Source organism: Eubalaena glacialis, chromosome 20, assembly GCF_028564815.1.
Source record: "Eubalaena glacialis isolate mEubGla1 chromosome 20, mEubGla1.1.hap2.+ XY, whole genome shotgun sequence".
Lineage (NCBI taxonomy): Eukaryota > Metazoa > Chordata > Mammalia > Artiodactyla > Balaenidae > Eubalaena > Eubalaena glacialis.
In genome coordinates this window covers 41,523,864-41,668,042 of record NC_083735.1, presented here as the reverse complement: position 1 = coordinate 41,668,042, position 144,179 = coordinate 41,523,864, and positions in this window count along the sequence as shown.

Below are 144,179 nucleotides of genomic sequence, written 5' to 3'. Positions count from 1 at the left end.
GGATTCTGTTCTCTCACGTCCTACATGCCATGGAAGTCTGCCTCATTGTCCTCATTTGAGCTGCACTTAGCAACACAATCTGATTCGCCTTTCTTCTAGGAACTCACACTCAAGGACCCCATACCTACAGGAGAAAGGAGGCTTGCGTTCCTACTGCAACCAAAGCACAGTTGTTCCTGTTACACTGCAGTATTTTGAATAGGCTAAGGACCGATAGCCTACTTAGAGTGTTCCAAGGATGAGTGAGTTCGCTACATGCAGAACACTTTGGGAAGAAAAGTTGATTCAGGCAAGGGAACAGGGTGTAGCTAGAGTCTCTTTTGACTTGTTGGAAATCAGATGGGTTTAGACTTCGTGTTCACCGCAAAAGATGACCTGATGGCACAAGCCTTGTTTCCCATATTAAAAGCTCTATTCAGGTTGCCCTGAAGCTACCTAAATACGTCTATTTCTGACTGGCCTCTAGTCACTGTAGTTACACTCAGGACGAAAAGATTTCTCTAACGAAGCACGATGCTTCCATAGCATGGGTGGTAGCTCATCCCGTCAGGCTCTAGAGCTAAAGGGAAACTTGACGTCAGTACTTGCCTCACGCTAAGGCCTGAAGAGCCCTGCTGAAGCGAAAGCGTGTTGCAGTTTCCATTAGCTCGTATTCGCAGTTCTGCTTTACTTTAACGTTTCTACGGTTTTCCAGACTCTTTGGACCCTCGTGTGGGCACCCCATTGCCTACCAATACAGTGAGTACCAGCAGGCCGTACTGCCCTTCTAAGAAACATCCAGGCCGTAAGCCTTTCCAAGTCCCTCTATGTGTTCAGAGAGTAGGGCAATACACTGCACCCTTCCTTGGGAAAGCTAGATGTCCTCAGCACACCAACAGCTCCAGGGATTCTGTTCTCTCACGTCCTACATGCCATGGAGTCTGCCTCATTGTCCGATTTTGAGCTGCTCTTAGAAACACAATCTGCTTCGCCTTTCTTCCAGGAACTCACACCCAAGGACCCCATACCTACAGTAGAAAGGAGGCTTGCATCCTACTGCAACGAAACCACAGTTTTCCTGTTACACTGCAGGATTATAGAATAGGCTTTAGCCTATTCTAGCCCGATAGCCTACATAGAGCATTTCAAATTTGAGGGAGTTCGCTACATGGAGAACACTTTGTGAAGAAAAGTTGATTCAGGCAAGGGACCAGGGTAGAGCTAGAGTCTCTTTTGACTTGTTAGAAATCAGAAGACTTCAGGCTGATTGTTCACCTGCAAAGAAGACCTGATGGCACAAGCCTTGCTTTCCCATATTAAAAGCTCTTAGTCATGCTGCCCTGAAGCTACCTAAATAACTCTCTTTTTGACTGGCCTCTAGTCACTGTAGTTAGCCCTCTGGAACAAAAAGCAGTTTTCTCTAAAGAAACACGGTGCTTCCATAGTATGGGTGGGAGCTCATCCTGTCAGGCTCTAGAGCTAAAGGGAAACTTGACGTGAGTACTTGCCTCACGCTAAGGCCTGAAAAGCCCTGCTGAAGCGAAAGCGTGTTGCAGTTTCCATTAGCTAGTATTCGCAGTTCTGCTTTACTTTAACGTTTCTCCGCTTTTCCAGACACTTAGGACCCTCGTGTGGGCACCCCACTGCCTACAAATACAGTGAGTACCAGCAGGTTCCACTGCCCTTCTAAGAAACTTCCAGGCCGTAAGTCTTTCCAAGTCACTCTGCATTCAGAGAGCAGGGCAATACACTGCACCCTTCCTTGGGAACGCTAGATGTCCTCAGCACACCAACAGCTCCAGGGATTCTGTTCTCTCACGTCCTACATGCCATGGAAGTCTGCCTCATTGTCCTCATTTGAGCTGCACTTAGCAACACAATCTGATTCGCCTTTCTTCTAGGAACTCACACTCAAGGACCCCATACCTACAGGAGAAAGGAGGCTTGCGTTCCTACTGCAACCAAAGCACAGTTGTTCCTGTTACACTGCAGTATTTTGAATAGGCTAAGGACCGATAGCCTACTTAGAGTGTTCCAAGGATGAGTGAGTTCGCTACATGCAGAACACTTTGGGAAGAAAAGTTGATTCAGGCAAGGGAACAGGGTGTAGCTAGAGTCTCTTTTGACTTGTTGGAAATCAGATGGGTTTAGACTTCGTGTTCACCGCAAAAGATGACCTGATGGCACAAGCCTTGTTTCCCATATTAAAAGCTCTATTCAGGTTGCCCTGAAGCTACCTAAATACGTCTATTTCTGACTGGCCTCTAGTCACTGTAGTTACACTCAGGACGAAAAGATTTCTCTAACGAAGCACGATGCTTCCATAGCATGGGTGGTAGCTCATCCCGTCAGGCTCTAGAGCTAAAGGGAAACTTGACGTCAGTACTTGCCTCACGCTAAGGCCTGAAGAGCCCTGCTGAAGCGAAAGCGTGTTGCAGTTTACATTAGCTCGTATTCGCAGTTCTGCTTTACTTTAACGTTTCTACGGTTTTCCAGACTCTTTGGCCCCTCGTGTGGGCACCCCATTGCCTACCAATACAGTGAGTACCAGCAGGCCGTACTGCCCTTCTAAGAAACATCCAGGCCGTAAGCCTTTCCAAGTCACTCTATGTGTTCAGAGAGTAGGGCAATACACTGCACCCTTCCTTGGGAAAGCTAGATGTCCTCAGCACACCAACAGCTCCAGGGATTCTGTTCTCTCACGTCCTACATGCCATGGAGTCTGCCTCATTGTCCGATTTTGAGCTGCTCTTAGAAACACAATCTGCTTCGCCTTTCTTCCAGGAACTCACACCCAAGGACCCCATACCTACAGTAGAAAGGAGGCTTGCATCCTACTGCAACGAAACCACAGTTTTCCTGTTACACTGCAGGATTATAGAATAGGCTTTAGCCTATTCTAGCCCGATAGCCTACATAGAGCATTTCAAATTTGAGGGAGTTCGCTATATGTAGAACACTTTGTGAAGAAAAGTTGATTCAGGCAAGGGACCAGGGTAGAGCTAGAGTCTCTTTTGACTTGTTAGAAATCAGAAGACTTCAGGCTGATTGTTCACCTGCAAAGAAGACCTGATGGCACAAGCCTTGCTTTCCCATATTAAAAGCTCTTAGTCATGCTGCCCTGAAGCTACCTAAATAACTCTCTTTTTGACTGGCCTCTAGTCACTGTAGTTAGCCCTCTGGAACAAAAAGCAGTTTTCTCTAAGGAAACACGGTGCTTCCATAGTATGGGTGGGAGCTCATCCTGTCAGGCTCTAGAGCTAAAGGGAAACTTGACGTGAGTACTTGCCTCACGCTAAGGCCTGAAAAGCCCTGCTGAAGCGAAAGCGTGTTGCAGTTTCCATTAGCTAGTATTCGCAGTTCTGCTTTACTTTAACGTTTCTCCGCTTTTCCAGACACTTAGGACCCTCGTGTGGGCACCCCACTGCCTACAAATACAGTGAGTACCAGCAGGTTCCACTGCCCTTCTAAGAAACTTCCAGGCCGTAAGTCTTTCCAAGTCACTCTGCATTCAGAGAGCAGGGCAATACACTGCACCCTTCCTTGGGAACGCTAGATGTCCTCAGCACACCAACAGCTCCAGGGATTCTGTTCTCTCACGTCCTACATGCCATGGAAGTGTGCCTCATTGTCCTCATTTGAGCTGCACTTAGCAACACAATCTGATTCGCCTTTCTTCTAGGAACTCACACTCAAGGACCCCATACCTACAGGAGAAAGGAGGCTTGCATTCCTTCTGCAACCAAAGCACAGTTGTTCCTGTTACCCTGCAGGATTTTAGAATAGCCTAAGGACCGATAGCCTACATAGAGCATTTCAAATTTGAGGCAGTTCGCTACATGTAGAACACTTTGTGAAGAAAAGTTGATTCAGGCAAGGGACAAGGGTAGAGCTAGAGTCTCTTTTGACTTGTTAGAAATCAGAAGGCTTCAGGCTGATGGTTCACCGGCAAAGAAACCTGATGGCACGAGCCTTGCTTTCCCTTCTTAAAAGCTCTTAGTCATGCTGCCCTGAAGCTACCTAAATAACTCTCTTTTTGACTGGCCTCTAGTCACTGTAGTTAGCCCTCTGGAACAAAAAGCAGTTTTCTCTAAGGAAACACGGTGCTTCCATAGTATGGGTGGGAGCTCATCTTATCAGGCTCTAGAGCTAAAGGGAAACTTGATGTGAGTACTTGCCTCACGCTAAGGCCTGAGGAGCCCTGCTGAAGCGAAAGCGTGTTGCAGTTTGCATCAGCTCGTATTCGAAGTTCTGCTTTACTTTAACGTTTCTACACATTTCCAGACACTTAGGAACCTCGTGTGGGCACCCCATTGCCTACAAATACAGTGAGTAGCAGCAGGCTCCACTGCCCTTCAAAGAAACATCCAGGCCGTAAGCCTTTCCAAGTCACTCTATGTATTCAGAGACTAGGGCAATACACTGCACCCTTCCTTGGGAACGCTAGATGTCCTCAGCACACCAACAGCTCCAGGGATTCTGTTCTCTCACGTCCTACATGCCATGGAAGTCTGCCTCATTGTCCTCATTTGAGCTGCACTTAGCAACACAATCTGCTTCACCTCTGTTCTAGGAACTCACACCCAAGGACCCCATACCTACAGTAGAAACGAGGCTTGCATTCCTACTGCAACGAAACCACTGTTTCCTGTTACACTGCAGGATTTTGAATAGGCTAAGGACCGATAGCCTACTCAAAGTGTTCCAAGGATGAGTGAGTTCGCTACATGCAGAACACTTTGGGAAGTAATGTTGATTCAGGCAAGGGAACAGGGTGTAGCTAGAGTCTCTTTTGACTTGGAAATCAGAAGGGTTTAGACTTCGTGTTCACCGCAAAAGATGACCTGATGGCACAAGCCTTGTTTCCCATATTAAAAGCTCTATTCAGGCTGCCCTGAAGCTACCTAAATACGTCTATTTCTGACTGGCCTCTAGTCACTGTAGTTACACTCTGGACGAAAAGGTTTCTCTAACGAAGCACGATGCTTCCATAGCATGGGTGGTAGCTCATCCCGTCAGGCTCTAGAGCTAAAGGGAAACTTGACGTCAGTACTTGCCTCACGCTAAGGCCTGAAGAGCCCTGCTGAAGCGAAAGCGTGTTGCAGTTTACATTAGCTCGTATTCGCAGTTCTGCTTTACTTTAACGTTTCTACGGTTTTCCAGACTCTTTGGACCCTCGTGTGGGCACCCCATTGCCTACCAATACAGTGAGTACCAGCAGGCCGTACTGCCCTTCTAAGAAACATCCAGGCCGTAAGCCTTTCCAAGTCACTCTATGTGTTCAGAGAGTAGGGCAATACACTGCACCCTTCCTTGGGAAAGCTAGATGTCCTCAGCACACCAACAGCTCCAGGGATTCTGTTCTCTCACGTCCTACATGCCATGGAGTCTGCCTCATTGTCCGATTTTGAGCTGCTCTTAGAAACACAATCTGCTTCGCCTTTCTTCCAGGAACTCACACCCAAGGACCCCATACCTACAGTAGAAAGGAGGCTTGCATCCTACTGCAACGAAACCACAGTTTTCCTGTTACACTGCAGGATTATAGAATAGGCTTTAGCCTATTCTAGCCCGATAGCCTACATAGAGCATTTCAAATTTGAGGGAGTTCGCTACATGGAGAACACTTTGTGAAGAAAAGTTGATTCAGGCAAGGGACCAGGGTAGAGCTAGAGTCTCTTTTGACTTGTTAGAAATCAGAAGACTTCAGGCTGATTGTTCACCGGCAAAGAAGACCTGATGGCACAAGCCTTGCTTTCCCATATTAAAAGCTCTTAGTCATGCTGCCCTGAAGCTACCTAAATAACTCTCTTTTTGACTGGCCTCTAGTCACTGTAGTTAGCCCTCTGGAACAAAAAGCAGTTTTCTCTAAAGAAACACGGTGCTTCCATAGTATGGGTGGGAGCTCATCCTGTCAGGCTCTAGAGCTAAAGGGAAACTTGACGTGAGTACTTGCCTCACGCTAAGGCCTGAAAAGCCCTGCTGAAGCGAAAGCGTGTTGCAGTTTCCATTAGCTAGTATTCGCAGTTCTGCTTTACTTTAACGTTTCTCCGCTTTTCCAGACACTTAGGACCCTCGTGTGGGCACCCCACTGCCTACAAATACAGTGAGTACCAGCAGGTTCCACTGCCCTTCTAAGAAACTTCCAGGCCGTAAGTCTTTCCAAGTCACTCTGCATTCAGAGAGCAGGGCAATACACTGCACCCTTCCTTGGGAACGCTAGATGTCCTCAGCACACCAACAGCTCCAGGGATTCTGTTCTCTCACGTCCTACATGCCATGGAAGTCTGCCTCATTGTCCTCATTTGAGCTGCACTTAGCAACACAATCTGATTCGCCTTTCTTCTAGGAACTCACACTCAAGGACCCCATACCTACAGGAGAAAGGAGGCTTGCGTTCCTACTGCAACCAAAGCACAGTTGTTCCTGTTACACTGCAGTATTTTGAATAGGCTAAGGACCGATAGCCTACTTAGAGTGTTCCAAGGATGAGTGAGTTCGCTACATGCAGAACACTTTGGGAAGAAAAGTTGATTCAGGCAAGGGAACAGGGTGTAGCTAGAGTCTCTTTTGACTTGTTGGAAATCAGATGGGTTTAGACTTCGTGTTCACCGCAAAAGATGACCTGATGGCACAAGCCTTGTTTCCCATATTAAAAGCTCTATTCAGGTTGCCCTGAAGCTACCTAAATACGTCTATTTCTGACTGGCCTCTAGTCACTGTAGTTACACTCAGGACGAAAAGATTTCTCTAACGAAGCACGATGCTTCCATAGCATGGGTGGTAGCTCATCCCGTCAGGCTCTAGAGCTAAAGGGAAACTTGACGTCAGTACTTGCCTCACGCTAAGGCCTGAAGAGCCCTGCTGAAGCGAAAGCGTGTTGCAGTTTCCATTAGCTCGTATTCGCAGTTCTGCTTTACTTTAACGTTTCTACGGTTTTCCAGACTCTTTGGACCCTCGTGTGGGCACCCCATTGCCTACCAATACAGTGAGTACCAGCAGGCCGTACTGCCCTTCTAAGAAACATCCAGGCCGTAAGCCTTTCCAAGTCCCTCTATGTGTTCAGAGAGTAGGGCAATACACTGCACCCTTCCTTGGGAAAGCTAGATGTCCTCAGCACACCAACAGCTCCAGGGATTCTGTTCTCTCACGTCCTACATGCCATGGAGTCTGCCTCATTGTCCGATTTTGAGCTGCTCTTAGAAACACAATCTGCTTCGTCTTTCTTCCAGGAACTCACACCCAAGGACCCCATACCTACAGTAGAAAGGAGGCTTGCATCCTACTGCAACGAAACCACAGTTTTCCTGTTACACTGCAGGATTATAGAATAGGCTTTAGCCTATTCTAGCCCGATAGCCTACATAGAGCATTTCAAATTTGAGGGAGTTCGCTATATGTAGAACACTTTGTGAAGAAAAGTTGATTCAGGCAAGGGACCAGGGTAGAGCTAGAGTCTCTTTTGACTTGTTAGAAATCAGAAGACTTCAGGCTGATTGTTCACCTGCAAAGAAGACCTGATGGCACAAGCCTTGCTTTCCCATATTAAAAGCTCTTAGTCATGCTGCCCTGAAGCTACCTAAATAACTCTCTTTTTGACTGGCCTCTAGTCACTGTAGTTAGCCCTCTGGAACAAAAAGCAGTTTTCTCTAAAGAAACACGGTGCTTCCATAGTATGGGTGGGAGCTCATCCTGTCAGGCTCTAGAGCTAAAGGGAAACTTGACGTGAGTACCTGCCTCACGCTAAGGCCTGAAAAGCCCTGCTGAAGCGAAAGCGTGTTGCAGTTTCCATTAGCTAGTATTCGCAGTTCTGCTTTACTTTAACGTTTCTCCGCTTTTCCAGACACTTAGGACCCTCGTGTGGGCACCCCACTGCCTACAAATACAGTGAGTACCAGCAGGTTCCACTGCCCTTCTAAGAAACTTCCAGGCCGTAAGTCTTTCCAAGTCACTCTGCATTCAGAGAGCAGGGCAATACACTGCACCCTTCCTTGGGAACGCTAGATGTCCTCAGCACACCAACAGCTCCAGGGATTCTGTTCTCTCACGTCCTACATGCCATGGAAGTGTGCCTCATTGTCCGCATTTGAGCTGCACTTAGCAACACAATCTGATTCGCCTTTCTTCTAGGAACTCACACTCAAGGACCCCATACCTACAGGAGAAAGGAGGCTTGCATTCCTTCTGCAACCAAAGCACAGTTGTTCCTGTTACCCTGCAGGATTTTAGAATAGCCTAAGGACCGATAGCCTACATAGAGCATTTCAAATTTGAGGCAGTTCGCTACATGTAGAACACTTTGTGAAGAAAAGTTGATTCAGGCAAGGGACAAGGGTAGAGCTAGAGTCTCTTTTGACTTGTTAGAAATCAGAAGGCTTCAGGCTGATGGTTCACCGGCAAAGAAACCTGATGGCACGAGCCTTGCTTTCCCTTCTTAAAAGCTCTTAGTCATGCTGCCCTGAAGCTACCTAAATAACTCTCTTTTTGACTGGCCTCTAGTCACTGTAGTTAGCCCTCTGGAACAAAAAGCAGTTTTCTCTAAGGAAACACGGTGCTTCCATAGTATGGGTGGGAGCTCATCTTATCAGGCTCTAGAGCTAAAGGGAAACTTGATGTGAGTACTTGCCTCACGCTAAGGCCTGAGGAGCCCTGCTGAAGCGAAAGCGTGTTGCAGTTTGCATCAGCTCGTATTCGAAGTTCTGCTTTCCTTTAACGTTTCTACACATTTCCAGACACTTAGGAACCTCGTGTGGGCACCCCATTGCCTACAAATACAGTGAGTAGCAGCAGGCTCCACTGCCCTTCAAAGAAACATCCAGGCCGTAAGCCTTTCCAAGTCACTCTATGTATTCAGAGACTAGGGCAATACACTGCACCCTTCCTTGGGAACGCTAGATGTCCTCAGCACACCAACAGCTCCAGGGATTCTGTTCTCTCACGTCCTACATGCCATGGAAGTCTGCCTCATTGTCCTCATTTGAGCTGCACTTAGCAACACAATCTGCTTCACCTCTGTTCTAGGAACTCACACCCAAGGACCCCATACCTACAGTAGAAACGAGGCTTGCATTCCTACTGCAACGAAACCACTGTTTCCTGTTACACTGCAGGATTTTGAATAGGCTAAGGACCGATAGCCTACTCAAAGTGTTCCAAGGATGAGTGAGTTCGCTACATGCAGAACACTTTGGGAAGTAATGTTGATTCAGGCAAGGGAACAGGGTGTAGCTAGAGTCTCTTTTGACTTGGAAATCAGAAGGGTTTAGACTTCGTGTTCACCGCAAAAGATGACCTGATGGCACAAGCCTTGTTTCCCATATTAAAAGCTCTATTCAGGCTGCCCTGAAGCTACCTAAATACGTCTATTTCTGACTGGCCTCTAGTCACTGTAGTTACACTCTGGACGAAAAGGTTTCTCTAACGAAGCACGAGGCTTCCATAGCATGGGTGGTAGCTCATCCCGTCAGGCTCTAGAGCTAAAGGGAAACTTGACGTCAGTACTTGCCTCACGCTAAGGCCTGAAGAGCCCTGCTGAAGCGAAAGCGTGTTGCAGTTTCCATTAGCTCGTATTCGCAGTTCTGCTTTACTTTAACGTTTCTACGGTTTTCCAGACTCTTTGGACCCTCGTGTGGGCACCCCATTGCCTACCAATACAGTGAGTACCAGCAGGCCGTACTGCCCTTCTAAGAAACATCCAGGCCGTAAGCCTTTCCAAGTCCCTCTATGTGTTCAGAGAGTAGGGCAATACACTGCACCCTTCCTTGGGAAAGCTAGATGTCCTCAGCACACCAACAGCTCCAGGGATTCTGTTCTCTCACGTCCTACATGCCATGGAGTCTGCCTCATTGTCCGATTTTGAGCTGCTCTTAGAAACACAATCTGCTTCGTCTTTCTTCCAGGAACTCACACCCAAGGACCCCATACCTACAGTAGAAAGGAGGCTTGCATCCTACTGCAACGAAACCACAGTTTTCCTGTTACACTGCAGGATTATAGAATAGGCTTTAGCCTATTCTAGCCCGATAGCCTACATAGAGCATTTCAAATTTGAGGGAGTTCGCTATATGTAGAACACTTTGTGAAGAAAAGTTGATTCAGGCAAGGGACCAGGGTAGAGCTAGAGTCTCTTTTGACTTGTTAGAAATCAGAAGACTTCAGGCTGATTGTTCACCTGCAAAGAAGACCTGATGGCACAAGCCTTGCTTTCCCATATTAAAAGCTCTTAGTCATGCTGCCCTGAAGCTACCTAAATAACTCTCTTTTTGACTGGCCTCTAGTCACTGTAGTTAGCCCTCTGGAACAAAAAGCAGTTTTCTCTAAAGAAACACGGTGCTTCCATAGTATGGGTGGGAGCTCATCCTGTCAGGCTCTAGAGCTAAAGGGAAACTTGACGTGAGTACCTGCCTCACGCTAAGGCCTGAAAAGCCCTGCTGAAGCGAAAGCGTGTTGCAGTTTCCATTAGCTAGTATTCGCAGTTCTGCTTTACTTTAACGTTTCTCCGCTTTTCCAGACACTTAGGACCCTCGTGTGGGCACCCCACTGCCTACAAATACAGTGAGTACCAGCAGGTTCCACTGCCCTTCTAAGAAACTTCCAGGCCGTAAGTCTTTCCAAGTCACTCTGCATTCAGAGAGCAGGGCAATACACTGCACCCTTCCTTGGGAACGCTAGATGTCCTCAGCACACCAACAGCTCCAGGGATTCTGTTCTCTCACGTCCTACATGCCATGGAAGTGTGCCTCATTGTCCGCATTTGAGCTGCACTTAGCAACACAATCTGATTCGCCTTTCTTCTAGGAACTCACACTCAAGGACCCCATACCTACAGGAGAAAGGAGGCTTGCATTCCTTCTGCAACCAAAGCACAGTTGTTCCTGTTACCCTGCAGGATTTTAGAATAGCCTAAGGACCGATAGCCTACATAGAGCATTTCAAATTTGAGGCAGTTCGCTACATGTAGAACACTTTGTGAAGAAAAGTTGATTCAGGCAAGGGACAAGGGTAGAGCTAGAGTCTCTTTTGACTTGTTAGAAATCAGAAGGCTTCAGGCTGATGGTTCACCGGCAAAGAAACCTGATGGCACGAGCCTTGCTTTCCCTTCTTAAAAGCTCTTAGTCATGCTGCCCTGAAGCTACCTAAATAACTCTCTTTTTGACTGGCCTCTAGTCACTGTAGTTAGCCCTCTGGAACAAAAAGCAGTTTTCTCTAAGGAAACACGGTGCTTCCATAGTATGGGTGGGAGCTCATCTTATCAGGCTCTAGAGCTAAAGGGAAACTTGATGTGAGTACTTGCCTCACGCTAAGGCCTGAGGAGCCCTGCTGAAGCGAAAGCGTGTTGCAGTTTGCATCAGCTCGTATTCGAAGTTCTGCTTTCCTTTAACGTTTCTACACATTTCCAGACACTTAGGAACCTCGTGTGGGCACCCCATTGCCTACAAATACAGTGAGTAGCAGCAGGCTCCACTGCCCTTCAAAGAAACATCCAGGCCGTAAGCCTTTCCAAGTCACTCTATGTATTCAGAGACTAGGGCAATACACTGCACCCTTCCTTGGGAACGCTAGATGTCCTCAGCACACCAACAGCTCCAGGGATTCTGTTCTCTCACGTCCTACATGCCATGGAAGTCTGCCTCATTGTCCTCATTTGAGCTGCACTTAGCAACACAATCTGCTTCACCTCTGTTCTAGGAACTCACACCCAAGGACCCCATACCTACAGTAGAAACGAGGCTTGCATTCCTACTGCAACGAAACCACTGTTTCCTGTTACACTGCAGGATTTTGAATAGGCTAAGGACCGATAGCCTACTCAAAGTGTTCCAAGGATGAGTGAGTTCGCTACATGCAGAACACTTTGGGAAGTAATGTTGATTCAGGCAAGGGAACAGGGTGTAGCTAGAGTCTCTTTTGACTTGGAAATCAGAAGGGTTTAGACTTCGTGTTCACCGCAAAAGATGACCTGATGGCACAAGCCTTGTTTCCCATATTAAAAGCTCTATTCAGGCTGCCCTGAAGCTACCTAAATACGTCTATTTCTGACTGGCCTCTAGTCACTGTAGTTACACTCTGGACGAAAAGGTTTCTCTAACGAAGCACGAGGCTTCCATAGCATGGGTGGTAGCTCATCCCGTCAGGCTCTAGAGCTAAAGGGAAACTTGACGTCAGTACTTGCCTCACGCTAAGGCCTGAAGAGCCCTGCTGAAGCGAAAGCGTGTTGCAGTTTACATTAGCTCGTATTCGCAGTTCTGCTTTACTTTAACGTTTCTACGGTTTTCCAGACTCTTTGGACCCTCGTGTGGGCACCCCATTGCCTACCAATACAGTGAGTACCAGCAGGCCGTACTGCCCTTCTAAGAAACATCCAGGCCGTAAGCCTTTCCAAGTCACTCTATGTGTTCAGAGAGTAGGGCAATACACTGCACCCTTCCTTGGGAAAGCTAGATGTCCTCAGCACACCAACAGCTCCAGGGATTCTGTTCTCTCACGTCCTACATGCCATGGAGTCTGCCTCATTGTCCGATTTTGAGCTGCTCTTAGAAACACAATCTGCTTCGCCTTTCTTCCAGGAACTCACACCCAAGGACCCCATACCTACAGTAGAAAGGAGGCTTGCATCCTACTGCAACGAAACCACAGTTTTCCTGTTACACTGCAGGATTATAGAATAGGCTTTAGCCTATTCTAGCCCGATAGCCTACATAGAGCATTTCAAATTTGAGGGAGTTCGCTACATGGAGAACACTTTGTGAAGAAAAGTTGATTCAGGCAAGGGACCAGGGTAGAGCTAGAGTCTCTTTTGACTTGTTAGAAATCAGAAGACTTCAGGCTGATTGTTCACCTGCAAAGAAGACCTGATGGCACAAGCCTTGCTTTCCCATATTAAAAGCTCTTAGTCATGCTGCCCTGAAGCTACCTAAATAACTCTCTTTTTGACTGGCCTCTAGTCACTGTAGTTAGCCCTCTGGAACAAAAAGGAGTTTTCTCTAAAGAAACACGGTGCTTCCATAGTATGGGTGGGAGCTCATCCTGTCAGGCTCTAGAGCTAAAGGGAAACTTGACGTGAGTACTTGCCTCACGCTAAGGCCTGAAAAGCCCTGCTGAAGCGAAAGCGTGTTGCAGTTTCCATTAGCTAGTATTCGCAGTTCTGCTTTACTTTAACGTTTCTCCGCTTTTCCAGACACTTAGGACCCTCGTGTGGGCACCCCACTGCCTACAAATACAGTGAGTACCAGCAGGTTCCACTGCCCTTCTAAGAAATTTCCAGGCCGTAAGTCTTTCCAAGTCACTCTGCATTCAGAGAGCAGGGCAATACACTGCACCCTTCCTTGGGAACGCTAGATGTCCTCAGCACACCAACAGCTCCAGGGATTCTGTTCTCTCACGTCCTACATGCCATGGAAGTCTGCCTCATTGTCCTCATTTGAGCTGCACTTAGCAACACAATCTGCTTCACCTCTGTTCTAGGAACTCACACCCAAGGACCCCATACCTACAGTAGAAACGAGGCTTGCATTCCTACTGCAACGAAACCACTGTTTCCTGTTACACTGCAGGATTTTGAATAGGCTAAGGACCGATAGCCTACTTAGAGTGTTCCAAGGATGAGTGAGTTCGCTACATGCAGAACACTTTGGGAAGAAAAGTTGATTCAGGCAAGGGAACAGGGTGTAGCTAGAGTCTCTTTTGACTTGTTGGAAATCAGAAGGGTTTAGACTTCGTGTTCACCGCAAAAGATGACCTGATGGCACAAGCCTTGTTTCCCATATTAAAAGCTCTATTCAGGCTGCCCTGAAGCTACCTAAATACGTCTATATCTGACTGGCCTCTAGTCACTGTAGTTACACTCTGGACGAAAAGGTTTCTCTAACGAAGCACGATGCTTCCATAGCATGGGTGGTAGCTCATCCCGTCAGGCTCTAGAGCTAAAGGGAAACTTGACGTCAGTACTTGCCTCACGCTAAGGCCTGAAGAGCCCTGCTGAAGCGAAAGCGTGTTGCAGTTTCCATTAGCTCGTATTCGCAGTTCTGCTTTACTTTAACGTTTCTACGGTTTTCCAGACTCTTTGGACCCTCGTGTGGGCACCCCATTGCCTACCAATACAGTGAGTACCAGCAGGCCGTACTGCCCTTCTAAGAAACATCCAGGCCGTAAGCCTTTCCAAGTCCCTCTATGTGTTCAGAGAGTAGGGCAATACACTGCACCCTTCCTTGGGAAAGCTAGATGTCCTCAGCACACCAACAGCTCCAGGGATTCTGTTCTCTCACGTCCTACATGCCATGGAGTCTGCCTCATTGTCCGATTTTGAGCTGCTCTTAGAAACACAATCTGCTTCGCCTTTCTTCCAGGAACTCACACCCAAGGACCCCATACCTACAGTAGAAAGGAGGCTTGCATCCTACTGCAACGAAACCACAGTTTTCCTGTTACACTGCAGGATTTTAGAATAGGCTTTAGCCTATTCTAGCCCGATAGCCTACATAGAGCATTTCAAATTTGAGGGAGTTCGCTATATGTAGAACACTTTGTGAAGAAAAGTTGATTCAGGCAAGGGACCAGGGTAGAGCTAGAGTCTCTTTTGACTTGTTAGAAATCAGAAGACTTCAGGCTGATTGTTCACCTGCAAAGAAGACCTGATGGCACAAGCCTTGCTTTCCCATATTAAAAGCTCTTAGTCATGCTGCCCTGAAGCTACCTAAATAACTCTCTTTTTGACTGGCCTCTAGGCACTGTAGTTAGCCCTCTGGAACAAAAAGCAGTTTTCTCTAAAGAAACACGGTGCTTCCATAGTATGGGTGGGAGCTCATCCTGTCAGGCTCTAGAGCTAAAGGGAAACTTGACGTGAGTACCTGCCTCACGCTAAGGCCTGAAAAGCCCTGCTGAAGCGAAAGCGTGTTGCAGTTTCCATTAGCTAGTATTCGCAGTTCTGCTTTACTTTAACGTTTCTCCGCTTTTCCAGACACTTAGGACCCTCGTGTGGGCACCCCACTGCCTACAAATACAGTGAGTACCAGCAGGTTCCACTGCCCTTCTAAGAAACTTCCAGGCCGTAAGTCTTTCCAAGTCACTCTGCATTCAGAGAGCAGGGCAATACACTGCACCCTTCCTTGGGAAAGCTAGATGTCCTCAGCACACCAACAGCTCCAGGGATTCTGTTCTCTCACGTCCTACATGCCATGGAAGTCTGCCTCATTGTCCTCATTTGAGCTGCACTTAGCAACACAATCTGATTCGCCTTTCTTCTAGGAACTCACACTCAAGGACCCCATACCTACAGGAGAAAGGAGGCTTGCATTCCTTCTGCAACCAAAGCACAGTTGTTCCTGTTACCCTGCAGGATTTTAGAATAGCCTAAGGACCGATAGCCTACATAGAGCATTTCAAATTTGAGGCAGTTCGCTACATGTAGAACACTTTGTGAAGAAAAGTTGATTCAGGCAAGGGACAAGGGTAGAGCTAGAGTCTCTTTTGACTTGTTGGAAATCAGAAGGGTTTAGACTTCGTGTTCACCGCAAAAGATGACCTGATGGCACAAGCCTTGTTTCCCATATTAAAAGCTCTATTCAGGCTGCCCTGAAGCTACCTAAATACGTCTATTTCTGACTGGCCTCTAGTCACTGTAGTTACACTCAGGACGAAAAGATTTCTCTAACGAAGCACGATGCTTCCATAGCATGGGTGGTAGCTCATCCCGTCAGGCTCTAGAGCTAAAGGGAAACTTGACGTCAGTACTTGCCTCACGCTAAGGCCTGAAGAGCCCTGCTGAAGCGAAAGCGTGTTGCAGTTTACATTAGCTCGTATTCGCAGTTCTGCTTTACTTTAACGTTTCTACGGTTTTCCAGACTCTTTGGACCCTCGTGTGGGCACCCCATTGCCTACCAATACAGTGAGTACCAGCAGGCCGTACTGCCCTTCTAAGAAACATCCAGGCCGTAAGCCTTTCCAAGTCACTCTATGTGTTCAGAGAGTAGGGCAATACACTGCACCCTTCCTTGGGAAAGCTAGATGTCCTCAGCACACCAACAGCTCCAGGGATTCTGTTCTCTCACGTCCTACATGCCATGGAGTCTGCCTCATTGTCCGATTTTGAGCTGCTCTTAGAAACACAATCTGCTTCGCCTTTCTTCCAGGAACTCACACCCAAGGACCCCATACCTACAGTAGAAAGGAGGCTTGCATCCTACTGCAACGAAACCACAGTTTTCCTGTTACACTGCAGGATTATAGAATAGGCTTTAGCCTATTCTAGCCCGATAGCCTACATAGAGCATTTCAAATTTGAGGGAGTTCGCTACATGGAGAACACTTTGTGAAGAAAAGTTGATTCAGGCAAGGGACCAGGGTAGAGCTAGAGTCTCTTTTGACTTGTTAGAAATCAGAAGACTTCAGGCTGATTGTTCACCTGCAAAGAAGACCTGATGGCACAAGCCTTGCTTTCCCATATTAAAAGCTCTTAGTCATGCTGCCCTGAAGCTACCTAAATAACTCTCTTTTTGACTGGCCTCTAGTCACTGTAGTTAGCCCTCTGGAACAAAAAGCAGTTTTCTCTAAAGAAACACGGTGCTTCCATAGTATGGGTGGGAGCTCATCCTGTCAGGCTCTAGAGCTAAAGGGAAACTTGACGTGAGTACTTGCCTCACGCTAAGGCCTGAAAAGCCCTGCTGAAGCGAAAGCGTGTTGCAGTTTCCATTAGCTAGTATTCGCAGTTCTGCTTTACTTTAACGTTTCTCCGCTTTTCCAGACACTTAGGACCCTCGTGTGGGCACCCCACTGCCTACAAATACAGTGAGTACCAGCAGGTTCCACTGCCCTTCTAAGAAACTTCCAGGCCGTAAGTCTTTCCAAGTCACTCTGCATTCAGAGAGCAGGGCAATACACTGCACCCTTCCTTGGGAACGCTAGATGTCCTCAGCACACCAACAGCTCCAGGGATTCTGTTCTCTCACGTCCTACATGCCATGGAAGTCTGCCTCATTGTCCTCATTTGAGCTGCACTTAGCAACACAATCTGCTTCACCTCTGTTCTAGGAACTCACACCCAAGGACCCCATACCTACAGTAGAAACGAGGCTTGCATTCCTACTGCAACGAAACCACTGTTTCCTGTTACACTGCAGGATTTTGAATAGGCTAAGGACCGATAGCCTACTTAGAGTGTTCCAAGGATGAGTGAGTTCGCTACATGCAGAACACTTTGGGAAGAAAAGTTGATTCAGGCAAGGGAACAGGGTGTAGCTGGAGTCTCTTTTGACTTGTTGGAAATCAGATGGGTTTAGACTTCGTGTTCACCGCAAAAGATGACCTGATGGCACAAGCCTTGTTTCCCATATTAAAAGCTCTATTCAGGTTGCCCTGAAGCTACCTAAATACGTCTATTTCTGACTGGCCTCTAGTCACTGTAGTTACACTCAGGACGAAAAGATTTCTCTAACGAAGCACGATGCTTCCATAGCATGGGTGGTAGCTCATCCCGTCAGGCTCTAGAGCTAAAGGGAAACTTGACGTCAGTACTTGCCTCACGCTAAGGCCTGAAGAGCCCTGCTGAAGCGAAAGCGTGTTGCAGTTTACATTAGCTCGTATTCGCAGTTCTGCTTTACTTTAACGTTTCTACGGTTTTCCAGACTCTTTGGACCCTCGTGTGGGCACCCCATTGCCTACCAATACAGTGAGTACCAGCAGGCCGTACTGCCCTTCTAAGAAACATCCAGGCCGTAAGCCTTTCCAAGTCCCTCTATGTGTTCAGAGAGTAGGGCAATACACTGCACCCTTCCTTGGGAAAGCTAGATGTCCTCAGCACACCAACAGCTCCAGGGATTCTGTTCTCTCACGTCCTACATGCCATGGAGTCTGCCTCATTGTCCGATTTTGAGCTGCTCTTAGAAACACAATCTGCTTCGCCTTTCTTCCAGGAACTCACACCCAAGGACCCCATACCTACAGTAGAAAGGAGGCTTGCATCCTACTGCAACGAAACCACAGTTTTCCTGTTACACTGCAGGATTATAGAATAGGCTTTAGCCTATTCTAGCCCGATAGCCTACATAGAGCATTTCAAATTTGAGGGAGTTCGCTACATGGAGAACACTTTGTGAAGAAAAGTTGATTCAGGCAAGGGACCAGGGTAGAGCTAGAGTCTCTTTTGACTTGTTAGAAATCAGAAGACTTCAGGCTGATTGTTCACCTGCAAAGAAGACCTGATGGCACAAGCCTTGCTTTCCCATATTAAAAGCTCTTAGTCATGCTGCCCTGAAGCTACCTAAATAACTCTCTTTTTGACTGGCCTCTAGTCACTGTAGTTAGCCCTCTGGAACAAAAAGCAGTTTTCTCTAAAGAAACACGGTGCTTCCATAGTATGGGTGGGAGCTCATCCTGTCAGGCTCTAGAGCTAAAGGGAAACTTGACGTGAGTACTTGCCTCACGCTAAGGCCTGAAAAGCCCTGCTGAAGCGAAAGCGTGTTGCAGTTTCCATTAGCTAGTATTCGCAGTTCTGCTTTACTTTAACGTTTCTCCGCTTTTCCAGACACTTAGGACCCTCGTGTGGGCACCCCACTGCCTACAAATACAGTGAGTACCAGCAGGTTCCACTGCCCTTCTAAGAAACTTCCAGGCCGTAAGTCTTTCCAAGTCACTCTGCATTCAGAGAGCAGGGCAATACACTGCACCCTTCCTTGGGAACGCTAGATGTCCTCAGCACACCAACAGCTCCAGGGATTCTGTTCTCTCTCGTCCTACATGCCATGGAAGTCTGCCTCATTGTCCTCATTTGAGCTGCACTTAGCAACACAATCTGATTCGCCTTTCTTCTAGGAACTCACACTCAAGGACCCCATACCTACAGGAGAAAGGAGGCTTGCGTTCCTACTGCAACCAAAGCACAGTTGTTCCTGTTACACTGCAGTATTTTGAATAGGCTAAGGACCGATAGCCTACTTAGAGTGTTCCAAGGATGAGTGAGTTCGCTACATGCAGAACACTTTGGGAAGAAAAGTTGATTCAGGCAAGGGAACAGGGTGTAGCTAGAGTCTCTTTTGACTTGTTGGAAATCAGATGGGTTTAGACTTCGTGTTCACCGCAAAAGATGACCTGATGGCACAAGCCTTGTTTCCCATATTAAAAGCTCTATTCAGGTTGCCCTGAAGCTACCTAAATACGTCTATTTCTGACTGGCCTCTAGTCACTGTAGTTACACTCAGGACGAAAAGATTTCTCTAACGAAGCACGATGCTTCCATAGCATGGGTGGTAGCTCATCCCGTCAGGCTCTAGAGCTAAAGGGAAACTTGACGTCAGTACTTGCCTCACGCTAAGGCCTGAAGAGCCCTGCTGAAGCGAAAGCGTGTTGCAGTTTCCATTAGCTCGTATTCGCAGTTCTGCTTTACTTTAACGTTTCTACGGTTTTCCAGACTCTTTGGACCCTCGTGTGGGCACCCCATTGCCTACCAATACAGTGAGTACCAGCAGGCCGTACTGCCCTTCTAAGAAACATCCAGGCCGTAAGCCTTTCCAAGTCACTCTATGTGTTCAGAGAGTAGGGCAATACACTGCACCCTTCCTTGGGAAAACTAGATGTCCTCAGCACACCAACAGCTCCAGGGATTCTGTTCTCTCACGTCCTACATGCCATGGAGTCTGCCTCATTGTCCGATTTTGAGCTGCTCTTAGAAACACAATCTGCTTCGCCTTTCTTCCAGGAACTCACACCCAAGGACCCCATACCTACAGTAGAAAGGAGGCTTGCATCCTACTGCAACGAAACCACAGTTTTCCTGTTACACTGCAGGATTATAGAATAGGCTTTAGCCTATTCTAGCCCGATAGCCTACATAGAGCATTTCAAATTTGAGGGAGTTCGCTACATGGAGAACACTTTGTGAAGAAAAGTTGATTCAGGCAAGGGACCAGGGTAGAGCTAGAGTCTCTTTTGACTTGTTAGAAATCAGAAGACTTCAGGCTGATTGTTCACCTGCAAAGAAGACCTGATGGCACAAGCCTTGCTTTCCCATATTAAAAGCTCTTAGTCATGCTGCCCTGAAGCTACCTAAATAACTCTCTTTTTGACTGGCCTCTAGTCACTGTAGTTAGCCCTCTGGAACAAAAAGCAGTTTTCTCTAAAGAAACACGGTGCTTCCATAGTATGGGTGGGAGCTCATCCTGTCAGGCTCTAGAGCTAAAGGGAAACTTGACGTGAGTACTTGCCTCACGCTAAGGCCTGAAAAGCCCTGCTGAAGCGAAAGCGTGTTGCAGTTTCCATTAGCTAGTATTCGCAGTTCTGCTTTACTTTAACGTTTCTCCGCTTTTCCAGACACTTAGGACCCTCGTGTGGGCACCCCACTGCCTACAAATACAGTGAGTACCAGCAGGTTCCACTGCCCTTCTAAGAAACTTCCAGGCCGTAAGTCTTTCCAAGTCACTCTGCATTCAGAGAGCAGGGCAATACACTGCACCCTTCCTTGGGAACGCTAGATGTCCTCAGCACACCAACAGCTCCAGGGATTCTGTTCTCTCACGTCCTACATGCCATGGAAGTCTGCCTCATTGTCCTCATTTGAGCTGCACTTAGCAACACAATCTGATTCGCCTTTCTTCTAGGAACTCACACTCAAGGACCCCATACCTACAGGAGAAAGGAGGCTTGCGTTCCTACTGCAACCAAAGCACAGTTGTTCCTGTTACACTGCAGTATTTTGAATAGGCTAAGGACCGATAGCCTACTTAGAGTGTTCCAAGGATGAGTGAGTTCGCTACATGCAGAACACTTTGGGAAGAAAAGTTGATTCAGGCAAGGGAACAGGGTGTAGCTAGAGTCTCTTTTGACTTGTTGGAAATCAGATGGGTTTAGACTTCGTGTTCACCGCAAAAGATGACCTGATGGCACAAGCCTTGTTTCCCATATTAAAAGCTCTATTCAGGTTGCCCTGAAGCTACCTAAATACGTCTATTTCTGACTGGCCTCTAGTCACTGTAGTTACACTCAGGACGAAAAGATTTCTCTAACGAAGCACGATGCTTCCATAGCATGGGTGGTAGCTCATCCCGTCAGGCTCTAGAGCTAAAGGGAAACTTGACGTCAGTACTTGCCTCACGCTAAGGCCTGAAGAGCCCTGCTGAAGCGAAAGCGTGTTGCAGTTTACATTAGCTCGTATTCGCAGTTCTAGTTTACTTTAACGTTTCTACGGTTTTCCAGACTCTTTGGACCCTCGTGTGGGCACCCCATTGCCTACCAATACAGTGAGTACCAGCAGGCCGTACTGCCCTTCTAAGAAACATCCAGGCCGTAAGCCTTTCCAAGTCCCTCTATGTGTTCAGAGAGTAGGGCAATACACTGCACCCTTCCTTGGGAAAGCTAGATGTCCTCAGCACACCAACAGCTCCAGGGATTCTGTTCTCTCACGTCCTACATGCCATGGAGTCTGCCTCATTGTCCGATTTTGAGCTGCTCTTAGAAACACAATCTGCTTCGCCTTTCTTCCAGGAACTCACACCCAAGGACCCCATACCTACAGTAGAAAGGAGGCTTGCATCCTACTGCAACGAAACCACAGTTTTCCTGTTACACTGCAGGATTATAGAATAGGCTTTAGCCTATTCTAGCCCGATAGCCTACATAGAGCATTTCAAATTTGAGGGAGTTCGCTACATGGAGAACACTTTGTGAAGAAAAGTTGATTCAGGCAAGGGACCAGGGTAGAGCTAGAGTCTCTTTTGACTTGTTAGAAATCAGAAGACTTCAGGCTGATTGTTCACCTGCAAAGAAGACCTGATGGCACAAGCCTTGCTTTCCCATATTAAAAGCTCTTAGTCATGCTGCCCTGAAGCTACCTAAATAACTCTCTTTTTGACTGGCCTCTAGTCACTGTAGTTAGCCCTCTGGAACAAAAAGCAGTTTTCTCTAAAGAAACACGGTGCTTCCATAGTATGGGTGGGAGCTCATCCTGTCAGGCTCTAGAGCTAAAGGGAAACTTGACGTGAGTACTTGCCTCACGCTAAGGCCTGAAAAGCCCTGCTGAAGCGAAAGCGTGTTGCAGTTTCCATTAGCTAGTATTCGCAGTTCTGCTTTACTTTAACGTTTCTCCGCTTTTCCAGACACTTAGGACCCTCGTGTGGGCACCCCACTGCCTACAAATACAGTGAGTACCAGCAGGTTCCACTGCCCTTCTAAGAAACTTCCAGGCCGTAAGTCTTTCCAAGTCACTCTGCATTCAGAGAGCAGGGCAATACACTGCACCCTTCCTTGGGAACGCTAGATGTCCTCAGCACACCAACAGCTCCAGGGATTCTGTTCTCTCACGTCCTACATGCCATGGAAGTCTGCCTCATTGTCCTCATTTGAGCTGCACTTAGCAACACAATCTGATTCGCCTTTCTTCTAGGAACTCACACTCAAGGACCCCATACCTACAGGAGAAAGGAGGCTTGCGTTCCTACTGCAACCAAAGCACAGTTGTTCCTGTTACACTGCAGTATTTTGAATAGGCTAAGGACCGATAGCCTACTTAGAGTGTTCCAAGGATGAGTGAGTTCGCTACATGCAGAACACTTTGGGAAGAAAAGTTGATTCAGGCAAGGGAACAGGGTGTAGCTAGAGTCTCTTTTGACTTGTTGGAAATCAGATGGGTTTAGACTTCGTGTTCACCGCAAAAGATGACCTGATGGCACAAGCCTTGTTTCCCATATTAAAAGCTCTATTCAGGTTGCCCTGAAGCTACCTAAATACGTCTATTTCTGACTGGCCTCTAGTCACTGTAGTTACACTCAGGACGAAAAGATTTCTCTAACGAAGCACGATGCTTCCATAGCATGGGTGGTAGCTCATCCCGTCAGGCTCTAGAGCTAAAGGGAAACTTGACGTCAGTACTTGCCTCACGCTAAGGCCTGAAGAGCCCTGCTGAAGCGAAAGCGTGTTGCAGTTTACATTAGCTCGTATTCGCAGTTCTGCTTTACTTTAACGTTTCTACGGTTTTCCAGACTCTTTGGACCCTCGTGTGGGCACCCCATTGCCTACCAATACAGTGAGTACCAGCAGGCCGTACTGCCCTTCTAAGAAACATCCAGGCCGTAAGCCTTTCCAAGTCCCTCTATGTGTTCAGAGAGTAGGGCAATACACTGCACCCTTCCTTGGGAAAGCTAGATGTCCTCAGCACACCAACAGCTCCAGGGATTCTGTTCTCTCACGTCCTACATGCCATGGAGTCTGCCTCATTGTCCGATTTTGAGCTGCTCTTAGAAACACAATCTGCTTCGCCTTTCTTCCAGGAACTCACACCCAAGGACCCCATACCTACAGTAGAAAGGAGGCTTGCATCCTACTGCAACGAAACCACAGTTTTCCTGTTACACTGCAGGATTTTAGAATAGGCTTTAGCCTATTCTAGCCCGATAGCCTACATAGAGCATTTCAAATTTGAGGGAGTTCGCTACATGGAGAACACTTTGTGAAGAAAAGTTGATTCAGGCAAGGGACCAGGGTAGAGCTAGAGTCTCTTTTGACTTGTTAGAAATCAGAAGACTTCAGGCTGATTGTTCACCTGCAAAGAAGACCTGATGGCACAAGCCTTGCTTTCCCATATTAAAAGCTCTTAGTCATGCTGCCCTGAAGCTACCTAAATAACTCTCTTTTTGACTGGCCTCTAGTCACTGTAGTTAGCCCTCTGGAACAAAAAGGAGTTTTCTCTAAAGAAACACGGTGCTTCCATAGTATGGGTGGGAGCTCATCCTGTCAGGCTCTAGAGCTAAAGGGAAACTTGACGTGAGTACTTGCCTCACGCTAAGGCCTGAAAAGCCCTGCTGAAGCGAAAGCGTGTTGCAGTTTCCATTAGCTAGTATTCGCAGTTCTGCTTTACTTTAACGTTTCTCCGCTTTTCCAGACACTTAGGACCCTCGTGTGGGCACCCCACTGCCTACAAATACAGTGAGTACCAGCAGGTTCCACTGCCCTTCTAAGAAACTTCCAGGCCGTAAGTCTTTCCAAGTCACTCTGCATTCAGAGAGCAGGGCAATACACTGCACCCTTCCTTGGGAACGCTAGATGTCCTCAGCACACCAACAGCTCCAGGGATTCTGTTCTCTCACGTCCTACATGCCATGGAAGTCTGCCTCATTGTCCTCATTTGAGCTGCACTTAGCAACACAATCTGATTCGCCTTTCTTCTAGGAACTCACACTCAAGGACCCCATACCTACAGGAGAAAGGAGGCTTGCGTTCCTACTGCAACCAAAGCACAGTTGTTCCTGTTACACTGCAGTATTTTGAATAGGCTAAGGACCGATAGCCTACTTAGAGTGTTCCAAGGATGAGTGAGTTCGCTACATGCAGAACACTTTGGGAAGAAAAGTTGATTCAGGCAAGGGAACAGGGTGTAGCTAGAGTCTCTTTTGACTTGTTGGAAATCAGATGGGTTTAGACTTCGTGTTCACCGCAAAAGATGACCTGATGGCACAAGCCTTGTTTCCCATATTAAAAGCTCTATTCAGGTTGCCCTGAAGCTACCTAAATACGTCTATTTCTGACTGGCCTCTAGTCACTGTAGTTACACTCAGGACGAAAAGATTTCTCTAACGAAGCACGATGCTTCCATAGCATGGGTGGTAGCTCATCCCGTCAGGCTCTAGAGCTAAAGGGAAACTTGACGTCAGTACTTGCCTCACGCTAAGGCCTGAAGAGCCCTGCTGAAGCGAAAGCGTGTTGCAGTTTACATTAGCTCGTATTCGCAGTTCTGCTTTACTTTAACGTTTCTACGGTTTTCCAGACTCTTTGGACCCTCGTGTGGGCACCCCATTGCCTACCAATACAGTGAGTACCAGCAGGCCGTACTGCCCTTCTAAGAAACATCCAGGCCGTAAGCCTTTCCAAGTCACTCTATGTGTTCAGAGAGTAGGGCAATACACTGCACCCTTCCTTGGGAAAGCTAGATGTCCTCAGCACACCAACAGATCCAGGGATTCTGTTCTCTCACGTCCTACATGCCATGGAGTCTGCCTCATTGTCCGATTTTGAGCTGCTCTTAGAAACACAATCTGCTTCGCCTTTCTTCCAGGAACTCACACCCAAGGACCCCATACCTACAGTAGAAAGGAGGCTTGCATCCTACTGCAACGAAACCACAGTTTTCCTGTTACACTGCAGGATTATAGAATAGGCTTTAGCCTATTCTAGCCCGATAGCCTACATAGAGCATTTCAAATTTGAGGGAGTTCGCTACATGGAGAACACTTTGTGAAGAAAAGTTGATTCAGGCAAGGGACCAGGGTAGAGCTAGAGTCTCTTTTGACTTGTTAGAAATCAGAAGACTTCAGGCTGATTGTTCACCTGCAAAGAAGACCTGATGGCACAAGCCTTGCTTTCCCATATTAAAAGCTCTTAGTCATGCTGCCCTGAAGCTACCTAAATAACTCTCTTTTTGACTGGCCTCTAGTCACTGTAGTTAGCCCTCTGGAACAAAAAGGAGTTTTCTCTAAAGAAACACGGTGCTTCCATAGTATGGGTGGGAGCTCATCCTGTCAGGCTCTAGAGCTAAAGGGAAACTTGACGTGAGTACTTGCCTCACGCTAAGGCCTGAAAAGCCCTGCTGAAGCGAAAGCGTGTTGCAGTTTCCATTAGCTAGTATTCGCAGTTCTGCTTTACTTTAACGTTTCTCCGCTTTTCCAGACACTTAGGACCCTCGTGTGGGCACCCCACTGCCTACAAATACAGTGAGTACCAGCAGGTTCCACTGCCCTTCTAAGAAACTTCCAGGCCGTAAGTCTTTCCAAGTCACTCTGCATTCAGAGAGCAGGGCAATACACTGCACCCTTCCTTGGGAACGCTAGATGTCCTCAGCACACCAACAGCTCCAGGGATTCTGTTCTCTCACGTCCTACATGCCATGGAAGTCTGCCTCATTGTCCTCATTTGAGCTGCACTTAGCAACACAATCTGATTCGCCTTTCTTCTAGGAACTCACACTCAAGGACCCCATACCTACAGGAGAAAGGAGGCTTGCGTTCCTACTGCAACCAAAGCACAGTTGTTCCTGTTACACTGCAGTATTTTGAATAGGCTAAGGACCGATAGCCTACTTAGAGTGTTCCAAGGATGAGTGAGTTCGCTACATGCAGAACACTTTGGGAAGAAAAGTTGATTCAGGCAAGGGAACAGGGTGTAGCTAGAGTCTCTTTTGACTTGTTGGAAATCAGATGGGTTTAGACTTCGTGTTCACCGCAAAAGATGACCTGATGGCACAAGCCTTGTTTCCCATATTAAAAGCTCTATTCAGGTTGCCCTGAAGCTACCTAAATACGTCTATTTCTGACTGGCCTCTAGTCACTGTAGTTACACTCAGGACGAAAAGATTTCTCTAACGAAGCACGATGCTTCCATAGCATGGGTGGTAGCTCATCCCGTCAGGCTCTAGAGCTAAAGGGAAACTTGACGTCAGTACTTGCCTCACGCTAAGGCCTGAAGAGCCCTGCTGAAGCGAAAGCGTGTTGCAGTTTACATTAGCTCGTATTCGCAGTTCTGCTTTACTTTAACGTTTCTACGGTTTTCCAGACTCTTTGGACCCTCGTGTGGGCACCCCATTGCCTACCAATACAGTGAGTACCAGCAGGCCGTACTGCCCTTCTAAGAAACATCCAGGCCGTAAGCCTTTCCAAGTCCCTCTATGTGTTCAGAGAGTAGGGCAATACACTGCACCCTTCCTTGGGAAAGCTAGATGTCCTCAGCACACCAACAGATCCAGGGATTCTGTTCTCTCACGTCCTACATGCCATGGAGTCTGCCTCATTGTCCGATTTTGAGCTGCTCTTAGAAACACAATCTGCTTCGCCTTTCTTCCAGGAACTCACACCCAAGGACCCCATACCTACAGTAGAAAGGAGGCTTGCATCCTACTGCAACGAAACCACAGTTTTCCTGTTACACTGCAGGATTATAGAATAGGCTTTAGCCTATTCTAGCCCGATAGCCTACATAGAGCATTTCAAATTTGAGGGAGTTCGCTACATGGAGAACACTTTGTGAAGAAAAGTTGATTCAGGCAAGGGACCAGGGTAGAGCTAGAGTCTCTTTTGACTTGTTAGAAATCAGAAGACTTCAGGCTGATTGTTCACCTGCAAAGAAGACCTGATGGCACAAGCCTTGCTTTCCCATATTAAAAGCTCTTAGTCATGCTGCCCTGAAGCTACCTAAATAACTCTCTTTTTGACTGGCCTCTAGTCACTGTAGTTAGCCCTCTGGAACAAAAAGCAGTTTTCTCTAAAGAAACACGGTGCTTCCATAGTATGGGTGGGAGCTCATCCTGTCAGGCTCTAGAGCTAAAGGGAAACTTGACGTGAGTACTTGCCTCACGCTAAGGCCTGAAAAGCCCTGCTGAAGCGAAAGCGTGTTGCAGTTTCCATTAGCTAGTATTCGCAGTTCTGCTTTACTTTAACGTTTCTCCGCTTTTCCAGACACTTAGGACCCTCGTGTGGGCACCCCACTGCCTACAAATACAGTGAGTACCAGCAGGTTCCACTGCCCTTCTAAGAAACTTCCAGGCCGTAAGTCTTTCCAAGTCACTCTGCATTCAGAGAGCAGGGCAATACACTGCACCCTTCCTTGGGAACGCTAGATGTCCTCAGCACACCAACAGCTCCAGGGATTCTGTTCTCTCACGTCCTACATGCCATGGAAGTCTGCCTCATTGTCCTCATTTGAGCTGCACTTAGCAACACAATCTGATTCGCCTTTCTTCTAGGAACTCACACTCAAGGACCCCATACCTACAGGAGAAAGGAGGCTTGCGTTCCTACTGCAACCAAAGCACAGTTGTTCCTGTTACACTGCAGTATTTTGAATAGGCTAAGGACCGATAGCCTACTTAGAGTGTTCCAAGGATGAGTGAGTTCGCTACATGCAGAACACTTTGGGAAGAAAAGTTGATTCAGGCAAGGGAACAGGGTGTAGCTAGAGTCTCTTTTGACTTGTTGGAAATCAGATGGGTTTAGACTTCGTGTTCACCGCAAAAGATGACCTGATGGCACAAGCCTTGTTTCCCATATTAAAAGCTCTATTCAGGTTGCCCTGAAGCTACCTAAATACGTCTATTTCTGACTGGCCTCTAGTCACTGTAGTTACACTCAGGACGAAAAGATTTCTCTAACGAAGCACGATGCTTCCATAGCATGGGTGGTAGCTCATCCCGTCAGGCTCTAGAGCTAAAGGGAAACTTGACGTCAGTACTTGCCTCACGCTAAGGCCTGAAGAGCCCTGCTGAAGCGAAAGCGTGTTGCAGTTTACATTAGCTCGTATTCGCAGTTCTGCTTTACTTTAACGTTTCTACGGTTTTCCAGACTCTTTGGACCCTCGTGTGGGCACCCCATTGCCTACCAATACAGTGAGTACCAGCAGGCCGTACTGCCCTTCTAAGAAACATCCAGGCCGTAAGCCTTTCCAAGTCCCTCTATGTGTTCAGAGAGTAGGGCAATACACTGCACCCTTCCTTGGGAAAGCTAGATGTCCTCAGCACACCAACAGCTCCAGGGATTCTGTTCTCTCACGTCCTACATGCCATGGAGTCTGCCTCATTGTCCGATTTTGAGCTGCTCTTAGAAACACAATCTGCTTCGCCTTTCTTCCAGGAACTCACACCCAAGGACCCCATACCTACAGTAGAAAGGAGGCTTGCATCCTACTGCAACGAAACCACAGTTTTCCTGTTACACTGCAGGATTATAGAATAGGCTTTAGCCTATTCTAGCCCGATAGCCTACATAGAGCATTTCAAATTTGAGGGAGTTCGCTATATGTAGAACACTTTGTGAAGAAAAGTTGATTCAGGCAAGGGACCAGGGTAGAGCTAGAGTCTCTTTTGACTTGTTAGAAATCAGAAGACTTCAGGCTGATTGTTCACCTGCAAAGAAGACCTGATGGCACAAGCCTTGCTTTCCCATATTAAAAGCTCTTAGTCATGCTGCCCTGAAGCTACCTAAATAACTCTCTTTTTGACTGGCCTCTAGTCACTGTAGTTAGCCCTCTGGAACAAAAAGCAGTTTTCTCTAAAGAAACACGGTGCTTCCATAGTATGGGTGGGAGCTCATCCTGTCAGGCTCTAGAGCTAAAGGGAAACTTGACGTGAGTACCTGCCTCACGCTAAGGCCTGAAAAGCCCTGCTGAAGCGAAAGCGTGTTGCAGTTTCCATTAGCTAGTATTCGCAGTTCTGCTTTACTTTAACGTTTCTCCGCTTTTCCAGACACTTAGGACCCTCGTGTGGGCACCCCACTGCCTACAAATACAGTGAGTACCAGCAGGTTCCACTGCCCTTCTAAGAAACTTCCAGGCCGTAAGTCTTTCCAAGTCACTCTGCATTCAGAGAGCAGGGCAATACACTGCACCCTTCCTTGGGAACGCTAGATGTCCTCAGCACACCAACAGCTCCAGGGATTCTGTTCTCTCACGTCCTACATGCCATGGAAGTGTGCCTCATTGTCCTCATTTGAGCTGCACTTAGCAACACAATCTGATTCGCCTTTCTTCTAGGAACTCACACTCAAGGACCCCATACCTACAGGAGAAAGGAGGCTTGCATTCCTTCTGCAACCAAAGCACAGTTGTTCCTGTTACCCTGCAGGATTTTAGAATAGCCTAAGGACCGATAGCCTACATAGAGCATTTCAAATTTGAGGCAGTTCGCTACATGTAGAACACTTTGTGAAGAAAAGTTGATTCAGGCAAGGGACAAGGGTAGAGCTAGAGTCTCTTTTGACTTGTTAGAAATCAGAAGGCTTCAGGCTGATGGTTCACCGGCAAAGAAACCTGATGGCACGAGCCTTGCTTTCCCTTCTTAAAAGCTCTTAGTCATGCTGCCCTGAAGCTACCTAAATAACTCTCTTTTTGACTGGCCTCTAGTCACTGTAGTTAGCCCTCTGGAACAAAAAGCAGTTTTCTCTAAGGAAACACGGTGCTTCCATAGTATGGGTGGGAGCTCATCTTATCAGGCTCTAGAGCTAAAGGGAAACTTGATGTGAGTACTTGCCTCACGCTAAGGCCTGAGGAGCCCTGCTGAAGCGAAAGCGTGTTGCAGTTTGCATCAGCTCGTATTCGAAGTTCTGCTTTACTTTAACGTTTCTACACATTTCCAGACACTTAGGAACCTCGTGTGGGCACCCCATTGCCTACAAATACAGTGAGTAGCAGCAGGCTCCACTGCCCTTCAAAGAAACATCCAGGCCGTAAGCCTTTCCAAGTCACTCTATGTATTCAGAGACTAGGGCAATACACTGCACCCTTCCTTGGGAACGCTAGATGTCCTCAGCACACCAACAGCTCCAGGGATTCTGTTCTCTCACGTCCTACATGCCATGGAAGTCTGCCTCATTGTCCTCATTTGAGCTGCACTTAGCAACACAATCTGCTTCACCTCTGTTCTAGGAACTCACACCCAAGGACCCCATACCTACAGTAGAAACGAGGCTTGCATTCCTACTGCAACGAAACCACTGTTTCCTGTTACACTGCAGGATTTTGAATAGGCTAAGGACCGATAGCCTACTCAAAGTGTTCCAAGGATGAGTGAGTTCGCTACATGCAGAACACTTTGGGAAGTAATGTTGATTCAGGCAAGGGAACAGGGTGTAGCTAGAGTCTCTTTTGACTTGGAAATCAGAAGGGTTTAGACTTCGTGTTCACCGCAAAAGATGACCTGATGGCACAAGCCTTGTTTCCCATATTAAAAGCTCTATTCAGGCTGCCCTGAAGCTACCTAAATACGTCTATTTCTGACTGGCCTCTAGTCACTGTAGTTACACTCTGGACGAAAAGGTTTCTCTAACGAAGCACGATGCTTCCATAGCATGGGTGGTAGCTCATCCCGTCAGGCTCTAGAGCTAAAGGGAAACTTGACGTCAGTACTTGCCTCACGCTAAGGCCTGAAGAGCCCTGCTGAAGCGAAAGCGTGTTGCAGTTTACATTAGCTCGTATTCGCAGTTCTGCTTTACTTTAACGTTTCTACGGTTTTCCAGACTCTTTGGACCCTCGTGTGGGCACCCCATTGCCTACCAATACAGTGAGTACCAGCAGGCCGTACTGCCCTTCTAAGAAACATCCAGGCCGTAAGCCTTTCCAAGTCACTCTATGTGTTCAGAGAGTAGGGCAATACACTGCACCCTTCCTTGGGAAAGCTAGATGTCCTCAGCACACCAACAGCTCCAGGGATTCTGTTCTCTCACGTCCTACATGCCATGGAGTCTGCCTCATTGTCCGATTTTGAGCTGCTCTTAGAAACACAATCTGCTTCGCCTTTCTTCCAGGAACTCACACCCAAGGACCCCATACCTACAGTAGAAAGGAGGCTTGCATCCTACTGCAACGAAACCACAGTTTTCCTGTTACACTGCAGGATTATAGAATAGGCTTTAGCCTATTCTAGCCCGATAGCCTACATAGAGCATTTCAAATTTGAGGGAGTTCGCTACATGGAGAACACTTTGTGAAGAAAAGTTGATTCAGGCAAGGGACCAGGGTAGAGCTAGAGTCTCTTTTGACTTGTTAGAAATCAGAAGACTTCAGGCTGATTGTTCACCTGCAAAGAAGACCTGATGGCACAAGCCTTGCTTTCCCATATTAAAAGCTCTTAGTCATGCTGCCCTGAAGCTACCTAAATAACTCTCTTTTTGACTGGCCTCTAGTCACTGTAGTTAGCCCTCTGGAACAAAAAGGAGTTTTCTCTAAAGAAACACGGTGCTTCCATAGTATGGGTGGGAGCTCATCCTGTCAGGCTCTAGAGCTAAAGGGAAACTTGACGTGAGTACTTGCCTCACGCTAAGGCCTGAAAAGCCCTGCTGAAGCGAAAGCGTGTTGCAGTTTCCATTAGCTAGTATTCGCAGTTCTGCTTTACTTTAACGTTTCTCCGCTTTTCCAGACACTTAGGACCCTCGTGTGGGCACCCCACTGCCTACAAATACAGTGAGTACCAGCAGGTTCCACTGCCCTTCTAAGAAACTTCCAGGCCGTAAGTCTTTCCAAGTCACTCTGCATTCAGAGAGCAGGGCAATACACTGCACCCTTCCTTGGGAACGCTAGATGTCCTCAGCACACCAACAGCTCCAGGGATTCTGTTCTCTCTCGTCCTACATGCCATGGAAGTCTGCCTCATTGTCCTCATTTGAGCTGCACTTAGCAACACAATCTGATTCGCCTTTCTTCTAGGAACTCACACTCAAGGACCCCATACCTACAGGAGAAAGGAGGCTTGCGTTCCTACTGCAACCAAAGCACAGTTGTTCCTGTTACACTGCAGTATTTTGAATAGGCTAAGGACCGATAGCCTACTTAGAGTGTTCCAAGGATGAGTGAGTTCGCTACATGCAGAACACTTTGGGAAGAAAAGTTGATTCAGGCAAGGGAACAGGGTGTAGCTAGAGTCTCTTTTGACTTGTTGGAAATCAGATGGGTTTAGACTTCGTGTTCACCGCAAAAGATGACCTGATGGCACAAGCCTTGTTTCCCATATTAAAAGCTCTATTCAGGTTGCCCTGAAGCTACCTAAATACGTCTATTTCTGACTGGCCTCTAGTCACTGTAGTTACACTCAGGACGAAAAGATTTCTCTAACGAAGCATGATGCTTCCATAGCATGGGTGGTAGCTCATCCCGTCAGGCTCTAGAGCTAAAGGGAAACTTGACGTCAGTACTTGCCTCACGCTAAGGCCTGAAGAGCCTTGCTGAAGCGAAAGCGTGTTGCAGTTTACATTAGCTCGTATTCGCAGTTCTGCTTTACTTTAACGTTTCTACGGTTTTCCAGACTCTTTGGCCCCTCGTGTGGGCACCCCATTGCCTACCAATACAGTGAGTACCAGCAGGCCGTACTGCCCTTCTAAGAAACATCCAGGCCGTAAGCCTTTCCAAGTCACTCTATGTGTTCAGAGAGTAGGGCAATACACTGCACCCTTCCTTGGGAAAGCTAGATGTCCTCAGCACACCAACAGCTCCAGGGATTCTGTTCTCTCACGTCCTACATGCCATGGAGTCTGCCTCATTGTCCGATTTTGAGCTGCTCTTAGAAACACAATCTGCTTCGCCTTTCTTCCAGGAACTCACACCCAAGGACCCCATACCTACAGTAGAAAGGAGGCTTGCATCCTACTGCAACGAAACCACAGTTTTCCTGTTACACTGCAGGATTATAGAATAGGCTTTAGCCTATTCTAGCCCGATAGCCTACATAGAGCATTTCAAATTTGAGGGAGTTCGCTATATGTAGAACACTTTGTGAAGAAAAGTTGATTCAGGCAAGGGACCAGGGTAGAGCTAGAGTCTCTTTTGACTTGTTAGAAATCAGAAGACTTCAGGCTGATTGTTCACCTGCAAAGAAGACCTGATGGCACAAGCCTTGCTTTCCCATATTAAAAGCTCTTAGTCATGCTGCCCTGAAGCTACCTAAATAACTCTCTTTTTGACTGGCCTCTAGTCACTGTAGTTAGCCCTCTGGAACAAAAAGCAGTTTTCTCTAAAGAAACACGGTGCTTCCATAGTATGGGTGGGAGCTCATCCTGTCAGGCTCTAGAGCTAAAGGGAACTTGACGTGAGTACCTGCCTCACGCTAAGGCCTGAAAAGCCCTGCTGAAGCGAAAGCGTGTTGCAGTTTCCATTAGCTAGTATTCGCAGTTCTGCTTTACTTTAACGTTTCTCCGCTTTTCCAGACACTTAGGACCCTCGTGTGGGCACCCCACTGCCTACAAATACAGTGAGTACCAGCAGGTTCCACTGCCCTTCTAAGAAACTTCCAGGCCGTAAGTCTTTCCAAGTCACTCTGCATTCAGAGAGCAGGGCAATACACTGCACCCTTCCTTGGGAACGCTAGATGTCCTCAGCACACCAACAGCTCCAGGGATTCTGTTCTCTCACGTCCTACATGCCATGGAAGTGTGCCTCATTGTCCTCATTTGAGCTGCACTTAGCAACACAATCTGATTCGCCTTTCTTCTAGGAACTCACACTCAAGGACCCCATACCTACAGGAGAAAGGAGGCTTGCATTCCTTCTGCAACCAAAGCACAGTTGTTCCTGTTACCCTGCAGGATTTTAGAATAGCCTAAGGACCGATAGCCTACATAGAGCATTTCAAATTTGAGGCAGTTCGCTACATGTAGAACACTTTGTGAAGAAAAGTTGATTCAGGCAAGGGACAAGGGTAGAGCTAGAGTCTCTTTTGACTTGTTAGAAATCAGAAGGCTTCAGGCTGATGGTTCACCGGCAAAGAAACCTGATGGCACGAGCCTTGCTTTCCCTTCTTAAAAGCTCTTAGTCATGCTGCCCTGAAGCTACCTAAATAACTCTCTTTTTGACTGGCCTCTAGTCACTGTAGTTAGCGCTCTGGAACAAAAAGCAGTTTTCTCTAAGGAAACACGGTGCTTCCATAGTATGGGTGGGAGCTCATCTTATCAGGCTCTAGAGCTAAAGGGAAACTTGATGTGAGTACTTGCCTCACGCTAAGGCCTGAGGAGCCCTGCTGAAGCGAAAGCGTGTTGCAGTTTGCATCAGCTCGTATTCGAAGTTCTGCTTTCCTTTAACGTTTCTACACATTTCCAGACACTTAGGAACCTCGTGTGGGCACCCCATTGCCTACAAATACAGTGAGTAGCAGCAGGCTCCACTGCCCTTCAAAGAAACATCCAGGCCGTAAGCCTTTCCAAGTCACTCTATGTATTCAGAGACTAGGGCAATACACTGCACCCTTCCTTGGGAACGCTAGATGTCCTCAGCACACCAACAGCTCCAGGGATTCTGTTCTCTCACGTCCTACATGCCATGGAAGTCTGCCTCATTGTCCTCATTTGAGCTGCACTTAGCAACACAATCTGCTTCACCTCTGTTCTAGGAACTCACACCCAAGGACCCCATACCTACAGTAGAAACGAGGCTTGCATTCCTACTGCAACGAAACCACTGTTTCCTGTTACACTGCAGGATTTTGAATAGGCTAAGGACCGATAGCCTACTCAAAGTGTTCCAAGGATGAGTGAGTTCGCTACATGCAGAACACTTTGGGAAGTAATGTTGATTCAGGCAAGGGAACAGGGTGTAGCTAGAGTCTCTTTTGACTTGGAAATCAGAAGGGTTTAGACTTCGTGTTCACCGCAAAAGATGACCTGATGGCACAAGCCTTGTTTCCCATATTAAAAGCTCTATTGAGGCTGCCCTGAAGCTACCTAAATACGTCTATTTCTGACTGGCCTCTAGTCACTGTAGTTACACTCTGGACGAAAAGGTTTCTCTAACGAAGCACGATGCTTCCATAGCATGGGTGGTAGCTCATCCCGTCAGGCTCTAGAGCTAAAGGGAAACTTGACGTCAGTACTTGCCTCACGCTAAGGCCTGAAGAGCCCTGCTGAAGCGAAAGCGTGTTGCAGTTTACATTAGCTCGTATTCGCAGTTCTGCTTTACTTTAACGTTTCTACGGTTTTCCAGACTCTTTGGACCCTCGTGTGGGCACCCCATTGCCTACCAATACAGTGAGTACCAGCAGGCCATACTGCCCTTCTAAGAAACATCCAGGCCGTAAGCCTTTCCAAGTCACTCTATGTGTTCAGAGAGTAGGGCAATACACTGCACCCTTCCTTGGGAAAGCTAGATGTCCTCAGCACACCAACAGCTCCAGGGATTCTGTTCTCTCACGTCCTACATGCCATGGAGTCTGCCTCATTGTCCGATTTTGAGCTGCTCTTAGAAACACAATCTGCTTCGCCTTTCTTCCAGGAACTCACACCCAAGGACCCCATACCTACAGTAGAAAGGAGGCTTGCATCCTACTGCAACGAAACCACAGTTTTCCTGTTACACTGCAGGATTATAGAATAGGCTTTAGCCTATTCTAGCCCGATAGCCTACATAGAGCATTTCAAATTTGAGGGAGTTCGCTACATGGAGAACACTTTGTGAAGAAAAGTTGATTCAGGCAAGGGACCAGGGTAGAGCTAGAGTCTCTTTTGACTTGTTAGAAATCAGAAGACTTCAGGCTGATTGTTCACCTGCAAAGAAGACCTGATGGCACAAGCCTTGCTTTCCCATATTAAAAGCTCTTAGTCATGCTGCCCTGAAGCTACCTAAATAACTCTCTTTTTGACTGGCCTCTAGTCACTGTAGTTAGCCCTCTGGAACAAAAAGGAGTTTTCTCTAAAGAAACACGGTGCTTCCATAGTATGGGTGGGAGCTCATCCTGTCAGGCTCTAGAGCTAAAGGGAAACTTGACGTGAGTACCTGCCTCACGCTAAGGCCTGAAAAGCCCTGCTGAAGCGAAAGCGTGTTGCAGTTTCCATTAGCTAGTATTCGCAGTTCTGCTTTACTTTAACGTTTCTCCGCTTTTCCAGACACTTAGGACCCTCGTGTGGGCACCCCACTGCCTACAAATACAGTGAGTACCAGCAGGTTCCACTGCCCTTCTAAGAAACTTCCAGGCCGTAAGTCTTTCCAAGTCACTCTGCATTCAGAGAGCAGGGCAATACACTGCACCCTTCCTTGGGAAAGCTAGATGTCCTCAGCACACCAACAGCTCCAGGGATTCTGTTCTCTCACGTCCTACATGCCATGGAAGTCTGCCTCATTGTCCTCATTTGAGCTGCACTTAGCAACACAATCTGATTCGCCTTTCTTCTAGGAACTCACACTCAAGGACCCCATACCTACAGGAGAAAGGAGGCTTGCATTCCTTCTGCAACCAAAGCACAGTTGTTCCTGTTACCCTGCAGGATTTTAGAATAGCCTAAGGACCGATAGCCTACATAGAGCATTTCAAATTTGAGGCAGTTCGCTACATGTAGAACACTTTGTGAAGAAAAGTTGATTCAGGCAAGGGACAAGGGTAGAGCTAGAGTCTCTTTTGACTTGTTGGAAATCAGAAGGGTTTAGACTTCGTGTTCACCGCAAAAGATGACCTGATGGCACAAGCCTTGTTTCCCATATTAAAAGCTCTATTCAGGCTGCCCTGAAGCTACCTAAATACGTCTATTTCTGACTGGCCTCTAGTCACTGTAGTTACACTCAGGACGAAAAGATTTCTCTAACGAAGCACGATGCTTCCATAGCATGGGTGGTAGCTCATCCCGTCAGGCTCTAGAGCTAAAGGGAAACTTGACGTCAGTACTTGCCTCACGCTAAGGCCTGAAGAGCCCTGCTGAAGCGAAAGCGTGTTGCAGTTTACATTAGCTCGTATTCGCAGTTCTGCTTTACTTTAACGTTTCTACGGTTTTCCAGACTCTTTGGACCCTCGTGTGGGCACCCCATTGCCTACCAATACAGTGAGTACCAGCAGGCCGTACTGCCCTTCTAAGAAACATCCAGGCCGTAAGCCTTTCCAAGTCCCTCTATGTGTTCAGAGAGTAGGGCAATACACTGCACCCTTCCTTGGGAAAGCTAGATGTCCTCAGCACACCAACAGCTCCAGGGATTCTGTTCTCTCACGTCCTACATGCCATGGAGTCTGCCTCATTGTCCGATTTTGAGCTGCTCTTAGAAACACAATCTGCTTCGCCTTTCTTCCAGGAACTCACACCCAAGGACCCCATACCTACAGTAGAAAGGAGGCTTGCATCCTACTGCAACGAAACCACAGTTTTCCTGTTACACTGCAGGATTATAGAATAGGCTTTAGCCTATTCTAGCCCGATAGCCTACATAGAGCATTTCAAATTTGAGGGAGTTCGCTACATGGAGAACACTTTGTGAAGAAAAGTTGATTCAGGCAAGGGACCAGGGTAGAGCTAGAGTCTCTTTTGACTTGTTAGAAATCAGAAGACTTCAGGCTGATTGTTCACCTGCAAAGAAGACCTGATGGCACAAGCCTTGCTTTCCCATATTAAAAGCTCTTAGTCATGCTGCCCTGAAGCTACCTAAATAACTCTCTTTTTGACTGGCCTCTAGTCACTGTAGTTAGCCCTCTGGAACAAAAAGCAGTTTTCTCTAAAGAAACACGGTGCTTCCATAGTATGGGTGGGAGCTCATCCTGTCAGGCTCTAGAGCTAAAGGGAAACTTGACGTGAGTACTTGCCTCACGCTAAGGCCTGAAAAGCCCTGCTGAAGCGAAAGCGTGTTGCAGTTTCCATTAGCTAGTATTCGCAGTTCTGCTTTACTTTAACGTTTCTCCGCTTTTCCAGACACTTAGGACCCTCGTGTGGGCACCCCACTGCCTACAAATACAGTGAGTACCAGCAGGTTCCACTGCCCTTCTAAGAAACTTCCAGGCCGTAAGTCTTTCCAAGTCACTCTGCATTCAGAGAGCAGGGCAATACACTGCACCCTTCCTTGGGAACGCTAGATGTCCTCAGCACACCAACAGCTCCAGGGATTCTGTTCTCTCACGTCCTACATGCCATGGAAGTCTGCCTCATTGTCCTCATTTGAGCTGCACTTAGCAACACAATCTGCTTCACCTCTGTTCTAGGAACTCACACCCAAGGACCCCATACCTACAGTAGAAACGAGGCTTGCATTCCTACTGCAACGAAACCACTGTTTCCTGTTACACTGCAGGATTTTGAATAGGCTAAGGACCGATAGCCTACTTAGAGTGTTCCAAGGATGAGTGAGTTCGCTACATGCAGAACACTTTGGGAAGAAAAGTTGATTCAGGCAAGGGAACAGGGTGTAGCTGGAGTCTCTTTTGACTTGTTGGAAATCAGATGGGTTTAGACTTCGTGTTCACCGCAAAAGATGACCTGATGGCACAAGCCTTGTTTCCCATATTAAAAGCTCTATTCAGGTTGCCCTGAAGCTACCTAAATACGTCTATTTCTGACTGGCCTCTAGTCACTGTAGTTACACTCAGGACGAAAAGATTTCTCTAACGAAGCACGATGCTTCCATAGCATGGGTGGTAGCTCATCCCGTCAGGCTCTAGAGCTAAAGGGAAACTTGACGTCAGTACTTGCCTCACGCTAAGGCCTGAAGAGCCCTGCTGAAGCGAAAGCGTGTTGCAGTTTACATTAGCTCGTATTCGCAGTTCTGCTTTACTTTAACGTTTCTACGGTTTTCCAGACTCTTTGGACCCTCGTGTGGGCACCCCATTGCCTACCAATACAGTGAGTACCAGCAGGCCGTACTGCCCTTCTAAGAAACATCCAGGCCGTAAGCCTTTCCAAGTCACTCTATGTGTTCAGAGAGTAGGGCAATACACTGCACCCTTCCTTGGGAAAGCTAGATGTCCTCAGCACACCAACAGCTCCAGGGATTCTGTTCTCTCACGTCCTACATGCCATGGAGTCTGCCTCATTGTCCGATTTTGAGCTGCTCTTAGAAACACAATCTGCTTCGCCTTTCTTCCAGGAACTCACACCCAAGGACCCCATACCTACAGTAGAAAGGAGGCTTGCATCCTACTGCAACGAAACCACAGTTTTCCTGTTACACTGCAGGATTATAGAATAGGCTTTAGCCTATTCTAGCCCGATAGCCTACATAGAGCATTTCAAATTTGAGGGAGTTCGCTACATGGAGAACACTTTGTGAAGAAAAGTTGATTCAGGCAAGGGACCAGGGTAGAGCTAGAGTCTCTTTTGACTTGTTAGAAATCAGAAGACTTCAGGCTGATTGTTCACCTGCAAAGAAGACCTGATGGCACAAGCCTTGCTTTCCCATATTAAAAGCTCTTAGTCATGCTGCCCTGAAGCTACCTAAATAACTCTCTTTTTGACTGGCCTCTAGTCACTGTAGTTAGCCCTCTGGAACAAAAAGCAGTTTTCTCTAAAGAAACACGGTGCTTCCATAGTATGGGTGGGAGCTCATCCTGTCAGGCTCTAGAGCTAAAGGGAAACTTGACGTGAGTACTTGCCTCACGCTAAGGCCTGAAAAGCCCTGCTGAAGCGAAAGCGTGTTGCAGTTTCCATTAGCTAGTATTCGCAGTTCTGCTTTACTTTAACGTTTCTCCGCTTTTCCAGACACTTAGGACCCTCGTGTGGGCACCCCACTGCCTACAAATACAGTGAGTACCAGCAGGTTCCACTGCCCTTCTAAGAAACTTCCAGGCCGTAAGTCTTTCCAAGTCACTCTGCATTCAGAGAGCAGGGCAATACACTGCACCCTTCCTTGGGAACGCTAGATGTCCTCAGCACACCAACAGCTCCAGGGATTCTGTTCTCTCTCGTCCTACATGCCATGGAAGTCTGCCTCATTGTCCTCATTTGAGCTGCACTTAGCAACACAATCTGATTCGCCTTTCTTCTAGGAACTCACACTCAAGGACCCCATACCTACAGGAGAAAGGAGGCTTGCGTTCCTACTGCAACCAAAGCACAGTTGTTCCTGTTACACTGCAGTATTTTGAATAGGCTAAGGACCGATAGCCTACTTAGAGTGTTCCAAGGATGAGTGAGTTCGCTACATGCAGAACACTTTGGGAAGAAAAGTTGATTCAGGCAAGGGAACAGGGTGTAGCTAGAGTCTCTTTTGACTTGTTGGAAATCAGATGGGTTTAGACTTCGTGTTCACCGCAAAAGATGACCTGATGGCACAAGCCTTGTTTCCCATATTAAAAGCTCTATTCAGGTTGCCCTGAAGCTACCTAAATACGTCTATTTCTGACTGGCCTCTAGTCACTGTAGTTACACTCAGGACGAAAAGATTTCTCTAACGAAGCACGATGCTTCCATAGCATGGGTGGTAGCTCATCCCGTCAGGCTCTAGAGCTAAAGGGAAACTTGACGTCAGTACTTGCCTCACGCTAAGGCCTGAAGAGCCCTGCTGAAGCGAAAGCGTGTTGCAGTTTCCATTAGCTCGTATTCGCAGTTCTGCTTTACTTTAACGTTTCTACGGTTTTCCAGACTCTTTGGACCCTCGTGTGGGCACCCCATTGCCTACCAATACAGTGAGTACCAGCAGGCCGTACTGCCCTTCTAAGAAACATCCAGGCCGTAAGCCTTTCCAAGTCACTCTATGTGTTCAGAGAGTAGGGCAATACACTGCACCCTTCCTTGGGAAAGCTAGATGTCCTCAGCACACCAACAGCTCCAGGGATTCTGTTCTCTCACGTCCTACATGCCATGGAGTCTGCCTCATTGTCCGATTTTGAGCTGCTCTTAGAAACACAATCTGCTTCGCCTTTCTTCCAGGAACTCACACCCAAGGACCCCATACCTACAGTAGAAAGGAGGCTTGCATCCTACTGCAACGAAACCACAGTTTTCCTGTTACACTGCAGGATTATAGAATAGGCTTTAGCCTATTCTAGCCCGATAGCCTACATAGAGCATTTCAAATTTGAGGGAGTTCGCTACATGGAGAACACTTTGTGAAGAAAAGTTGATTCAGGCAAGGGACCAGGGTAGAGCTAGAGTCTCTTTTGACTTGTTAGAAATCAGAAGACTTCAGGCTGATTGTTCACCTGCAAAGAAGACCTGATGGCACAAGCCTTGCTTTCCCATATTAAAAGCTCTTAGTCATGCTGCCCTGAAGCTACCTAAATAACTCTCTTTTTGACTGGCCTCTAGTCACTGTAGTTAGCCCTCTGGAACAAAAAGCAGTTTTCTCTAAAGAAACACGGTGCTTCCATAGTATGGGTGGGAGCTCATCCTGTCAGGCTCTAGAGCTAAAGGGAAACTTGACGTGAGTACTTGCCTCACGCTAAGGCCTGAAAAGCCCTGCTGAAGCGAAAGCGTGTTGCAGTTTCCATTAGCTAGTATTCGCAGTTCTGCTTTACTTTAACGTTTCTCCGCTTTTCCAGACACTTAGGACCCTCGTGTGGGCACCCCACTGCCTACAAATACAGTGAGTACCAGCAGGTTCCACTGCCCTTCTAAGAAACTTCCAGGCCGTAAGTCTTTCCAAGTCACTCTGCATTCAGAGAGCAGGGCAATACACTGCACCCTTCCTTGGGAACGCTAGATGTCCTCAGCACACCAACAGCTCCAGGGATTCTGTTCTCTCACGTCCTACATGCCATGGAAGTCTGCCTCATTGTCCTCATTTGAGCTGCACTTAGCAACACAATCTGATTCGCCTTTCTTCTAGGAACTCACACTCAAGGACCCCATACCTACAGGAGAAAGGAGGCTTGCGTTCCTACTGCAACCAAAGCACAGTTGTTCCTGTTACACTGCAGTATTTTGAATAGGCTAAGGACCGATAGCCTACTTAGAGTGTTCCAAGGATGAGTGAGTTCGCTACATGCAGAACACTTTGGGAAGAAAAGTTGATTCAGGCAAGGGAACAGGGTGTAGCTAGAGTCTCTTTTGACTTGTTGGAAATCAGATGGGTTTAGACTTCGTGTTCACCGCAAAAGATGACCTGATGGCACAAGCCTTGTTTCCCATATTAAAAGCTCTATTCAGGTTGCCCTGAAGCTACCTAAATACGTCTATTTCTGACTGGCCTCTAGTCACTGTAGTTACACTCAGGACGAAAAGATTTCTCTAACGAAGCACGATGCTTCCATAGCATGGGTGGTAGCTCATCCCGTCAGGCTCTAGAGCTAAAGGGAAACTTGACGTCAGTACTTGCCTCACGCTAAGGCCTGAAGAGCCCTGCTGAAGCGAAAGCGTGTTGCAGTTTACATTAGCTCGTATTCGCAGTTCTAGTTTACTTTAACGTTTCTACGGTTTTCCAGACTCTTTGGACCCTCTTGTGGGCACCCCATTGCCTACCAATACAGTGAGTACCAGCAGGCCGTACTGCCCTTCTAAGAAACATCCAGGCCGTAAGCCTTTCCAAGTCCCTCTATGTGTTCAGAGAGTAGGGCAATACACTGCACCCTTCCTTGGGAAAGCTAGATGTCCTCAGCACACCAACAGCTCCAGGGATTCTGTTCTCTCACGTCCTACATGCCATGGAGTCTGCCTCATTGTCCGATTTTGAGCTGCTCTTAGAAACACAATCTGCTTCGCCTTTCTTCCAGGAACTCACACCCAAGGACCCCATACCTACAGTAGAAAGGAGGCTTGCATCCTACTGCAACGAAACCACAGTTTTCCTGTTACACTGCAGGATTATAGAATAGGCTTTAGCCTATTCTAGCCCGATAGCCTACATAGAGCATTTCAAATTTGAGGGAGTTCGCTACATGGAGAACACTTTGTGAAGAAAAGTTGATTCAGGCAAGGGACCAGGGTAGAGCTAGAGTCTCTTTTGACTTGTTAGAAATCAGAAGACTTCAGGCTGATTGTTCACCTGCAAAGAAGACCTGATGGCACAAGCCTTGCTTTCCCATATTAAAAGCTCTTAGTCATGCTGCCCTGAAGCTACCTAAATAACTCTCTTTTTGACTGGCCTCTAGTCACTGTAGTTAGCCCTCTGGAACAAAAAGCAGTTTTCTCTAAAGAAACACGGTGCTTCCATAGTATGGGTGGGAGCTCATCCTGTCAGGCTCTAGAGCTAAAGGGAAACTTGACGTGAGTACTTGCCTCACGCTAAGGCCTGAAAAGCCCTGCTGAAGCGAAAGCGTGTTGCAGTTTCCATTAGCTAGTATTCGCAGTTCTGCTTTACTTTAACGTTTCTCCGCTTTTCCAGACACTTAGGACCCTCGTGTGGGCACCCCACTGCCTACAAATACAGTGAGTACCAGCAGGTTCCACTGCCCTTCTAAGAAACTTCCAGGCCGTAAGTCTTTCCAAGTCACTCTGCATTCAGAGAGCAGGGCAATACACTGCACCCTTCCTTGGGAACGCTAGATGTCCTCAGCACACCAACAGCTCCAGGGATTCTGTTCTCTCACGTCCTACATGCCATGGAAGTCTGCCTCATTGTCCTCATTTGAGCTGCACTTAGCAACACAATCTGATTCGCCTTTCTTCTAGGAACTCACACTCAAGGACCCCATACCTACAGGAGAAAGGAGGCTTGCGTTCCTACTGCAACCAAAGCACAGTTGTTCCTGTTACACTGCAGTATTTTGAATAGGCTAAGGACCGATAGCCTACTTAGAGTGTTCCAAGGATGAGTGAGTTCGCTACATGCAGAACACTTTGGGAAGAAAAGTTGATTCAGGCAAGGGAACAGGGTGTAGCTAGAGTCTCTTTTGACTTGTTGGAAATCAGATGGGTTTAGACTTCGTGTTCACCGCAAAAGATGACCTGATGGCACAAGCCTTGTTTCCCATATTAAAAGCTCTATTCAGGTTGCCCTGAAGCTACCTAAATACGTCTATTTCTGACTGGCCTCTAGTCACTGTAGTTACACTCAGGACGAAAAGATTTCTCTAACGAAGCACGATGCTTCCATAGCATGGGTGGTAGCTCATCCCGTCAGGCTCTAGAGCTAAAGGGAAACTTGACGTCAGTACTTGCCTCACGCTAAGGCCTGAAGAGCCCTGCTGAAGCGAAAGCGTGTTGCAGTTTACATTAGCTCGTATTCGCAGTTCTAGTTTACTTTAACGTTTCTACGGTTTTCCAGACTCTTTGGACCCTCTTGTGGGCACCCCATTGCCTACCAATACAGTGAGTACCAGCAGGCCGTACTGCCCTTCTAAGAAACATCCAGGCCGTAAGCCTTTCCAAGTCCCTCTATGTGTTCAGAGAGTAGGGCAATACACTGCACCCTTCCTTGGGAAAGCTAGATGTCCTCAGCACACCAACAGCTCCAGGGATTCTGTTCTCTCACGTCCTACATGCCATGGAGTCTGCCTCATTGTCCGATTTTGAGCTGCTCTTAGAAACACAATCTGCTTCGCCTTTCTTCCAGGAACTCACACCCAAGGACCCCATACCTACAGTAGAAAGGAGGCTTGCATCCTACTGCAACGAAACCACAGTTTTCCTGTTACACTGCAGGATTATAGAATAGGCTTTAGCCTATTCTAGCCCGATAGCCTACATAGAGCATTTCAAATTTGAGGGAGTTCGCTACATGGAGAACACTTTGTGAAGAAAAGTTGATTCAGGCAAGGGACCAGGGTAGAGCTAGAGTCTCTTTTGACTTGTTAGAAATCAGAAGACTTCAGGCTGATTGTTCACCTGCAAAGAAGACCTGATGGCACAAGCCTTGCTTTCCCATATTAAAAGCTCTTAGTCATGCTGCCCTGAAGCTACCTAAATAACTCTCTTTTTGACTGGCCTCTAGTCACTGTAGTTAGCCCTCTGGAACAAAAAGCAGTTTTCTCTAAAGAAACACGGTGCTTCCATAGTATGGGTGGGAGCTCATCCTGTCAGGCTCTAGAGCTAAAGGGAAACTTGACGTGAGTACTTGCCTCACGCTAAGGCCTGAAAAGCCCTGCTGAAGCGAAAGCGTGTTGCAGTTTCCATTAGCTAGTATTCGCAGTTCTGCTTTACTTTAACGTTTCTCCGCTTTTCCAGACACTTAGGACCCTCGTGTGGGCACCCCACTGCCTACAAATACAGTGAGTACCAGCAGGTTCCACTGCCCTTCTAAGAAACTTCCAGGCCGTAAGTCTTTCCAAGTCACTCTGCATTCAGAGAGCAGGGCAATACACTGCACCCTTCCTTGGGAACGCTAGATGTCCTCAGCACACCAACAGCTCCAGGGATTCTGTTCTCTCACGTCCTACATGCCATGGAAGTCTGCCTCATTGTCCTCATTTGAGCTGCACTTAGCAACACAATCTGATTCGCCTTTCTTCTAGGAACTCACACTCAAGGACCCCATACCTACAGGAGAAAGGAGGCTTGCGTTCCTACTGCAACCAAAGCACAGTTGTTCCTGTTACACTGCAGTATTTTGAATAGGCTAAGGACCGATAGCCTACTTAGAGTGTTCCAAGGATGAGTGAGTTCGCTACATGCAGAACACTTTGGGAAGAAAAGTTGATTCAGGCAAGGGAACAGGGTGTAGCTAGAGTCTCTTTTGACTTGTTGGAAATCAGATGGGTTTAGACTTCGTGTTCACCGCAAAAGATGACCTGATGGCACAAGCCTTGTTTCCCATATTAAAAGCTCTATTCAGGTTGCCCTGAAGCTACCTAAATACGTCTATTTCTGACTGGCCTCTAGTCACTGTAGTTACACTCAGGACGAAAAGATTTCTCTAACGAAGCACGATGCTTCCATAGCATGGGTGGTAGCTCATCCCGTCAGGCTCTAGAGCTAAAGGGAAACTTGACGTCAGTACTTGCCTCACGCTAAGGCCTGAAGAGCCCTGCTGAAGCGAAAGCGTGTTGCAGTTTCCATTAGCTCGTATTCGCAGTTCTGCTTTACTTTAACGTTTCTACGGTTTTCCAGACTCTTTGGACCCTCGTGTGGGCACCCCATTGCCTACCAATACAGTGAGTACCAGCAGGCCGTACTGCCCTTCTAAGAAACATCCAGGCCGTAAGCCTTTCCAAGTCACTCTATGTGTTCAGAGAGTAGGGCAATACACTGCACCCTTCCTTGGGAAAGCTAGATGTCCTCAGCACACCAACAGCTCCAGGGATTCTGTTCTCTCACGTCCTACATGCCATGGAGTCTGCCTCATTGTCCGATTTTGAGCTGCTCTTAGAAACACAATCTGCTTCGCCTTTCTTCCAGGAACTCACACCCAAGGACCCCATACCTACAGTAGAAAGGAGGCTTGCATCCTACTGCAACGAAACCACAGTTTTCCTGTTACACTGCAGGATTATAGAATAGGCTTTAGCCTATTCTAGCCCGATAGCCTACATAGAGCATTTCAAATTTGAGGGAGTTCGCTACATGGAGAACACTTTGTGAAGAAAAGTTGATTCAGGCAAGGGACCAGGGTAGAGCTAGAGTCTCTTTTGACTTGTTAGAAATCAGAAGACTTCAGGCTGATTGTTCACCTGCAAAGAAGACCTGATGGCACAAGCCTTGCTTTCCCATATTAAAAGCTCTTAGTCATGCTGCCCTGAAGCTACCTAAATAACTCTCTTTTTGACTGGCCTCTAGTCACTGTAGTTAGCCCTCTGGAACAAAAAGGAGTTTTCTCTAAAGAAACACGGTGCTTCCATAGTATGGGTGGGAGCTCATCCTGTCAGGCTCTAGAGCTAAAGGGAAACTTGACGTGAGTACTTGCCTCACGCTAAGGCCTGAAAAGCCCTGCTGAAGCGAAAGCGTGTTGCAGTTTCCATTAGCTAGTATTCGCAGTTCTGCTTTACTTTAACGTTTCTCCGCTTTTCCAGACACTTAGGACCCTCGTGTGGGCACCCCACTGCCTACAAATACAGTGAGTACCAGCAGGTTCCACTGCCCTTCTAAGAAACTTCCAGGCCGTAAGTCTTTCCAAGTCACTCTGCATTCAGAGAGCAGGGCAATACACTGCACCCTTCCTTGGGAACGCTAGATGTCCTCAGCACACCAACAGCTCCAGGGATTCTGTTCTCTCACGTCCTACATGCCATGGAAGTCTGCCTCATTGTCCTCATTTGAGCTGCACTTAGCAACACAATCTGATTCGCCTTTCTTCTAGGAACTCACACTCAAGGACCCCATACCTACAGGAGAAAGGAGGCTTGCGTTCCTACTGCAACCAAAGCACAGTTGTTCCTGTTACACTGCAGTATTTTGAATAGGCTAAGGACCGATAGCCTACTTAGAGTGTTCCAAGGATGAGTGAGTTCGCTACATGCAGAACACTTTGGGAAGAAAAGTTGATTCAGGCAAGGGAACAGGGTGTAGCTAGAGTCTCTTTTGACTTGTTGGAAATCAGATGGGTTTAGACTTCGTGTTCACCGCAAAAGATGACCTGATGGCACAAGCCTTGTTTCCCATATTAAAAGCTCTATTCAGGTTGCCCTGAAGCTACCTAAATACGTCTATTTCTGACTGGCCTCTAGTCACTGTAGTTACACTCAGGACGAAAAGATTTCTCTAACGAAGCACGATGCTTCCATAGCATGGGTGGTAGCTCATCCCGTCAGGCTCTAGAGCTAAAGGGAAACTTGACGTCAGTACTTGCCTCACGCTAAGGCCTGAAGAGCCCTGCTGAAGCGAAAGCGTGTTGCAGTTTACATTAGCTCGTATTCGCAGTTCTGCTTTACTTTAACGTTTCTACGGTTTTCCAGACTCTTTGGACCCTCGTGTGGGCACCCCATTGCCTACCAATACAGTGAGTACCAGCAGGCCGTACTGCCCTTCTAAGAAACATCCAGGCCGTAAGCCTTTCCAAGTCACTCTATGTGTTCAGAGAGTAGGGCAATACACTGCACCCTTCCTTGGGAAAGCTAGATGTCCTCAGCACACCAACAGATCCAGGGATTCTGTTCTCTCACGTCCTACATGCCATGGAGTCTGCCTCATTGTCCGATTTTGAGCTGCTCTTAGAAACACAATCTGCTTCGCCTTTCTTCCAGGAACTCACACCCAAGGACCCCATACCTACAGTAGAAAGGAGGCTTGCATCCTACTGCAACGAAACCACAGTTTTCCTGTTACACTGCAGGATTATAGAATAGGCTTTAGCCTATTCTAGCCCGATAGCCTACATAGAGCATTTCAAATTTGAGGGAGTTCGCTACATGGAGAACACTTTGTGAAGAAAAGTTGATTCAGGCAAGGGACCAGGGTAGAGCTAGAGTCTCTTTTGACTTGTTAGAAATCAGAAGACTTCAGGCTGATTGTTCACCTGCAAAGAAGACCTGATGGCACAAGCCTTGCTTTCCCATATTAAAAGCTCTTAGTCATGCTGCCCTGAAGCTACCTAAATAACTCTCTTTTTGACTGGCCTCTAGTCACTGTAGTTAGCCCTCTGGAACAAAAAGGAGTTTTCTCTAAAGAAACACGGTGCTTCCATAGTATGGGTGGGAGCTCATCCTGTCAGGCTCTAGAGCTAAAGGGAAACTTGACGTGAGTACTTGCCTCACGCTAAGGCCTGAAAAGCCCTGCTGAAGCGAAAGCGTGTTGCAGTTTCCATTAGCTAGTATTCGCAGTTCTGCTTTACTTTAACGTTTCTCCGCTTTTCCAGACACTTAGGACCCTCGTGTGGGCACCCCACTGCCTACAAATACAGTGAGTACCAGCAGGTTCCACTGCCCTTCTAAGAAACTTCCAGGCCGTAAGTCTTTCCAAGTCACTCTGCATTCAGAGAGCAGGGCAATACACTGCACCCTTCCTTGGGAACGCTAGATGTCCTCAGCACACCAACAGCTCCAGGGATTCTGTTCTCTCACGTCCTACATGCCATGGAAGTCTGCCTCATTGTCCTCATTTGAGCTGCACTTAGCAACACAATCTGATTCGCCTTTCTTCTAGGAACTCACACTCAAGGACCCCATACCTACAGGAGAAAGGAGGCTTGCGTTCCTACTGCAACCAAAGCACAGTTGTTCCTGTTACACTGCAGTATTTTGAATAGGCTAAGGACCGATAGCCTACTTAGAGTGTTCCAAGGATGAGTGAGTTCGCTACATGCAGAACACTTTGGGAAGAAAAGTTGATTCAGGCAAGGGAACAGGGTGTAGCTAGAGTCTCTTTTGACTTGTTGGAAATCAGATGGGTTTAGACTTCGTGTTCACCGCAAAAGATGACCTGATGGCACAAGCCTTGTTTCCCATATTAAAAGCTTTATTCAGGTTGCCCTGAAGCTACCTAAATACGTCTATTTCTGACTGGCCTCTAGTCACTGTAGTTACACTCAGGACGAAAAGATTTCTCTAACGAAGCACGATGCTTCCATAGCATGGGTGGTAGCTCATCCCGTCAGGCTCTAGAGCTAAAGGGAAACTTGACGTCAGTACTTGCCTCACGCTAAGGCCTGAAGAGCCCTGCTGAAGCGAAAGCGTGTTGCAGTTTACATTAGCTCGTATTCGCAGTTCTGCTTTACTTTAACGTTTCTACGGTTTTCCAGACTCTTTGGACCCTCGTGTGGGCACCCCATTGCCTACCAATACAGTGAGTACCAGCAGGCCGTACTGCCCTTCTAAGAAACATCCAGGCCGTAAGCCTTTCCAAGTCCCTCTATGTGTTCAGAGAGTAGGGCAATACACTGCACCCTTCCTTGGGAAAGCTAGATGTCCTCAGCACACCAACAGCTCCAGGGATTCTGTTCTCTCACGTCCTACATGCCATGGAGTCTGCCTCATTGTCCGATTTTGAGCTGCTCTTAGAAACACAATCTGCTTCGCCTTTCTTCCAGGAACTCACACCCAAGGACCCCATACCTACAGTAGAAAGGAGGCTTGCATCCTACTGCAACGAAACCACAGTTTTCCTGTTACACTGCAGGATTATAGAATAGGCTTTAGCCTATTCTAGCCCGATAGCCTACATAGAGCATTTCAAATTTGAGGGAGTTCGCTACATGGAGAACACTTTGTGAAGAAAAGTTGATTCAGGCAAGGGACCAGGGTAGAGCTAGAGTCTCTTTTGACTTGTTAGAAATCAGAAGACTTCAGGCTGATTGTTCACCTGCAAAGAAGACCTGATGGCACAAGCCTTGCTTTCCCATATTAAAAGCTCTTAGTCATGCTGCCCTGAAGCTACCTAAATAACTCTCTTTTTGACTGGCCTCTAGTCACTGTAGTTAGCCCTCTGGAACAAAAAGCAGTTTTCTCTAAAGAAACACGGTGCTTCCATAGTATGGGTGGGAGCTCATCCTGTCAGGCTCTAGAGCTAAAGGGAAACTTGACGTGAGTACTTGCCTCACGCTAAGGCCTGAAAAGCCCTGCTGAAGCGAAAGCGTGTTGCAGTTTCCATTAGCTAGTATTCGCAGTTCTGCTTTACTTTAACGTTTCTCCGCTTTTCCAGACACTTAGGACCCTCGTGTGGGCACCCCACTGCCTACAAATACAGTGAGTACCAGCAGGTTCCACTGCCCTTCTAAGAAACTTCCAGGCCGTAAGTCTTTCCAAGTCACTCTGCATTCAGAGAGCAGGGCAATACACTGCACCCTTCCTTGGGAACGCTAGATGTCCTCAGCACACCAACAGCTCCAGGGATTCTGTTCTCTCACGTCCTACATGCCATGGAAGTCTGCCTCATTGTCCTCATTTGAGCTGCACTTAGCAACACAATCTGATTCGCCTTTCTTCTAGGAACTCACACTCAAGGACCCCATACCTACAGGAGAAAGGAGGCTTGCGTTCCTACTGCAACCAAAGCACAGTTGTTCCTGTTACACTGCAGTATTTTGAATAGGCTAAGGACCGATAGCCTACTTAGAGTGTTCCAAGGATGAGTGAGTTCGCTACATGCAGAACACTTTGGGAAGAAAAGTTGATTCAGGCAAGGGAACAGGGTGTAGCTAGAGTCTCTTTTGACTTGTTGGAAATCAGATGGGTTTAGACTTCGTGTTCACCGCAAAAGATGACCTGATGGCACAAGCCTTGTTTCCCATATTAAAAGCTCTATTCAGGTTGCCCTGAAGCTACCTAAATACGTCTATTTCTGACTGGCCTCTAGTCACTGTAGTTACACTCAGGACGAAAAGATTTCTCTAACGAAGCACGATGCTTCCATAGCATGGGTGGTAGCTCATCCCGTCAGGCTCTAGAGCTAAAGGGAAACTTGACGTCAGTACTTGCCTCACGCTAAGGCCTGAAGAGCCCTGCTGAAGCGAAAGCGTGTTGCAGTTTACATTAGCTCGTATTCGCAGTTCTGCTTTACTTTAACGTTTCTACGGTTTTCCAGACTCTTTGGACCCTCGTGTGGGCACCCCATTGCCTACCAATACAGTGAGTACCAGCAGGCCGTACTGCCCTTCTAAGAAACATCCAGGCCGTAAGCCTTTCCAAGTCCCTCTATGTGTTCAGAGAGTAGGGCAATACACTGCACCCTTCCTTGGGAAAGCTAGATGTCCTCAGCACACCAACAGCTCCAGGGATTCTGTTCTCTCACGTCCTACATGCCATGGAGTCTGCCTCATTGTCCGATTTTGAGCTGCTCTTAGAAACACAATCTGCTTCGCCTTTCTTCCAGGAACTCACACCCAAGGACCCCATACCTACAGTAGAAAGGAGGCTTGCATCCTACTGCAACGAAACCACAGTTTTCCTGTTACACTGCAGGATTATAGAATAGGCTTTAGCCTATTCTAGCCCGATAGCCTACATAGAGCATTTCAAATTTGAGGGAGTTCGCTACATGGAGAACACTTTGTGAAGAAAAGTTGATTCAGGCAAGGGACCAGGGTAGAGCTAGAGTCTCTTTTGACTTGTTAGAAATCAGAAGACTTCAGGCTGATTGTTCACCTGCAAAGAAGACCTGATGGCACAAGCCTTGCTTTCCCATATTAAAAGCTCTTAGTCATGCTGCCCTGAAGCTACCTAAATAACTCTCTTTTTGACTGGCCTCTAGTCACTGTAGTTAGCCCTCTGGAACAAAAAGCAGTTTTCTCTAAAGAAACACGGTGCTTCCATAGTATGGGTGGGAGCTCATCCTGTCAGGCTCTAGAGCTAAAGGGAAACTTGACGTGAGTACTTGCCTCACGCTAAGGCCTGAAAAGCCCTGCTGAAGCGAAAGCGTGTTGCAGTTTCCATTAGCTAGTATTCGCAGTTCTGCTTTACTTTAACGTTTCTCCGCTTTTCCAGACACTTAGGACCCTCGTGTGGGCACCCCACTGCCTACAAATACAGTGAGTACCAGCAGGTTCCACTGCCCTTCTAAGAAACTTCCAGGCCGTAAGTCTTTCCAAGTCACTCTGCATTCAGAGAGCAGGGCAATACACTGCACCCTTCCTTGGGAACGCTAGATGTCCTCAGCACACCAACAGCTCCAGGGATTCTGTTCTCTCACGTCCTACATGCCATGGAAGTCTGCCTCATTGTCCTCATTTGAGCTGCACTTAGCAACACAATCTGATTCGCCTTTCTTCTAGGAACTCACACTCAAGGACCCCATACCTACAGGAGAAAGGAGGCTTGCGTTCCTACTGCCACCAAAGCACAGTTGTTCCTGTTACACTGCAGTATTTTGAATAGGCTAAGGACCGATAGCCTACTTAGAGTGTTCCAAGGATGAGTGAGTTCGCTACATGCAGAACACTTTGGGAAGAAAAGTTGATTCAGGCAAGGGAACAGGGTGTAGCTAGAGTCTCTTTTGACTTGTTGGAAATCAGATGGGTTTAGACTTCGTGTTCACCGCAAAAGATGACCTGATGGCACAAGCCTTGTTTCCCATATTAAAAGCTCTATTCAGGTTGCCCTGAAGCTACCTAAATACGTCTATTTCTGACTGGCCTCTAGTCACTGTAGTTACACTCAGGACGAAAAGATTTCTCTAACGAAGCACGATGCTTCCATAGCATGGGTGGTAGCTCATCCCGTCAGGCTCTAGAGCTAAAGGGAAACTTGACGTCAGTACTTGCCTCACGCTAAGGCCTGAAGAGCCCTGCTGAAGCGAAAGCGTGTTGCAGTTTACATTAGCTCGTATTCGCAGTTCTGCTTTACTTTAACGTTTCTACGGTTTTCCAGACTCTTTGGACCCTCGTGTGGGCACCCCATTGCCTACCAATACAGTGAGTACCAGCAGGCCGTACTGCCCTTCTAAGAAACATCCAGGCCGTAAGCCTTTCCAAGTCCCTCTATGTGTTCAGAGAGTAGGGCAATACACTGCACCCTTCCTTGGGAAAGCTAGATGTCCTCAGCACACCAACAGCTCCAGGGATTCTGTTCTCTCACGTCCTACATGCCATGGAGTCTGCCTCATTGTCCGATTTTGAGCTGCTCTTAGAAACACAATCTGCTTCGCCTTTCTTCCAGGAACTCACACCCAAGGACCCCATACCTACAGTAGAAAGGAGGCTTGCATCCTACTGCAACGAAACCACAGTTTTCCTGTTACACTGCAGGATTATAGAATAGGCTTTAGCCTATTCTAGCCCGATAGCCTACATAGAGCATTTCAAATTTGAGGGAGTTCGCTACATGGAGAACACTTTGTGAAGAAAAGTTGATTCAGGCAAGGGACCAGGGTAGAGCTAGAGTCTCTTTTGACTTGTTAGAAATCAGAAGACTTCAGGCTGATTGTTCACCGGCAAAGAAGACCTGATGGCACAAGCCTTGCTTTCCCATATTAAAAGCTCTTAGTCATGCTGCCCTGAAGCTACCTAAATAACTCTCTTTTTGACTGGCCTCTAGTCACTGTAGTTAGCCCTCTGGAACAAAAAGCAGTTTTCTCTAAAGAAACACGGTGCTTCCATAGTATGGGTGGGAGCTCATCCTGTCAGGCTCTAGAGCTAAAGGGAAACTTGACGTGAGTACTTGCCTCACGCTAAGGCCTGAAAAGCCCTGCTGAAGCGAAAGCGTGTTGCAGTTTCCATTAGCTAGTATTCGCAGTTCTGCTTTACTTTAACGTTTCTCCGCTTTTCCAGACACTTAGGACCCTCGTGTGGGCACCCCACTGCCTACAAATACAGTGAGTACCAGCAGGTTCCACTGCCCTTCTAAGAAACTTCCAGGCCGTAAGTCTTTCCAAGTCACTCTGCATTCAGAGAGCAGGGCAATACACTGCACCCTTCCTTGGGAACGCTAGATGTCCTCAGCACACCAACAGCTCCAGGGATTCTGTTCTCTCACGTCCTACATGCCATGGAAGTCTGCCTCATTGTCCTCATTTGAGCTGCACTTAGCAACACAATCTGATTCGCCTTTCTTCTAGGAACTCACACTCAAGGACCCCATACCTACAGGAGAAAGGAGGCTTGCGTTCCTACTGCCACCAAAGCACAGTTGTTCCTGTTACACTGCAGTATTTTGAATAGGCTAAGGACCGATAGCCTACTTAGAGTGTTCCAAGGATGAGTGAGTTCGCTACATGCAGAACACTTTGGGAAGAAAAGTTGATTCAGGCAAGGGAACAGGGTGTAGCTAGAGTCTCTTTTGACTTGTTGGAAATCAGATGGGTTTAGACTTCGTGTTCACCGCAAAAGATGACCTGATGGCACAAGCCTTGTTTCCCATATTAAAAGCTCTATTCAGGTTGCCCTGAAGCTACCTAAATACGTCTATTTCTGACTGGCCTCTAGTCACTGTAGTTACACTCAGGACGAAAAGATTTCTCTAACGAAGCACGATGCTTCCATAGCATGGGTGGTAGCTCATCCCGTCAGGCTCTAGAGCTAAAGGGAAACTTGACGTCAGTACTTGCCTCACGCTAAGGCCTGAAGAGCCCTGCTGAAGCGAAAGCGTGTTGCAGTTTACATTAGCTCGTATTCGCAGTTCTGCTTTACTTTAACGTTTCTACGGTTTTCCAGACTCTTTGGACCCTCGTGTGGGCACCCCATTGCCTACCAATACAGTGAGTACCAGCAGGCCGTACTGCCCTTCTAAGAAACATCCAGGCCGTAAGCCTTTCCAAGTCCCTCTATGTGTTCAGAGAGTAGGGCAATACACTGCACCCTTCCTTGGGAAAGCTAGATGTCCTCAGCACACCAACAGCTCCAGGGATTCTGTTCTCTCACGTCCTACATGCCATGGAGTCTGCCTCATTGTCCGATTTTGAGCTGCTCTTAGAAACACAATCTGCTTCGCCTTTCTTCCAGGAACTCACACCCAAGGACCCCATACCTACAGTAGAAAGGAGGCTTGCATCCTACTGCAACGAAACCACAGTTTTCCTGTTACACTGCAGGATTATAGAATAGGCTTTAGCCTATTCTAGCCCGATAGCCTACATAGAGCATTTCAAATTTGAGGGAGTTCGCTACATGGAGAACACTTTGTGAAGAAAAGTTGATTCAGGCAAGGGACCAGGGTAGAGCTAGAGTCTCTTTTGACTTGTTAGAAATCAGAAGACTTCAGGCTGATTGTTCACCGGCAAAGAAGACCTGATGGCACAAGCCTTGCTTTCCCATATTAAAAGCTCTTAGTCATGCTGCCCTGAAGCTACCTAAATAACTCTCTTTTTGACTGGCCTCTAGTCACTGTAGTTAGCCCTCTGGAACAAAAAGCAGTTTTCTCTAAAGAAACACGGTGCTTCCATAGTATGGGTGGGAGCTCATCCTGTCAGGCTCTAGAGCTAAAGGGAAACTTGACGTGAGTACTTGCCTCACGCTAAGGCCTGAAAAGCCCTGCTGAAGCGAAAGCGTGTTGCAGTTTCCATTAGCTAGTATTCGCAGTTCTGCTTTACTTTAACGTTTCTCCGCTTTTCCAGACACTTAGGACCCTCGTGTGGGCACCCCACTGCCTACAAATACAGTGAGTACCAGCAGGTTCCACTGCCCTTCTAAGAAACTTCCAGGCCGTAAGTCTTTCCAAGTCACTCTGCATTCAGAGAGCAGGGCAATACACTGCACCCTTCCTTGGGAACGCTAGATGTCCTCAGCACACCAACAGCTCCAGGGATTCTGTTCTCTCACGTCCTACATGCCATGGAAGTCTGCCTCATTGTCCTCATTTGAGCTGCACTTAGCAACACAATCTGATTCGCCTTTCTTCTAGGAACTCACACTCAAGGACCCCATACCTACAGGAGAAAGGAGGCTTGCGTTCCTACTGCAACCAAAGCACAGTTGTTCCTGTTACACTGCAGTATTTTGAATAGGCTAAGGACCGATAGCCTACTTAGAGTGTTCCAAGGATGAGTGAGTTCGCTACATGCAGAACACTTTGGGAAGAAAAGTTGATTCAGGCAAGGGAACAGGGTGTAGCTAGAGTCTCTTTTGACTTGTTGGAAATCAGATGGGTTTAGACTTCGTGTTCACCGCAAAAGATGACCTGATGGCACAAGCCTTGTTTCCCATATTAAAAGCTCTATTCAGGTTGCCCTGAAGCTACCTAAATACGTCTATTTCTGACTGGCCTCTAGTCACTGTAGTTACACTCAGGACGAAAAGATTTCTCTAACGAAGCACGATGCTTCCATAGCATGGGTGGTAGCTCATCCCGTCAGGCTCTAGAGCTAAAGGGAAACTTGACGTCAGTACTTGCCTCACGCTAAGGCCTGAAGAGCCCTGCTGAAGCGAAAGCGTGTTGCAGTTTACATTAGCTCGTATTCGCAGTTCTGCTTTACTTTAACGTTTCTACGGTTTTCCAGACTCTTTGGACCCTCGTGTGGGCACCCCATTGCCTACCAATACAGTGAGTACCAGCAGGCCGTACTGCCCTTCTAAGAAACATCCAGGCCGTAAGCCTTTCCAAGTCCCTCTATGTGTTCAGAGAGTAGGGCAATACACTGCACCCTTCCTTGGGAAAGCTAGATGTCCTCAGCACACCAACAGCTCCAGGGATTCTGTTCTCTCACGTCCTACATGCCATGGAGTCTGCCTCATTGTCCGATTTTGAGCTGCTCTTAGAAACACAATCTGCTTCGCCTTTCTTCCAGGAACTCACACCCAAGGACCCCATACCTACAGTAGAAAGGAGGCTTGCATCCTACTGCAACGAAACCACAGTTTTCCTGTTACACTGCAGGATTATAGAATAGGCTTTAGCCTATTCTAGCCCGATAGCCTACATAGAGCATTTCAAATTTGAGGGAGTTCGCTACATGGAGAACACTTTGTGAAGAAAAGTTGATTCAGGCAAGGGACCAGGGTAGAGCTAGAGTCTCTTTTGACTTGTTAGAAATCAGAAGACTTCAGGCTGATTGTTCACCTGCAAAGAAGACCTGATGGCACAAGCCTTGCTTTCCCATATTAAAAGCTCTTAGTCATGCTGCCCTGAAGCTACCTAAATAACTCTCTTTTTGACTGGCCTCTAGTCACTGTAGTTAGCCCTCTGGAACAAAAAGGAGTTTTCTCTAAAGAAACACGGTGCTTCCATAGTATGGGTGGGAGCTCATCCTGTCAGGCTCTAGAGCTAAAGGGAAACTTGACGTGAGTACTTGCCTCACGCTAAGGCCTGAAAAGCCCTGCTGAAGCGAAAGCGTGTTGCAGTTTCCATTAGCTAGTATTCGCAGTTCTGCTTTACTTTAACGTTTCTCCGCTTTTCCAGACACTTAGGACCCTCGTGTGGGCACCCCACTGCCTACAAATACAGTGAGTACCAGCAGGTTCCACTGCCCTTCTAAGAAACTTCCAGGCCGTAAGTCTTTCCAAGTCACTCTGCATTCAGAGAGCAGGGCAATACACTGCACCCTTCCTTGGGAAAGCTAGATGTCCTCAGCACACCAACAGCTCCAGGGATTCTGTTCTCTCACGTCCTACATGCCATGGAAGTCTGCCTCATTGTCCTCATTTGAGCTGCACTTAGCAACACAATCTGATTCGCCTTTCTTCTAGGAACTCACACCCAAGGACCCCATACCTACAGTAGAAACGAGGCTTGCATTCCTACTGCAACGAAACCACTGTTTCCTGTTACACTGCAGTATTTTGAATAGGCTAAGGACCGATAGCCTACTTAGAGTGTTCCAAGGATGAGTGAGTTCGCTACATGCAGAACACTTTGGGAAGTAATGTTGATTCAGGCAAGGGAACAGGGTGTAGCTAGAGTCTCTTTTGACTTGTTGGAAATCAGAAGGGTTTAGACTTCGTGTTCACCGCAAAAGATGACCTGATGGCACAAGCCTTGTTTCCCATATTAAAAGCTCTATTCAGGCTGCCCTGAAGCTACCTAAATACGTCTATTTCTGACTGGCCTCTAGTCACTGTAGTTACACTCTGGACGAAAAGGTTTCTCTAACGAAGCACGATGCTTCCATAGCATGGGTGGTAGCTCATCCCGTCAGGCTCTAGAGCTAAAGGGAAACTTGACGTCAGTACTTGCCTCACGCTAAGGCCTGAAGAGCCCTGCTGGAGCGAAAGCGTGTTGCAGTTTCCATTAGCTCGTATTCGCAGTTCTGCTTTACTTTAACGTTTCTACGGTTTTCCAGACTCTTTGGACCCTCGTGTGGGCACCCCATTGCCTACCAATACAGTGAGTACCAGCAGGCCGTACTGCCCTTCTAAGAAACATCCAGGCCGTAAGCCTTTCCAAGTCCCTCTATGTGTTCAGAGAGTAGGGCAATACACTGCACCCTTCCTTGGGAAAGCTAGATGTCCTCAGCACACCAACAGCTCCAGGGATTCTGTTCTCTCACGTCCTACATGCCATGGAGTCTGCCTCATTGTCCGATTTTGAGCTGCTCTTAGAAACACAATCTGCTTCGCCTTTCTTCCAGGAACTCACACCCAAGGACCCCATACCTACAGGAGAAAGGAGGCTTGCGTTCCTACTGCAACCAAAGCACAGTTGTTCCTGTTACACTGCAGTATTTTGAATAGGCTAAGGACCGATAGCCTACTTAGAGTGTTCCAAGGATGAGTGAGTTCGCTACATGCAGAACACTTTGGGAAGAAAAGTTGATTCAGGCAAGGGAACAGGGTGTAGCTGGAGTCTCTTTTGACTTGTTGGAAATCAGATGGGTTTAGACTTCGTGTTCACCGCAAAAGATGACCTGATGGCACAAGCCTTGTTTCCCATATTAAAAGCTCTATTCAGGTTGCCCTGAAGCTACCTAAATACGTCTATTTCTGACTGGCCTCTAGTCACTGTAGTTACACTCAGGACGAAAAGATTTCTCTAACGAAGCACGATGCTTCCATAGCATGGGTGGTAGCTCATCCCGTCAGGCTCTAGAGCTAAAGGGAAACTTGACGTCAGTACTTGCCTCACGCTAAGGCCTGAAGAGCCCTGCTGAAGCGACAGCGTGTTGCAGTTTACATTAGCTCGTATTCGCAGTTCTGCTTTACTTTAACGTTTCTACGGTTTTCCAGACTCTTTGGACCCTCGTGTGGGCACCCCATTGCCTACCAATACAGTGAGTACCAGCAGGCCGTACTGCCCTTCTAAGAAACATCCAGGCCGTAAGCCTTTCCAAGTCACTCTATGTGTTCAGAGAGTAGGGCAATACACTGCACCCTTCCTTGGGAAAGCTAGATGTCCTCAGCACACCAACAGCTCCAGGGATTCTGTTCTCTCACGTCCTACATGCCATGGAGTCTGCCTCATTGTCCGATTTTGAGCTGCTCTTAGAAACACAATCTGCTTCGCCTTTCTTCCAGGAACTCACACCCAAGGACCCCATACCTACAGTAGAAAGGAGGCTTGCATCCTACTGCAACGAAACCACAGTTTTCCTGTTACACTGCAGGATTATAGAATAGGCTTTAGCCTATTCTAGCCCGATAGCCTACATAGAGCATTTCAAATTTGAGGGAGTTCGCTACATGGAGAACACTTTGTGAAGAAAAGTTGATTCAGGCAAGGGACCAGGGTAGAGCTAGAGTCTCTTTTGACTTGTTAGAAATCAGAAGACTTCAGGCTGATTGTTCACCTGCAAAGAAGACCTGATGGCACAAGCCTTGCTTTCCCATATTAAAAGCTCTTAGTCATGCTGCCCTGAAGCTACCTAAATAACTCTCTTTTTGACTGGCCTCTAGTCACTGTAGTTAGCCCTCTGGAACAAAAAGCAGTTTTCTCTAAAGAAACACGGTGCTTCCATAGTATGGGTGGGAGCTCATCCTGTCAGGCTCTAGAGCTAAAGGGAAACTTGACGTGAGTACTTGCCTCACGCTAAGGCCTGAAAAGCCCTGCTGAAGCGAAAGCGTGTTGCAGTTTCCATTAGCTAGTATTCGCAGTTCTGCTTTACTTTAACGTTTCTCCGCTTTTCCAGACACTTAGGACCCTCGTGTGGGCACCCCACTGCCTACAAATACAGTGAGTACCAGCAGGTTCCACTGCCCTTCTAAGAAACTTCCAGGCCGTAAGTCTTTCCAAGTCACTCTGCATTCAGAGAGCAGGGCAATACACTGCACCCTTCCTTGGGAACGCTAGATGTCCTCAGCACACCAACAGCTCCAGGGATTCTGTTCTCTCACGTCCTACATGCCATGGAAGTCTGCCTCATTGTCCTCATTTGAGCTGCACTTAGCAACACAATCTGATTCGCCTTTCTTCTAGGAACTCACACTCAAGGACCCCATACCTACAGGAGAAAGGAGGCTTGCGTTCCTACTGCAACCAAAGCACAGTTGTTCCTGTTACACTGCAGTATTTTGAATAGGCTAAGGACCGATAGCCTACTTAGAGTGTTCCAAGGATGAGTGAGTTCGCTACATGCAGAACACTTTGGGAAGAAAAGTTGATTCAGGCAAGGGAACAGGGTGTAGCTAGAGTCTCTTTTGACTTGTTGGAAATCAGATGGGTTTAGACTTCGTGTTCACCGCAAAAGATGACCTGATGGCACAAGCCTTGTTTCCCATATTAAAAGCTCTATTCAGGTTGCCCTGAAGCTACCTAAATACGTCTATTTCTGACTGGCCTCTAGTCACTGTAGTTACACTCAGGACGAAAAGATTTCTCTAACGAAGCACGATGCTTCCATAGCATGGGTGGTAGCTCATCCCGTCAGGCTCTAGAGCTAAAGGGAAACTTGACGTCAGTACTTGCCTCACGCTAAGGCCTGAAGAGCCCTGCTGAAGCGAAAGCGTGTTGCAGTTTCCATTAGCTCGTATTCGCAGTTCTGCTTTACTTTAACGTTTCTACGGTTTTCCAGACTCTTTGGACCCTCGTGTGGGCACCCCATTGCCTACCAATACAGTGAGTACCAGCAGGCCGTACTGCCCTTCTAAGAAACATCCAGGCCGTAAGCCTTTCCAAGTCCCTCTATGTGTTCAGAGAGTAGGGCAATACACTGCACCCTTCCTTGGGAAAGCTAGATGTCCTCAGCACACCAACAGATCCAGGGATTCTGTTCTCTCACGTCCTACATGCCATGGAGTCTGCCTCATTGTCCGATTTTGAGCTGCTCTTAGAAACACAATCTGCTTCGCCTTTCTTCCAGGAACTCACACCCAAGGACCCCATACCTACAGTAGAAAGGAGGCTTGCATCCTACTGCAACGAAACCACAGTTTTCCTGTTACACTGCAGGATTATAGAATAGGCTTTAGCCTATTCTAGCCCGATAGCCTACATAGAGCATTTCAAATTTGAGGGAGTTCGCTACATGGAGAACACTTTGTGAAGAAAAGTTGATTCAGGCAAGGGACCAGGGTAGAGCTAGAGTCTCTTTTGACTTGTTAGAAATCAGAAGACTTCAGGCTGATTGTTCACCTGCAAAGAAGACCTGATGGCACAAGCCTTGCTTTCCCATATTAAAAGCTCTTAGTCATGCTGCCCTGAAGCTACCTAAATAACTCTCTTTTTGACTGGCCTCTAGTCACTGTAGTTAGCCCTCTGGAACAAAAAGCAGTTTTCTCTAAAGAAACACGGTGCTTCCATAGTATGGGTGGGAGCTCATCCTGTCAGGCTCTAGAGCTAAAGGGAAACTTGACGTGAGTTCTTGCCTCACGCTAAGGCCTGAAAAGCCCTGCTGAAGCGAAAGCGTGTTGCAGTTTCCATTAGCTAGTATTCGCAGTTCTGCTTTACTTTAACGTTTCTCCGCTTTTCCAGACACTTAGGACCCTCGTGTGGGCACCCCACTGCCTACAAATACAGTGAGTACCAGCAGGTTCCACTGCCCTTCTAAGAAACTTCCAGGCCGTAAGTCTTTCCAAGTCACTCTGCATTCAGAGAGCAGGGCAATACACTGCACCCTTCCTTGGGAACGCTAGATGTCCTCAGCACACCAACAGCTCCAGGGATTCTGTTCTCTCACGTCCTACATGCCATGGAAGTCTGCCTCATTGTCCTCATTTGAGCTGCACTTAGCAACACAATCTGATTCGCCTTTCTTCTAGGAACTCACACTCAAGGACCCCATACCTACAGGAGAAAGGAGGCTTGCGTTCCTACTGCAACCAAAGCACAGTTGTTCCTGTTACACTGCAGTATTTTGAATAGGCTAAGGACAGATAGCCTACTTAGAGTGTTCCAAGGATGAGTGAGTTCGCTACATGCAGAACACTTTGGGAAGAAAAGTTGATTCAGGCAAGGGAACAGGGTGTAGCTAGAGTCTCTTTTGACTTGTTGGAAATCAGATGGGTTTAGACTTCGTGTTCACCGCAAAAGATGACCTGATGGCACAAGCCTTGTTTCCCATATTAAAAGCTCTATTCAGGTTGCCCTGAAGCTACCTAAATACGTCTATTTCTGACTGGCCTCTAGTCACTGTAGTTACACTCAGGACGAAAAGATTTCTCTAACGAAGCACGATGCTTCCATAGCATGGGTGGTAGCTCATCCCGTCAGGCTCTAGAGCTAAAGGGAAACTTGACGTCAGTACTTGCCTCACGCTAAGGCCTGAAGAGCCCTGCTGAAGCGAAAGCGTGTTGCAGTTTACATTAGCTCGTATTCGCAGTTCTGCTTTACTTTAACGTTTCTACGGTTTTCCAGACTCTTTGGACCCTCGTGTGGGCACCCCATTGCCTACCAATACAGTGAGTACCAGCAGGCCGTACTGCCCTTCTAAGAAACATCCAGGCCGTAAGCCTTTCCAAGTCCCTCTATGTGTTCAGAGAGTAGGGCAATACACTGCACCCTTCCTTGGGAAAGCTAGATGTCCTCAGCACACCAACAGCTCCAGGGATTCTGTTCTCTCACGTCCTACATGCCATGGAGTCTGCCTCATTGTCCGATTTTGAGCTGCTCTTAGAAACACAATCTGCTTCGCCTTTCTTCCAGGAACTCACACCCAAGGACCCCATACCTACAGTAGAAAGGAGGCTTGCATCCTACTGCAACGAAACCACAGTTTTCCTGTTACACTGCAGGATTATAGAATAGGCTTTAGCCTATTCTAGCCCGATAGCCTACATAGAGCATTTCAAATTTGAGGGAGTTCGCTACATGGAGAACACTTTGTGAAGAAAAGTTGATTCAGGCAAGGGACCAGGGTAGAGCTAGAGTCTCTTTTGACTTGTTAGAAATCAGAAGACTTCAGGCTGATTGTTCACCTGCAAAGAAGACCTGATGGCACAAGCCTTGCTTTCCCATATTAAAAGCTCTTAGTCATGCTGCCCTGAAGCTACCTAAATAACTCTCTTTTTGACTGGCCTCTAGTCACTGTAGTTAGCCCTCTGGAACAAAAAGCAGTTTTCTCTAAAGAAACACGGTGCTTCCATAGTATGGGTGGGAGCTCATCCTGTCAGGCTCTAGAGCTAAAGGGAAACTTGACGTGAGTACTTGCCTCACGCTAAGGCCTGAAAAGCCCTGCTGAAGCGAAAGCGTGTTGCAGTTTCCATTAGCTAGTATTCGCAGTTCTGCTTTACTTTAACGTTTCTCCGCTTTTCCAGACACTTAGGACCCTCGTGTGGGCACCCCACTGCCTACAAATACAGTGAGTACCAGCAGGTTCCACTGCCCTTCTAAGAAACTTCCAGGCCGTAAGTCTTTCCAAGTCACTCTGCATTCAGAGAGCAGGGCAATACACTGCACCCTTCCTTGGGAACGCTAGATGTCCTCAGCACACCAACAGCTCCAGGGATTCTGTTCTCTCACGTCCTGCATGCCATGGAAGTCTGCCTCATTGTCCTCATTTGAGCTGCACTTAGCAACACAATCTGATTCGCCTTTCTTCTAGGAACTCACACTCAAGGACCCCATACCTACAGGAGAAAGGAGGCTTGCGTTCCTACTGCAACCAAAGCACAGTTGTTCCTGTTACACTGCAGTATTTTGAATAGGCTAAGGACCGATAGCCTACTTAGAGTGTTCCAAGGATGAGTGAGTTCGCTACATGCAGAACACTTTGGGAAGAAAAGTTGATTCAGGCAAGGGAACAGGGTGTAGCTAGAGTCTCTTTTGACTTGTTGGAAATCAGATGGGTTTAGACTTCGTGTTCACCGCAAAAGATGACCTGATGGCACAAGCCTTGTTTCCCATATTAAAAGCTCTATTCAGGTTGCCCTGAAGCTACCTAAATACGTCTATTTCTGACTGGCCTCTAGTCACTGTAGTTACACTCAGGACGAAAAGATTTCTCTAACGAAGCACGATGCTTCCATAGCATGGGTGGTAGCTCATCCCGTCAGGCTCTAGAGCTAAAGGGAAACTTGACGTCAGTACTTGCCTCACGCTAAGGCCTGAAGAGCCCTGCTGAAGCGAAAGCGTGTTGCAGTTTACATTAGCTCGTATTCGCAGTTCTGCTTTACTTTAACGTTTCTACGGTTTTCCAGACTCTTTGGACCCTCGTGTGGGCACCCCATTGCCTACCAATACAGTGAGTACCAGCAGGCCGTACTGCCCTTCTAAGAAACATCCAGGCCGTAAGCCTTTCCAAGTCCCTCTATGTGTTCAGAGAGTAGGGCAATACACTGCACCCTTCCTTGGGAAAGCTAGATGTCCTCAGCACACCAACAGCTCCAGGGATTCTGTTCTCTCACGTCCTACATGCCATGGAGTCTGCCTCATTGTCCGATTTTGAGCTGCTCTTAGAAACACAATCTGCTTCGCCTTTCTTCCAGGAACTCACACCCAAGGACCCCATACCTACAGTAGAAAGGAGGCTTGCATCCTACTGCAACGAAACCACAGTTTTCCTGTTACACTGCAGGATTATAGAATAGGCTTTAGCCTATTCTAGCCCGATAGCCTACATAGAGCATTTCAAATTTGAGGGAGTTCGCTACATGGAGAACACTTTGTGAAGAAAAGTTGATTCAGGCAAGGGACCAGGGTAGAGCTAGAGTCTCTTTTGACTTGTTAGAAATCAGAAGACTTCAGGCTGATTGTTCACCTGCAAAGAAGACCTGATGGCACAAGCCTTGCTTTCCCATATTAAAAGCTCTTAGTCATGCTGCCCTGAAGCTACCTAAATAACTCTCTTTTTGACTGGCCTCTAGTCACTGTAGTTAGCCCTCTGGAACAAAAAGCAGTTTTCTCTAAAGAAACACGGTGCTTCCATAGTATGGGTGGGAGCTCATCCTGTCAGGCTCTAGAGCTAAAGGGAAACTTGACGTGAGTACTTGCCTCACGCTAAGGCCTGAAAAGCCCTGCTGAAGCGAAAGCGTGTTGCAGTTTCCATTAGCTAGTATTCGCAGTTCTGCTTTACTTTAACGTTTCTCCGCTTTTCCAGACACTTAGGACCCTCGTGTGGGCACCCCACTGCCTACAAATACAGTGAGTACCAGCAGGTTCCACTGCCCTTCTAAGAAACTTCCAGGCCGTAAGTCTTTCCAAGTCACTCTGCATTCAGAGAGCAGGGCAATACACTGCACCCTTCCTTGGGAACGCTAGATGTCCTCAGCACACCAACAGCTCCAGGGATTCTGTTCTCTCACGTCCTGCATGCCATGGAAGTCTGCCTCATTGTCCTCATTTGAGCTGCACTTAGCAACACAATCTGATTCGCCTTTCTTCTAGGAACTCACACTCAAGGACCCCATACCTACAGGAGAAAGGAGGCTTGCGTTCCTACTGCAACCAAAGCACAGTTGTTCCTGTTACACTGCAGTATTTTGAATAGGCTAAGGACCGATAGCCTACTTAGAGTGTTCCAAGGATGAGTGAGTTCGCTACATGCAGAACACTTTGGGAAGAAAAGTTGATTCAGGCAAGGGAACAGGGTGTAGCTAGAGTCTCTTTTGACTTGTTGGAAATCAGATGGGTTTAGACTTCGTGTTCACCGCAAAAGATGACCTGATGGCACAAGCCTTGTTTCCCATATTAAAAGCTCTATTCAGGTTGCCCTGAAGCTACCTAAATACGTCTATTTCTGACTGGCCTCTAGTCACTGTAGTTACACTCAGGACGAAAAGATTTCTCTAACGAAGCACGATGCTTCCATAGCATGGGTGGTAGCTCATCCCGTCAGGCTCTAGAGCTAAAGGGAAACTTGACGTCAGTACTTGCCTCACGCTAAGGCCTGAAGAGCCCTGCTGAAGCGAAAGCGTGTTGCAGTTTACATTAGCTCGTATTCGCAGTTCTGCTTTACTTTAACGTTTCTACGGTTTTCCAGACTCTTTGGACCCTCTTGTGGGCACCCCATTGCCTACCAATACAGTGAGTACCAGCAGGCCGTACTGCCCTTCTAAGAAACATCCAGGCCGTAAGCCTTTCCAAGTCCCTCTATGTGTTCAGAGAGTAGGGCAATACACTGCACCCTTCCTTGGGAAAGCTAGATGTCCTCAGCACACCAACAGCTCCAGGGATTCTGTTCTCTCACGTCCTACATGCCATGGAGTCTGCCTCATTGTCCGATTTTGAGCTGCTCTTAGAAACACAATCTGCTTCGCCTTTCTTCCAGGAACTCACACCCAAGGACCCCATACCTACAGTAGAAAGGAGGCTTGCATCCTACTGCAACGAAACCACAGTTTTCCTGTTACACTGCAGGATTATAGAATAGGCTTTAGCCTATTCTAGCCCGATAGCCTACATAGAGCATTTCAAATTTGAGGGAGTTCGCTACATGGAGAACACTTTGTGAAGAAAAGTTGATTCAGGCAAGGGACCAGGGTAGAGCTAGAGTCTCTTTTGACTTGTTAGAAATCAGAAGACTTCAGGCTGATTGTTCACCTGCAAAGAAGACCTGATGGCACAAGCCTTGCTTTCCCATATTAAAAGCTCTTAGTCATGCTGCCCTGAAGCTACCTAAATAACTCTCTTTTTGACTGGCCTCTAGTCACTGTAGTTAGCCTTCTGGAACAAAAAGCAGTTTTCTCTAAAGAAACACGGTGCTTCCATAGTATGGGTGGGAGCTCATCCTGTCAGGCTCTAGAGCTAAAGGGAAACTTGACGTGAGTACTTGCCTCACGCTAAGGCCTGAAAAGCCCTGCTGAAGCGAAAGCGTGTTGCAGTTTCCATTAGCTAGTATTCGCAGTTCTGCTTTACTTTAACGTTTCTCCGCTTTTCCAGACACTTAGGACCCTCGTGTGGGCACCCCACTGCCTACAAATACAGTGAGTACCAGCAGGTTCCACTGCCCTTCTAAGAAACTTCCAGGCCGTAAGTCTTTCCAAGTCACTCTGCATTCAGAGAGCAGGGCAATACACTGCACCCTTCCTTGGGAACGCTAGATGTCCTCAGCACACCAACAGCTCCAGGGATTCTGTTCTCTCACGTCCTGCATGCCATGGAAGTCTGCCTCATTGTCCTCATTTGAGCTGCACTTAGCAACACAATCTGATTCGCCTTTCTTCTAGGAACTCACACTCAAGGACCCCATACCTACAGGAGAAAGGAGGCTTGCGTTCCTACTGCAACCAAAGCACAGTTGTTCCTGTTACACTGCAGTATTTTGAATAGGCTAAGGACCGATAGCCTACTTAGAGTGTTCCAAGGATGAGTGAGTTCGCTACATGCAGAACACTTTGGGAAGAAAAGTTGATTCAGGCAAGGGAACAGGGTGTAGCTAGAGTCTCTTTTGACTTGTTGGAAATCAGATGGGTTTAGACTTCGTGTTCACCGCAAAAGATGACCTGATGGCACAAGCCTTGTTTCCCATATTAAAAGCTCTATTCAGGTTGCCCTGAAGCTACCTAAATACGTCTATTTCTGACTGGCCTCTAGTCACTGTAGTTACACTCAGGACGAAAAGATTTCTCTAACGAAGCACGATGCTTCCATAGCATGGGTGGTAGCTCATCCCGTCAGGCTCTAGAGCTAAAGGGAAACTTGACGTCAGTACTTGCCTCACGCTAAGGCCTGAAGAGCCCTGCTGAAGCGAAAGCGTGTTGCAGTTTACATTAGCTCGTATTCGCAGTTCTGCTTTACTTTAACGTTTCTACGGTTTTCCAGACTCTTTGGACCCTCGTGTGGGCACCCCATTGCCTACCAATACAGTGAGTACCAGCAGGCCGTACTGCCCTTCTAAGAAACATCCAGGCCGTAAGCCTTTCCAAGTCCCTCTATGTGTTCAGAGAGTAGGGCAATACACTGCACCCTTCCTTGGGAAAGCTAGATGTCCTCAGCACACCAACAGCTCCAGGGATTCTGTTCTCTCACGTCCTACATGCCATGGAGTCTGCCTCATTGTCCGATTTTGAGCTGCTCTTAGAAACACAATCTGCTTCGCCTTTCTTCCAGGAACTCACACCCAAGGACCCCATACCTACAGTAGAAAGGAGGCTTGCATCCTACTGCAACGAAACCACAGTTTTCCTGTTACACTGCAGGATTATAGAATAGGCTTTAGCCTATTCTAGCCCGATAGCCTACATAGAGCATTTCAAATTTGAGGGAGTTCGCTACATGGAGAACACTTTGTGAAGAAAAGTTGATTCAGGCAAGGGACCAGGGTAGAGCTAGAGTCTCTTTTGACTTGTTAGAAATCAGAAGACTTCAGGCTGATTGTTCACCTGCAAAGAAGACCTGATGGCACAAGCCTTGCTTTCCCATATTAAAAGCTCTTAGTCATGCTGCCCTGAAGCTACCTAAATAACTCTCTTTTTGACTGGCCTCTAGTCACTGTAGTTAGCCCTCTGGAACAAAAAGCAGTTTTCTCTAAAGAAACACGGTGCTTCCATAGTATGGGTGGGAGCTCATCCTGTCAGGCTCTAGAGCTAAAGGGAAACTTGACGTGAGTACTTGCCTCACGCTAAGGCCTGAAAAGCCCTGCTGAAGCGAAAGCGTGTTGCAGTTTCCATTAGCTAGTATTCGCAGTTCTGCTTTACTTTAACGTTTCTCCGCTTTTCCAGACACTTAGGACCCTCGTGTGGGCACCCCACTGCCTACAAATACAGTGAGTACCAGCAGGTTCCACTGCCCTTCTAAGAAACTTCCAGGCCGTAAGTCTTTCCAAGTCACTCTGCATTCAGAGAGCAGGGCAATACACTGCACCCTTCCTTGGGAACGCTAGATGTCCTCAGCACACCAACAGCTCCAGGGATTCTGTTCTCTCACGTCCTGCATGCCATGGAAGTCTGCCTCATTGTCCTCATTTGAGCTGCACTTAGCAACACAATCTGATTCGCCTTTCTTCTAGGAACTCACACTCAAGGACCCCATACCTACAGGAGAAAGGAGGCTTGCGTTCCTACTGCAACCAAAGCACAGTTGTTCCTGTTACACTGCAGTATTTTGAATAGGCTAAGGACCGATAGCCTACTTAGAGTGTTCCAAGGATGAGTGAGTTCGCTACATGCAGAACACTTTGGGAAGAAAAGTTGATTCAGGCAAGGGAACAGGGTGTAGCTAGAGTCTCTTTTGACTTGTTGGAAATCAGATGGGTTTAGACTTCGTGTTCACCGCAAAAGATGACCTGATGGCACAAGCCTTGTTTCCCATATTAAAAGCTCTATTCAGGTTGCCCTGAAGCTACCTAAATACGTCTATTTCTGACTGGCCTCTAGTCACTGTAGTTACACTCAGGACGAAAAGATTTCTCTAACGAAGCACGATGCTTCCATAGCATGGGTGGTAGCTCATCCCGTCAGGCTCTAGAGCTAAAGGGAAACTTGACGTCAGTACTTGCCTCACGCTAAGGCCTGAAGAGCCCTGCTGAAGCGAAAGCGTGTTGCAGTTTACATTAGCTCGTATTCGCAGTTCTGCTTTACTTTAACGTTTCTACGGTTTTCCAGACTCTTTGGACCCTCGTGTGGGCACCCCATTGCCTACCAATACAGTGAGTACCAGCAGGCCGTACTGCCCTTCTAAGAAACATCCAGGCCGTAAGCCTTTCCAAGTCACTCTATGTGTTCAGAGAGTAGGGCAATACACTGCACCCTTCCTTGGGAAAGCTAGATGTCCTCAGCACACCAACAGCTCCAGGGATTCTGTTCTCTCACGTCCTACATGCCATGGAGTCTGCCTCATTGTCCGATTTTGAGCTGCTCTTAGAAACACAATCTGCTTCGCCTTTCTTCCAGGAACTCACACCCAAGGACCCCATACCTACAGTAGAAAGGAGGCTTGCATCCTACTGCAACGAAACCACAGTTTTCCTGTTACACTGCAGGATTATAGAATAGGCTTTAGCCTATTCTAGCCCGATAGCCTACATAGAGCATTTCAAATTTGAGGGAGTTCGCTACATGGAGAACACTTTGTGAAGAAAAGTTGATTCAGGCAAGGGACCAGGGTAGAGCTAGAGTCTCTTTTGACTTGTTAGAAATCAGAAGACTTCAGGCTGATTGTTCACCTGCAAAGAAGACCTGATGGCACAAGCCTTGCTTTCCCATATTAAAAGCTCTTAGTCATGCTGCCCTGAAGCTACCTAAATAACTCTCTTTTTGACTGGCCTCTAGTCACTGTAGTTAGCCCTCTGGAACAAAAAGGAGTTTTCTCTAAAGAAACACGGTGCTTCCATAGTATGGGTGGGAGCTCATCCTGTCAGGCTCTAGAGCTAAAGGGAAACTTGACGTGAGTACTTGCCTCACGCTAAGGCCTGAAAAGCCCTGCTGAAGCGAAAGCGTGTTGCAGTTTCCATTAGCTAGTATTCGCAGTTCTGCTTTACTTTAACGTTTCTCCGCTTTTCCAGACACTTAGGACCCTCGTGTGGGCACCCCACTGCCTACAAATACAGTGAGTACCAGCAGGTTCCACTGCCCTTCTAAGAAACTTCCAGGCCGTAAGTCTTTCCAAGTCACTCTGCATTCAGAGAGCAGGGCAATACACTGCACCCTTCCTTGGGAACGCTAGATGTCCTCAGCACACCAACAGCTCCAGGGATTCTGTTCTCTCACGTCCTGCATGCCATGGAAGTCTGCCTCATTGTCCTCATTTGAGCTGCACTTAGCAACACAATCTGATTCGCCTTTCTTCTAGGAACTCACACTCAAGGACCCCATACCTACAGGAGAAAGGAGGCTTGCGTTCCTACTGCAACCAAAGCACAGTTGTTCCTGTTACACTGCAGTATTTTGAATAGGCTAAGGACCGATAGCCTACTTAGAGTGTTCCAAGGATGAGTGAGTTCGCTACATGCAGAACACTTTGGGAAGAAAAGTTGATTCAGGCAAGGGAACAGGGTGTAGCTAGAGTCTCTTTTGACTTGTTGGAAATCAGATGGGTTTAGACTTCGTGTTCACCGCAAAAGATGACCTGATGGCACAAGCCTTGTTTCCCATATTAAAAGCTCTATTCAGGTTGCCCTGAAGCTACCTAAATACGTCTATTTCTGACTGGCCTCTAGTCACTGTAGTTACACTCAGGACGAAAAGATTTCTCTAACGAAGCACGATGCTTCCATAGCATGGGTGGTAGCTCATCCCGTCAGGCTCTAGAGCTAAAGGGAAACTTGACGTCAGTACTTGCCTCACGCTAAGGCCTGAAGAGCCCTGCTGAAGCGAAAGCGTGTTGCAGTTTACATTAGCTCGTATTCGCAGTTCTGCTTTACTTTAACGTTTCTACGGTTTTCCAGACTCTTTGGACCCTCGTGTGGGCACCCCATTGCCTACCAATACAGTGAGTACCAGCAGGCCGTACTGCCCTTCTAAGAAACATCCAGGCCGTAAGCCTTTCCAAGTCCCTCTATGTGTTCAGAGAGTAGGGCAATACACTGCACCCTTCCTTGGGAAAGCTAGATGTCCTCAGCACACCAACAGCTCCAGGGATTCTGTTCTCTCACGTCCTACATGCCATGGAGTCTGCCTCATTGTCCGATTTTGAGCTGCTCTTAGAAACACAATCTGCTTCGCCTTTCTTCCAGGAACTCACACCCAAGGACCCCATACCTACAGTAGAAAGGAGGCTTGCATCCTACTGCAACGAAACCACAGTTTTCCTGTTACACTGCAGGATTATAGAATAGGCTTTAGCCTATTCTAGCCCGATAGCCTACATAGAGCATTTCAAATTTGAGGGAGTTCGCTACATGGAGAACACTTTGTGAAGAAAAGTTGATTCAGGCAAGGGACCAGGGTAGAGCTAGAGTCTCTTTTGACTTGTTAGAAATCAGAAGACTTCAGGCTGATTGTTCACCTGCAAAGAAGACCTGATGGCACAAGCCTTGCTTTCCCATATTAAAAGCTCTTAGTCATGCTGCCCTGAAGCTACCTAAATAACTCTCTTTTTGACTGGCCTCTAGTCACTGTAGTTAGCCCTCTGGAACAAAAAGCAGTTTTCTCTAAAGAAACACGGTGCTTCCATAGTATGGGTGGGAGCTCATCCTGTCAGGCTCTAGAGCTAAAGGGAAACTTGACGTGAGTACTTGCCTCACGCTAAGGCCTGAAAAGCCCTGCTGAAGCGAAAGCGTGTTGCAGTTTCCATTAGCTAGTATTCGCAGTTCTGCTTTACTTTAACGTTTCTCCGCTTTTCCAGACACTTAGGACCCTCGTGTGGGCACCCCACTGCCTACAAATACAGTGAGTACCAGCAGGTTCCACTGCCCTTCTAAGAAACTTCCAGGCCGTAAGTCTTTCCAAGTCACTCTGCATTCAGAGAGCAGGGCAATACACTGCACCCTTCCTTGGGAACGCTAGATGTCCTCAGCACACCAACAGCTCCAGGGATTCTGTTCTCTCACGTCCTACATGCCATGGAAGTCTGCCTCATTGTCCTCATTTGAGCTGCACTTAGCAACACAATCTGATTCGCCTTTCTTCTAGGAACTCACACTCAAGGACCCCATACCTACAGGAGAAAGGAGGCTTGCGTTCCTACTGCAACCAAAGCACAGTTGTTCCTGTTACACTGCAGTATTTTGAATAGGCTAAGGACCGATAGCCTACTTAGAGTGTTCCAAGGATGAGTGAGTTCGCTACATGCAGAACACTTTGGGAAGAAAAGTTGATTCAGGCAAGGGAACAGGGTGTAGCTAGAGTCTCTTTTGACTTGTTGGAAATCAGATGGGTTTAGACTTCGTGTTCACCGCAAAAGATGACCTGATGGCACAAGCCTTGTTTCCCATATTAAAAGCTCTATTCAGGTTGCCCTGAAGCTACCTAAATACGTCTATTTCTGACTGGCCTCTAGTCACTGTAGTTACACTCAGGACGAAAAGATTTCTCTAACGAAGCACGATGCTTCCATAGCATGGGTGGTAGCTCATCCCGTCAGGCTCTAGAGCTAAAGGGAAACTTGACGTCAGTACTTGCCTCACGCTAAGGCCTGAAGAGCCCTGCTGAAGCGAAAGCGTGTTGCAGTTTACATTAGCTCGTATTCGCAGTTCTGCTTTACTTTAACGTTTCTACGGTTTTCCAGACTCTTTGGACCCTCGTGTGGGCACCCCATTGCCTACCAATACAGTGAGTACCAGCAGGCCGTACTGCCCTTCTAAGAAACATCCAGGCCGTAAGCCTTTCCAAGTCACTCTATGTGTTCAGAGAGTAGGGCAATACACTGCACCCTTCCTTGGGAAAGCTAGATGTCCTCAGCACACCAACAGCTCCAGGGATTCTGTTCTCTCACGTCCTACATGCCATGGAGTCTGCCTCATTGTCCGATTTTGAGCTGCTCTTAGAAACACAATCTGCTTCGCCTTTCTTCCAGGAACTCACACCCAAGGACCCCATACCTACAGTAGAAAGGAGGCTTGCATCCTACTGCAACGAAACCACAGTTTTCCTGTTACACTGCAGGATTATAGAATAGGCTTTAGCCTATTCTAGCCCGATAGCCTACATAGAGCATTTCAAATTTGAGGGAGTTCGCTACATGGAGAACACTTTGTGAAGAAAAGTTGATTCAGGCAAGGGACCAGGGTAGAGCTAGAGTCTCTTTTGACTTGTTAGAAATCAGAAGACTTCAGGCTGATTGTTCACCTGCAAAGAAGACCTGATGGCACAAGCCTTGCTTTCCCATATTAAAAGCTCTTAGTCATGCTGCCCTGAAGCTACCTAAATAACTCTCTTTTTGACTGGCCTCTAGTCACTGTAGTTAGCCCTCTGGAACAAAAAGGAGTTTTCTCTAAAGAAACACGGTGCTTCCATAGTATGGGTGGGAGCTCATCCTGTCAGGCTCTAGAGCTAAAGGGAAACTTGACGTGAGTACTTGCCTCACGCTAAGGCCTGAAAAGCCCTGCTGAAGCGAAAGCGTGTTGCAGTTTCCATTAGCTAGTATTCGCAGTTCTGCTTTACTTTAACGTTTCTCCGCTTTTCCAGACACTTAGGACCCTCGTGTGGGCACCCCACTGCCTACAAATACAGTGAGTACCAGCAGGTTCCACTGCCCTTCTAAGAAACTTCCAGGCCGTAAGTCTTTCCAAGTCACTCTGCATTCAGAGAGCAGGGCAATACACTGCACCCTTCCTTGGGAACGCTAGATGTCCTCAGCACACCAACAGCTCCAGGGATTCTGTTCTCTCACGTCCTGCATGCCATGGAAGTCTGCCTCATTGTCCTCATTTGAGCTGCACTTAGCAACACAATCTGATTCGCCTTTCTTCTAGGAACTCACACTCAAGGACCCCATACCTACAGGAGAAAGGAGGCTTGCGTTCCTACTGCAACCAAAGCACAGTTGTTCCTGTTACACTGCAGTATTTTGAATAGGCTAAGGACCGATAGCCTACTTAGAGTGTTCCAAGGATGAGTGAGTTCGCTACATGCAGAACACTTTGGGAAGAAAAGTTGATTCAGGCAAGGGAACAGGGTGTAGCTAGAGTCTCTTTTGACTTGTTGGAAATCAGATGGGTTTAGACTTCGTGTTCACCGCAAAAGATGACCTGATGGCACAAGCCTTGTTTCCCATATTAAAAGCTCTATTCAGGTTGCCCTGAAGCTACCTAAATACGTCTATTTCTGACTGGCCTCTAGTCACTGTAGTTACACTCAGGACGAAAAGATTTCTCTAACGAAGCACGATGCTTCCATAGCATGGGTGGTAGCTCATCCCGTCAGGCTCTAGAGCTAAAGGGAAACTTGACGTCAGTACTTGCCTCACGCTAAGGCCTGAAGAGCCCTGCTGAAGCGAAAGCGTGTTGCAGTTTACATTAGCTCGTATTCGCAGTTCTGCTTTACTTTAACGTTTCTACGGTTTTCCAGACTCTTTGGACCCTCGTGTGGGCACCCCATTGCCTACCAATACAGTGAGTACCAGCAGGCCGTACTGCCCTTCTAAGAAACATCCAGGCCGTAAGCCTTTCCAAGTCCCTCTATGTGTTCAGAGAGTAGGGCAATACACTGCACCCTTCCTTGGGAAAGCTAGATGTCCTCAGCACACCAACAGCTCCAGGGATTCTGTTCTCTCACGTCCTACATGCCATGGAGTCTGCCTCATTGTCCGATTTTGAGCTGCTCTTAGAAACACAATCTGCTTCGCCTTTCTTCCAGGAACTCACACCCAAGGACCCCATACCTACAGTAGAAAGGAGGCTTGCATCCTACTGCAACGAAACCACAGTTTTCCTGTTACACTGCAGGATTATAGAATAGGCTTTAGCCTATTCTAGCCCGATAGCCTACATAGAGCATTTCAAATTTGAGGGAGTTCGCTACATGGAGAACACTTTGTGAAGAAAAGTTGATTCAGGCAAGGGACCAGGGTAGAGCTAGAGTCTCTTTTGACTTGTTAGAAATCAGAAGACTTCAGGCTGATTGTTCACCTGCAAAGAAGACCTGATGGCACAAGCCTTGCTTTCCCATATTAAAAGCTCTTAGTCATGCTGCCCTGAAGCTACCTAAATAACTCTCTTTTTGACTGGCCTCTAGTCACTGTAGTTAGCCCTCTGGAACAAAAAGCAGTTTTCTCTAAAGAAACACGGTGCTTCCATAGTATGGGTGGGAGCTCATCCTGTCAGGCTCTAGAGCTAAAGGGAAACTTGACGTGAGTACTTGCCTCACGCTAAGGCCTGAAAAGCCCTGCTGAAGCGAAAGCGTGTTGCAGTTTCCATTAGCTAGTATTCGCAGTTCTGCTTTACTTTAACGTTTCTCCGCTTTTCCAGACACTTAGGACCCTCGTGTGGGCACCCCACTGCCTACAAATACAGTGAGTACCAGCAGGTTCCACTGCCCTTCTAAGAAACTTCCAGGCCGTAAGTCTTTCCAAGTCACTCTGCATTCAGAGAGCAGGGCAATACACTGCACCCTTCCTTGGGAACGCTAGATGTCCTCAGCACACCAACAGCTCCAGGGATTCTGTTCTCTCACGTCCTACATGCCATGGAAGTCTGCCTCATTGTCCTCATTTGAGCTGCACTTAGCAACACAATCTGATTCGCCTTTCTTCTAGGAACTCACACTCAAGGACCCCATACCTACAGGAGAAAGGAGGCTTGCGTTCCTACTGCAACCAAAGCACAGTTGTTCCTGTTACACTGCAGTATTTTGAATAGGCTAAGGACCGATAGCCTACTTAGAGTGTTCCAAGGATGAGTGAGTTCGCTACATGCAGAACACTTTGGGAAGAAAAGTTGATTCAGGCAAGGGAACAGGGTGTAGCTAGAGTCTCTTTTGACTTGTTGGAAATCAGATGGGTTTAGACTTCGTGTTCACCGCAAAAGATGACCTGATGGCACAAGCCTTGTTTCCCATATTAAAAGCTCTATTCAGGTTGCCCTGAAGCTACCTAAATACGTCTATTTCTGACTGGCCTCTAGTCACTGTAGTTACACTCAGGACGAAAAGATTTCTCTAACGAAGCACGATGCTTCCATAGCATGGGTGGTAGCTCATCCCGTCAGGCTCTAGAGCTAAAGGGAAACTTGACGTCAGTACTTGCCTCACGCTAAGGCCTGAAGAGCCCTGCTGAAGCGAAAGCGTGTTGCAGTTTACATTAGCTCGTATTCGCAGTTCTGCTTTACTTTAACGTTTCTACGGTTTTCCAGACTCTTTGGACCCTCGTGTGGGCACCCCATTGCCTACCAATACAGTGAGTACCAGCAGGCCGTACTGCCCTTCTAAGAAACATCCAGGCCGTAAGCCTTTCCAAGTCACTCTATGTGTTCAGAGAGTAGGGCAATACACTGCACCCTTCCTTGGGAAAGCTAGATGTCCTCAGCACACCAACAGCTCCAGGGATTCTGTTCTCTCACGTCCTACATGCCATGGAGTCTGCCTCATTGTCCGATTTTGAGCTGCTCTTAGAAACACAATCTGCTTCGCCTTTCTTCCAGGAACTCACACCCAAGGACCCCATACCTACAGTAGAAAGGAGGCTTGCATCCTACTGCAACGAAACCACAGTTTTCCTGTTACACTGCAGGATTATAGAATAGGCTTTAGCCTATTCTAGCCCGATAGCCTACATAGAGCATTTCAAATTTGAGGGAGTTCGCTACATGGAGAACACTTTGTGAAGAAAAGTTGATTCAGGCAAGGGACCAGGGTAGAGCTAGAGTCTCTTTTGACTTGTTAGAAATCAGAAGACTTCAGGCTGATTGTTCACCTGCAAAGAAGACCTGATGGCACAAGCCTTGCTTTCCCATATTAAAAGCTCTTAGTCATGCTGCCCTGAAGCTACCTAAATAACTCTCTTTTTGACTGGCCTCTAGTCACTGTAGTTAGCCCTCTGGAACAAAAAGGAGTTTTCTCTAAAGAAACACGGTGCTTCCATAGTATGGGTGGGAGCTCATCCTGTCAGGCTCTAGAGCTAAAGGGAAACTTGACGTGAGTACTTGCCTCACGCTAAGGCCTGAAAAGCCCTGCTGAAGCGAAAGCGTGTTGCAGTTTCCATTAGCTAGTATTCGCAGTTCTGCTTTACTTTAACGTTTCTCCGCTTTTCCAGACACTTAGGACCCTCGTGTGGGCACCCCACTGCCTACAAATACAGTGAGTACCAGCAGGTTCCACTGCCCTTCTAAGAAACTTCCAGGCCGTAAGTCTTTCCAAGTCACTCTGCATTCAGAGAGCAGGGCAATACACTGCACCCTTCCTTGGGAACGCTAGATGTCCTCAGCACACCAACAGCTCCAGGGATTCTGTTCTCTCACGTCCTACATGCCATGGAAGTCTGCCTCATTGTCCTCATTTGAGCTGCACTTAGCAACACAATCTGATTCGCCTTTCTTCTAGGAACTCACACTCAAGGACCCCATACCTACAGGAGAAAGGAGGCTTGCGTTCCTACTGCAACCAAAGCACAGTTGTTCCTGTTACACTGCAGTATTTTGAATAGGCTAAGGACCGATAGCCTACTTAGAGTGTTCCAAGGATGAGTGAGTTCGCTACATGCAGAACACTTTGGGAAGAAAAGTTGATTCAGGCAAGGGAACAGGGTGTAGCTAGAGTCTCTTTTGACTTGTTGGAAATCAGATGGGTTTAGACTTCGTGTTCACCGCAAAAGATGACCTGATGGCACAAGCCTTGTTTCCCATATTAAAAGCTCTATTCAGGTTGCCCTGAAGCTACCTAAATACGTCTATTTCTGACTGGCCTCTAGTCACTGTAGTTACACTCAGGACGAAAAGATTTCTCTAACGAAGCACGATGCTTCCATAGCATGGGTGGTAGCTCATCCCGTCAGGCTCTAGAGCTAAAGGGAAACTTGACGTCAGTACTTGCCTCACGCTAAGGCCTGAAGAGCCCTGCTGAAGCGAAAGCGTGTTGCAGTTTACATTAGCTCGTATTCGCAGTTCTGCTTTACTTTAACGTTTCTACGGTTTTCCAGACTCTTTGGACCCTCGTGTGGGCACCCCATTGCCTACCAATACAGTGAGTACCAGCAGGCCGTACTGCCCTTCTAAGAAACATCCAGGCCGTAAGCCTTTCCAAGTCCCTCTATGTGTTCAGAGAGTAGGGCAATACACTGCACCCTTCCTTGGGAAAGCTAGATGTCCTCAGCACACCAACAGATCCAGGGATTCTGTTCTCTCACGTCCTACATGCCATGGAGTCTGCCTCATTGTCCGATTTTGAGCTGCTCTTAGAAACACAATCTGCTTCGCCTTTCTTCCAGGAACTCACACCCAAGGACCCCATACCTACAGTAGAAAGGAGGCTTGCATCCTACTGCAACGAAACCACAGTTTTCCTGTTACACTGCAGGATTATAGAATAGGCTTTAGCCTATTCTAGCCCGATAGCCTACATAGAGCATTTCAAATTTGAGGGAGTTCGCTACATGGAGAACACTTTGTGAAGAAAAGTTGATTCAGGCAAGGGACCAGGGTAGAGCTAGAGTCTCTTTTGACTTGTTAGAAATCAGAAGACTTCAGGCTGATTGTTCACCTGCAAAGAAGACCTGATGGCACAAGCCTTGCTTTCCCATATTAAAAGCTCTTAGTCATGCTGCCCTGAAGCTACCTAAATAACTCTCTTTTTGACTGGCCTCTAGTCACTGTAGTTAGCCCTCTGGAACAAAAAGCAGTTTTCTCTAAAGAAACACGGTGCTTCCATAGTATGGGTGGGAGCTCATCCTGTCAGGCTCTAGAGCTAAAGGGAAACTTGACGTGAGTACTTGCCTCACGCTAAGGCCTGAAAAGCCCTGCTGAAGCGAAAGCGTGTTGCAGTTTCCATTAGCTAGTATTCGCAGTTCTGCTTTACTTTAACGTTTCTCCGCTTTTCCAGACACTTAGGACCCTCGTGTGGGCACCCCACTGCCTACAAATACAGTGAGTACCAGCAGGTTCCACTGCCCTTCTAAGAAACTTCCAGGCCGTAAGTCTTTCCAAGTCACTCTGCATTCAGAGAGCAGGGCAATACACTGCACCCTTCCTTGGGAACGCTAGATGTCCTCAGCACACCAACAGCTCCAGGGATTCTGTTCTCTCACGTCCTACATGCCATGGAAGTCTGCCTCATTGTCCTCATTTGAGCTGCACTTAGCAACACAATCTGATTCGCCTTTCTTCTAGGAACTCACACTCAAGGACCCCATACCTACAGGAGAAAGGAGGCTTGCGTTCCTACTGCAACCAAAGCACAGTTGTTCCTGTTACACTGCAGTATTTTGAATAGGCTAAGGACCGATAGCCTACTTAGAGTGTTCCAAGGATGAGTGAGTTCGCTACATGCAGAACACTTTGGGAAGAAAAGTTGATTCAGGCAAGGGAACAGGGTGTAGCTAGAGTCTCTTTTGACTTGTTGGAAATCAGATGGGTTTAGACTTCGTGTTCACCGCAAAAGATGACCTGATGGCACAAGCCTTGTTTCCCATATTAAAAGCTCTATTCAGGTTGCCCTGAAGCTACCTAAATACGTCTATTTCTGACTGGCCTCTAGTCACTGTAGTTACACTCAGGACGAAAAGATTTCTCTAACGAAGCACGATGCTTCCATAGCATGGGTGGTAGCTCATCCCGTCAGGCTCTAGAGCTAAAGGGAAACTTGACGTCAGTACTTGCCTCACGCTAAGGCCTGAAGAGCCCTGCTGAAGCGAAAGCGTGTTGCAGTTTACATTAGCTCGTATTCGCAGTTCTGCTTTACTTTAACGTTTCTACGGTTTTCCAGACTCTTTGGACCCTCGTGTGGGCACCCCATTGCCTACCAATACAGTGAGTACCAGCAGGCCGTACTGCCCTTCTAAGAAACATCCAGGCCGTAAGCCTTTCCAAGTCCCTCTATGTGTTCAGAGAGTAGGGCAATACACTGCACCCTTCCTTGGGAAAGCTAGATGTCCTCAGCACACCAACAGATCCAGGGATTCTGTTCTCTCACGTCCTACATGCCATGGAGTCTGCCTCATTGTCCGATTTTGAGCTGCTCTTAGAAACACAATCTGCTTCGCCTTTCTTCCAGGAACTCACACCCAAGGACCCCATACCTACAGTAGAAAGGAGGCTTGCATCCTACTGCAACGAAACCACAGTTTTCCTGTTACACTGCAGGATTATAGAATAGGCTTTAGCCTATTCTAGCCCGATAGCCTACATAGAGCATTTCAAATTTGAGGGAGTTCGCTACATGGAGAACACTTTGTGAAGAAAAGTTGATTCAGGCAAGGGACCAGGGTAGAGCTAGAGTCTCTTTTGACTTGTTAGAAATCAGAAGACTTCAGGCTGATTGTTCACCTGCAAAGAAGACCTGATGGCACAAGCCTTGCTTTCCCATATTAAAAGCTCTTAGTCATGCTGCCCTGAAGCTACCTAAATAACTCTCTTTTTGACTGGCCTCTAGTCACTGTAGTTAGCCCTCTGGAACAAAAAGCAGTTTTCTCTAAAGAAACACGGTGCTTCCATAGTATGGGTGGGAGCTCATCCTGTCAGGCTCTAGAGCTAAAGGGAAACTTGACGTGAGTACTTGCCTCACGCTAAGGCCTGAAAAGCCCTGCTGAAGCGAAAGCGTGTTGCAGTTTCCATTAGCTAGTATTCGCAGTTCTGCTTTACTTTAACGTTTCTCCGCTTTTCCAGACACTTAGGACCCTCGTGTGGGCACCCCACTGCCTACAAATACAGTGAGTACCAGCAGGTTCCACTGCCCTTCTAAGAAACTTCCAGGCCGTAAGTCTTTCCAAGTCACTCTGCATTCAGAGAGCAGGGCAATACACTGCACCCTTCCTTGGGAACGCTAGATGTCCTCAGCACACCAACAGCTCCAGGGATTCTGTTCTCTCACGTCCTACATGCCATGGAAGTCTGCCTCATTGTCCTCATTTGAGCTGCACTTAGCAACACAATCTGATTCGCCTTTCTTCTAGGAACTCACACTCAAGGACCCCATACCTACAGGAGAAAGGAGGCTTGCGTTCCTACTGCAACCAAAGCACAGTTGTTCCTGTTACACTGCAGTATTTTGAATAGGCTAAGGACCGATAGCCTACTTAGAGTGTTCCAAGGATGAGTGAGTTCGCTACATGCAGAACACTTTGGGAAGAAAAGTTGATTCAGGCAAGGGAACAGGGTGTAGCTAGAGTCTCTTTTGACTTGTTGGAAATCAGATGGGTTTAGACTTCGTGTTCACCGCAAAAGATGACCTGATGGCACAAGCCTTGTTTCCCATATTAAAAGCTCTATTCAGGTTGCCCTGAAGCTACCTAAATACGTCTATTTCTGACTGGCCTCTAGTCACTGTAGTTACACTCAGGACGAAAAGATTTCTCTAACGAAGCACGATGCTTCCATAGCATGGGTGGTAGCTCATCCCGTCAGGCTCTAGAGCTAAAGGGAAACTTGATGTCAGTACTTGCCTCACGCTAAGGCCTGAAGAGCCCTGCTGAAGCGAAAGCGTGTTGCAGTTTACATTAGCTCGTATTCGCAGTTCTGCTTTACTTTAACGTTTCTACGGTTTTCCAGACTCTTTGGACCCTCGTGTGGGCACCCCATTGCCTACCAATACAGTGAGTACCAGCAGGCCGTACTGCCCTTCTAAGAAACATCCAGGCCGTAAGCCTTTCCAAGTCCCTCTATGTGTTCAGAGAGTAGGGCAATACACTGCACCCTTCCTTGGGAAAGCTAGATGTCCTCAGCACACCAACAGCTCCAGGGATTCTGTTCTCTCACGTCCTACATGCCATGGAGTCTGCCTCATTGTCCGATTTTGAGCTGCTCTTAGAAACACAATCTGCTTCGCCTTTCTTCCAGGAACTCACACCCAAGGACCCCATACCTACAGTAGAAAGGAGGCTTGCATCCTACTGCAACGAAACCACAGTTTTCCTGTTACACTGCAGGATTATAGAATAGGCTTTAGCCTATTCTAGCCCGATAGCCTACATAGAGCATTTCAAATTTGAGGGAGTTCGCTACATGGAGAACACTTTGTGAAGAAAAGTTGATTCAGGCAAGGGACCAGGGTAGAGCTAGAGTCTCTTTTGACTTGTTAGAAATCAGAAGACTTCAGGCTGATTGTTCACCTGCAAAGAAGACCTGATGGCACAAGCCTTGCTTTCCCATATTAAAAGCTCTTAGTCATGCTGCCCTGAAGCTACCTAAATAACTCTCTTTTTGACTGGCCTCTAGTCACTGTAGTTAGCCCTCTGGAACAAAAAGCAGTTTTCTCTAAAGAAACACGGTGCTTCCATAGTATGGGTGGGAGCTCATCCTGTCAGGCTCTAGAGCTAAAGGGAAACTTGACGTGAGTACTTGCCTCACGCTAAGGCCTGAAAAGCCCTGCTGAAGCGAAAGCGTGTTGCAGTTTCCATTAGCTAGTATTCGCAGTTCTGCTTTACTTTAACGTTTCTCCGCTTTTCCAGACACTTAGGACCCTCGTGTGGGCACCCCACTGCCTACAAATACAGTGAGTACCAGCAGGTTCCACTGCCCTTCTAAGAAACTTCCAGGCCGTAAGTCTTTCCAAGTCACTCTGCATTCAGAGAGCAGGGCAATACACTGCACCCTTCCTTGGGAACGCTAGATGTCCTCAGCACACCAACAGCTCCAGGGATTCTGTTCTCTCACGTCCTACATGCCATGGAAGTCTGCCTCATTGTCCTCATTTGAGCTGCACTTAGCAACACAATCTGATTCGCCTTTCTTCTAGGAACTCACACTCAAGGACCCCATACCTACAGGAGAAAGGAGGCTTGCGTTCCTACTGCAACCAAAGCACAGTTGTTCCTGTTACACTGCAGTATTTTGAATAGGCTAAGGACCGATAGCCTACTTAGAGTGTTCCAAGGATGAGTGAGTTCGCTACATGCAGAACACTTTGGGAAGAAAAGTTGATTCAGGCAAGGGAACAGGGTGTAGCTAGAGTCTCTTTTGACTTGTTGGAAATCAGATGGGTTTAGACTTCGTGTTCACCGCAAAAGATGACCTGATGGCACAAGCCTTGTTTCCCATATTAAAAGCTCTATTCAGGTTGCCCTGAAGCTACCTAAATACGTCTATTTCTGACTGGCCTCTAGTCACTGTAGTTACACTCAGGACGAAAAGATTTCTCTAACGAAGCACGATGCTTCCATAGCATGGGTGGTAGCTCATCCCGTCAGGCTCTAGAGCTAAAGGGAAACTTGACGTCAGTACTTGCCTCACGCTAAGGCCTGAAGAGCCCTGCTGAAGCGAAAGCGTGTTGCAGTTTACATTAGCTCGTATTCGCAGTTCTGCTTTACTTTAACGTTTCTACGGTTTTCCAGACTCTTTGGACCCTCGTGTGGGCACCCCATTGCCTACCAATACAGTGAGTACCAGCAGGCCGTACTGCCCTTCTAAGAAACATCCAGGCCGTAAGCCTTTCCAAGTCCCTCTATGTGTTCAGAGAGTAGGGCAATACACTGCACCCTTCCTTGGGAAAGCTAGATGTCCTCAGCACACCAACAGCTCCAGGGATTCTGTTCTCTCACGTCCTACATGCCATGGAGTCTGCCTCATTGTCCGATTTTGAGCTGCTCTTAGAAACACAATCTGCTTCGCCTTTCTTCCAGGAACTCACACCCAAGGACCCCATACCTACAGTAGAAAGGAGGCTTGCATCCTACTGCAACGAAACCACAGTTTTCCTGTTACACTGCAGGATTATAGAATAGGCTTTAGCCTATTCTAGCCCGATAGCCTACATAGAGCATTTCAAATTTGAGGGAGTTCGCTACATGGAGAACACTTTGTGAAGAAAAGTTGATTCAGGCAAGGGACCAGGGTAGAGCTAGAGTCTCTTTTGACTTGTTAGAAATCAGAAGACTTCAGGCTGATTGTTCACCTGCAAAGAAGACCTGATGGCACAAGCCTTGCTTTCCCATATTAAAAGCTCTTAGTCATGCTGCCCTGAAGCTACCTAAATAACTCTCTTTTTGACTGGCCTCTAGTCACTGTAGTTAGCCCTCTGGAACAAAAAGCAGTTTTCTCTAAAGAAACACGGTGCTTCCATAGTATGGGTGGGAGCTCATCCTGTCAGGCTCTAGAGCTAAAGGGAAACTTGACGTGAGTACTTGCCTCACGCTAAGGCCTGAAAAGCCCTGCTGAAGCGAAAGCGTGTTGCAGTTTCCATTAGCTAGTATTCGCAGTTCTGCTTTACTTTAACGTTTCTCCGCTTTTCCAGACACTTAGGACCCTCGTGTGGGCACCCCACTGCCTACAAATACAGTGAGTACCAGCAGGTTCCACTGCCCTTCTAAGAAACTTCCAGGCCGTAAGTCTTTCCAAGTCACTCTGCATTCAGAGAGCAGGGCAATACACTGCACCCTTCCTTGGGAACGCTAGATGTCCTCAGCACACCAACAGCTCCAGGGATTCTGTTCTCTCACGTCCTACATGCCATGGAAGTCTGCCTCATTGTCCTCATTTGAGCTGCACTTAGCAACACAATCTGATTCGCCTTTCTTCTAGGAACTCACACTCAAGGACCCCATACCTACAGGAGAAAGGAGGCTTGCGTTCCTACTGCAACCAAAGCACAGTTGTTCCTGTTACACTGCAGTATTTTGAATAGGCTAAGGACCGATAGCCTACTTAGAGTGTTCCAAGGATGAGTGAGTTCGCTACATGCAGAACACTTTGGGAAGAAAAGTTGATTCAGGCAAGGGAACAGGGTGTAGCTAGAGTCTCTTTTGACTTGTTGGAAATCAGATGGGTTTAGACTTCGTGTTCACCGCAAAAGATGACCTGATGGCACAAGCCTTGTTTCCCATATTAAAAGCTCTATTCAGGTTGCCCTGAAGCTACCTAAATACGTCTATTTCTGACTGGCCTCTAGTCACTGTAGTTACACTCAGGACGAAAAGATTTCTCTAACGAAGCACGATGCTTCCATAGCATGGGTGGTAGCTCATCCCGTCAGGCTCTAGAGCTAAAGGGAAACTTGACGTCAGTACTTGCCTCACGCTAAGGCCTGAAGAGCCCTGCTGAAGCGAAAGCGTGTTGCAGTTTACATTAGCTCGTATTCGCAGTTCTGCTTTACTTTAACGTTTCTACGGTTTTCCAGACTCTTTGGACCCTCGTGTGGGCACCCCATTGCCTACCAATACAGTGAGTACCAGCAGGCCGTACTGCCCTTCTAAGAAACATCCAGGCCGTAAGCCTTTCCAAGTCCCTCTATGTGTTCAGAGAGTAGGGCAATACACTGCACCCTTCCTTGGGAAAGCTAGATGTCCTCAGCACACCAACAGCTCCAGGGATTCTGTTCTCTCACGTCCTACATGCCATGGAGTCTGCCTCATTGTCCGATTTTGAGCTGCTCTTAGAAACACAATCTGCTTCGCCTTTCTTCCAGGAACTCACACCCAAGGACCCCATACCTACAGTAGAAAGGAGGCTTGCATCCTACTGCAACGAAACCACAGTTTTCCTGTTACACTGCAGGATTATAGAATAGGCTTTAGCCTATTCTAGCCCGATAGCCTACATAGAGCATTTCAAATTTGAGGGAGTTCGCTACATGGAGAACACTTTGTGAAGAAAAGTTGATTCAGGCAAGGGACCAGGGTAGAGCTAGAGTCTCTTTTGACTTGTTAGAAATCAGAAGACTTCAGGCTGATTGTTCACCGGCAAAGAAGACCTGATGGCACAAGCCTTGCTTTCCCATATTAAAAGCTCTTAGTCATGCTGCCCTGAAGCTACCTAAATAACTCTCTTTTTGACTGGCCTCTAGTCACTGTAGTTAGCCCTCTGGAACAAAAAGCAGTTTTCTCTAAAGAAACACGGTGCTTCCATAGTATGGGTGGGAGCTCATCCTGTCAGGCTCTAGAGCTAAAGGGAAACTTGACGTGAGTACTTGCCTCACGCTAAGGCCTGAAAAGCCCTGCTGAAGCGAAAGCGTGTTGCAGTTTCCATTAGCTAGTATTCGCAGTTCTGCTTTACTTTAACGTTTCTCCGCTTTTCCAGACACTTAGGACCCTCGTGTGGGCACCCCACTGCCTACAAATACAGTGAGTACCAGCAGGTTCCACTGCCCTTCTAAGAAACTTCCAGGCCGTAAGTCTTTCCAAGTCACTCTGCATTCAGAGAGCAGGGCAATACACTGCACCCTTCCTTGGGAACGCTAGATGTCCTCAGCACACCAACAGCTCCAGGGATTCTGTTCTCTCACGTCCTACATGCCATGGAAGTCTGCCTCATTGTCCTCATTTGAGCTGCACTTAGCAACACAATCTGATTCGCCTTTCTTCTAGGAACTCACACTCAAGGACCCCATACCTACAGGAGAAAGGAGGCTTGCGTTCCTACTGCAACCAAAGCACAGTTGTTCCTGTTACACTGCAGTATTTTGAATAGGCTAAGGACCGATAGCCTACTTAGAGTGTTCCAAGGATGAGTGAGTTCGCTACATGCAGAACACTTTGGGAAGAAAAGTTGATTCAGGCAAGGGAACAGGGTGTAGCTAGAGTCTCTTTTGACTTGTTGGAAATCAGATGGGTTTAGACTTCGTGTTCACCGCAAAAGATGACCTGATGGCACAAGCCTTGTTTCCCATATTAAAAGCTCTATTCAGGTTGCCCTGAAGCTACCTAAATACGTCTATTTCTGACTGGCCTCTAGTCACTGTAGTTACACTCAGGACGAAAAGATTTCTCTAACGAAGCACGATGCTTCCATAGCATGGGTGGTAGCTCATCCCGTCAGGCTCTAGAGCTAAAGGGAAACTTGACGTCAGTACTTGCCTCACGCTAAGGCCTGAAGAGCCCTGCTGAAGCGAAAGCGTGTTGCAGTTTACATTAGCTCGTATTCGCAGTTCTGCTTTACTTTAACGTTTCTACGGTTTTCCAGACTCTTTGGACCCTCGTGTGGGCACCCCATTGCCTACCAATACAGTGAGTACCAGCAGGCCGTACTGCCCTTCTAAGAAACATCCAGGCCGTAAGCCTTTCCAAGTCCCTCTATGTGTTCAGAGAGTAGGGCAATACACTGCACCCTTCCTTGGGAAAGCTAGATGTCCTCAGCACACCAACAGCTCCAGGGATTCTGTTCTCTCACGTCCTACATGCCATGGAGTCTGCCTCATTGTCCGATTTTGAGCTGCTCTTAGAAACACAATCTGCTTCGCCTTTCTTCCAGGAACTCACACCCAAGGACCCCATACCTACAGTAGAAAGGAGGCTTGCATCCTACTGCAACGAAACCACAGTTTTCCTGTTACACTGCAGGATTATAGAATAGGCTTTAGCCTATTCTAGCCCGATAGCCTACATAGAGCATTTCAAATTTGAGGGAGTTCGCTACATGGAGAACACTTTGTGAAGAAAAGTTGATTCAGGCAAGGGACCAGGGTAGAGCTAGAGTCTCTTTTGACTTGTTAGAAATCAGAAGACTTCAGGCTGATTGTTCACCGGCAAAGAAGACCTGATGGCACAAGCCTTGCTTTCCCATATTAAAAGCTCTTAGTCATGCTGCCCTGAAGCTACCTAAATAACTCTCTTTTTGACTGGCCTCTAGTCACTGTAGTTAGCCCTCTGGAACAAAAAGCAGTTTTCTCTAAAGAAACACGGTGCTTCCATAGTATGGGTGGGAGCTCATCCTGTCAGGCTCTAGAGCTAAAGGGAAACTTGACGTGAGTACTTGCCTCACGCTAAGGCCTGAAAAGCCCTGCTGAAGCGAAAGCGTGTTGCAGTTTCCATTAGCTAGTATTCGCAGTTCTGCTTTACTTTAACGTTTCTCCGCTTTTCCAGACACTTAGGACCCTCGTGTGGGCACCCCACTGCCTACAAATACAGTGAGTACCAGCAGGTTCCACTGCCCTTCTAAGAAACTTCCAGGCCGTAAGTCTTTCCAAGTCACTCTGCATTCAGAGAGCAGGGCAATACACTGCACCCTTCCTTGGGAACGCTAGATGTCCTCAGCACACCAACAGCTCCAGGGATTCTGTTCTCTCACGTCCTACATGCCATGGAAGTCTGCCTCATTGTCCTCATTTGAGCTGCACTTAGCAACACAATCTGATTCGCCTTTCTTCTAGGAACTCACACTCAAGGACCCCATACCTACAGGAGAAAGGAGGCTTGCGTTCCTACTGCAACCAAAGCACAGTTGTTCCTGTTACACTGCAGTATTTTGAATAGGCTAAGGACCGATAGCCTACTTAGAGTGTTCCAAGGATGAGTGAGTTCGCTACATGCAGAACACTTTGGGAAGAAAAGTTGATTCAGGCAAGGGAACAGGGTGTAGCTAGAGTCTCTTTTGACTTGTTGGAAATCAGATGGGTTTAGACTTCGTGTTCACCGCAAAAGATGACCTGATGGCACAAGCCTTGTTTCCCATATTAAAAGCTCTATTCAGGTTGCCCTGAAGCTACCTAAATACGTCTATTTCTGACTGGCCTCTAGTCACTGTAGTTACACTCAGGACGAAAAGATTTCTCTAACGAAGCACGATGCTTCCATAGCATGGGTGGTAGCTCATCCCGTCAGGCTCTAGAGCTAAAGGGAAACTTGACGTCAGTACTTGCCTCACGCTAAGGCCTGAAGAGCCCTGCTGAAGCGAAAGCGTGTTGCAGTTTACATTAGCTCGTATTCGCAGTTCTGCTTTACTTTAACGTTTCTACGGTTTTCCAGACTCTTTGGACCCTCGTGTGGGCACCCCATTGCCTACCAATACAGTGAGTACCAGCAGGCCGTACTGCCCTTCTAAGAAACATCCAGGCCGTAAGCCTTTCCAAGTCCCTCTATGTGTTCAGAGAGTAGGGCAATACACTGCACCCTTCCTTGGGAAAGCTAGATGTCCTCAGCACACCAACAGCTCCAGGGATTCTGTTCTCTCACGTCCTACATGCCATGGAGTCTGCCTCATTGTCCGATTTTGAGCTGCTCTTAGAAACACAATCTGCTTCGCCTTTCTTCCAGGAACTCACACCCAAGGACCCCATACCTACAGTAGAAAGGAGGCTTGCATCCTACTGCAACGAAACCACAGTTTTCCTGTTACACTGCAGGATTATAGAATAGGCTTTAGCCTATTCTAGCCCGATAGCCTACATAGAGCATTTCAAATTTGAGGGAGTTCGCTACATGGAGAACACTTTGTGAAGAAAAGTTGATTCAGGCAAGGGACCAGGGTAGAGCTAGAGTCTCTTTTGACTTGTTAGAAATCAGAAGACTTCAGGCTGATTGTTCACCGGCAAAGAAGACCTGATGGCACAAGCCTTGCTTTCCCATATTAAAAGCTCTTAGTCATGCTGCCCTGAAGCTACCTAAATAACTCTCTTTTTGACTGGCCTCTAGTCACTGTAGTTAGCCCTCTGGAACAAAAAGCAGTTTTCTCTAAAGAAACACGGTGCTTCCATAGTATGGGTGGGAGCTCATCCTGTCAGGCTCTAGAGCTAAAGGGAAACTTGACGTGAGTACTTGCCTCACGCTAAGGCCTGAAAAGCCCTGCTGAAGCGAAAGCGTGTTGCAGTTTCCATTAGCTAGTATTCGCAGTTCTGCTTTACTTTAACGTTTCTCCGCTTTTCCAGACACTTAGGACCCTCGTGTGGGCACCCCACTGCCTACAAATACAGTGAGTACCAGCAGGTTCCACTGCCCTTCTAAGAAACTTCCAGGCCGTAAGTCTTTCCAAGTCACTCTGCATTCAGAGAGCAGGGCAATACACTGCACCCTTCCTTGGGAACGCTAGATGTCCTCAGCACACCAACAGCTCCAGGGATTCTGTTCTCTCACGTCCTACATGCCATGGAAGTCTGCCTCATTGTCCTCATTTGAGCTGCACTTAGCAACACAATCTGATTCGCCTTTCTTCTAGGAACTCACACTCAAGGACCCCATACCTACAGGAGAAAGGAGGCTTGCGTTCCTACTGCAACCAAAGCACAGTTGTTCCTGTTACACTGCAGTATTTTGAATAGGCTAAGGACCGATAGCCTACTTAGAGTGTTCCAAGGATGAGTGAGTTCGCTACATGCAGAACACTTTGGGAAGAAAAGTTGATTCAGGCAAGGGAACAGGGTGTAGCTAGAGTCTCTTTTGACTTGTTGGAAATCAGATGGGTTTAGACTTCGTGTTCACCGCAAAAGATGACCTGATGGCACAAGCCTTGTTTCCCATATTAAAAGCTCTATTCAGGTTGCCCTGAAGCTACCTAAATACGTCTATTTCTGACTGGCCTCTAGTCACTGTAGTTACACTCAGGACGAAAAGATTTCTCTAACGAAGCACGATGCTTCCATAGCATGGGTGGTAGCTCATCCCGTCAGGCTCTAGAGCTAAAGGGAAACTTGACGTCAGTACTTGCCTCACGCTAAGGCCTGAAGAGCCCTGCTGAAGCGAAAGCGTGTTGCAGTTTACATTAGCTCGTATTCGCAGTTCTGCTTTACTTTAACGTTTCTACGGTTTTCCAGACTCTTTGGACCCTCGTGTGGGCACCCCATTGCCTACCAATACAGTGAGTACCAGCAGGCCGTACTGCCCTTCTAAGAAACATCCAGGCCGTAAGCCTTTCCAAGTCCCTCTATGTGTTCAGAGAGTAGGGCAATACACTGCACCCTTCCTTGGGAAAGCTAGATGTCCTCAGCACACCAACAGCTCCAGGGATTCTGTTCTCTCACGTCCTACATGCCATGGAGTCTGCCTCATTGTCCGATTTTGAGCTGCTCTTAGAAACACAATCTGCTTCGCCTTTCTTCCAGGAACTCACACCCAAGGACCCCATACCTACAGTAGAAAGGAGGCTTGCATCCTACTGCAACGAAACCACAGTTTTCCTGTTACACTGCAGGATTATAGAATAGGCTTTAGCCTATTCTAGCCCGATAGCCTACATAGAGCATTTCAAATTTGAGGGAGTTCGCTACATGGAGAACACTTTGTGAAGAAAAGTTGATTCAGGCAAGGGACCAGGGTAGAGCTAGAGTCTCTTTTGACTTGTTAGAAATCAGAAGACTTCAGGCTGATTGTTCACCTGCAAAGAAGACCTGATGGCACAAGCCTTGCTTTCCCATATTAAAAGATCTTAGTCATGCTGCCCTGAAGCTACCTAAATAACTCTCTTTTTGACTGGCCTCTAGTCACTGTAGTTAGCCCTCTGGAACAAAAAGGAGTTTTCTCTAAAGAAACACGGTGCTTCCATAGTATGGGTGGGAGCTCATCCTGTCAGGCTCTAGAGCTAAAGGGAAACTTGACGTGAGTACTTGCCTCACGCTAAGGCCTGAAAAGCCCTGCTGAAGCGAAAGCGTGTTGCAGTTTCCATTAGCTAGTATTCGCAGTTCTGCTTTACTTTAACGTTTCTCCGCTTTTCCAGACACTTAGGACCCTCGTGTGGGCACCCCACTGCCTACAAATACAGTGAGTACCAGCAGGTTCCACTGCCCTTCTAAGAAACTTCCAGGCCGTAAGTCTTTCCAAGTCACTCTGCATTCAGAGAGCAGGGCAATACACTGCACCCTTCCTTGGGAAAGCTAGATGTCCTCAGCACACCAACAGCTCCAGGGATTCTGTTCTCTCACGTCCTACATGCCATGGAAGTCTGCCTCATTGTCCTCATTTCAGCTGCACTTAGCAACACAATCTGATTCGCCTTTCTTCTAGGAACTCACACCCAAGGACCCCATACCTACAGTAGAAACGAGGCTTGCATTCCTACTGCAACGAAACCACTGTTTCCTGTTACACTGCAGGATTTTGAATAGGCTAAGGACCGATAGCCTACTCAAAGTGTTCCAAGGATGAGTGAGTTCGCTACATGCAGAACACTTTGGGAAGTAATGTTGATTCAGGCAAGGGAACAGGGTGTAGCTAGAGTCTCTTTTGACTTGTTGGAAATCAGAAGGGTTTAGACTTCGTGTTCACCGCAAAAGATGACCTGATGGCACAAGCCTTGTTTCCCATATTAAAAGCTCTATTCAGGCTGCCCTGAAGCTACCTAAATACGTCTATTTCTGACTGGCCTCTAGTCACTGTAGTTACACTCTGGACGAAAAGGTTTCTCTAACGAAGCACGATGCTTCCATAGCATGGGTGGTAGCTCATCCCGTCAGGCTCTAGAGCTAAAGGGAAACTTGACGTCAGTACTTGCCTCACGCTAAGGCCTGAAGAGCCCTGCTGAAGCGAAAGCGTGTTGCAGTTTCCATTAGCTCGTATTCGCAGTTCTGCTTTACTTTAACGTTTCTACGGTTTTCCAGACTCTTTGGACCCTCGTGTGGGCACCCCATTGCCTACCAATACAGTGAGTACCAGCAGGCCGTACTGCCCTTCTAAGAAACATCCAGGCCGTAAGCCTTTCCAAGTCCCTCTATGTGTTCAGAGAGTAGGGCAATACACTGCACCCTTCCTTGGGAAAGCTAGATGTCCTCAGCACACCAACAGCTCCAGGGATTCTGTTCTCTCACGTCCTACATGCCATGGAGTCTGCCTCATTGTCCGATTTTGAGCTGCTCTTAGAAACACAATCTGCTTCGCCTTTCTTCCAGGAACTCACACCCAAGGACCCCATACCTACAGTAGAAAGGAGGCTTGCATCCTACTGCAACGAAACCACAGTTTTCCTGTTACACTGCAGGATTATAGAATAGGCTTTAGCCTATTCTAGCCCGATAGCCTACATAGAGCATTTCAAATTTGAGGGAGTTCGCTACATGGAGAACACTTTGTGAAGAAAAGTTGATTCAGGCAAGGGACCAGGGTAGAGCTAGAGTCTCTTTTGACTTGTTAGAAATCAGAAGACTTCAGGCTGATTGTTCACCGGCAAAGAAGACCTGATGGCACAAGCCTTGCTTTCCCATATTAAAAGCTCTTAGTCATGCTGCCCTGAAGCTACCTAAATAACTCTCTTTTTGACTGGCCTCTAGTCACTGTAGTTAGCCCTCTGGAACAAAAAGCAGTTTTCTCTAAAGAAACACGGTGCTTCCATAGTATGGGTGGGAGCTCATCCTGTCAGGCTCTAGAGCTAAAGGGAAACTTGACGTGAGTACTTGCCTCACGCTAAGGCCTGAAAAGCCCTGCTGAAGCGAAAGCGTGTTGCAGTTTCCATTAGCTAGTATTCGCAGTTCTGCTTTACTTTAACGTTTCTCCGCTTTTCCAGACACTTAGGACCCTCGTGTGGGCACCCCACTGCCTACAAATACAGTGAGTACCAGCAGGTTCCACTGCCCTTCTAAGAAACTTCCAGGCCGTAAGTCTTTCCAAGTCACTCTGCATTCAGAGAGCAGGGCAATACACTGCACCCTTCCTTGGGAACGCTAGATGTCCTCAGCACACCAACAGCTCCAGGGATTCTGTTCTCTCACGTCCTACATGCCATGGAAGTCTGCCTCATTGTCCTCATTTGAGCTGCACTTAGCAACACAATCTGATTCGCCTTTCTTCTAGGAACTCACACTCAAGGACCCCATACCTACAGGAGAAAGGAGGCTTGCGTTCCTACTGCAACCAAAGCACAGTTGTTCCTGTTACACTGCAGTATTTTGAATAGGCTAAGGACCGATAGCCTACTTAGAGTGTTCCAAGGATGAGTGAGTTCGCTACATGCAGAACACTTTGGGAAGAAAAGTTGATTCAGGCAAGGGAACAGGGTGTAGCTAGAGTCTCTTTTGACTTGTTGGAAATCAGATGGGTTTAGACTTCGTGTTCACCGCAAAAGATGACCTGATGGCACAAGCCTTGTTTCCCATATTAAAAGCTCTATTCAGGTTGCCCTGAAGCTACCTAAATACGTCTATTTCTGACTGGCCTCTAGTCACTGTAGTTACACTCAGGACGAAAAGATTTCTCTAACGAAGCACGATGCTTCCATAGCATGGGTGGTAGCTCATCCCGTCAGGCTCTAGAGCTAAAGGGAAACTTGACGTCAGTACTTGCCTCACGCTAAGGCCTGAAGAGCCCTGCTGAAGCGAAAGCGTGTTGCAGTTTACATTAGCTCGTATTCGCAGTTCTGCTTTACTTTAACGTTTCTACGGTTTTCCAGACTCTTTGGACCCTCGTGTGGGCACCCCATTGCCTACCAATACAGTGAGTACCAGCAGGCCGTACTGCCCTTCTAAGAAACATCCAGGCCGTAAGCCTTTCCAAGTCCCTCTATGTGTTCAGAGAGTAGGGCAATACACTGCACCCTTCCTTGGGAAAGCTAGATGTCCTCAGCACACCAACAGCTCCAGGGATTCTGTTCTCTCACGTCCTACATGCCATGGAGTCTGCCTCATTGTCCGATTTTGAGCTGCTCTTAGAAACACAATCTGCTTCGCCTTTCTTCCAGGAACTCACACCCAAGGACCCCATACCTACAGTAGAAAGGAGGCTTGCATCCTACTGCAACGAAACCACAGTTTTCCTGTTACACTGCAGGATTATAGAATAGGCTTTAGCCTATTCTAGCCCGATAGCCTACATAGAGCATTTCAAATTTGAGGGAGTTCGCTACATGGAGAACACTTTGTGAAGAAAAGTTGATTCAGGCAAGGGACCAGGGTAGAGCTAGAGTCTCTTTTGACTTGTTAGAAATCAGAAGACTTCAGGCTGATTGTTCACCTGCAAAGAAGACCTGATGGCACAAGCCTTGCTTTCCCATATTAAAAGCTCTTAGTCATGCTGCCCTGAAGCTACCTAAATAACTCTCTTTTTGACTGGCCTCTAGTCACTGTAGTTAGCCCTCTGGAACAAAAAGCAGTTTTCTCTAAAGAAACACGGTGCTTCCATAGTATGGGTGGGAGCTCATCCTGTCAGGCTCTAGAGCTAAAGGGAAACTTGACGTGAGTACTTGCCTCACGCTAAGGCCTGAAAAGCCCTGCTGAAGCGAAAGCGTGTTGCAGTTTCCATTAGCTAGTATTCGCAGTTCTGCTTTACTTTAACGTTTCTCCGCTTTTCCAGACACTTAGGACCCTCGTGTGGGCACCCCACTGCCTACAAATACAGTGAGTACCAGCAGGTTCCACTGCCCTTCTAAGAAACGTCCAGGCCGTAAGTCTTTCCAAGTCACTCTGCATTCAGAGAGCAGGGCAATACACTGCACCCTTCCTTGGGAACGCTAGATGTCCTCAGCACACCAACAGCTCCAGGGATTCTGTTCTCTCACGTCCTACATGCCATGGAAGTCTGCCTCATTGTCCTCATTTGAGCTGCACTTAGCAACACAATCTGATTCGCCTTTCTTCTAGGAACTCACACTCAAGGACCCCATACCTACAGGAGAAAGGAGGCTTGCGTTCCTACTGCAACCAAAGCACAGTTGTTCCTGTTACACTGCAGTATTTTGAATAGGCTAAGGACCGATAGCCTACTTAGAGTGTTCCAAGGATGAGTGAGTTCGCTACATGCAGAACACTTTGGGAAGAAAAGTTGATTCAGGCAAGGGAACAGGGTGTAGCTAGAGTCTCTTTTGACTTGTTGGAAATCAGATGGGTTTAGACTTCGTGTTCACCGCAAAAGATGACCTGATGGCACAAGCCTTGTTTCCCATATTAAAAGCTCTATTCAGGTTGCCCTGAAGCTACCTAAATACGTCTATTTCTGACTGGCCTCTAGTCACTGTAGTTACACTCAGGACGAAAAGATTTCTCTAACGAAGCACGATGCTTCCATAGCATGGGTGGTAGCTCATCCCGTCAGGCTCTAGAGCTAAAGGGAAACTTGACGTCAGTACTTGCCTCACGCTAAGGCCTGAAGAGCCCTGCTGAAGCGAAAGCGTGTTGCAGTTTACATTAGCTCGTATTCGCAGTTCTGCTTTACTTTAACGTTTCTACGGTTTTCCAGACTCTTTGGACCCTCGTGTGGGCACCCCATTGCCTACCAATACAGTGAGTACCAGCAGGCCGTACTGCCCTTCTAAGAAACATCCAGGCCGTAAGCCTTTCCAAGTCCCTCTATGTGTTCAGAGAGTAGGGCAATACACTGCACCCTTCCTTGGGAAAGCTAGATGTCCTCAGCACACCAACAGATCCAGGGATTCTGTTCTCTCATGTCCTACATGCCATGGAGTCTGCCTCATTGTCCGATTTTGAGCTGCTCTTAGAAACACAATCTGCTTCGCCTTTCTTCCAGGAACTCACACCCAAGGACCCCATACCTACAGTAGAAAGGAGGCTTGCATCCTACTGCAACGAAACCACAGTTTTCCTGTTACACTGCAGGATTATAGAATAGGCTTTAGCCTATTCTAGCCCGATAGCCTACATAGAGCATTTCAAATTTGAGGGAGTTCGCTACATGGAGAACACTTTGTGAAGAAAAGTTGATTCAGGCAAGGGACCAGGGTAGAGCTAGAGTCTCTTTTGACTTGTTAGAAATCAGAAGACTTCAGGCTGATTGTTCACCTGCAAAGAAGACCTGATGGCACAAGCCTTGCTTTCCCATATTAAAAGCTCTTAGTCATGCTGCCCTGAAGCTACCTAAATAACTCTCTTTTTGACTGGCCTCTAGTCACTGTAGTTAGCCCTCTGGAACAAAAAGCAGTTTTCTCTAAAGAAACACGGTGCTTCCATAGTATGGGTGGGAGCTCATCCTGTCAGGCTCTAGAGCTAAAGGGAAACTTGACGTGAGTACTTGCCTCACGCTAAGGCCTGAAAAGCCCTGCTGAAGCGAAAGCGTGTTGCAGTTTCCATTAGCTAGTATTCGCAGTTCTGCTTTACTTTAACGTTTCTCCGCTTTTCCAGACACTTAGGACCCTCGTGTGGGCACCCCACTGCCTACAAATACAGTGAGTACCAGCAGGTTCCACTGCCCTTCTAAGAAACGTCCAGGCTGTAAGTCTTTCCAAGTCACTCTGCATTCAGAGAGCAGGGCAATACACTGCACCCTTCCTTGGGAACGCTAGATGTCCTCAGCACACCAACAGCTCCAGGGATTCTGTTCTCTCACGTCCTACATGCCATGGAAGTCTGCCTCATTGTCCTCATTTGAGCTGCACTTAGCAACACAATCTGATTCGCCTTTCTTCTAGGAACTCACACTCAAGGACCCCATACCTACAGGAGAAAGGAGGCTTGCGTTCCTACTGCAACCAAAGCACAGTTGTTCCTGTTACACTGCAGTATTTTGAATAGGCTAAGGACCGATAGCCTACTTAGAGTGTTCCAAGGATGAGTGAGTTCGCTACATGCAGAACACTTTGGGAAGAAAAGTTGATTCAGGCAAGGGAACAGGGTGTAGCTAGAGTCTCTTTTGACTTGTTGGAAATCAGATGGGTTTAGACTTCGTGTTCACCGCAAAAGATGACCTGATGGCACAAGCCTTGTTTCCCATATTAAAAGCTCTATTCAGGTTGCCCTGAAGCTACCTAAATACGTCTATTTCTGACTGGCCTCTAGTCACTGTAGTTACACTCAGGACGAAAAGATTTCTCTAACGAAGCACGATGCTTCCATAGCATGGGTGGTAGCTCATCCCGTCAGGCTCTAGAGCTAAAGGGAAACTTGACGTCAGTACTTGCCTCACGCTAAGGCCTGAAGAGCCCTGCTGAAGCGAAAGCGTGTTGCAGTTTACATTAGCTCGTATTCGCAGTTCTGCTTTACTTTAACGTTTCTACGGTTTTCCAGACTCTTTGGACCCTCGTGTGGGCACCCCATTGCCTACCAATACAGTGAGTACCAGCAGGCCGTACTGCCCTTCTAAGAAACATCCAGGCCGTAAGCCTTTCCAAGTCCCTCTATGTGTTCAGAGAGTAGGGCAATACACTGCACCCTTCCTTGGGAAAGCTAGATGTCCTCAGCACACCAACAGATCCAGGGATTCTGTTCTCTCACGTCCTACATGCCATGGAGTCTGCCTCATTGTCCGATTTTGAGCTGCTCTTAGAAACACAATCTGCTTCGCCTTTCTTCCAGGAACTCACACCCAAGGACCCCATACCTACAGTAGAAAGGAGGCTTGCATCCTACTGCAACGAAACCACAGTTTTCCTGTTACACTGCAGGATTATAGAATAGGCTTTAGCCTATTCTAGCCCGATAGCCTACATAGAGCATTTCAAATTTGAGGGAGTTCGCTACATGGAGAACACTTTGTGAAGAAAAGTTGATTCAGGCAAGGGACCAGGGTAGAGCTAGAGTCTCTTTTGACTTGTTAGAAATCAGAAGACTTCAGGCTGATTGTTCACCTGCAAAGAAGACCTGATGGCACAAGCCTTGCTTTCCCATATTAAAAGCTCTTAGTCATGCTGCCCTGAAGCTACCTAAATAACTCTCTTTTTGACTGGCCTCTAGTCACTGTAGTTAGCCCTCTGGAACAAAAAGCAGTTTTCTCTAAAGAAACACGGTGCTTCCATAGTATGGGTGGGAGCTCATCCTGTCAGGCTCTAGAGCTAAAGGGAAACTTGACGTGAGTACTTGCCTCACGCTAAGGCCTGAAAAGCCCTGCTGAAGCGAAAGCGTGTTGCAGTTTCCATTAGCTAGTATTCGCAGTTCTGCTTTACTTTAACGTTTCTCCGCTTTTCCAGACACTTAGGACCCTCGTGTGGGCACCCCACTGCCTACAAATACAGTGAGTACCAGCAGGTTCCACTGCCCTTCTAAGAAACGTCCAGGCCGTAAGTCTTTCCAAGTCACTCTGCATTCAGAGAGCAGGGCAATACACTGCACCCTTCCTTGGGAACGCTAGATGTCCTCAGCACACCAACAGCTCCAGGGATTCTGTTCTCTCACGTCCTACATGCCATGGAAGTCTGCCTCATTGTCCTCATTTGAGCTGCACTTAGCAACACAATCTGATTCGCCTTTCTTCTAGGAACTCACACTCAAGGACCCCATACCTACAGGAGAAAGGAGGCTTGCGTTCCTACTGCAACCAAAGCACAGTTGTTCCTGTTACACTGCAGTATTTTGAATAGGCTAAGGACAGATAGCCTACTTAGAGTGTTCCAAGGATGAGTGAGTTCGCTACATGCAGAACACTTTGGGAAGAAAAGTTGATTCAGGCAAGGGAACAGGGTGTAGCTAGAGTCTCTTTTGACTTGTTGGAAATCAGATGGGTTTAGACTTCGTGTTCACCGCAAAAGATGACCTGATGGCACAAGCCTTGTTTCCCATATTAAAAGCTCTATTCAGGTTGCCCTGAAGCTACCTAAATACGTCTATTTCTGACTGGCCTCTAGTCACTGTAGTTACACTCAGGACGAAAAGATTTCTCTAACGAAGCACGATGCTTCCATAGCATGGGTGGTAGCTCATCCCGTCAGGCTCTAGAGCTAAAGGGAAACTTGACGTCAGTACTTGCCTCACGCTAAGGCCTGAAGAGCCCTGCTGAAGCGAAAGCGTGTTGCAGTTTACATTAGCTCGTATTCGCAGTTCTGCTTTACTTTAACGTTTCTACGGTTTTCCAGACTCTTTGGACCCTCGTGTGGGCACCCCATTGCCTACCAATACAGTGAGTACCAGCAGGCCGTACTGCCCTTCTAAGAAACATCCAGGCCGTAAGCCTTTCCAAGTCCCTCTATGTGTTCAGAGAGTAGGGCAATACACTGCACCCTTCCTTGGGAAAGCTAGATGTCCTCAGCACACCAACAGCTCCAGGGATTCTGTTCTCTCACGTCCTACATGCCATGGAGTCTGCCTCATTGTCCGATTTTGAGCTGCTCTTAGAAACACAATCTGCTTCGCCTTTCTTCCAGGAACTCACACCCAAGGACCCCATACCTACAGTAGAAAGGAGGCTTGCATCCTACTGCAACGAAACCACAGTTTTCCTGTTACACTGCAGGATTATAGAATAGGCTTTAGCCTATTCTAGCCCGATAGCCTACATAGAGCATTTCAAATTTGAGGGAGTTCGCTACATGGAGAACACTTTGTGAAGAAAAGTTGATTCAGGCAAGGGACCAGGGTAGAGCTAGAGTCTCTTTTGACTTGTTAGAAATCAGAAGACTTCAGGCTGATTGTTCACCTGCAAAGAAGACCTGATGGCACAAGCCTTGCTTTCCCATATTAAAAGCTCTTAGTCATGCTGCCCTGAAGCTACCTAAATAACTCTCTTTTTGACTGGCCTCTAGTCACTGTAGTTAGCCCTCTGGAACAAAAAGCAGTTTTCTCTAAAGAAACACGGTGCTTCCATAGTATGGGTGGGAGCTCATCCTGTCAGGCTCTAGAGCTAAAGGGAAACTTGACGTGAGTACTTGCCTCACGCTAAGGCCTGAAAAGCCCTGCTGAAGCGAAAGCGTGTTGCAGTTTCCATTAGCTAGTATTCGCAGTTCTGCTTTACTTTAACGTTTCTCCGCTTTTCCAGACACTTAGGACCCTCGTGTGGGCACCCCACTGCCTACAAATACAGTGAGTACCAGCAGGTTCCACTGCCCTTCTAAGAAACTTCCAGGCCGTAAGTCTTTCCAAGTCACTCTGCATTCAGAGAGCAGGGCAATACACTGCACCCTTCCTTGGGAACGCTAGATGTCCTCAGCACACCAACAGCTCCAGGGATTCTGTTCTCTCACGTCCTACATGCCATGGAAGTCTGCCTCATTGTCCTCATTTGAGCTGCACTTAGCAACACAATCTGATTCGCCTTTCTTCTAGGAACTCACACTCAAGGACCCCATACCTACAGGAGAAAGGAGGCTTGCGTTCCTACTGCAACCAAAGCACAGTTGTTCCTGTTACACTGCAGTATTTTGAATAGGCTAAGGACAGATAGCCTACTTAGAGTGTTCCAAGGATGAGTGAGTTCGCTACATGCAGAACACTTTGGGAAGAAAAGTTGATTCAGGCAAGGGAACAGGGTGTAGCTAGAGTCTCTTTTGACTTGTTGGAAATCAGATGGGTTTAGACTTCGTGTTCACCGCAAAAGATGACCTGATGGCACAAGCCTTGTTTCCCATATTAAAAGCTCTATTCAGGTTGCCCTGAAGCTACCTAAATACGTCTATTTCTGACTGGCCTCTAGTCACTGTAGTTACACTCTGGACGAAAAGATTTCTCTAACGAAGCACGATGCTTCCATAGCATGGGTGGTAGCTCATCCCGTCAGGCTCTAGAGCTAAAGGGAAACTTGACGTCAGTACTTGCCTCACGCTAAGGCCTGAAGAGCCCTGCTGAAGCGAAAGCGTGTTGCAGTTTACATTAGCTCGTATTCGCAGTTCTGCTTTACTTTAACGTTTCTACGGTTTTCCAGACTCTTTGGACCCTCGTGTGGGCACCCCATTGCCTACCAATACAGTGAGTACCAGCAGGCCGTACTGCCCTTCTAAGAAACATCCAGGCCGTAAGCCTTTCCAAGTCCCTCTATGTGTTCAGAGAGTAGGGCAATACACTGCACCCTTCCTTGGGAAAGCTAGATGTCCTCAGCACACCAACAGCTCCAGGGATTCTGTTCTCTCACGTCCTACATGCCATGGAGTCTGCCTCATTGTCCGATTTTGAGCTGCTCTTAGAAACACAATCTGCTTCGCCTTTCTTCCAGGAACTCACACCCAAGGACCCCATACCTACAGTAGAAAGGAGGCTTGCATCCTACTGCAACGAAACCACAGTTTTCCTGTTACACTGCAGGATTATAGAATAGGCTTTAGCCTATTCTAGCCCGATAGCCTACATAGAGCATTTCAAATTTGAGGGAGTTCGCTACATGGAGAACACTTTGTGAAGAAAAGTTGATTCAGGCAAGGGACCAGGGTAGAGCTAGAGTCTCTTTTGACTTGTTAGAAATCAGAAGACTTCAGGCTGATTGTTCACCGGCAAAGAAGACCTGATGGCACAAGCCTTGCTTTCCCATATTAAAAGCTCTTAGTCATGCTGCCCTGAAGCTACCTAAATAACTCTCTTTTTGACTGGCCTCTAGTCACTGTAGTTAGCCCTCTGGAACAAAAAGCAGTTTTCTCTAAAGAAACACGGTGCTTCCATAGTATGGGTGGGAGCTCATCCTGTCAGGCTCTAGAGCTAAAGGGAAACTTGACGTGAGTACTTGCCTCACGCTAAGGCCTGAAAAGCCCTGCTGAAGCGAAAGCGTGTTGCAGTTTCCATTAGCTAGTATTCGCAGTTCTGCTTTACTTTAACGTTTCTCCGCTTTTCCAGACACTTAGGACCCTCGTGTGGGCACCCCACTGCCTACAAATACAGTGAGTACCAGCAGGTTCCACTGCCCTTCTAAGAAACTTCCAGGCCGTAAGTCTTTCCAAGTCACTCTGCATTCAGAGAGCAGGGCAATACACTGCACCCTTCCTTGGGAACGCTAGATGTCCTCAGCACACCAACAGCTCCAGGGATTCTGTTCTCTCACGTCCTACATGCCATGGAAGTCTGCCTCATTGTCCTCATTTGAGCTGCACTTAGCAACACAATCTGATTCGCCTTTCTTCTAGGAACTCACACTCAAGGACCCCATACCTACAGGAGAAAGGAGGCTTGCGTTCCTACTGCAACCAAAGCACAGTTGTTCCTGTTACACTGCAGTATTTTGAATAGGCTAAGGACCGATAGCCTACTTAGAGTGTTCCAAGGATGAGTGAGTTCGCTACATGCAGAACACTTTGGGAAGAAAAGTTGATTCAGGCAAGGGAACAGGGTGTAGCTAGAGTCTCTTTTGACTTGTTGGAAATCAGATGGGTTTAGACTTCGTGTTCACCGCAAAAGATGACCTGATGGCACAAGCCTTGTTTCCCATATTAAAAGCTCTATTCAGGTTGCCCTGAAGCTACCTAAATACGTCTATTTCTGACTGGCCTCTAGTCACTGTAGTTACACTCAGGACGAAAAGATTTCTCTAACGAAGCACGATGCTTCCATAGCATGGGTGGTAGCTCATCCCGTCAGGCTCTAGAGCTAAAGGGAAACTTGACGTCAGTACTTGCCTCACGCTAAGGCCTGAAGAGCCCTGCTGAAGCGAAAGCGTGTTGCAGTTTACATTAGCTCGTATTCGCAGTTCTGCTTTACTTTAACGTTTCTACGGTTTTCCAGACTCTTTGGACCCTCGTGTGGGCACCCCATTGCCTACCAATACAGTGAGTACCAGCAGGCCGTACTGCCCTTCTAAGAAACATCCAGGCCGTAAGCCTTTCCAAGTCCCTCTATGTGTTCAGAGAGTAGGGCAATACACTGCACCCTTCCTTGGGAAAGCTAGATGTCCTCAGCACACCAACAGCTCCAGGGATTCTGTTCTCTCACGTCCTACATGCCATGGAGTCTGCCTCATTGTCCGATTTTGAGCTGCTCTTAGAAACACAATCTGCTTCGCCTTTCTTCCAGGAACTCACACCCAAGGACCCCATACCTACAGTAGAAAGGAGGCTTGCATCCTACTGCAACGAAACCACAGTTTTCCTGTTACACTGCAGGATTATAGAATAGGCTTTAGCCTATTCTAGCCCGATAGCCTACATAGAGCATTTCAAATTTGAGGGAGTTCGCTACATGGAGAACACTTTGTGAAGAAAAGTTGATTCAGGCAAGGGACCAGGGTAGAGCTAGAGTCTCTTTTGACTTGTTAGAAATCAGAAGACTTCAGGCTGATTGTTCACCGGCAAAGAAGACCTGATGGCACAAGCCTTGCTTTCCCATATTAAAAGCTCTTAGTCATGCTGCCCTGAAGCTACCTAAATAACTCTCTTTTTGACTGGCCTCTAGTCACTGTAGTTAGCCCTCTGGAACAAAAAGGAGTTTTCTCTAAAGAAACACGGTGCTTCCATAGTATGGGTGGGAGCTCATCCTGTCAGGCTCTAGAGCTAAAGGGAAACTTGACGTGAGTACTTGCCTCACGCTAAGGCCTGAAAAGCCCTGCTGAAGCGAAAGCGTGTTGCAGTTTCCATTAGCTAGTATTCGCAGTTCTGCTTTACTTTAACGTTTCTCCGCTTTTCCAGACACTTAGGACCCTCGTGTGGGCACCCCACTGCCTACAAATACAGTGAGTACCAGCAGGTTCCACTGCCCTTCTAAGAAACTTCCAGGCCGTAAGTCTTTCCAAGTCACTCTGCATTCAGAGAGCAGGGCAATACACTGCACCCTTCCTTGGGAAAGCTAGATGTCCTCAGCACACCAACAGCTCCAGGGATTCTGTTCTCTCACGTCCTACATGCCATGGAAGTCTGCCTCATTGTCCTCATTTGAGCTGCACTTAGCAACACAATCTGATTCGCCTTTCTTCTAGGAACTCACACCCAAGGACCCCATACCTACAGTAGAAACGAGGCTTGCATTCCTACTGCAACGAAACCACTGTTTCCTGTTACACTGCAGGATTTTGAATAGGCTAAGGACCGATAGCCTACTCAAAGTGTTCCAAGGATGAGTGAGTTCGCTACATGCAGAACACTTTGGGAAGTAATGTTGATTCAGGCAAGGGAACAGGGTGTAGCTAGAGTCTCTTTTGACTTGTTGGAAATCAGAAGGGTTTAGACTTCGTGTTCACCGCAAAAGATGACCTGATGGCACAAGCCTTGTTTCCCATATTAAAAGCTCTATTCAGGCTGCCCTGAAGCTACCTAAATACGTCTATTTCTGACTGGCCTCTAGTCACTGTAGTTACACTCTGGACGAAAAGGTTTCTCTAACGAAGCACGATGCTTCCATAGCATGGGTGGTAGCTCATCCCGTCAGGCTCTAGAGCTAAAGGGAAACTTGACGTCAGTACTTGCCTCACGCTAAGGCCTGAAGAGCCCTGCTGAAGCGAAAGCGTGTTGCAGTTTCCATTAGCTCGTATTCGCAGTTCTGCTTTACTTTAACGTTTCTCCGCTTTTCCAGACACTTAGGACCCTCGTGTGGGCACCCCACTGCCTACAAATACAGTGAGTACCAGCAGGTTCCACTGCCCTTCTAAGAAACGTCCAGGCCGTAAGTCTTTCCAAGTCACTCTGCATTCAGAGAGCAGGGCAATACACTGCACCCTTCCTTGGGAACGCTAGATGTCCTCAGCACACCAACAGCTCCAGGGATTCTGTTCTCTCACGTCCTACATGCCATGGAAGTCTGCCTCATTGTCCTCATTTGAGCTGCACTTAGCAACACAATCTGATTCGCCTTTCTTCTAGGAACTCACACTCAAGGACCCCATACCTACAGGAGAAAGGAGGCTTGCGTTCCTACTGCAACCAAAGCACAGTTGTTCCTGTTACACTGCAGTATTTTGAATAGGCTAAGGACCGATAGCCTACTTAGAGTGTTCCAAGGATGAGTGAGTTCGCTACATGCAGAACACTTTGGGAAGAAAAGTTGATTCAGGCAAGGGAACAGGGTGTAGCTAGAGTCTCTTTTGACTTGTTGGAAATCAGATGGGTTTAGACTTCGTGTTCACCGCAAAAGATGACCTGATGGCACAAGCCTTGTTTCCCATATTAAAAGCTCTATTCAGGTTGCCCTGAAGCTACCTAAATACGTCTATTTCTGACTGGCCTCTAGTCACTGTAGTTACACTCAGGACGAAAAGATTTCTCTAACGAAGCACGATGCTTCCATAGCATGGGTGGTAGCTCATCCCGTCAGGCTCTAGAGCTAAAGGGAAACTTGACGTCAGTACTTGCCTCACGCTAAGGCCTGAAGAGCCCTGCTGAAGCGAAAGCGTGTTGCAGTTTACATTAGCTCGTATTCGCAGTTCTGCTTTACTTTAACGTTTCTACGGTTTTCCAGACTCTTTGGACCCTCGTGTGGGCACCCCATTGCCTACCAATACAGTGAGTACCAGCAGGCCGTACTGCCCTTCTAAGAAACATCCAGGCCGTAAGCCTTTCCAAGTCCCTCTATGTGTTCAGAGAGTAGGGCAATACACTGCACCCTTCCTTGGGAAAGCTAGATGTCCTCAGCACACCAACAGCTCCAGGGATTCTGTTCTCTCACGTCCTACATGCCATGGAGTCTGCCTCATTGTCCGATTTTGAGCTGCTCTTAGAAACACAATCTGCTTCGCCTTTCTTCCAGGAACTCACACCCAAGGACCCCATACCTACAGTAGAAAGGAGGCTTGCATCCTACTGCAACGAAACCACAGTTTTCCTGTTACACTGCAGGATTATAGAATAGGCTTTAGCCTATTCTAGCCCGATAGCCTACATAGAGCATTTCAAATTTGAGGGAGTTCGCTACATGGAGAACACTTTGTGAAGAAAAGTTGATTCAGGCAAGGGACCAGGGTAGAGCTAGAGTCTCTTTTGACTTGTTAGAAATCAGAAGACTTCAGGCTGATTGTTCACCTGCAAAGAAGACCTGATGGCACAAGCCTTGCTTTCCCATATTAAAAGCTCTTAGTCATGCTGCCCTGAAGCTACCTAAATAACTCTCTTTTTGACTGGCCTCTAGTCACTGTAGTTAGCCCTCTGGAACAAAAAGCAGTTTTCTCTAAAGAAACACGGTGCTTCCATAGTATGGGTGGGAGCTCATCCTGTCAGGCTCTAGAGCTAAAGGGAAACTTGACGTGAGTACTTGCCTCACGCTAAGGCCTGAAAAGCCCTGCTGAAGCGAAAGCGTGTTGCAGTTTCCATTAGCTAGTATTCGCAGTTCTGCTTTACTTTAACGTTTCTCCGCTTTTCCAGACACTTAGGACCCTCGTGTGGGCACCCCACTGCCTACAAATACAGTGAGTACCAGCAGGTTCCACTGCCCTTCTAAGAAACGTCCAGGCCGTAAGTCTTTCCAAGTCACTCTGCATTCAGAGAGCAGGGCAATACACTGCACCCTTCCTTGGGAACGCTAGATGTCCTCAGCACACCAACAGCTCCAGGGATTCTGTTCTCTCACGTCCTACATGCCATGGAAGTCTGCCTCATTGTCCTCATTTGAGCTGCACTTAGCAACACAATCTGATTCGCCTTTCTTCTAGGAACTCACACTCAAGGACCCCATACCTACAGGAGAAAGGAGGCTTGCGTTCCTACTGCAACCAAAGCACAGTTGTTCCTGTTACACTGCAGTATTTTGAATAGGCTAAGGACAGATAGCCTACTTAGAGTGTTCCAAGGATGAGTGAGTTCGCTACATGCAGAACACTTTGGGAAGAAAAGTTGATTCAGGCAAGGGAACAGGGTGTAGCTAGAGTCTCTTTTGACTTGTTGGAAATCAGATGGGTTTAGACTTCGTGTTCACCGCAAAAGATGACCTGATGGCACAAGCCTTGTTTCCCATATTAAAAGCTCTATTCAGGTTGCCCTGAAGCTACCTAAATACGTCTATTTCTGACTGGCCTCTAGTCACTGTAGTTACACTCAGGACGAAAAGATTTCTCTAACGAAGCACGATGCTTCCATAGCATGGGTGGTAGCTCATCCCGTCAGGCTCTAGAGCTAAAGGGAAACTTGACGTCAGTACTTGCCTCACGCTAAGGCCTGAAGAGCCCTGCTGAAGCGAAAGCGTGTTGCAGTTTACATTAGCTCGTATTCGCAGTTCTGCTTTACTTTAACGTTTCTACGGTTTTCCAGACTCTTTGGACCCTCGTGTGGGCACCCCATTGCCTACCAATACAGTGAGTACCAGCAGGCCGTACTGCCCTTCTAAGAAACATCCAGGCCGTAAGCCTTTCCAAGTCCCTCTATGTGTTCAGAGAGTAGGGCAATACACTGCACCCTTCCTTGGGAAAGCTAGATGTCCTCAGCACACCAACAGATCCAGGGATTCTGTTCTCTCACGTCCTACATGCCATGGAGTCTGCCTCATTGTCCGATTTTGAGCTGCTCTTAGAAACACAATCTGCTTCGCCTTTCTTCCAGGAACTCACACCCAAGGACCCCATACCTACAGTAGAAAGGAGGCTTGCATCCTACTGCAACGAAACCACAGTTTTCCTGTTACACTGCAGGATTATAGAATAGGCTTTAGCCTATTCTAGCCCGATAGCCTACATAGAGCATTTCAAATTTGAGGGAGTTCGCTACATGGAGAACACTTTGTGAAGAAAAGTTGATTCAGGCAAGGGACCAGGGTAGAGCTAGAGTCTCTTTTGACTTGTTAGAAATCAGAAGACTTCAGGCTGATTGTTCACCTGCAAAGAAGACCTGATGGCACAAGCCTTGCTTTCCCATATTAAAAGCTCTTAGTCATGCTGCCCTGAAGCTACCTAAATAACTCTCTTTTTGACTGGCCTCTAGTCACTGTAGTTAGCCCTCTGGAACAAAAAGCAGTTTTCTCTAAAGAAACACGGTGCTTCCATAGTATGGGTGGGAGCTCATCCTGTCAGGCTCTAGAGCTAAAGGGAAACTTGACGTGAGTACTTGCCTCACGCTAAGGCCTGAAAAGCCCTGCTGAAGCGAAAGCGTGTTGCAGTTTCCATTAGCTAGTATTCGCAGTTCTGCTTTACTTTAACGTTTCTCCGCTTTTCCAGACACTTAGGACCCTCGTGTGGGCACCCCACTGCCTACAAATACAGTGAGTACCAGCAGGTTCCACTGCCCTTCTAAGAAACTTCCAGGCCGTAAGTCTTTCCAAGTCACTCTGCATTCAGAGAGCAGGGCAATACACTGCACCCTTCCTTGGGAACGCTAGATGTCCTCAGCACACCAACAGCTCCAGGGATTCTGTTCTCTCACGTCCTACATGCCATGGAAGTCTGCCTCATTGTCCTCATTTGAGCTGCACTTAGCAACACAATCTGATTCGCCTTTCTTCTAGGAACTCACACTCAAGGACCCCATACCTACAGGAGAAAGGAGGCTTGCGTTCCTACTGCAACCAAAGCACAGTTGTTCCTGTTACACTGCAGTATTTTGAATAGGCTAAGGACAGATAGCCTACTTAGAGTGTTCCAAGGATGAGTGAGTTCGCTACATGCAGAACACTTTGGGAAGAAAAGTTGATTCAGGCAAGGGAACAGGGTGTAGCTAGAGTCTCTTTTGACTTGTTGGAAATCAGATGGGTTTAGACTTCGTGTTCACCGCAAAAGATGACCTGATGGCACAAGCCTTGTTTCCCATATTAAAAGCTCTATTCAGGCTGCCCTGAAGCTACCTAAATACGTCTATTTCTGACTGGCCTCTAGTCACTGTAGTTACACTCTGGACGAAAAGGTTTCTCTAACGAAGCACGATGCTTCCATAGCATGGGTGGTAGCTCATCCCGTCAGGCTCTAGAGCTAAAGGGAAACTTGACGTCAGTACTTGCCTCACGCTAAGGCCTGAAGAGCCCTGCTGAAGCGAAAGCGTGTTGCAGTTTCCATTAGCTCGTATTCGCAGTTCTGCTTTACTTTAACGTTTCTACGGTTTTCCAGACTCTTTGGACCCTCGTGTGGGCACCCCATTGCCTACCAATACAGTGAGTACCAGCAGGCCGTACTGCCCTTCTAAGAAACATCCAGGCCGTAAGCCTTTCCAAGTCCCTCTATGTGTTCAGAGAGTAGGGCAATACACTGCACCCTTCCTTGGGAAAGCTAGATGTCCTCAGCACACCAACAGCTCCAGGGATTCTGTTCTCTCACGTCCTACATGCCATGGAGTCTGCCTCATTGTCCGATTTTGAGCTGCTCTTAGAAACACAATCTGCTTCGCCTTTCTTCCAGGAACTCACACCCAAGGACCCCATACCTACAGTAGAAAGGAGGCTTGCATCCTACTGCAACGAAACCACAGTTTTCCTGTTACACTGCAGGATTATAGAATAGGCTTTAGCCTATTCTAGCCCGATAGCCTACATAGAGCATTTCAAATTTGAGGGAGTTCGCTACATGGAGAACACTTTGTGAAGAAAAGTTGATTCAGGCAAGGGACCAGGGTAGAGCTAGAGTCTCTTTTGACTTGTTAGAAATCAGAAGACTTCAGGCTGATTGTTCACCGGCAAAGAAGACCTGATGGCACAAGCCTTGCTTTCCCATATTAAAAGCTCTTAGTCATGCTGCCCTGAAGCTACCTAAATAACTCTCTTTTTGACTGGCCTCTAGTCACTGTAGTTAGCCCTCTGGAACAAAAAGCAGTTTTCTCTAAAGAAACACGGTGCTTCCATAGTATGGGTGGGAGCTCATCCTGTCAGGCTCTAGAGCTAAAGGGAAACTTGACGTGAGTACTTGCCTCACGCTAAGGCCTGAAAAGCCCTGCTGAAGCGAAAGCGTGTTGCAGTTTCCATTAGCTAGTATTCGCAGTTCTGCTTTACTTTAACGTTTCTCCGCTTTTCCAGACACTTAGGACCCTCGTGTGGGCACCCCACTGCCTACAAATACAGTGAGTACCAGCAGGTTCCACTGCCCTTCTAAGAAACTTCCAGGCCGTAAGTCTTTCCAAGTCACTCTGCATTCAGAGAGCAGGGCAATACACTGCACCCTTCCTTGGGAAAGCTAGATGTCCTCAGCACACCAACAGCTCCAGGGATTCTGTTCTCTCACGTCCTACATGCCATGGAAGTCTGCCTCATTGTCCTCATTTGAGCTGCACTTAGCAACACAATCTGATTCGCCTTTCTTCTAGGAACTCACACCCAAGGACCCCATACCTACAGTAGAAACGAGGCTTGCATTCCTACTGCAACGAAACCACTGTTTCCTGTTACACTGCAGGATTTTGAATAGGCTAAGGACCGATAGCCTACTCAAAGTGTTCCAAGGATGAGTGAGTTCGCTACATGCAGAACACTTTGGGAAGTAATGTTGATTCAGGCAAGGGAACAGGGTGTAGCTAGAGTCTCTTTTGACTTGTTGGAAATCAGAAGGGTTTAGACTTCGTGTTCACCGCAAAAGATGACCTGATGGCACAAGCCTTGTTTCCCATATTAAAAGCTCTATTCAGGCTGCCCTGAAGCTACCTAAATACGTCTATTTCTGACTGGCCTCTAGTCACTGTAGTTACACTCTGGACGAAAAGGTTTCTCTAACGAAGCACGATGCTTCCATAGCATGGGTGGTAGCTCATCCCGTCAGGCTCTAGAGCTAAAGGGAAACTTGACGTCAGTACTTGCCTCACGCTAAGGCCTGAAGAGCCCTGCTGAAGCGAAAGCGTGTTGCAGTTTACATTAGCTCGTATTCGCAGTTCTGCTTTACTTTAACGTTTCTACGGTTTTCCAGACTCTTTGGACCCTCGTGTGGGCACCCCATTGCCTACCAATACAGTGAGTACCAGCAGGCCGTACTGCCCTTCTAAGAAACATCCAGGCCGTAAGCCTTTCCAAGTCCCTCTATGTGTTCAGAGAGTAGGGCAATACACTGCACCCTTCCTTGGGAAAGCTAGATGTCCTCAGCACACCAACAGATCCAGGGATTCTGTTCTCTCACGTCCTACATGCCATGGAGTCTGCCTCATTGTCCGATTTTGAGCTGCTCTTAGAAACACAATCTGCTTCGCCTTTCTTCCAGGAACTCACACCCAAGGACCCCATACCTACAGTAGAAAGGAGGCTTGCATCCTACTGCAACGAAACCACAGTTTTCCTGTTACACTGCAGGATTATAGAATAGGCTTTAGCCTATTCTAGCCCGATAGCCTACATAGAGCATTTCAAATTTGAGGGAGTTCGCTACATGGAGAACACTTTGTGAAGAAAAGTTGATTCAGGCAAGGGACCAGGGTAGAGCTAGAGTCTCTTTTGACTTGTTAGAAATCAGAAGACTTCAGGCTGATTGTTCACCGGCAAAGAAGACCTGATGGCACAAGCCTTGCTTTCCCATATTAAAAGCTCTTAGTCATGCTGCCCTGAAGCTACCTAAATAACTCTCTTTTTGACTGGCCTCTAGTCACTGTAGTTAGCCCTCTGGAACAAAAAGCAGTTTTCTCTAAAGAAACACGGTGCTTCCATAGTATGGGTGGGAGCTCATCCTGTCAGGCTCTAGAGCTAAAGGGAAACTTGACGTGAGTACTTGCCTCACGCTAAGGCCTGAAAAGCCCTGCTGAAGCGAAAGCGTGTTGCAGTTTCCATTAGCTAGTATTCGCAGTTCTGCTTTACTTTAACGTTTCTCCGCTTTTCCAGACACTTAGGACCCTCGTGTGGGCACCCCACTGCCTACAAATACAGTGAGTACCAGCAGGTTCCACTGCCCTTCTAAGAAACTTCCAGGCCGTAAGTCTTTCCAAGTCACTCTGCATTCAGAGAGCAGGGCAATACACTGCACCCTTCCTTGGGAACGCTAGATGTCCTCAGCACACCAACAGCTCCAGGGATTCTGTTCTCTCACGTCCTACATGCCATGGAAGTCTGCCTCATTGTCCTCATTTGAGCTGCACTTAGCAACACAATCTGATTCGCCTTTCTTCTAGGAACTCACACTCAAGGACCCCATACCTACAGGAGAAAGGAGGCTTGCGTTCCTACTGCAACCAAAGCACAGTTGTTCCTGTTACACTGCAGTATTTTGAATAGGCTAAGGACCGATAGCCTACTTAGAGTGTTCCAAGGATGAGTGAGTTCGCTACATGCAGAACACTTTGGGAAGAAAAGTTGATTCAGGCAAGGGAACAGGGTGTAGCTAGAGCCTCTTTTGACTTGTTGGAAATCAGATGGGTTTAGACTTCGTGTTCACCGCAAAAGATGACCTGATGGCACAAGCCTTGTTTCCCATATTAAAAGCTCTATTCAGGTTGCCCTGAAGCTACCTAAATACGTCTATTTCTGACTGGCCTCTAGTCACTGTAGTTACACTCAGGACGAAAAGATTTCTCTAACGAAGCACGATGCTTCCATAGCATGGGTGGTAGCTCATCCCGTCAGGCTCTAGAGCTAAAGGGAAACTTGACGTCAGTACTTGCCTCACGCTAAGGCCTGAAGAGCCTTGCTGAAGCGAAAGCGTGTTGCAGTTTACATTAGCTCGTATTCGCAGTTCTGCTTTACTTTAACGTTTCTACGGTTTTCCAGACTCTTTGGACCCTCGTGTGGGCACCCCATTGCCTACCAATACAGTGAGTACCAGCAGGCCGTACTGCCCTTCTAAGAAACATCCAGGCCGTAAGCCTTTCCAAGTCCCTCTATGTGTTCAGAGAGTAGGGCAATACACTGCACCCTTCCTTGGGAAAGCTAGATGTCCTCAGCACACCAACAGCTCCAGGGATTCTGTTCTCTCACGTCCTACATGCCATGGAGTCTGCCTCATTGTCCGATTTTGAGCTGCTCTTAGAAACACAATCTGCTTCGCCTTTCTTCCAGGAACTCACACCCAAGGACCCCATACCTACAGTAGAAAGGAGGCTTGCATCCTACTGCAACGAAACCACAGTTTTCCTGTTACACTGCAGGATTATAGAATAGGCTTTAGCCTATTCTAGCCCGATAGCCTACATAGAGCATTTCAAATTTGAGGGAGTTCGCTACATGGAGAACACTTTGTGAAGAAAAGTTGATTCAGGCAAGGGACCAGGGTAGAGCTAGAGTCTCTTTTGACTTGTTAGAAATCAGAAGACTTCAGGCTGATTGTTCACCGGCAAAGAAGACCTGATGGCACAAGCCTTGCTTTCCCATATTAAAAGCTCTTAGTCATGCTGCCCTGAAGCTACCTAAATAACTCTCTTTTTGACTGGCCTCTAGTCACTGTAGTTAGCCCTCTGGAACAAAAAGCAGTTTTCTCTAAAGAAACACGGTGCTTCCATAGTATGGGTGGGAGCTCATCCTGTCAGGCTCTAGAGCTAAAGGGAAACTTGACGTGAGTACTTGCCTCACGCTAAGGCCTGAAAAGCCCTGCTGAAGCGAAAGCGTGTTGCAGTTTCCATTAGCTAGTATTCGCAGTTCTGCTTTACTTTAACGTTTCTCCGCTTTTCCAGACACTTAGGACCCTCGTGTGGGCACCCCACTGCCTACAAATACAGTGAGTACCAGCAGGTTCCACTGCCCTTCTAAGAAACTTCCAGGCCGTAAGTCTTTCCAAGTCACTCTGCATTCAGAGAGCAGGGCAATACACTGCACCCTTCCTTGGGAACGCTAGATGTCCTCAGCACACCAACAGCTCCAGGGATTCTGTTCTCTCACGTCCTACATGCCATGGAAGTCTGCCTCATTGTCCTCATTTGAGCTGCACTTAGCAACACAATCTGATTCGCCTTTCTTCTAGGAACTCACACTCAAGGACCCCATACCTACAGGAGAAAGGAGGCTTGCGTTCCTACTGCAACCAAAGCACAGTTGTTCCTGTTACACTGCAGTATTTTGAATAGGCTAAGGACCGATAGCCTACTTAGAGTGTTCCAAGGATGAGTGAGTTCGCTACATGCAGAACACTTTGGGAAGAAAAGTTGATTCAGGCAAGGGAACAGGGTGTAGCTAGAGTCTCTTTTGACTTGTTGGAAATCAGATGGGTTTAGACTTCGTGTTCACCGCAAAAGATGACCTGATGGCACAAGCCTTGTTTCCCATATTAAAAGCTCTATTCAGGTTGCCCTGAAGCTACCTAAATACGTCTATTTCTGACTGGCCTCTAGTCACTGTAGTTACACTCAGGACGAAAAGATTTCTCTAACGAAGCACGATGCTTCCATAGCATGGGTGGTAGCTCATCCCGTCAGGCTCTAGAGCTAAAGGGAAACTTGACGTCAGTACTTGCCTCACGCTAAGGCCTGAAGAGCCCTGCTGAAGCGAAAGCGTGTTGCAGTTTACATTAGCTCGTATTCGCAGTTCTGCTTTACTTTAACGTTTCTACGGTTTTCCAGACTCTTTGGACCCTCGTGTGGGCACCCCATTGCCTACCAATACAGTGAGTACCAGCAGGCCGTACTGCCCTTCTAAGAAACATCCAGGCCGTAAGCCTTTCCAAGTCCCTCTATGTGTTCAGAGAGTAGGGCAATACACTGCACCCTTCCTTGGGAAAGCTAGATGTCCTCAGCACACCAACAGCTCCAGGGATTCTGTTCTCTCACGTCCTACATGCCATGGAGTCTGCCTCATTGTCCGATTTTGAGCTGCTCTTAGAAACACAATCTGCTTCGCCTTTCTTCCAGGAACTCACACCCAAGGACCCCATACCTACAGTAGAAAGGAGGCTTGCATCCTACTGCAACGAAACCACAGTTTTCCTGTTACACTGCAGGATTATAGAATAGGCTTTAGCCTATTCTAGCCCGATAGCCTACATAGAGCATTTCAAATTTGAGGGAGTTCGCTACATGGAGAACACTTTGTGAAGAAAAGTTGATTCAGGCAAGGGACCAGGGTAGAGCTAGAGTCTCTTTTGACTTGTTAGAAATCAGAAGACTTCAGGCTGATTGTTCACCTGCAAAGAAGACCTGATGGCACAAGCCTTGCTTTCCCATATTAAAAGCTCTTAGTCATGCTGCCCTGAAGCTACCTAAATAACTCTCTTTTTGACTGGCCTCTAGTCACTGTAGTTAGCCCTCTGGAACAAAAAGGAGTTTTCTCTAAAGAAACACGGTGCTTCCATAGTATGGGTGGGAGCTCATCCTGTCAGGCTCTAGAGCTAAAGGGAAACTTGACGTGAGTACTTGCCTCACGCTAAGGCCTGAAAAGCCCTGCTGAAGCGAAAGCGTGTTGCAGTTTCCATTAGCTAGTATTCGCAGTTCTGCTTTACTTTAACGTTTCTCCGCTTTTCCAGACACTTAGGACCCTCGTGTGGGCACCCCACTGCCTACAAATACAGTGAGTACCAGCAGGTTCCACTGCCCTTCTAAGAAACTTCCAGGCCGTAAGTCTTTCCAAGTCACTCTGCATTCAGAGAGCAGGGCAATACACTGCACCCTTCCTTGGGAACGCTAGATGTCCTCAGCACACCAACAGCTCCAGGGATTCTGTTCTCTCACGTCCTACATGCCATGGAAGTCTGCCTCATTGTCCTCATTTGAGCTGCACTTAGCAACACAATCTGATTCGCCTTTCTTCTAGGAACTCACACTCAAGGACCCCATACCTACAGGAGAAAGGAGGCTTGCGTTCCTACTGCCACCAAAGCACAGTTGTTCCTGTTACACTGCAGTATTTTGAATAGGCTAAGGACCGATAGCCTACTTAGAGTGTTCCAAGGATGAGTGAGTTCGCTACATGCAGAACACTTTGGGAAGAAAAGTTGATTCAGGCAAGGGAACAGGGTGTAGCTAGAGTCTCTTTTGACTTGTTGGAAATCAGATGGGTTTAGACTTCGTGTTCACCGCAAAAGATGACCTGATGGCACAAGCCTTGTTTCCCATATTAAAAGCTCTATTCAGGTTGCCCTGAAGCTACCTAAATACGTCTATTTCTGACTGGCCTCTAGTCACTGTAGTTACACTCAGGACGAAAAGATTTCTCTAACGAAGCACGATGCTTCCATAGCATGGGTGGTAGCTCATCCCGTCAGGCTCTAGAGCTAAAGGGAAACTTGACGTCAGTACTTGCCTCACGCTAAGGCCTGAAGAGCCCTGCTGAAGCGAAAGCGTGTTGCAGTTTACATTAGCTCGTATTCGCAGTTCTGCTTTACTTTAACGTTTCTACGGTTTTCCAGACTCTTTGGACCCTCGTGTGGGCACCCCATTGCCTACCAATACAGTGAGTACCAGCAGGCCGTACTGCCCTTCTAAGAAACATCCAGGCCGTAAGCCTTTCCAAGTCCCTCTATGTGTTCAGAGAGTAGGGCAATACACTGCACCCTTCCTTGGGAAAGCTAGATGTCCTCAGCACACCAACAGCTCCAGGGATTCTGTTCTCTCACGTCCTACATGCCATGGAGTCTGCCTCATTGTCCGATTTTGAGCTGCTCTTAGAAACACAATCTGCTTCGCCTTTCTTCCAGGAACTCACACCCAAGGACCCCATACCTACAGTAGAAAGGAGGCTTGCATCCTACTGCAACGAAACCACAGTTTTCCTGTTACACTGCAGGATTATAGAATAGGCTTTAGCCTATTCTAGCCCGATAGCCTACATAGAGCATTTCAAATTTGAGGGAGTTCGCTACATGGAGAACACTTTGTGAAGAAAAGTTGATTCAGGCAAGGGACCAGGGTAGAGCTAGAGTCTCTTTTGACTTGTTAGAAATCAGAAGACTTCAGGCTGATTGTTCACCGGCAAAGAAGACCTGATGGCACAAGCCTTGCTTTCCCATATTAAAAGCTCTTAGTCATGCTGCCCTGAAGCTACCTAAATAACTCTCTTTTTGACTGGCCTCTAGTCACTGTAGTTAGCCCTCTGGAACAAAAAGCAGTTTTCTCTAAAGAAACACGGTGCTTCCATAGTATGGGTGGGAGCTCATCCTGTCAGGCTCTAGAGCTAAAGGGAAACTTGACGTGAGTACTTGCCTCACGCTAAGGCCTGAAAAGCCCTGCTGAAGCGAAAGCGTGTTGCAGTTTCCATTAGCTAGTATTCGCAGTTCTGCTTTACTTTAACGTTTCTCCGCTTTTCCAGACACTTAGGACCCTCGTGTGGGCACCCCACTGCTTACAAATACAGTGAGTACCAGCAGGTTCCACTGCCCTTCTAAGAAACTTCCAGGCCGTAAGTCTTTCCAAGTCACTCTGCATTCAGAGAGCAGGGCAATACACTGCACCCTTCCTTGGGAAAGCTAGATGTCCTCAGCACACCAACAGCTCCAGGGATTCTGTTCTCTCACGTCCTACATGCCATGGAAGTCTGCCTCATTGTCCTCATTTGAGCTGCACTTAGCAACACAATCTGATTCGCCTTTCTTCTAGGAACTCACACCCAAGGACCCCATACCTACAGTAGAAACGAGGCTTGCATTCCTACTGCAACGAAACCACTGTTTCCTGTTACACTGCAGGATTTTGAATAGGCTAAGGACCGATAGCCTACTCAAAGTGTTCCAAGGATGAGTGAGTTCGCTACATGCAGAACACTTTGGGAAGTAATGTTGATTCAGGCAAGGGAACAGGGTGTAGCTGGAGTCTCTTTTGACTTGTTGGAAATCAGATGGGTTTACACTTCGTGTTCACCGCAAAAGATGACCTGATGGCACAAGCCTTGTTTCCCATATTAAAAGCTCTATTCAGGCTGCCCTGAAGCTACCTAAATACGTCTATTTCTGACTGGCCTCTAGTCACTGTAGTTACACTCTGGACGAAAAGGTTTCTCTAACGAAGCACGATGCTTCCATAGCATGGGTGGTAGCTCATCCCGTCAGGCTCTAGAGCTAAAGGGAAACTTGACGTCAGTACTTGCCTCACGCTAAGGCCTGAAGAGCCCTGCTGAAGCGAAAGCGTGTTGCAGTTTCCATTAGCTCGTATTCGCAGTTCTGCTTTACTTTAACGTTTCTACGGTTTTCCAGACTCTTTGGACCCTCGTGTGGGCACCCCATTGCCTACCAATACAGTGAGTACCAGCAGGCCGTACTGCCCTTCTAAGAAACATCCAGGCCGTAAGCCTTTCCAAGTCACTCTATGTGTTCAGAGAGTAGGGCAATACACTGCACCCTTCCTTGGGAAAGCTAGATGTCCTCAGCACACCAACAGCTCCAGGGATTCTGTTCTCTCACGTCCTACATGCCATGGAGTCTGCCTCATTGTCCGATTTTGAGCTGCTCTTAGAAACACAATCTGCTTCGCCTTTCTTCCAGGAACTCACACCCAAGGACCCCATACCTACAGTAGAAAGGAGGCTTGCATCCTACTGCAACGAAACCACAGTTTTCCTGTTACACTGCAGGATTATAGAATAGGCTTTAGCCTATTCTAGCCCGATAGCCTACATAGAGCATTTCAAATTTGAGGGAGTTCGCTACATGGAGAACACTTTGTGAAGAAAAGTTGATTCAGGCAAGGGACCAGGGTAGAGCTAGAGTCTCTTTTGACTTGTTAGAAATCAGAAGACTTCAGGCTGATTGTTCACCTGCAAAGAAGACCTGATGGCACAAGCCTTGCTTTCCCATATTAAAAGCTCTTAGTCATGCTGCCCTGAAGCTACCTAAATAACTCTCTTTTTGACTGGCCTCTAGTCACTGTAGTTAGCCCTCTGGAACAAAAAGCAGTTTTCTCTAAAGAAACACGGTGCTTCCATAGTATGGGTGGGAGCTCATCCTGTCAGGCTCTAGAGCTAAAGGGAAACTTGACGTGAGTACTTGCCTCACGCTAAGGCCTGAAAAGCCCTGCTGAAGCGAAAGCGTGTTGCAGTTTCCATTAGCTAGTATTCGCAGTTCTGCTTTACTTTAACGTTTCTCCGCTTTTCCAGACACTTAGGACCCTCGTGTGGGCACCCCACTGCCTACAAATACAGTGAGTACCAGCAGGTTCCACTGCCCTTCTAAGAAACTTCCAGGCCGTAAGTCTTTCCAAGTCACTCTGCATTCAGAGAGCAGGGCAATACACTGCACCCTTCCTTGGGAACGCTAGATGTCCTCAGCACACCAACAGCTCCAGGGATTCTGTTCTCTCACGTCCTACATGCCATGGAAGTCTGCCTCATTGTCCTCATTTGAGCTGCACTTAGCAACACAATCTGATTCGCCTTTCTTCTAGGAACTCACACTCAAGGACCCCATACCTACAGGAGAAAGGAGGCTTGCGTTCCTACTGCAACCAAAGCACAGTTGTTCCTGTTACACTGCAGTATTTTGAATAGGCTAAGGACCGATAGCCTACTTAGAGTGTTCCAAGGATGAGTGAGTTCGCTACATGCAGAACACTTTGGGAAGAAAAGTTGATTCAGGCAAGGGAACAGGGTGTAGCTAGAGTCTCTTTTGACTTGTTGGAAATCAGATGGGTTTAGACTTCGTGTTCACCGCAAAAGATGACCTGATGGCACAAGCCTTGTTTCCCATATTAAAAGCTCTATTCAGGTTGCCCTGAAGCTACCTAAATACGTCTATTTCTGACTGGCCTCTAGTCACTGTAGTTACACTCAGGACGAAAAGATTTCTCTAACGAAGCACGATGCTTCCATAGCATGGGTGGTAGCTCATCCCGTCAGGCTCTAGAGCTAAAGGGAAACTTGACGTCAGTACTTGCCTCACGCTAAGGCCTGAAGAGCCCTGCTGAAGCGAAAGCGTGTTGCAGTTTACATTAGCTCGTATTCGCAGTTCTGCTTTACTTTAACGTTTCTACGGTTTTCCAGACTCTTTGGACCCTCGTGTGGGCACCCCATTGCCTACCAATACAGTGAGTACCAGCAGGCCGTACTGCCCTTCTAAGAAACATCCAGGCCGTAAGCCTTTCCAAGTCCCTCTATGTGTTCAGAGAGTAGGGCAATACACTGCACCCTTCCTTGGGAAAGCTAGATGTCCTCAGCACACCAACAGCTCCAGGGATTCTGTTCTCTCACGTCCTACATGCCATGGAGTCTGCCTCATTGTCCGATTTTGAGCTGCTCTTAGAAACACAATCTGCTTCGCCTTTCTTCCAGGAACTCACACCCAAGGACCCCATACCTACAGTAGAAAGGAGGCTTGCATCCTACTGCAACGAAACCACAGTTTTCCTGTTACACTGCAGGATTATAGAATAGGCTTTAGCCTATTCTAGCCCGATAGCCTACATAGAGCATTTCAAATTTGAGGGAGTTCGCTACATGGAGAACACTTTGTGAAGAAAAGTTGATTCAGGCAAGGGACCAGGGTAGAGCTAGAGTCTCTTTTGACTTGTTAGAAATCAGAAGACTTCAGGCTGATTGTTCACCTGCAAAGAAGACCTGATGGCACAAGCCTTGCTTTCCCATATTAAAAGCTCTTAGTCATGCTGCCCTGAAGCTACCTAAATAACTCTCTTTTTGACTGGCCTCTAGTCACTGTAGTTAGCCCTCTGGAACAAAAAGCAGTTTTCTCTAAAGAAACACGGTGCTTCCATAGTATGGGTGGGAGCTCATCCTGTCAGGCTCTAGAGCTAAAGGGAAACTTGACGTGAGTACTTGCCTCACGCTAAGGCCTGAAAAGCCCTGCTGAAGCGAAAGCGTGTTGCAGTTTCCATTAGCTAGTATTCGCAGTTCTGCTTTACTTTAACGTTTCTCCGCTTTTCCAGACACTTAGGACCCTCGTGTGGGCACCCCACTGCCTACAAATACAGTGAGTACCAGCAGGTTCCACTGCCCTTCTAAGAAACTTCCAGGCCGTAAGTCTTTCCAAGTCACTCTGCATTCAGAGAGCAGGGCAATACACTGCACCCTTCCTTGGGAACGCTAGATGTCCTCAGCACACCAACAGCTCCAGGGATTCTGTTCTCTCACGTCCTACATGCCATGGAAGTCTGCCTCATTGTCCTCATTTGAGCTGCACTTAGCAACACAATCTGATTCGCCTTTCTTCTAGGAACTCACACTCAAGGACCCCATACCTACAGGAGAAAGGAGGCTTGCGTTCCTACTGCAACCAAAGCACAGTTGTTCCTGTTACACTGCAGTATTTTGAATAGGCTAAGGACCGATAGCCTACTTAGAGTGTTCCAAGGATGAGTGAGTTCGCTACATGCAGAACACTTTGGGAAGAAAAGTTGATTCAGGCAAGGGAACAGGGTGTAGCTAGAGTCTCTTTTGACTTGTTGGAAATCAGATGGGTTTAGACTTCGTGTTCACCGCAAAAGATGACCTGATGGCACAAGCCTTGTTTCCCATATTAAAAGCTCTATTCAGGTTGCCCTGAAGCTACCTAAATACGTCTATTTCTGACTGGCCTCTAGTCACTGTAGTTACACTCAGGACGAAAAGATTTCTCTAACGAAGCACGATGCTTCCATAGCATGGGTGGTAGCTCATCCCGTCAGGCTCTAGAGCTAAAGGGAAACTTGACGTCAGTACTTGCCTCACGCTAAGGCCTGAAGAGCCCTGCTGAAGCGAAAGCGTGTTGCAGTTTACATTAGCTCGTATTCGCAGTTCTGCTTTACTTTAACGTTTCTACGGTTTTCCAGACTCTTTGGACCCTCGTGTGGGCACCCCATTGCCTACCAATACAGTGAGTACCAGCAGGCCGTACTGCCCTTCTAAGAAACATCCAGGCCGTAAGCCTTTCCAAGTCCCTCTATGTGTTCAGAGAGTAGGGCAATACACTGCACCCTTCCTTGGGAAAGCTAGATGTCCTCAGCACACCAACAGCTCCAGGGATTCTGTTCTCTCACGTCCTACATGCCATGGAGTCTGCCTCATTGTCCGATTTTGAGCTGCTCTTAGAAACACAATCTGCTTCGCCTTTCTTCCAGGAACTCACACCCAAGGACCCCATACCTACAGTAGAAAGGAGGCTTGCATCCTACTGCAACGAAACCACAGTTTTCCTGTTACACTGCAGGATTTTAGAATAGGCTTTAGCCTATTCTAGCCCGATAGCCTACATAGAGCATTTCAAATTTGAGGGAGTTCGCTACATGGAGAACACTTTGTGAAGAAAAGTTGATTCAGGCAAGGGACCAGGGTAGAGCTAGAGTCTCTTTTGACTTGTTAGAAATCAGAAGACTTCAGGCTGATTGTTCACCTGCAAAGAAGACCTGATGGCACAAGCCTTGCTTTCCCATATTAAAAGCTCTTAGTCATGCTGCCCTGAAGCTACCTAAATAACTCTCTTTTTGACTGGCCTCTAGTCACTGTAGTTAGCCCTCTGGAACAAAAAGGAGTTTTCTCTAAAGAAACACGGTGCTTCCATAGTATGGGTGGGAGCTCATCCTGTCAGGCTCTAGAGCTAAAGGGAAACTTGACGTGAGTACTTGCCTCACGCTAAGGCCTGAAAAGCCCTGCTGAAGCGAAAGCGTGTTGCAGTTTCCATTAGCTAGTATTCGCAGTTCTGCTTTACTTTAACGTTTCTCCGCTTTTCCAGACACTTAGGACCCTCGTGTGGGCACCCCACTGCCTACAAATACAGTGAGTACCAGCAGGTTCCACTGCCCTTCTAAGAAACTTCCAGGCCGTAAGTCTTTCCAAGTCACTCTGCATTCAGAGAGCAGGGCAATACACTGCACCCTTCCTTGGGAACGCTAGATGTCCTCAGCACACCAACAGCTCCAGGGATTCTGTTCTCTCACGTCCTACATGCCATGGAAGTCTGCCTCATTGTCCTCATTTGAGCTGCACTTAGCAACACAATCTGATTCGCCTTTCTTCTAGGAACTCACACTCAAGGACCCCATACCTACAGGAGAAAGGAGGCTTGCGTTCCTACTGCCACCAAAGCACAGTTGTTCCTGTTACACTGCAGTATTTTGAATAGGCTAAGGACCGATAGCCTACTTAGAGTGTTCCAAGGATGAGTGAGTTCGCTACATGCAGAACACTTTGGGAAGAAAAGTTGATTCAGGCAAGGGAACAGGGTGTAGCTAGAGTCTCTTTTGACTTGTTGGAAATCAGATGGGTTTAGACTTCGTGTTCACCGCAAAAGATGACCTGATGGCACAAGCCTTGTTTCCCATATTAAAAGCTCTATTCAGGTTGCCCTGAAGCTACCTAAATACGTCTATTTCTGACTGGCCTCTAGTCACTGTAGTTACACTCAGGACGAAAAGATTTCTCTAACGAAGCACGATGCTTCCATAGCATGGGTGGTAGCTCATCCCGTCAGGCTCTAGAGCTAAAGGGAAACTTGACGTCAGTACTTGCCTCACGCTAAGGCCTGAAGAGCCCTGCTGAAGCGAAAGCGTGTTGCAGTTTACATTAGCTCGTATTCGCAGTTCTGCTTTACTTTAACGTTTCTACGGTTTTCCAGACTCTTTGGACCCTCGTGTGGGCACCCCATTGCCTACCAATACAGTGAGTACCAGCAGGCCGTACTGCCCTTCTAAGAAACATCCAGGCCGTAAGCCTTTCCAAGTCCCTCTATGTGTTCAGAGAGTAGGGCAATACACTGCACCCTTCCTTGGGAAAGCTAGATGTCCTCAGCACACCAACAGCTCCAGGGATTCTGTTCTCTCACGTCCTACATGCCATGGAGTCTGCCTCATTGTCCGATTTTGAGCTGCTCTTAGAAACACAATCTGCTTCGCCTTTCTTCCAGGAACTCACACCCAAGGACCCCATACCTACAGTAGAAAGGAGGCTTGCATCCTACTGCAACGAAACCACAGTTTTCCTGTTACACTGCAGGATTATAGAATAGGCTTTAGCCTATTCTAGCCCGATAGCCTACATAGAGCATTTCAAATTTGAGGGAGTTCGCTACATGGAGAACACTTTGTGAAGAAAAGTTGATTCAGGCAAGGGACCAGGGTAGAGCTAGAGTCTCTTTTGACTTGTTAGAAATCAGAAGACTTCAGGCTGATTGTTCACCGGCAAAGAAGACCTGATGGCACAAGCCTTGCTTTCCCATATTAAAAGCTCTTAGTCATGCTGCCCTGAAGCTACCTAAATAACTCTCTTTTTGACTGGCCTCTAGTCACTGTAGTTAGCCCTCTGGAACAAAAAGCAGTTTTCTCTAAAGAAACACGGTGCTTCCATAGTATGGGTGGGAGCTCATCCTGTCAGGCTCTAGAGCTAAAGGGAAACTTGACGTGAGTACTTGCCTCACGCTAAGGCCTGAAAAGCCCTGCTGAAGCGAAAGCGTGTTGCAGTTTCCATTAGCTAGTATTCGCAGTTCTGCTTTACTTTAACGTTTCTCCGCTTTTCCAGACACTTAGGACCCTCGTGTGGGCACCCCACTGCTTACAAATACAGTGAGTACCAGCAGGTTCCACTGCCCTTCTAAGAAACTTCCAGGCCGTAAGTCTTTCCAAGTCACTCTGCATTCAGAGAGCAGGGCAATACACTGCACCCTTCCTTGGGAAAGCTAGATGTCCTCAGCACACCAACAGCTCCAGGGATTCTGTTCTCTCACGTCCTACATGCCATGGAAGTCTGCCTCATTGTCCTCATTTGAGCTGCACTTAGCAACACAATCTGATTCGCCTTTCTTCTAGGAACTCACACCCAAGGACCCCATACCTACAGTAGAAACGAGGCTTGCATTCCTACTGCAACGAAACCACTGTTTCCTGTTACACTGCAGGATTTTGAATAGGCTAAGGACCGATAGCCTACTCAAAGTGTTCCAAGGATGAGTGAGTTCGCTACATGCAGAACACTTTGGGAAGTAATGTTGATTCAGGCAAGGGAACAGGGTGTAGCTGGAGTCTCTTTTGACTTGTTGGAAATCAGATGGGTTTACACTTCGTGTTCACCGCAAAAGATGACCTGATGGCACAAGCCTTGTTTCCCATATTAAAAGCTCTATTCAGGCTGCCCTGAAGCTACCTAAATACGTCTATTTCTGACTGGCCTCTAGTCACTGTAGTTACACTCTGGACGAAAAGGTTTCTCTAACGAAGCACGATGCTTCCATAGCATGGGTGGTAGCTCATCCCGTCAGGCTCTAGAGCTAAAGGGAAACTTGACGTCAGTACTTGCCTCACGCTAAGGCCTGAAGAGCCCTGCTGAAGCGAAAGCGTGTTGCAGTTTCCATTAGCTCGTATTCGCAGTTCTGCTTTACTTTAACGTTTCTACGGTTTTCCAGACTCTTTGGACCCTCGTGTGGGCACCCCATTGCCTACCAATACAGTGAGTACCAGCAGGCCGTACTGCCCTTCTAAGAAACATCCAGGCCGTAAGCCTTTCCAAGTCACTCTATGTGTTCAGAGAGTAGGGCAATACACTGCACCCTTCCTTGGGAAAGCTAGATGTCCTCAGCACACCAACAGCTCCAGGGATTCTGTTCTCTCACGTCCTACATGCCATGGAGTCTGCCTCATTGTCCGATTTTGAGCTGCTCTTAGAAACACAATCTGCTTCGCCTTTCTTCCAGGAACTCACACCCAAGGACCCCATACCTACAGTAGAAAGGAGGCTTGCATCCTACTGCAACGAAACCACAGTTTTCCTGTTACACTGCAGGATTATAGAATAGGCTTTAGCCTATTCTAGCCCGATAGCCTACATAGAGCATTTCAAATTTGAGGGAGTTCGCTACATGGAGAACACTTTGTGAAGAAAAGTTGATTCAGGCAAGGGACCAGGGTAGAGCTAGAGTCTCTTTTGACTTGTTAGAAATCAGAAGACTTCAGGCTGATTGTTCACCTGCAAAGAAGACCTGATGGCACAAGCCTTGCTTTCCCATATTAAAAGCTCTTAGTCATGCTGCCCTGAAGCTACCTAAATAACTCTCTTTTTGACTGGCCTCTAGTCACTGTAGTTAGCCCTCTGGAACAAAAAGCAGTTTTCTCTAAAGAAACACGGTGCTTCCATAGTATGGGTGGGAGCTCATCCTGTCAGGCTCTAGAGCTAAAGGGAAACTTGACGTGAGTACTTGCCTCACGCTAAGGCCTGAAAAGCCCTGCTGAAGCGAAAGCGTGTTGCAGTTTCCATTAGCTAGTATTCGCAGTTCTGCTTTACTTTAACGTTTCTCCGCTTTTCCAGACACTTAGGACCCTCGTGTGGGCACCCCACTGCCTACAAATACAGTGAGTACCAGCAGGTTCCACTGCCCTTCTAAGAAACTTCCAGGCCGTAAGTCTTTCCAAGTCACTCTGCATTCAGAGAGCAGGGCAATACACTGCACCCTTCCTTGGGAACGCTAGATGTCCTCAGCACACCAACAGCTCCAGGGATTCTGTTCTCTCACGTCCTACATGCCATGGAAGTCTGCCTCATTGTCCTCATTTGAGCTGCACTTAGCAACACAATCTGATTCGCCTTTCTTCTAGGAACTCACACTCAAGGACCCCATACCTACAGGAGAAAGGAGGCTTGCGTTCCTACTGCAACCAAAGCACAGTTGTTCCTGTTACACTGCAGTATTTTGAATAGGCTAAGGACCGATAGCCTACTTAGAGTGTTCCAAGGATGAGTGAGTTCGCTACATGCAGAACACTTTGGGAAGAAAAGTTGATTCAGGCAAGGGAACAGGGTGTAGCTAGAGTCTCTTTTGACTTGTTGGAAATCAGATGGGTTTAGACTTCGTGTTCACCGCAAAAGATGACCTGATGGCACAAGCCTTGTTTCCCATATTAAAAGCTCTATTCAGGTTGCCCTGAAGCTACCTAAATACGTCTATTTCTGACTGGCCTCTAGTCACTGTAGTTACACTCAGGACGAAAAGATTTCTCTAACGAAGCACGATGCTTCCATAGCATGGGTGGTAGCTCATCCCGTCAGGCTCTAGAGCTAAAGGGAAACTTGACGTCAGTACTTGCCTCACGCTAAGGCCTGAAGAGCCCTGCTGAAGCGAAAGCGTGTTGCAGTTTACATTAGCTCGTATTCGCAGTTCTGCTTTACTTTAACGTTTCTACGGTTTTCCAGACTCTTTGGACCCTCGTGTGGGCACCCCATTGCCTACCAATACAGTGAGTACCAGCAGGCCGTACTGCCCTTCTAAGAAACATCCAGGCCGTAAGCCTTTCCAAGTCCCTCTATGTGTTCAGAGAGTAGGGCAATACACTGCACCCTTCCTTGGGAAAGCTAGATGTCCTCAGCACACCAACAGCTCCAGGGATTCTGTTCTCTCACGTCCTACATGCCATGGAGTCTGCCTCATTGTCCGATTTTGAGCTGCTCTTAGAAACACAATCTGCTTCGCCTTTCTTCCAGGAACTCACACCCAAGGACCCCATACCTACAGTAGAAAGGAGGCTTGCATCCTACTGCAACGAAACCACAGTTTTCCTGTTACACTGCAGGATTATAGAATAGGCTTTAGCCTATTCTAGCCCGATAGCCTACATAGAGCATTTCAAATTTGAGGGAGTTCGCTACATGGAGAACACTTTGTGAAGAAAAGTTGATTCAGGCAAGGGACCAGGGTAGAGCTAGAGTCTCTTTTGACTTGTTAGAAATCAGAAGACTTCAGGCTGATTGTTCACCTGCAAAGAAGACCTGATGGCACAAGCCTTGCTTTCCCATATTAAAAGCTCTTAGTCATGCTGCCCTGAAGCTACCTAAATAACTCTCTTTTTGACTGGCCTCTAGTCACTGTAGTTAGCCCTCTGGAACAAAAAGCAGTTTTCTCTAAAGAAACACGGTGCTTCCATAGTATGGGTGGGAGCTCATCCTGTCAGGCTCTAGAGCTAAAGGGAAACTTGACGTGAGTACTTGCCTCACGCTAAGGCCTGAAAAGCCCTGCTGAAGCGAAAGCGTGTTGCAGTTTCCATTAGCTAGTATTCGCAGTTCTGCTTTACTTTAACGTTTCTCCGCTTTTCCAGACACTTAGGACCCTCGTGTGGGCACCCCACTGCCTACAAATACAGTGAGTACCAGCAGGTTCCACTGCCCTTCTAAGAAACTTCCAGGCCGTAAGTCTTTCCAAGTCACTCTGCATTCAGAGAGCAGGGCAATACACTGCACCCTTCCTTGGGAACGCTAGATGTCCTCAGCACACCAACAGCTCCAGGGATTCTGTTCTCTCACGTCCTACATGCCATGGAAGTCTGCCTCATTGTCCTCATTTGAGCTGCACTTAGCAACACAATCTGATTCGCCTTTCTTCTAGGAACTCACACTCAAGGACCCCATACCTACAGGAGAAAGGAGGCTTGCGTTCCTACTGCAACCAAAGCACAGTTGTTCCTGTTACACTGCAGTATTTTGAATAGGCTAAGGACCGATAGCCTACTTAGAGTGTTCCAAGGATGAGTGAGTTCGCTACATGCAGAACACTTTGGGAAGAAAAGTTGATTCAGGCAAGGGAACAGGGTGTAGCTAGAGTCTCTTTTGACTTGTTGGAAATCAGATGGGTTTAGACTTCGTGTTCACCGCAAAAGATGACCTGATGGCACAAGCCTTGTTTCCCATATTAAAAGCTCTATTCAGGTTGCCCTGAAGCTACCTAAATACGTCTATTTCTGACTGGCCTCTAGTCACTGTAGTTACACTCAGGACGAAAAGATTTCTCTAACGAAGCACGATGCTTCCATAGCATGGGTGGTAGCTCATCCCGTCAGGCTCTAGAGCTAAAGGGAAACTTGACGTCAGTACTTGCCTCACGCTAAGGCCTGAAGAGCCCTGCTGAAGCGAAAGCGTGTTGCAGTTTACATTAGCTCGTATTCGCAGTTCTGCTTTACTTTAACGTTTCTACGGTTTTCCAGACTCTTTGGACCCTCGTGTGGGCACCCCATTGCCTACCAATACAGTGAGTACCAGCAGGCCGTACTGCCCTTCTAAGAAACATCCAGGCCGTAAGCCTTTCCAAGTCCCTCTATGTGTTCAGAGAGTAGGGCAATACACTGCACCCTTCCTTGGGAAAGCTAGATGTCCTCAGCACACCAACAGCTCCAGGGATTCTGTTCTCTCACGTCCTACATGCCATGGAGTCTGCCTCATTGTCCGATTTTGAGCTGCTCTTAGAAACACAATCTGCTTCGCCTTTCTTCCAGGAACTCACACCCAAGGACCCCATACCTACAGTAGAAAGGAGGCTTGCATCCTACTGCAACGAAACCACAGTTTTCCTGTTACACTGCAGGATTATAGAATAGGCTTTAGCCTATTCTAGCCCGATAGCCTACATAGAGCATTTCAAATTTGAGGGAGTTCGCTACATGGAGAACACTTTGTGAAGAAAAGTTGATTCAGGCAAGGGACCAGGGTAGAGCTAGAGTCTCTTTTGACTTGTTAGAAATCAGAAGACTTCAGGCTGATTGTTCACCTGCAAAGAAGACCTGATGGCACAAGCCTTGCTTTCCCATATTAAAAGCTCTTAGTCATGCTGCCCTGAAGCTACCTAAATAACTCTCTTTTTGACTGGCCTCTAGTCACTGTAGTTAGCCCTCTGGAACAAAAAGCAGTTTTCTCTAAAGAAACACGGTGCTTCCATAGTATGGGTGGGAGCTCATCCTGTCAGGCTCTAGAGCTAAAGGGAAACTTGACGTGAGTACTTGCCTCACGCTAAGGCCTGAAAAGCCCTGCTGAAGCGAAAGCGTGTTGCAGTTTCCATTAGCTAGTATTCGCAGTTCTGCTTTACTTTAACGTTTCTCCGCTTTTCCAGACACTTAGGACCCTCGTGTGGGCACCCCACTGCCTACAAATACAGTGAGTACCAGCAGGTTCCACTGCCCTTCTAAGAAACTTCCAGGCCGTAAGTCTTTCCAAGTCACTCTGCATTCAGAGAGCAGGGCAATACACTGCACCCTTCCTTGGGAACGCTAGATGTCCTCAGCACACCAACAGCTCCAGGGATTCTGTTCTCTCACGTCCTACATGCCATGGAAGTCTGCCTCATTGTCCTCATTTGAGCTGCACTTAGCAACACAATCTGATTCGCCTTTCTTCTAGGAACTCACACTCAAGGACCCCATACCTACAGGAGAAAGGAGGCTTGCGTTCCTACTGCCACCAAAGCACAGTTGTTCCTGTTACACTGCAGTATTTTGAATAGGCTAAGGACCGATAGCCTACTTAGAGTGTTCCAAGGATGAGTGAGTTCGCTACATGCAGAACACTTTGGGAAGAAAAGTTGATTCAGGCAAGGGAACAGGGTGTAGCTAGAGTCTCTTTTGACTTGTTGGAAATCAGATGGGTTTAGACTTCGTGTTCACCGCAAAAGATGACCTGATGGCACAAGCCTTGTTTCCCATATTAAAAGCTCTATTCAGGTTGCCCTGAAGCTACCTAAATACGTCTATTTCTGACTGGCCTCTAGTCACTGTAGTTACACTCAGGACGAAAAGATTTCTCTAACGAAGCACGATGCTTCCATAGCATGGGTGGTAGCTCATCCCGTCAGGCTCTAGAGCTAAAGGGAAACTTGACGTCAGTACTTGCCTCACGCTAAGGCCTGAAGAGCCCTGCTGAAGCGAAAGCGTGTTGCAGTTTACATTAGCTCGTATTCGCAGTTCTGCTTTACTTTAACGTTTCTACGGTTTTCCAGACACTTAGGACCCTCGTGTGGGCACCCCACTGCCTACCAATACAGTGAGTACCAGCAGGCCGTACTGCCCTTCTAAGAAACATCCAGGCCGTAAGTCTTTCCAAGTCACTCTGCATTCAGAGAGCAGGGCAATACACTGCACCCTTCCTTGGGAACGCTAGATGTCCTCAGCACACCAACAGCTCCAGGGATTCTGTTCTCTCACGTCCTACATGCCATGGAAGTCTGCCTCATTGTCCTCATTTGAGCTGCACTTAGCAACACAATCTGATTCGCCTTTCTTCTAGGAACTCACACTCAAGGACCCCATACCTACAGGAGAAAGGAGGCTTGCGTTCCTACTGCAACCAAAGCACAGTTGTTCCTGTTACACTGCAGTATTTTGAATAGGCTAAGGACCGATAGCCTACTTAGAGTGTTCCAAGGATGAGTGAGTTCGCTACATGCAGAACACTTTGGGAAGAAAAGTTGATTCAGGCAAGGGAACAGGGTGTAGCTAGAGTCTCTTTTGACTTGTTGGAAATCAGATGGGTTTAGACTTCGTGTTCACCGCAAAAGATGACCTGATGGCACAAGCCTTGTTTCCCATATTAAAAGCTCTATTCAGGTTGCCCTGAAGCTACCTAAATACGTCTATTTCTGACTGGCCTCTAGTCACTGTAGTTACACTCAGGACGAAAAGGTTTCTCTAACGAAGCACGATGCTTCCATAGCATGGGTGGTAGCTCATCCCGTCAGGCTCTAGAGCTAAAGGGAAACTTGACGTCAGTACTTGCCTCACGCTAAGGCCTGAAGAGCCCTGCTGAAGCGAAAGCGTGTTGCAGTTTACATTAGCTCGTATTCGCAGTTCTGCTTTACTTTAACGTTTCTACGGTTTTCCAGACTCTTTGGCCCCTCGTGTGGGCACCCCATTGCCTACCAATACAGTGAGTACCAGCAGGCCGTACTGCCCTTCTAAGAAACATCCAGGCCGTAAGCCTTTCCAAGTCCCTCTATGTGTTCAGAGAGTAGGGCAATACACTGCACCCTTCCTTGGGAAAGCTAGATGTCCTCAGCACACCAACAGCTCCAGGGATTCTGTTCTCTCACGTCCTACATGCCATGGAGTCTGCCTCATTGTCCGATTTTGAGCTGCTCTTAGAAACACAATCTGCTTCGCCTTTCTTCCAGGAACTCACACCCAAGGACCCCATACCTACAGTAGAAAGGAGGCTTGCATCCTACTGCAACGAAACCACAGTTTTCCTGTTACACTGCAGGATTATAGAATAGGCTTTAGCCTATTCTAGCCCGATAGCCTACATAGAGCATTTCAAATTTGAGGGAGTTCGCTACATGGAGAACACTTTGTGAAGAAAAGTTGATTCAGGCAAGGGACCAGGGTAGAGCTAGAGTCTCTTTTGACTTGTTAGAAATCAGAAGACTTCAGGCTGATTGTTCACCTGCAAAGAAGACCTGATGGCACAAGCCTTGCTTTCCCATATTAAAAGCTCTTAGTCATGCTGCCCTGAAGCTACCTAAATAACTCTCTTTTTGACTGGCCTCTAGTCACTGTAGTTAGCCCTCTGGAACAAAAAGGAGTTTTCTCTAAAGAAACACGGTGCTTCCATAGTATGGGTGGGAGCTCATCCTGTCAGGCTCTAGAGCTAAAGGGAAACTTGACGTGAGTACTTGCCTCACGCTAAGGCCTGAAAAGCCCTGCTGAAGCGAAAGCGTGTTGCAGTTTCCATTAGCTAGTATTCGCAGTTCTGCTTTACTTTAACGTTTCTCCGCTTTTCCAGACACTTAGGACCCTCGTGTGGGCACCCCACTGCCTACAAATACAGTGAGTACCAGCAGGTTCCACTGCCCTTCTAAGAAACTTCCAGGCCGTAAGTCTTTCCAAGTCACTCTGCATTCAGAGAGCAGGGCAATACACTGCACCCTTCCTTGGGAACGCTAGATGTCCTCAGCACACCAACAGCTCCAGGGATTCTGTTCTCTCACGTCCTACATGCCATGGAAGTCTGCCTCATTGTCCTCATTTGAGCTGCACTTAGCAACACAATCTGATTCGCCTTTCTTCTAGGAACTCACACTCAAGGACCCCATACCTACAGGAGAAAGGAGGCTTGCGTTCCTACTGCAACCAAAGCACAGTTGTTCCTGTTACACTGCAGTATTTTGAATAGGCTAAGGACCGATAGCCTACTTAGAGTGTTCCAAGGATGAGTGAGTTCGCTACATGCAGAACACTTTGGGAAGAAAAGTTGATTCAGGCAAGGGAACAGGGTGTAGCTAGAGTCTCTTTTGACTTGTTGGAAATCAGATGGGTTTAGACTTCGTGTTCACCGCAAAAGATGACCTGATGGCACAAGCCTTGTTTCCCATATTAAAAGCTCTATTCAGGTTGCCCTGAAGCTACCTAAATACGTCTATTTCTGACTGGTCTCTAGTCACTGTAGTTACACTCAGGACGAAAAGGTTTCTCTAACGAAGCACGATGCTTCCATAGCATGGGTGGTAGCTCATCCCGTCAGGCTCTAGAGCTAAAGGGAAACTTGACGTCAGTACTTGCCTCACGCTAAGGCCTGAAGAGCCCTGCTGAAGCGAAAGCGTGTTGCAGTTTACATTAGCTCGTATTCGCAGTTCTGCTTTACTTTAACGTTTCTACGGTTTTCCAGACTCTTTGGACCCTCGTGTGGGCACCCCATTGCCTACCAATACAGTGAGTACCAGCAGGCCGTACTGCCCTTCTAAGAAACATCCAGGCCGTAAGCCTTTCCAAGTCCCTCTATGTGTTCAGAGAGTAGGGCAATACACTGCACCCTTCCTTGGGAAAGCTAGATGTCCTCAGCACACCAACAGCTCCAGGGATTCTGTTCTCTCACGTCCTACATGCCATGGAGTCTGCCTCATTGTCCGATTTTGAGCTGCTCTTAGAAACACAATCTGCTTCGCCTTTCTTCCAGGAACTCACACCCAAGGACCCCATACCTACAGTAGAAAGGAGGCTTGCATCCTACTGCAACGAAACCACAGTTTTCCTGTTACACTGCAGGATTATAGAATAGGCTTTAGCCTATTCTAGCCCGATAGCCTACATAGAGCATTTCAAATTTGAGGGAGTTCGCTACATGGAGAACACTTTGTGAAGAAAAGTTGATTCAGGCAAGGGACCAGGGTAGAGCTAGAGTCTCTTTTGACTTGTTAGAAATCAGAAGACTTCAGGCTGATTGTTCACCTGCAAAGAAGACCTGATGGCACAAGCCTTGCTTTCCCATATTAAAAGCTCTTAGTCATGCTGCCCTGAAGCTACCTAAATAACTCTCTTTTTGACTGGCCTCTAGTCACTGTAGTTAGCCCTCTGGAACAAAAAGGAGTTTTCTCTAAAGAAACACGGTGCTTCCATAGTATGGGTGGGAGCTCATCCTGTCAGGCTCTAGAGCTAAAGGGAAACTTGACGTGAGTACTTGCCTCACGCTAAGGCCTGAAAAGCCCTGCTGAAGCGAAAGCGTGTTGCAGTTTCCATTAGCTAGTATTCGCAGTTCTGCTTTACTTTAACGTTTCTCCGCTTTTCCAGACACTTAGGACCCTCGTGTGGGCACCCCACTGCCTACAAATACAGTGAGTACCAGCAGGTTCCACTGCCCTTCTAAGAAACTTCCAGGCCGTAAGTCTTTCCAAGTCACTCTGCATTCAGAGAGCAGGGCAATACACTGCACCCTTCCTTGGGAACGCTAGATGTCCTCAGCACACCAACAGCTCCAGGGATTCTGTTCTCTCACGTCCTACATGCCATGGAAGTCTGCCTCATTGTCCTCATTTGAGCTGCACTTAGCAACACAATCTGATTCGCCTTTCTTCTAGGAACTCACACTCAAGGACCCCATACCTACAGGAGAAAGGAGGCTTGCGTTCCTACTGCCACCAAAGCACAGTTGTTCCTGTTACACTGCAGTATTTTGAATAGGCTAAGGACCGATAGCCTACTTAGAGTGTTCCAAGGATGAGTGAGTTCGCTACATGCAGAACACTTTGGGAAGAAAAGTTGATTCAGGCAAGGGAACAGGGTGTAGCTAGAGTCTCTTTTGACTTGTTGGAAATCAGATGGGTTTAGACTTCGTGTTCACCGCAAAAGATGACCTGATGGCACAAGCCTTGTTTCCCATATTAAAAGCTCTATTCAGGTTGCCCTGAAGCTACCTAAATACGTCTATTTCTGACTGGCCTCTAGTCACTGTAGTTACACTCAGGACGAAAAGATTTCTCTAACGAAGCACGATGCTTCCATAGCATGGGTGGTAGCTCATCCCGTCAGGCTCTAGAGCTAAAGGGAAACTTGACGTCAGTACTTGCCTCACGCTAAGGCCTGAAGAGCCCTGCTGAAGCGAAAGCGTGTTGCAGTTTACATTAGCTCGTATTCGCAGTTCTGCTTTACTTTAACGTTTCTACGGTTTTCCAGACTCTTTGGACCCTCGTGTGGGCACCCCATTGCCTACCAATACAGTGAGTACCAGCAGGCCGTACTGCCCTTCTAAGAAACATCCAGGCCGTAAGCCTTTCCAAGTCCCTCTATGTGTTCAGAGAGTAGGGCAATACACTGCACCCTTCCTTGGGAAAGCTAGATGTCCTCAGCACACCAACAGCTCCAGGGATTCTGTTCTCTCACGTCCTACATGCCATGGAGTCTGCCTCATTGTCCGATTTTGAGCTGCTCTTAGAAACACAATCTGCTTCGCCTTTCTTCCAGGAACTCACACCCAAGGACCCCATACCTACAGTAGAAAGGAGGCTTGCATCCTACTGCAACGAAACCACAGTTTTCCTGTTACACTGCAGGATTATAGAATAGGCTTTAGCCTATTCTAGCCCGATAGCCTACATAGAGCATTTCAAATTTGAGGGAGTTCGCTACATGGAGAACACTTTGTGAAGAAAAGTTGATTCAGGCAAGGGACCAGGGTAGAGCTAGAGTCTCTTTTGACTTGTTAGAAATCAGAAGACTTCAGGCTGATTGTTCACCTGCAAAGAAGACCTGATGGCACAAGCCTTGCTTTCCCATATTAAAAGCTCTTAGTCATGCTGCCCTGAAGCTACCTAAATAACTCTCTTTTTGACTGGCCTCTAGTCACTGTAGTTAGCCCTCTGGAACAAAAAGGAGTTTTCTCTAAAGAAACACGGTGCTTCCATAGTATGGGTGGGAGCTCATCCTGTCAGGCTCTAGAGCTAAAGGGAAACTTGACGTGAGTACTTGCCTCACGCTAAGGCCTGAAAAGCCCTGCTGAAGCGAAAGCGTGTTGCAGTTTCCATTAGCTAGTATTCGCAGTTCTGCTTTACTTTAACGTTTCTCCGCTTTTCCAGACACTTAGGACCCTCGTGTGGGCACCCCACTGCCTACAAATACAGTGAGTACCAGCAGGTTCCACTGCCCTTCTAAGAAACTTCCAGGCCGTAAGTCTTTCCAAGTCACTCTGCATTCAGAGAGCAGGGCAATACACTGCACCCTTCCTTGGGAACGCTAGATGTCCTCAGCACACCAACAGCTCCAGGGATTCTGTTCTCTCACGTCCTACATGCCATGGAAGTCTGCCTCGTTGTCCTCATTTGAGCTGCACTTAGCAACACAATCTGATTCGCCTTTCTTCTAGGAACTCACACTCAAGGACCCCATACCTACAGGAGAAAGGAGGCTTGCGTTCCTACTGCAACCAAAGCACAGTTGTTCCTGTTACACTGCAGTATTTTGAATAGGCTAAGGACCGATAGCCTACTTAGAGTGTTCCAAGGATGAGTGAGTTCGCTACATGCAGAACACTTTGGGAAGAAAAGTTGATTCAGGCAAGGGAACAGGGTGTAGCTAGAGTCTCTTTTGACTTGTTGGAAATCAGATGGGTTTAGACTTCGTGTTCACCGCAAAAGATGACCTGATGGCACAAGCCTTGTTTCCCATATTAAAAGCTCTATTCAGGTTGCCCTGAAGCTACCTAAATACGTCTATTTCTGACTGGCCTCTAGTCACTGTAGTTACACTCAGGACGAAAAGATTTCTCTAACGAAGCACGATGCTTCCATAGCATGGGTGGTAGCTCATCCCGTCAGGCTCTAGAGCTAAAGGGAAACTTGACGTCAGTACTTGCCTCACGCTAAGGCCTGAAGAGCCCTGCTGAAGCGAAAGCGTGTTGCAGTTTACATTAGCTCGTATTCGCAGTTCTGCTTTACTTTAACGTTTCTACGGTTTTCCAGACTCTTTGGACCCTCGTGTGGGCACCCCATTGCCTACCAATACAGTGAGTACCAGCAGGCCGTACTGCCCTTCTAAGAAACATCCAGGCCGTAAGCCTTTCCAAGTCCCTCTATGTGTTCAGAGAGTAGGGCAATACACTGCACCCTTCCTTGGGAAAGCTAGATGTCCTCAGCACACCAACAGCTCCAGGGATTCTGTTCTCTCACGTCCTACATGCCATGGAGTCTGCCTCATTGTCCGATTTTGAGCTGCTCTTAGAAACACAATCTGCTTCGCCTTTCTTCCAGGAACTCACACCCAAGGACCCCATACCTACAGTAGAAAGGAGGCTTGCATCCTACTGCAACGAAACCACAGTTTTCCTGTTACACTGCAGGATTATAGAATAGGCTTTAGCCTATTCTAGCCCGATAGCCTACATAGAGCATTTCAAATTTGAGGGAGTTCGCTACATGGAGAACACTTTGTGAAGAAAAGTTGATTCAGGCAAGGGACCAGGGTAGAGCTAGAGTCTCTTTTGACTTGTTAGAAATCAGAAGACTTCAGGCTGATTGTTCACCTGCAAAGAAGACCTGATGGCACAAGCCTTGCTTTCCCATATTAAAAGCTCTTAGTCATGCTGCCCTGAAGCTACCTAAATAACTCTCTTTTTGACTGGCCTCTAGTCACTGTAGTTAGCCCTCTGGAACAAAAAGGAGTTTTCTCTAAAGAAACACGGTGCTTCCATAGTATGGGTGGGAGCTCATCCTGTCAGGCTCTAGAGCTAAAGGGAAACTTGACGTGAGTACTTGCCTCACGCTAAGGCCTGAAAAGCCCTGCTGAAGCGAAAGCGTGTTGCAGTTTCCATTAGCTAGTATTCGCAGTTCTGCTTTACTTTAACGTTTCTCCGCTTTTCCAGACACTTAGGACCCTCGTGTGGGCACCCCACTGCCTACAAATACAGTGAGTACCAGCAGGTTCCACTGCCCTTCTAAGAAACTTCCAGGCCGTAAGTCTTTCCAAGTCACTCTGCATTCAGAGAGCAGGGCAATACACTGCACCCTTCCTTGGGAACGCTAGATGTCCTCAGCACACCAACAGCTCCAGGGATTCTGTTCTCTCACGTCCTACATGCCATGGAAGTCTGCCTCGTTGTCCTCATTTGAGCTGCACTTAGCAACACAATCTGATTCGCCTTTCTTCTAGGAACTCACACTCAAGGACCCCATACCTACAGGAGAAAGGAGGCTTGCGTTCCTACTGCAACCAAAGCACAGTTGTTCCTGTTACACTGCAGTATTTTGAATAGGCTAAGGACCGATAGCCTACTTAGAGTGTTCCAAGGATGAGTGAGTTCGCTACATGCAGAACACTTTGGGAAGAAAAGTTGATTCAGGCAAGGGAACAGGGTGTAGCTAGAGTCTCTTTTGACTTGTTGGAAATCAGATGGGTTTAGACTTCGTGTTCACCGCAAAAGATGACCTGATGGCACAAGCCTTGTTTCCCATATTAGAAGCTCTATTCAGGTTGCCCTGAAGCTACCTAAATACGTCTATTTCTGACTGGCCTCTAGTCACTGTAGTTACACTCAGGACGAAAAGATTTCTCTAACGAAGCACGATGCTTCCATAGCATGGGTGGTAGCTCATCCCGTCAGGCTCTAGAGCTAAAGGGAAACTTGACGTCAGTACTTGCCTCACGCTAAGGCCTGAAGAGCCCTGCTGAAGCGAAAGCGTGTTGCAGTTTACATTAGCTCGTATTCGCAGTTCTGCTTTACTTTAACGTTTCTACGGTTTTCCAGACTCTTTGGACCCTCGTGTGGGCACCCCATTGCCTACCAATACAGTGAGTACCAGCAGGCCGTACTGCCCTTCTAAGAAACATCCAGGCCGTAAGCCTTTCCAAGTCACTCTATGTGTTCAGAGAGTAGGGCAATACACTGCACCCTTCCTTGGGAAAGCTAGATGTCCTCAGCACACCAACAGCTCCAGGGATTCTGTTCTCTCACGTCCTACATGCCATGGAGTCTGCCTCATTGTCCGATTTTGAGCTGCTCTTAGAAACACAATCTGCTTCGCCTTTCTTCCAGGAACTCACACCCAAGGACCCCATACCTACAGTAGAAAGGAGGCTTGCATCCTACTGCAACGAAACCACAGTTTTCCTGTTACACTGCAGGATTATAGAATAGGCTTTAGCCTATTCTAGCCCGATAGCCTACATAGAGCATTTCAAATTTGAGGGAGTTCGCTACATGGAGAACACTTTGTGAAGAAAAGTTGATTCAGGCAAGGGACCAGGGTAGAGCTAGAGTCTCTTTTGACTTGTTAGAAATCAGAAGACTTCAGGCTGATTGTTCACCTGCAAAGAAGACCTGATGGCACAAGCCTTGCTTTCCCATATTAAAAGCTCTTAGTCATGCTGCCCTGAAGCTACCTAAATAACTCTCTTTTTGACTGGCCTCTAGTCACTGTAGTTAGCCCTCTGGAACAAAAAGGAGTTTTCTCTAAAGAAACACGGTGCTTCCATAGTATGGGTGGGAGCTCATCCTGTCAGGCTCTAGAGCTAAAGGGAAACTTGACGTGAGTACTTGCCTCACGCTAAGGCCTGAAAAGCCCTGCTGAAGCGAAAGCGTGTTGCAGTTTCCATTAGCTAGTATTCGCAGTTCTGCTTTACTTTAACGTTTCTCCGCTTTTCCAGACACTTAGGACCCTCGTGTGGGCACCCCACTGCCTACAAATACAGTGAGTACCAGCAGGTTCCACTGCCCTTCTAAGAAACTTCCAGGCCGTAAGTCTTTCCAAGTCACTCTGCATTCAGAGAGCAGGGCAATACACTGCACCCTTCCTTGGGAACGCTAGATGTCCTCAGCACACCAACAGCTCCAGGGATTCTGTTCTCTCACGTCCTACATGCCATGGAAGTCTGCCTCATTGTCCTCATTTGAGCTGCACTTAGCAACACAATCTGATTCGCCTTTCTTCTAGGAACTCACACTCAAGGACCCCATACCTACAGGAGAAAGGAGGCTTGCGTTCCTACTGCAACCAAAGCACAGTTGTTCCTGTTACACTGCAGTATTTTGAATAGGCTAAGGACCGATAGCCTACTTAGAGTGTTCCAAGGATGAGTGAGTTCGCTACATGCAGAACACTTTGGGAAGAAAAGTTGATTCAGGCAAGGGAACAGGGTGTAGCTAGAGTCTCTTTTGACTTGTTGGAAATCAGATGGGTTTAGACTTCGTGTTCACCGCAAAAGATGACCTGATGGCACAAGCCTTGTTTCCCATATTAGAAGCTCTATTCAGGTTGCCCTGAAGCTACCTAAATACGTCTATTTCTGACTGGCCTCTAGTCACTGTAGTTACACTCAGGACGAAAAGATTTCTCTAACGAAGCACGATGCTTCCATAGCATGGGTGGTAGCTCATCCCGTCAGGCTCTAGAGCTAAAGGGAAACTTGACGTCAGTACTTGCCTCACGCTAAGGCCTGAAGAGCCCTGCTGAAGCGAAAGCGTGTTGCAGTTTACATTAGCTCGTATTCGCAGTTCTGCTTTACTTTAACGTTTCTACGGTTTTCCAGACTCTTTGGACCCTCTTGTGGGCACCCCATTGCCTACCAATACAGTGAGTACCAGCAGGCCGTACTGCCCTTCTAAGAAACATCCAGGCCGTAAGCCTTTCCAAGTCCCTCTATGTGTTCAGAGAGTAGGGCAATACACTGCACCCTTCCTTGGGAAAGCTAGATGTCCTCAGCACACCAACAGCTCCAGGGATTCTGTTCTCTCACGTCCTACATGCCATGGAGTCTGCCTCATTGTCCGATTTTGAGCTGCTCTTAGAAACACAATCTGCTTCGCCTTTCTTCCAGGAACTCACACCCAAGGACCCCATACCTACAGTAGAAAGGAGGCTTGCATCCTACTGCAACGAAACCACAGTTTTCCTGTTACACTGCAGGATTATAGAATAGGCTTTAGCCTATTCTAGCCCGATAGCCTACATAGAGCATTTCAAATTTGAGGGAGTTCGCTACATGGAGAACACTTTGTGAAGAAAAGTTGATTCAGGCAAGGGACCAGGGTAGAGCTAGAGTCTCTTTTGACTTGTTAGAAATCAGAAGACTTCAGGCTGATTGTTCACCTGCAAAGAAGACCTGATGGCACAAGCCTTGCTTTCCCATATTAAAAGCTCTTAGTCATGCTGCCCTGAAGCTACCTAAATAACTCTCTTTTTGACTGGCCTCTAGTCACTGTAGTTAGCCCTCTGGAACAAAAAGGAGTTTTCTCTAAAGAAACACGGTGCTTCCATAGTATGGGTGGGAGCTCATCCTGTCAGGCTCTAGAGCTAAAGGGAAACTTGACGTGAGTACTTGCCTCACGCTAAGGCCTGAAAAGCCCTGCTGAAGCGAAAGCGTGTTGCAGTTTCCATTAGCTAGTATTCGCAGTTCTGCTTTACTTTAACGTTTCTCCGCTTTTCCAGACACTTAGGACCCTCGTGTGGGCACCCCACTGCCTACAAATACAGTGAGTACCAGCAGGTTCCACTGCCCTTCTAAGAAACTTCCAGGCCGTAAGTCTTTCCAAGTCACTCTGCATTCAGAGAGCAGGGCAATACACTGCACCCTTCCTTGGGAACGCTAGATGTCCTCAGCACACCAACAGCTCCAGGGATTCTGTTCTCTCACGTCCTACATGCCATGGAAGTCTGCCTCATTGTCCTCATTTGAGCTGCACTTAGCAACACAATCTGATTCGCCTTTCTTCTAGGAACTCACACTCAAGGACCCCATACCTACAGGAGAAAGGAGGCTTGCGTTCCTACTGCAACCAAAGCACAGTTGTTCCTGTTACACTGCAGTATTTTGAATAGGCTAAGGACCGATAGCCTACTTAGAGTGTTCCAAGGATGAGTGAGTTCGCTACATGCAGAACACTTTGGGAAGAAAAGTTGATTCAGGCAAGGGAACAGGGTGTAGCTAGAGTCTCTTTTGACTTGTTGGAAATCAGATGGGTTTAGACTTCGTGTTCACCGCAAAAGATGACCTGATGGCACAAGCCTTGTTTCCCATATTAAAAGCTCTATTCAGGTTGCCCTGAAGCTACCTAAATACGTCTATTTCTGACTGGCCTCTAGTCACTGTAGTTACACTCAGGACGAAAAGATTTCTCTAACGAAGCACGATGCTTCCATAGCATGGGTGGTAGCTCATCCCGTCAGGCTCTAGAGCTAAAGGGAAACTTGACGTCAGTACTTGCCTCACGCTAAGGCCTGAAGAGCCCTGCTGAAGCGAAAGCGTGTTGCAGTTTACATTAGCTCGTATTCGCAGTTCTGCTTTACTTTAACGTTTCTACGGTTTTCCAGACTCTTTGGACCCTCGTGTGGGCACCCCATTGCCTACCAATACAGTGAGTACCAGCAGGCCGTACTGCCCTTCTAAGAAACATCCAGGCCGTAAGCCTTTCCAAGTCCCTCTATGTGTTCAGAGAGTAGGGCAATACACTGCACCCTTCCTTGGGAAAGCTAGATGTCCTCAGCACACCAACAGCTCCAGGGATTCTGTTCTCTCACGTCCTACATGCCATGGAGTCTGCCTCATTGTCCGATTTTGAGCTGCTCTTAGAAACACAATCTGCTTCGCCTTTCTTCCAGGAACTCACACCCAAGGACCCCATACCTACAGTAGAAAGGAGGCTTGCATCCTACTGCAACGAAACCACAGTTTTCCTGTTACACTGCAGGATTATAGAATAGGCTTTAGCCTATTCTAGCCCGATAGCCTACATAGAGCATTTCAAATTTGAGGGAGTTCGCTACATGGAGAACACTTTGTGAAGAAAAGTTGATTCAGGCAAGGGACCAGGGTAGAGCTAGAGTCTCTTTTGACTTGTTAGAAATCAGAAGACTTCAGGCTGATTGTTCACCTGCAAAGAAGACCTGATGGCACAAGCCTTGCTTTCCCATATTAAAAGCTCTTAGTCATGCTGCCCTGAAGCTACCTAAATAACTCTCTTTTTGACTGGCCTCTAGTCACTGTAGTTAGCCCTCTGGAACAAAAAGGAGTTTTCTCTAAAGAAACACGGTGCTTCCATAGTATGGGTGGGAGCTCATCCTGTCAGGCTCTAGAGCTAAAGGGAAACTTGACGTGAGTACTTGCCTCACGCTAAGGCCTGAAAAGCCCTGCTGAAGCGAAAGCGTGTTGCAGTTTCCATTAGCTAGTATTCGCAGTTCTGCTTTACTTTAACGTTTCTCCGCTTTTCCAGACACTTAGGACCCTCGTGTGGGCACCCCACTGCCTACAAATACAGTGAGTACCAGCAGGTTCCACTGCCCTTCTAAGAAACTTCCAGGCCGTAAGTCTTTCCAAGTCACTCTGCATTCAGAGAGCAGGGCAATACACTGCACCCTTCCTTGGGAACGCTAGATGTCCTCA